Raw genomic sequence first — 121742 nt, 5'->3', positions numbered from 1 at the left:
ACTAACTTACGCTAAGGACGACACACACACACCCATGCCCGAGGGAGGATTCTAACCTCCGACGGGGAAAGCCACGCGGACTGTGACAACAACGGAGATAAAAACATTGATTTCCCCACCTGGCATACTAATTAGCACCGACACTTTGACACTCTTAGGAACACTACTTAGAGTCTGATATAATCCAAGCCATTGGCACATGGTCTAATGGAGATAGCCTTTAGTTGAACCTGCCCACAATATGAGTCCAAGTTCTCAAAGAACTTAGTGAAAAATTGGACGTGAAACTAACGAAGCTTTGCCGACATGTGCTGACGACATATTTTTTATTTATGACAATTATTTTTGAGAAACTGAGGAAGTGGTTTTTGGGAGCCCATTATCCTCCATAGTCACAAACTTATTTCTGGAAGATTTTGAAGACACAGCACTGAGGACTGCGGTTTTAAAACTTAACTTTCTGTGAACGTAATTTGACAGTACATTGATGATATGGCCACATGGATTAGACGCTATGAACTGTCTGCTGGATCATTTTAATTACCTTTATCCCTGCATCTAGTTCACGATAGTGGTTAAAAGGAATAGAGAGCTTCCATTTCCAGACATACTGGTTTACAGAAAGGACGATAACACTGTGGGATACAGTCTTTGTAGAAAACGTTGCACGTGGACCCGTATCTATATGCAACCATTTCCTATCCCAAACTTCCATATGTTGTCAACCATGTGTCTACAACATGTGCTCGTACATCCATTATCTGCATTCGTGTACAGGGGAGACATATTAGTTGAAAGTCGCTTGCCCGGTGTCGGCGGATAATTACAATATTGAAGTCCCTGTCTTATTCTTAATTACGATGCAAAATTCCTTCAGACGTGCATGTCTTCTCTGTACGGGAATCTACATGATGGGTGTATGATTACAGGTTGTAGACACACGGTTCACGACATATGGAAGTTTTGCGGTGGTCATGAGTCGTGCTCAGGTAGCCAAATGGGAAGGGGACAGCTTGCAATAAGCGTGGAATCCGGGTTCGAGTCCCAGACTGGCATAAATTTGATTATCGTCATTCCATTGTACACCTAATGATTCTCCATATTCGCAACCACGAACACGTATTTTATAACGGCTGTAGTTCGAGCAGTGCCTGTTCCTTCGGACATGCACGCATGTGTTCAGGAATTTCGCATCGTCCTCCCGAATAACACAGGCACTGCAGTATCGTACACACAAGTACATTTTCGACATTAACAACGTACAGCAAAATGCACAGATGTTACGTGTAAATATCGAATGAAGACGTTACTTTTTATTTTTCGTGTGGGAGATTGGAAACCCCAATAAAATCGTCATATGATTGATAATATCTCGTCACGACCACACAGTCTTCGGAAACTTCGCTGCTGCTATCCTCATCGTCTGATTAACAAATTACAGTCGTTTGCAGGGACTCTTCTCTTACAGCTTCTTCTATGTTCCACCTTGTAATCTCCATCCACACATGTTTTACAACGTTCTTTCCAATTTCTGACGTTATTCGTTTGACAGCCTCATTTACCAGCCCCTCTGCATTTCGCAACGTAAAGGTTTTATTTCACTCAGCGACATCTGTTCTTATGTGACCACAGACAAGTTGGATGGCGTTGCAATGGCAGTGGTACGGCGAAAAACGTGTAACTTTGTGGCTATGGTTCTCTTCTAACGTATCAATTAAATACTACGTCTTCTCTGGATTGTATCATTTCACTAGTTCCAGAAGTTGCATTTTTCGCATGTTCTCTTCAAAGTCTGTTTTACTGCCTTTCGACCAGCTGACTATTTTGTTTCTCATTGCTACAGCCTTGCTGCCTTATTTCATTGTGCAGAATGGGCGCACAGCGCGTTGTCCATCACGCAAAAACTACCAGAACTGACATTTTGTAGCAAACGACTAACGAACCAGTCTCTAAATGAATCTGCATTCATTTTCTCGTGGCAATCGATAGTTTTTTTTTCTTTTTACTGGAACATTATCACAGCACCGGGCACAAAACCGTTCATAGAGCCATCATGAACAATGATTAGCCTCCTTTCCTCGCAAAGTTGGCACACTATTGTTCCGTGGCGCGTGTAGTCTGCCCACGCGACGGATTGTGCATAACGCACGTTGAAATACGTTTCATCAATCCATATTACATTCCGCGGATTCATTGCTAGCAACTCACGTAGGAAACTAAACATTCGTAACGCAATGTCTCCGTGTTCCATTTGTACCTTTCTTCGTGAGAACTTTTTCCACCGAAAGCCAGTTTTTTTTAAAAAAAGCGAAGAGACTTCTCGATGTGCCTGTGAACACATCACTGTCCAACAATGATGCCATCTACTTTTTAAGTGTCATGTACTGCTTCCTGCTGTAGTACGCGTATATATGTTGCCTGATAGCACTTTTGTCAAAGTTGTCTCTTTCAGTCACACAATACGATCTCTTCCTTGACATTCCAGGCGCCACAATAACAGGACTCCCAGTTGAATTGGCAGCCTCTTTATCAGTTGTGACACTCTTCACTGTCACTGTAGAGCTGTTCAATGCTTCTACCGTCCTGTCAGTCACTTTGCTCACTGTTATCAAAAGTCCACAACTGTCCCTTTCCTTTTTAACGTAAACAAGAAATCTATATAAATTCGCATGCTTGAGATTTCAGCGTAGCTCCTTTTCCACAAGTCCCCTTCTGTGCTCTACAGGAAGTCATTTCCCACACACACGGCAAGAAACTCACAGTATTTGTGGAGTGCACACAAACCTGAAGAAAGCACGTGGCACCATTGTCTGACAGCAGGGATCGTCTAGCGCAGTGGCAGCACTGTGGTGTTGCCGCAGTAACATAAACAAAATCTCATGATCTGATCGGTCGTTGTGGACGTGCGAAGCAAGTGCGGCAAGGCTACTTCAACTGTCAGAGATGTTCTCTCTCCGTACGGGAGTACAGGGTTGTGGAGGCCCGGTGTTTACAAAATTCTTTGCCAATGTTGGAACTCGTATATTCTCCTGACAATTCGCACCAGTCAACACATGTTCTGAGCACCATCGCCGCACTCGTTTGATGTAGATTTAAAAATTTGCGATAGCGGAGCATTGTCTTATCGAGGGTCACAGAATGTTGTATAATAATGAGACGCAAGTGGCCATTTCGTCACGCTATAGGAACTGTATTTTAAAGGAATCTTTCGAAATTAGGTTGCCAGGCAACAATATAAATAGAGACGAGAGGTAGCCTTTTAAGTAATGTTAATAGGATTTGCAACACTGTTTCGTCTTAAATTAAAAAAACATTGGTCATTGACTCGGCCGGCAGAATATATTGACAGTAGTACTTCATAGCGATTCATCGCTTCTCGCTAGCTTCCACCACTGGTATGCTGTACATTCACTTGCGCTAGGGGACAGCGGCGACAATTTCTGGCGCTCGGGCTCTTGGCCTTCCGCCTTGTATAGAGTGGCCCTCATGGTATGAATCAGTTCCGGCGAGATTAGCGTACAACGTTGTCACTGCAAGATGGCGGCCAGGTGGACCAGGAAATATTGCGATTGGATGACTGCATTACCTGGTTGCAGCCCCGAGGAAAATATAATCAGAGAACATGTCGACAAAGGCCATAGAGTCACAATATGAGTCAACATCTCAGAGTGTAAGGCTGCTCCCACGCTTCAGTTACAAACCGACCTCTCTCGAACACCTCCACGGAAGATCTGCCAGCACTTACGCAGTCACTGCCCTCAGAGGGCGTAGCTTTAATGGCCGTTATTGAAGCACAGTAGAGGGGAAGGTGTAGATCCCAAGCCAAATAACACTGTCCCCAGTTGCAGTCCAGAAGCGAAGATGGAGCGATGTGTACAGCAGGGTATGAGTTCAGAGAGCAGCAAGAGTAGCGTTCGTAGCATGCAACGTGTCTCCGAGAGAGCAACGTGGGTCAGACTTTACCAACTTGTAGACAGCACAAGCTCGCTAGCGTCACCGGACGGCGTGGCATGCTCCGGACGCGGTGCGTCACCCACTGCGTCATTCGAGCCCGATATCTTATTGGTGATCAGGAATTTCACTCCATCTGGTCTCCTGCTGCCGGCCAGATACTTCCACTCAAAATTACTTCCACCATCATACATAATTAACATTGTTTAATTTTATTGTTCTGTTACTACAATTCATAACGAGCAGTAAAAAGAAAGTTTAGGAAACGGCATCCTGTTGGCCATGATGTTAGATACGGACCACAAAAACCGATTGGGAAAGGATAGGGAAAAAATCGGCTGTGCCGTTTTAAAGGAACCATCCCGGGTTTCATATTAATAGATTTACGGAATTCCGCGAAAAACCTGGATCTGGATGACAGGTTGAAGATTTAGCACCTCACCACCCTGTTCTGTTGATAAGAAGAGGCCGAACGTAAGATCTCGTTTTTTCTCTTCTTTCCGAACGATCTTTGAGATAAGAGTCATTACTCACTTTCAAAAGTATCGTCTTCCGAATTCTTATCCAGAATTCAGTAATTCGGTCATATGTACTCCAATAAACTGCTTCACTCATACACTGGGATGGTTCCGTCAGAACGGACAGCCGATTTCCTACGCTCTCCTTCCAACTACACCAAAGCTCTACTTGCAGCGATCGCAATTGTGATTGTAACACAACGCTGCTGACTCGTGTTTGCGTTCACGAGAAGTCGCAAAACCGTCGGTACTGTAATCAAATGCAACGCGTTGATTCACAAAGGAAATCATCATTCTGCGCTTAGGTTCATCGAGAGAGAGATTGTTGTTAATAATATTGAAAAGATGCACTTTAGAAATTGAGAAGCAATGCCGTAAGAATAACTGGAATCTTGGTGAAGAAATCAGTCTATTAATGAAATAAAAAAAAAACATTATGTTAGTAAGTCTTTTAATCTTATACTGGGTGATTCAGGTGCCCCTAGCCCTGGGTTTTATGCAACCTGAAAAGCCTTCAAATACCAAGGGCAATATTTTCATATTCTCTCGCTCGCTACGCGATAGCTATTAGTCCTACAGGAAAAAGAACAAATCAATTTTGAAGGTAATTTAATGTAGTTATATTTTGTACTGGGATGCGCTTCCGCTAGGGACCGTATTTTTCGAATTATTAAAAAAAAATACGTGGCAATCCTGCTGTTCAAATACATTATATGCTTGGAAAAACGGCGGTAACACGATTTCCTCAATGCAGGTGCTCCATCTACGAAAAGCATGCAGATGGTATCTCGATTCCGACCTTGATGAGAAATCCAATACTTGTCCAGGTCGGCCGTCACGAAGCGGCTGTACAAATGACACTATCACCCCGAGGCGTGATTTATCTCTGCATTCGGTATTTTCGCTGACTTTCTTCGTCGCTAAACACAGCTGCCTCTATCTCTGTCGACCTCTCGTCAGCACATTCACTTCGTTCTTGAAAGCTGCGTAAACCTGCACAGCGTCGGCCTCGTGCTAGTGTAAGGTCTATTTAGCCACCCTGCACTACAAGCAGACAGAATGACAGAATAACTTTTGTTTACAAAAATACAGTTTATTGAGTGAGTGGCACGAATCAAACAAACAATGCAACAATATATCCAAATATTCTAGCTTCTAGGTAGTGTAGTTTAATAGTTCAGCATAAAAGAATACTACGACAATTTGTCTGTAAGACATGTGAATCTGATTTTTTTTTTTAAATCTACAATAGCGTTAATTCTCTTTGACGTATGATTCATAAAGCACTTTTTTCGTACACCTAACACTTTTTGTTCAGCTTGACATTGTTCTGTTCGACGAAAGTTCACAAACTGTCCATCTACAAGACGCATATTTCTTAGGCGTTCTTTTATGGATCGAAGAGAAATGATCCTCCACACAGGCGGCCTGGGTCGAATCCAAATATGTTCACAGTTTTTACCATGTAGGAGGAATGGGACGAGCCTCTGGAAGACAACTGAGATGTGAAGCGTATCTAGTGGCCACGATTTCGACAACTGTCATCAACGGCCGAGAGAGCATAGTTCCAATTACAGTACATTGTTTTCCAGTGTGCTTAAGCTCCGGGTATGTCGTAAAAACTCTGAACTTTAAGACTGAAAGTAATCCAGTAAACAGGGAGTCTGGGGTATAAGTGCAGATGTTGTGATCATTGGCATCTTAATATGTACCCCCTTCACGTCTTAGTTGTTTTTTCTCTGTGCGTAACAAACTCCCCCTAAACACATCACCTAATTTACTATCTGATGTTTTCTGCGCGTTTGTAACTGCCCCACGAAATGGACTATACCTGTCAGTATGGACTAGCTGTTTTGCGTCCATACCTCCACATTTAAATACCCGACCTGCTTCCCAAGTTGGCTTGTTTGTGCTATGCGGACTAGGGGAGTTACCAACCAACCTAAAAACCTACCACTCTTAGTACCTATGATTATTAGTCTGCAAATTAAGTAAGTACTGATATTATGTTGTTTAGTACACTGTCAACAATCGTCAATAGAAATTCCTGCACTTATACCTCAAACACTCTGCATATTGTTTAGATTCTGCTCTGACTTGTGGTAAGAGTTATCAGAATGCAATGAGATTATCATTTGAAAAATTCTGAAGTATAACACGAATTTAACCAAATCTATGAACGTTTTCCTCTGAAAATCCCGAACTGTAACAGATAAAGTAACCTACGAAAGTGTAAACACCCTAACCTGTATCAAAACTTCTCGGGTTGGTTGGTTGGTTGTTCGGGGGAAGGAACCCAACAGCGAGGTCATCGGTCCTATCAGACTGAGGAAGAAAGTCGACAGTGCCCTTTCAAAGGAACCATCCCAGCATTTTCTGAAGAGATTTAGTGAAATCACGGAATCCTTAATCAGGGTGGCTGGACGCGGGTTTCAATCGTCGTCCTCCCGAATGCGAGTCCATTGCGCTAACCACTGCGCCACCCCATTCGGTGAGTTCTCGGGAAGTAGCTTGAATTAATCGCTAATGGTTGCTGTTTCGTACAGCAAGAAAACACAACATTTGCACTCTCCTGTTAAAACAAGAAATAGCATGAAGGCCTTTCGAACTCAGGTCCCACAGACATCCCAGCTCCACAGATAACGATTTTTTGAGAAGTAGAGTTCTGTCGTTTCTGCTCTGCACATCGATAAGGTGACTTGAACTGTAAAGAGTGGTGCTAAGTTGCAAACACAGTGCTGCGTTACACAATGACGTGAAGTTTTCAGCAGTTAACTCTCTTCAAGAAGTTGAGAAGTAAGGCAACTTCTGAAAGATACGGAGCGGAGACGATCATTGTAGGTGTAATATCAGGGACATAAGGGTGCTTGATCAAAAGTTATGAGTGGAAGTTACGATTGGCAGCATATGACTCACAGTTTCCGTGACACTTCAGCTCCACACTGTCAAGGACAAAGGAATTCAACTAAGTGGGAAGCGAACATGACTAACTGCTGCAGTTCGCTACTTTATACGTTGGTTCATTTGTGAAATTCTCTCTGCTGATGAGGTACGTCACTCTGAATGACTGCACCAGTGTAGCGTTCTGAAACAACTACCCAATAAATTAATCCAGGTTCAGACTCACAAATACCTTGATAAGAACTCTGAACACAAGTACACAATACTTCCAGTACAACTGGGAAATGGTAGTCAAGAAGTTAACTTCGCTAGTCATTAACCCATTAAAAAAAGTTAACTTCGTTATACGTCAAAGAGTTCCTTTATAGGAGATTTATTGGGTGTTAAAGTTACTCGTAAACTCGTTGTAATAAAGTTTATGTTGTGGGTGTAGTTAAATGAGCAAGTGAATCAAACGTTTTCCGTTGCTTAAATAAGAATGTTTTGATTTGGGAAGTTTAGGCAGCACATCGATAAATAAAAAAAAACAGTTTAATCATTTAGTTTTATAATGTTTACTTATCAATTTTAAGTCACGGGAGAATCAAAGTACAGGTGAATGAGATAGTGTCTGATATAAGGTGCATATTTCCCTTCATGCACATCAACATGTTAAAGTTTTTATCCGAGGGCGAAGCTCATTTAAGAGACAAAATGACTTTGCCCACAGAAAAAAGTTGTTTTACTGCAGCACTCGAGGATGTAGGGGTATTATATTTGGTAAATAAATTTATAAAACCTGTCCTCCAGGAAATACCACATCGTTGGATGAGTGTTTTGACTTTGTGTCCAGATATATATTGACTAGACTCTGGGCTTTACTGTTTACAGTTGTCGTACTACTAGACTTTTCTGTAAATTGTTGTCCGATTCCATGATTTAGTTTCCACAGTCAGTCAACTAACGGAAAGTTGTACTTAATGTGAACTTAGCAAAAAACAGCAATAAACAGCCAATACCCAGTTATCCTCGCTCGCATTCGATTGTTTACACGAATCGCGCGTACCACGGCGTAGCTGCATACCTACGTAACCCGAACTTGTCAGAACGTGATTTCCGCGGGCGGCGCAGCGTCATTTCTGTCATAAGTAGTGGGTACCTAATTAGCGACTAACGGACTCAAAGAAAGTTAACGGAAGTTAAAGAGTCCGTTAACATTATCTAAAATTAACTAAAAAGTTAATACGTTACTCGAAAAGTTAACTTCGTTAGTCAACAAATCAACGATCTTGTGCCGAGTTACGACTTCCAGTAATACAGTGTGTGCCTGAGGCTAAGTCCAAATAGTGACACATTATTTGACTGTGCTGATTGCAATAACAAGTCCGCTGTTACTACGATGTATTCCATGGTGGTGTCCCCATAAATCCACTGTGACTGAACAACTGCCGGTCACGACTCCGTGAGACGACATTCTGATATGAGCGGATCTGCAGCCTCGGTCGCGAGTTACAGCACAGGGCGGACGATTACTGTGGAGTAGCGTGATTGGTTCCAACTATCGTAGATAGAAAGCTGGTCACTAATTACCCCCCCCCCCCTCCCATCCCCCTCCCTGGCTGAATGATATCACCGTAGTCTCGGATTTGCGCTTGCTGCAGATGCGGCAAAGTAGTTCCTGCGCTGGAAGTCAGCTCTGTTGAGGAGCCGTCGGATTTGCACGTTGCCTGCACGGCCTACAACCCGGAACACAGAGATGTTAGAAGGGATGTATTGGGCAGGGGTAGCCCAAGTATCCAGTAGAGTCGTTAGAAAAGCGCAGGTGCCGAGAAGCATTGCTATAAATCAGACGTCAGCATCCAAAGCACCCTATCGGAGAAACAAGCCGCTGAGTCTGCCTCCACTGGGCCTGCAGCTAAGGTGTTGGTCTTGGCTTTGATTCCCCAAAAACGACTATTCACGTTGGTGTGTGGAATCAGTGAGCCTGGCCATATGCTACCTGACTTTTAGATAAATATCATCGACACAGTTCCAAATACGGCAAGAGCTGACAAGGAGAGAATTTTCGCACAATCAGCTTAAAATCTCAAGCATCCAAGTTCGTAACAGGAATAATAAACAGAAGAATGGAAAAGAAACCTGAGGATATGTTAAACGACGACCATTTTGGCTTTAGCAAAGGTAAAGACAGCAAGTACATAATTTTAATGTTGCATTTGATAATGGAATCATGGCTAAATAAAAATCAAGACACATTCATAGGATTTGTAGACCTGGAAAACAGTTCTCCAGTGTCAGATGGTGCAAGGTGTTCGAAATTCTGGGAAAAATAGGGTTAAGCTACAGTGAAAGATGGGTAATATACAATATGTACAAGGACCAGGAGGGAACAATAGGACTGGAAGACCAAGAAGGAAGTGCTCTGATTAAAAAGGGTGTAAGATAGGGATTTTGTCTTTCACCGCTCCTATTCAATCTGTACATTGGAGAAGCACTAGTGGAAATGAAATAAAAGTTCAGGAGTGAAATTAATATTCAAGGTGAAAGGATATGGATGATAAGATTCGCTGATGACGTTGCTATCCTCAGTGAAAGTGGCGAAGAATTACATGATCTGATCAATGGAATGAACAGTCTAATGAGTAGAGAATATAGACTGAGAATAAATTAAGGAAAGACTAAGTAATCAGAAGTAGCAGAAACGTGAACAGCGAGAAACTTGACATCAGGAGTGGTGATCACGTAGTATATGAAGTTAAGGAATTCTGCTGCCTAGGCATCAGAACAGCAAATAACGGACGGAGCAAAGAGGTCATTAAAAGTGGACTACCACTGGCATTCCTGGGCAAGAGAAGTCCACTAGTATCAAATATAGGCTTTAATTTGATGAAGAAATTTCTGAGAATATACGTATGGAGCGTAGCATTGTATGGTAGTGAAACATGGAGTGGAGGAAACTGAAGAGAATAGAAGCATTTGAGATGTGGTGCTACAGACGAATGTTGAACATTAGGTGGATTGTTAGGGTCAGCCCGCATCTCGTGGTCGTGCGGTAGCGTTCTCGCTTCCCACGCCCGGGTTCCCGGGTTCGATTCCCGGCGGGGTCAGGGATTTTCTCTACCTCGTGATGGCTGGGTGTTGTGTGCTGTCCTTAGGTTAGTTAGGTTTAAGTAGTTCTAAGTTCTAGGGGACTTATGACCACAGCAGTTGAGTCCCATAGTGCTCAGAGCCATTTGAACCATTTTGTTAGGGTAAGGAATGAGGAATTATGAGCAAAATCTGAGAGGAAAAGAATATGTGGAAACACTGACAAGAAGAAGGGACAGGATGATAGAAAATCTCTTAAGACAGCAGGGAATAGCTCCTGTAGTACTAGAGGGAGCTTAGAGGATATGAACAGTAGAGGATGACAGAGTTTGGCATACATCGAGCAAATAATTGAGGACATAGGTTGAAAGTGCTACTGAGGTTGGCACTTGGCACAAGAGATAATTTCATGACGGGCATCAAACCAGTCAGAAGGCTGAAAAAAAAAAAGTGAAGACTGTTCAGCAACTGCATATTTTTCTGGCTGGCCTAGTTTAGTGCAACGTCCATGTTCATCGCATTTGCTTTCAACAGTGCGAAACGTCTGATCAACGTCTGATTTTCCACACTGACACAAGATCCTATTTACTCAGGGTCTCCTTAAACCTATATCACGGGTCAAAAATTTTCGATTCACATGAAAAAATTACATTTTTTCAATGTACAAACTCATCATACAAACTAAATGGACCAATAAAATAAATATTTTCTCTATCATTAAGTACAACATGGTTTATATTTTAGGCCTTCAAAGCATCCTCCCTTTGCCCTCAGAACATCTCCGCAAACTCTAGGCATTGTGGAGATAAGATTTTGTAGTGTTTTTGCAGATATTGCAGTCCAACTTGTCTGTAAATTATTCCAAAATTTTTAACATTAGTTGAGCTCAGTTTTGTAACCTCGTTGTCAAATTCATCCCAAAATTTTTAAATAAGATTTGAGTCGGGTAACTGACTTGGCCTAATCATATTCTTCATTTCCCGACGTTTCTCTCTCCTATTGACATTCCCTCTGCACAATTTAGAAGCTTGTCTGGGATCATTGCCATGCTGCAGAACAAACCCACGACCAAATAAGTCTCTCGCCAGATGGAACTGCATTGTTGATCCGTATCCTGTGATATCCTTCCTTCATCACTGTTTCATTAATTCTCACTTATCACCCAAAAAACTCCCCCACGCCATGACCGACCGTCCACTATGATTCACCGTTGGCGTCACGCACTGATTCTTAATACGTCCTCCACGAGATCGATAAACAAACAGTCGATATTTCAAACGTAGATTCGTCCGTGACTAGCACAATGCACCATTACTGCACGCTTCATTTTTTATGTTGCTGTGCGAATTCCAGTCTTTTCATCTAGTTTGGTTTGCATAATAAAGGTTTTCTGGACTATGTACAACCCTTTAATCCTTATTCAAGAAGAAGTCATTGCACTGCTGAGACAGAGATTAGAGCTTCTCGAGTACTATTTACTTTCTCGTGAATTTCAGATGTAGTACGAGTCCTCTGACGTTTACTCTGTACACATATGAACTGATCTTCCCTGTATGGTGTTACTCGGGGTCTTCCACATCGCAATACACTTACATTGTCAGCAATTCTGGGAATTGTACCTGTGCTTTAACACTTCGACTAAGTAATTGACTCAGGTGTTCTAATTGTTACAATGTTTGTTTCCATGTACTTAAACTAAGCATTTCAATTTGCAACATGGAGAGAAGCTTCTGTTGCGCTTTTATATTTCTTTGCTTCTTTAAAATGTCGGAAGCAGCTGCTGTTTATTGATCCAAGGAAACCAAGAAGTGTAATCAGTCTTAAATGCGAAGTCACATGAAATAAGACTGATTTCCGGACTAAAACAAAAAGACACTTGAAGCTGTGTCTTTGTCTTCCGTATCAACGTATCAGCACGTTAGTTATTTGACTCCACATATAAGTTCTAAAAGCAAAAGTAATTCGTGGTACTTGCTACATGGCTCATCTCAAGAAGCATATCATCATTAAAACAACGTTTTCTTGGTGCTTTAGGTAATGCATAATTTACAACAGTTACTTAGCATCTTCTCTATTCAACTATAAACCAGAGAATATTATTGTTATGTAAATATGGGAAGAACAAACTAATATTCAGTAACAATACTAGAAAATTACTACGAAAGCAGAGAGAGCCGTAAGTCAGATAAAAAAACCGAATGCTGCCTCACAAAAAATAACTAAATGAAGTCAAAACTCGCGCAATGACAGCTACAGAATAGGCGTTACAGGAAATCGAAACAAAGACCTATCTGCCGGATTTTCAAAAACTCCTAAAAAGGATTTTTTTGTACGTAAACTCAGCCGAATAGTGATCTGGCCAGATGACCATTGGTCTTGGTGGGAGAAAATCGTGAGATTATAAACTGAGAGTTGAAATAGGATATTCTTTCTTTCGATACTATTTTATGGTAGAAAGAAAGTAACGCAGATGAGAAATGGCATATATACAAATAAGTGAGCACGAAACTTGAAAACAGCTGTAATCATACATTAAAATAAAGATAGCTGGTCTTGACAAGGTGACCGTTACGTTGTATTTTGAATCTGCGGGGGCTCTGGGACCTCTTTCGGCAACAAGTTATATCAAGGCACGGAAACAACGTAGAGAGACACGAGACTTGAAAAAAGCGTAGCAAATACCAACTCATAAGAGTGGTTGCTATGCGGATGCTCTCAACTCTAGCTGTGTCTCACTGGGTCAACATCGCATCTCAAGATTTCTTCTTTTTTTGAGGTTCAAATGTTTGCATCGCTATGGATGATATCCTTGAGATGCCAGTGAACAGTTTCAACTATCGAGCACGTGCACGGTGGGGGCAGACTTAGGGAATGTCTTTTGTGGTACGAAATAATTCTGACCCCGAGCATTGATCTATTATAAGATAAAAGCCATCGGCAGGAAAAAAGTGAATAAGAATCAGAAACAGAAACAACTGGACCATTATTTCTCGAAAGTCATATTGAAGCAATTGTTACGAAACACATTGTGTTCTCAGCGTAATTTTGTACACAGATTGTCACTTTCTTGATAGTAAGTTAGGGAAGGCCGGGTAATACGGGGAGCGGCTTTTATCGCACAAAAGCTGTTCCTAAACTCTGGTCTTAGAGGCTGTTCCCGTTGCACAACCGATGTCTGAAGTATGCAGGAACAAAACTGTCACGTGATGTTAAATGAAAATAATGGTGCGTTTCGTAGTGGCAGCAACTTATCTGTTGTTAATGGTTTTTCAGTCCATGCACTTCGGTTTGAAGTATTGTATTTTCTTTGACATTACTTCATATTATATCTTCATTGTATAAAAAGTACTCCGTCTTCAGGCCACGAATGCCGTCTCATTCTCAGCTGAGGATGCGGATAGGAGGGGCGTGTAGTCAGCACACCGCTCTCCCGGTCGTTATGATGGTTTTCTTTGACCGGAGCCGCTACTATTCGGTCGAGTAGCTCCTCAGTTGGCATCACGAGGCTGAGTGCACCCCGAAAAATGGCAACAGCGCATGGCGACCCTGATGATCACCCATCCAAGTGCCGGCCACGCCCGATAATCTGCTATTGCCATGCCATATCCGCCATATTTGCCAAACTTCTCGTCTTGCGATTTTCTCTTGTTTCCGAGAATGAAAAGGCAACTGAAATCAAAACTTCATCAAGGTACTGCAGACATCCAACGGCCTGTGACAAACGAGCTTACAAGCATTGCAGTTGAAAATTTCCCTCCTTGCTTCCAAGACTTCCAGAAACATTGGCAACCGTGTGTAGATGGCTAAGGGGATTACTTCGATAGGGGCTAGAATCATTTTTGGTGCCATGTTCAGTTTAAAAAAAAAAAAGCTGTAACCAAAATCAATCACGTATTACCAACGACAGTCATTTTTGGATAGCTGTCACCGGATTTTTAACCAGCCATATACTTAGATTTCCTTAGCTAACCGTATTTTGGTCCTAAATAACCAGTGTTTTTGGGTATTTGTTTGGTCTCGGTTATAACAAAAAATGGTTCAAATGGCTCTGAGCACTATGGGACTCAACAACTGAGGTCATCAGTCCCCTAGAACTTAGAACTACTTAAACCTAGCTAACCTAAGGACATCACACACATCCATGCCCGAGGCAGGATTCGAACCTGCGACCGTAGCGGTCGCGCGGTTCCAGAATGAAGCGGCTAGAACCGCTCGGCCACACCGGCCGGCTCAGATGGTGTTTACCGGTGTTTGTCCTTCTTCAGCCAAGAATTAAAAACAGCTCGTTGGTGCTGTTCGGACGCATTTGGAAATAACGTCGCTACAGTTCACGTTTCCGCTTTTATCGCACGGAGTTCGGAAAGACACGAATGCCACACTAGTCCCTTGCCGACATGTCGGTGCTTAGATACTCGCATCACAGTCGCACTACGTCGCGTGTACGCTGCAGCAACGCCATTAAATGGAGACTTTCTGATCGCCCCTTATGACTGACGTACAATGATTAGAGATAGTTTGTTATTATTAAATACCTTAACCTGCTGATTATATTGCTCAAAGAGGAACAACGAGAAATCATATCGTGCGACAGAACAGATATGGTATCTCAGCGTGACTGATTAATGGTGCTTCCGGGTGTTCTAGCGCCATTAATAGAACAAATGATAGACTGTTCTCATGGAAGACTGCTAAAATCGATGTTTAGTTCTTTATTGGATAGTTATTTAATGAATATATCTGTCAATGTCAGAATAGGAGGAAGCGATCTAAGTAAATACTCAATTGCAATATTGGTGGTCGACACACATTTCTCATTCTTATTTGTTTACCAGCACGTAATATACTCCCATATGTTCGTTTTAGGCCGTACATAGCACATTTTACCTGGAGGTTTAGAATAAAAACGTTGTGGACGATGCAATGGTCTTGTACACGTCGAGTGCATTTATAATAATACATGTAAGATGTTAATTCCTGTAACATTTTTTAAAAGTAGGCCAGTAGCAATTTTTACATAACTTCGTTACTTAAGGCATTGTTTCTGTTGGCTTGTCTGCTCTCAGATCTGAAGATGGTAGTTAAGCTGTCGAAACTGGAAATCATTTTGCAAATAATTTTTGTAATGTTAATTGCGGTTGAGACAATACATAAAAAAATTCTGTAAGTTTTAAAAGGTTTTATAGAAAGTTTTTTAAATTTTTATTATTTTACAAATGGAGTGACTGTGTGCCAAAGCGAGCAGGAGTGAGTTAATACACGCATTTTTTTGTAGTAATGAGTTCACAATTTATTATTTACAAATGGTCACAACACTAAAATTCGGCTCGAAACACACACAGATGAATTCCACAATGTGCCGTAATTTAAACGGTGCATTACGGAACAACGAAAAAAGTCTCGGTCTCGAGGTCGCTATGCTATCGAAGAAACTTTGACAACTGTCGATAGAGAAACTCTGATCGAGCGTGATGCATAAAATAATAGGCAAGTGGTCCCAGGGCGCAACCAATTGTTTATCAGTGGCGGCAGGTTGGAGCGCTGGTAGCGGCGCTGAGCACAGAGCATGCGCACTGAAGTGGAAGCCGCGCGTCCTCACAGTAGAAGGAGCCGCGGCCAGTGGCAGCGATAGCAACAGCGATGGCGCAGGCGGCGCTGCAGCGGGTGGCCAGGGACTACCTGGAGCAGACGTCGCTACACGGGCCGCGCTACCTCACACAGCCCTGTCCAGAGAGGTGAGTCTGGTGGATAGGCGCAGCACCACAGTCACACACGGTAACGTTTCCCTATACCCTTTTGCTCGTCCTTGTGGCTTTCTCCAACTGTTGCGACGGTACGACTCTTTTCAGTATACTCGTATATGTCAAGGAATTGGCTGTCAGCTGCAGCATACATACAGACCACCTAAGCACAGACAAATCAGTTCTAAAATTATAACGTGAAATAACTCTACAGGAAGCCCATGAGGAATCGTGGTCGTGACTTGCACTCGCTTGATCAGAGCGCTCAACATTGTGTTTATCAGCACCCGCACAGTTAGTGCATGAGATGAACAGGTCGAGTCATATAAAATGCACACGTGCTAAAAACCTACCTAAGATCACATTTGGGATAATATCTCCTGTTCTCGGATAGCTAAGGAAATCTAAGTATATGGCTGGTTAAAAATCCGGTGACAGCTCTCCAAAAATGACTGTCGTTGGTACTACGTAATTGATTTTGGTTACATTATCTTTGTCAGAAAAGTCCCTTGACAGCTTTTTTTTAAACTGAAAATGGCACCAAAAATGATTCTAGCCCCTATCGAAGTAGTCCCCTTAGCCATCTATACACGGTTGCCAATGTTTCTGGAAGTCTTGGAAGCAAGGAGGGAAATTTTCAACTGCAATGCTTGTAAGCTCGTTTGTCACAGACCGTTGAATGTCTGCAATACCTTGATGAAGTTTTGATTTCAGTTGCCTTTTCATTCTCGGAAACAAGAGAAAATCGCAAGACGAGAAGTTTGGCAAATATGGCGGATATGGCATGGCAATAACAGATTGTCCGGCCAGATACTCGGTAACAGGTAAAGCAGTATGGGGTGTTGCACTGTCATGCAGTAAGAACCAGTCCTGAGAATGCCACATGTTAGGGCGGCGACGTCGAATTGTTTGTCCCGAACGTTTCAAGACTTCGGTGTAAAGAGTTTCGTTCACTGTTTGATCTGGAGGAACTTACTCATAGTAAACTAATCATTTTCTATCAAAGAATGTGATCGATATTGCCTTTGTTTTCGGGGGTTGTCATTTGACTTTTTTCGAGGCTTGTGATCCAGGACTCCGCCATTCAGACTTCGTCGCTTGGTGTGAGTGTGACACTGGTAGCACCAACCTTTATCCCCTGCAACAATCTTTGACACAAATGTGGGATCACACCTGGCTCTATCCAGCACTTTAGCGGAAATTCTTCGTCTTTCCTCTTTCTGCTCGTCTATTAGTGCGTGAGCGACGAGTTTTGCATTAAGTTCCCGTTTCGTTAAACGTTCGCATGAAATCTTCTGACACACATCACGATTCAGCTTAGGTTGTTCTGACATCGGATGCACAGTGACATGACGGTCTTCTTGCAATAACTGCCTTACATGCCCTACGATTGCATCGACGTGTGCTGTAGACAGGCGAATAGCTCTGGTATCGTCCTGCACTGAATCTCTGCCTTCATGAAACCTTTCTGCCACTCGAAAACATGACTTTTTAAAAGTGCCTAGTTTGCAATTGCTTGCTTAATCGTGGTCCACGTTTCAATAGGGGTTTTCCCGAGCTTAACGCACAACTTAATATTCATTCTTTTCTCACAATCAGCATCCGTTGTGTCACCGTAACTAATGAGCCAAGAACCCAAACGGTGTGTCGCTACGCCCAGCCCTGCCACCTAGTGAGTTTGCGCGGAAACGTGGCCAAGGTAATTTCAAGGAAGCACACGTACGAGGTAAAAAAATCTCGTTTCTTTTTAGTATGACAAACTCAGAAACGAAGAACATGTCCTAGAATTTTTCTGACAAAGAGAGTATATAACATTCTACAGACTAAGTCAACAAATTATATTTCATAATTTATCTCAAAGAAACTTGGGCATTTTGGAGTGTGTCCTAAAAGGATGTGCACTTTCGGAAAGTGGCGTTTCTAATTTGGGATTAAGTTACTCCATAAGGAAAATTCAAGACTGCATAGCTATTGGAATACTGTACTGTTACAAGAGATAATGTTAAGATAGTCCCAATTTGAAAATAGTAATAACAATCTTGAAACTATGTTGGGACCATAATTTGCAGTTTTCAGATTTGTACGTCTTCCAGCCATATTTCTCAGTCTGAATACTGCCTTCTTCGTATTTTTATTTGCCCAACACTTCCTTTTATTCCTATACATCTCCTGAAAAGATATAAAAAGCGAAATATTTAAGGGGACCCAATTTTTGTGTGGTCGAAATTAGGCACCTGTACCACTTAGCAGACATGACTGAACTTCCGAATCATGCAATGAATTGTTGCGCTTCAAAGATACGAGTTTCACTAAATATGACATATCACTAATAAACAACACTAAAATACCAAACTACTTACCATGCAGCTGTCATACTTACGTTGTGTCTACGAAATATGACTTCCAAATGCAAGATATTAAGAAAAAATCAAATGCGCGCACGGAATGATACTATTGGTGGTTAGTAGGACACTAAAGTGGCGGAAGCACAAGTAGTTCAGCTACTTCCTGAATCGGCAGCAATGTCCAGGGAGCAAATATCCACCTAAATGTGTTCAAATGTGTGTGAATTCCTAGGAGACCACACTGCTGAGGTCATTGGTCCCTAGAGTTATACACTACTTAAACTAACTTATGCCCATGCCAGAGGGAGGACTAGAGCCTCCGGCGGGAGGGGCCACGCAGTCCGTGAGGTGGCGCCTCAAACCGCGCGGCCACTCCGCGCGGCAAAATATCCATCCGAGATTAGGGCACCATCTGAAAACAGAGCACCTTAACCTAACGATACTAAAGTGAAAACCGATTCAAGACGTACGCTTAAAATATTGTTACCAGACCAGAAAAGACACGAAACAAGAAGTCTATAAAAGATTTTTGGCTAATTACTTATACAATAACTGGATGCTCCAACCGTCACCTGTCACCTACACATACGATCTTCTGCCTAACAACTTAGTTAGAAGGTCAGATAAAATAAAACAAACATCGTAGAATATTTTCCACATTCATCTCATCACCACTAAAATTGAGGGAATGTCTGCCGGTTAAAACATCTTCTCCCCTCTCGTCATTATATAAACGATGCTCAGTTAAAATATTGTGAACTGTAATCAGCACGTCACATGCTCCACAAACGCGCGGTTCTTCACGTCTGAGAAGGAAGCCACCATCAAAGTGCTGTGTCATATTCGAGGAAGCGTTAAGCAGACTTCAGCTTTTCTAACTGGCAGGAACCAGGTGAGCCCCGGCGTTATAGTGCCTTATATTAAGTTCTCAACTATCATTTTCTGACTCTCTTCCTCTCAGAGACATGACGACCTTTACAACACTGACATCACGGCACACAGAGGGATAGGACATTGGTCTACTTTTGGAAGGGTCCATGCTTCCTTGGCAGCAGTATCGGCAAACTCACTGCCACGTCAGTTCGTATCGCAAAATCAAGTAAAGAAGACCGCGAACTCCACCGACAAAATTCCGGAGGTTGTTCACGAATATTTTCTGTGTGTTTTGGTAGAAGCAACCCAGGGTCTTAGTCATTTCGTGACAGATTAATAGTACAGTTATTATGTATTCGTTACCTCAACGTGATTACCTTTGTTTATGTGAGAATGCCTTCACAACTGCCGGCCGAAGTGGCCGTGCGGTTAAAGGCGCTGCAGTCTGGAACCGCAAGACCGCTACGGTCGCAGGTTCGAATCCTGCCTCGGGCATGGATGTTTGTGATATCCTTAGGTTAGTTAGGTTTAACTAGTTCTAAGTTCTAGGGGACTAATGACCTCAGCAGTTGAGTCCTATAGTGCTCAGAGCCAGCCTTCACAACAGCGATAACGGCTGTAATGTCCAATCATCAAAACGTACAACCTAAAACAGAATGTAATACAACAAACAACCTTCGTCTGCAATAGTACTGGTATGCCGTTGCCAGTGCTGTGACAACAGCTCAGCATAACGTCCTTGTTTCGATCTTCCGCAGCTTTCAGCGAACCCATACAAGAGGTATACATCGTTATCATTTCATCAGTAAACATACCCACGGTACTTCTGTGTATCACAGTTAACCACAATGACTGTCGGAAATCAGACACAATACAAAACGAGTAGTACTGAATGCAAGGTGGAGTGCGAAGATTAATATCGGCATTACTATGGCTAACAAGGAGTACCGTGACTGAATGGAACAAGTTTGTTTCTAAAGAACACACAAAGTGCACTTCTGCGCTCTTGAGCAGATTTTTCAGTACGATACAGAACAAAGAGAAACGGAGGTAAGAAATCACACTAAGTGTAATTACTCCGTAACGACCTAACTTATACCATTTGTCCCTTTCACAAATGTACTCAGAAAATACCATGATAAATTTCCGAAATTTTGTCGGTGGGCTCGGGTTCTTCTGCAGAACAGTAACACATTTTAACATCGACCTTACAGCTCAAAAACCATACAGTTTTTAATGACTAGCTATCGAGCTGGTGGTGGACACAGTTAACCAAATAAGTCGCAGGCAAAGTTGTTACGTAACGCAATAAGCAATCATTTAAATTTAGACCGCTCGCCCCTCCCTCCCCTCCCCCCCCCCCCCCCATACACACACACAAATGATAGCGCAATTACAAATTCCATGGATAGCACATTTACTTAAATGTCAACGAAGACACATCCAAGTAACCCTGTTCAAATCATTTAGGTTTGAGCACCAATTCAAGGAAGTTAATGAAACAAGAATCATCGACTCGCATAGTCGTTTGATCACAATTACCCGTACTTCTTAATAACATACGTATAGCAGTCAAAATATGTAATAATTTTAATATAATCATGCACTTAAGAAACAATGATTAGCAACAGCAGTGCAACACCGCAGCTGCTTTTTTTTTATTTAAGATGTTGCCTAATGCAATGCGGCACGAAATGTATTTAGCAATTTCATAAATTTTACTAACAATTTAGCAATCAAATGTGCTTTTCTAGCAGTTCTTAAATTTAACATGTTTCATCAGAGCAGAAGAACTATGTGTTGAATGGATAAATAATTCCCCTTGAACATGAGTTTTGTTTTATTACTTGACTTGAAGAAATCATTTTCATTGGCCTGACACTGCTGCAACTTGCATCCTCCTGCCTCGAGTTGGCGTACTTTTTGAACGGGTTCGAGCAGTTGCGGAACTCAGTAAGCAGCGGCCATTGTTGCCCTAAAAAAATCGGCAAAGATGTTGAAAACTGCTCGATGACTGATTTCCACTTTTACGCTATCCCCTATGTTGTGCTACGCCCTTCTTCGAGGACCAGGGCCTTCCTTTCCTTTGACAGTGTCATATTATTGTGCGTTGTTGCCGCACACGCCATCATCAACTAAGCGTAGATCGTTTCAGCGTTGTGTCCCTTCAAACTCAGAAAACCAACTACCACGCGGCACTGCTTCAAATAGTTCAAATGGCTCTGAGCACTATGGGACTTAAAATAAGAGGTCATTAGTCTCCTAGACTTAGAACTACTTAAACCTAACTAACCTAAGGACAGCACAAACATCCATGCCGAGGCAGGATTCGAACCTGTGACACCACGCGGTACTCCATTTTAGCAATGGGCTGCAGCATTTTACAGCGATGTACTACTATAGTTTGGCGTGGAGGTTTGGTGTGTACCAGAACTACAGACATGTACCTGAAACAAAGAAAAAAATTAATTACATGAATACACTGACGGAAAAAAGTTGCACCACTAAGAAGGAGTTGCGTGCCACGCACGAAAGTTGGTAGGCGTGTTTCTACATCTGAAAGATAACGTCTATTCAAATATCGCGGTAGTCGCATAAGGGTGGCGCTGGTAGCGTTCTATGAGGATGCAAATCAGGTTTGCTTTAAACACCCGCTGTAACGATCGTGAGCATCAGTTCCCTTTGGGGTTGGACGTGGTGAGTTGATGTTAGTCAAGAATGAGTTTAAGGTGACAAAGACGCCATTATCAGCATCTCACCAAGTTTGATCGAAGTCGTGTAATAGGGCTGCGAGAAGCTGGATGTTCCTTCTGGCAGGAATGTATCCACTGTGCATGGCTGCTGGCAGCGGTGTCACGAGAATGTATGGTTGCAAGAAGACCGGAGGGCCGAGTGGAAGACGATCAAGTTCGGCGTATGGTTGTCACGCATCGTACTGCATTTGCAGCAGCAATTTTAGCAGCATTTGGCACCACGGAGACACAACGAATTGTGCCGAGCCAGACGTCCGTTATAGTGTATTCCTCTGCCCCCGAACCACCGATTTTTGCGACTTCAGTGGTGTCAAGAGAGATATCATTGTAGGGCAGATTGGAGTTCTACTCTGTTTTCTGATGGAAGCTGGATCTTCCTCGGTGCCAGTGACAGCCGTGTGTTGATTAGGAAGAGGTTGCCTACAGTCTACCTATCTGCATGGTAGACGCACTGGACGTATAGAGTTATGGCCTGGGGTGCGATTTCGTATGACAACATACTGACTGCAAATTTGTATGTGAGTCAGCTGATTCTACCTGTTGTTCTGCCATTCATGAACAGCATTCAAGATGGCGTTTTCCAACAAATAACGCTCGCTACTCGCCGTTGTTGCAACCCAGCCTACTCTACCAAGTGTCGACATGTTGACTTGGCCTGTTCGATCACCACATCTGTCCCCAGCCGAGCACGGGCATCAACGGACAACAACTCCAGCATCGTCCACAACCAGCATTAACCGTCCCTGTATTGACCGACCATGGAACTCTGTACCAGAAACTGACATCCGGAACTTGTAAAACACAATACTTGAACGTTCACCTGCTTGCATTCAACATTCTAGTAGGTACACGGGTTATTAATGTATCAGCATTTCACATTTGCAATGTCTTATCTCGCGCTTGCTTTAACCTGTGATCTTGTGATGTTAATTACTTAAATAGGTACCTACACAGATATAGTGCCGAGTTTCATTACTGTACATCAATAATTTTATTATTATGATTTTTTTCTTCAGCGTATTTTTAGAGGTGCTAAGTAAAACTAAACAGAAGCGCCACAGAAGCTGGTATAGACATGCGTATACAAATACAGAGATATGTAAACAGGCAGAATACGGCTCTGCAATTGGCAACGCCTATATAAGACATGAAGTCTCTGGCGCAGTTGTTAGACCGGTTACTGCTGTTACAATGACAGGTTATCAATATTTAAGTGATTTGAACGTGGTGTTGTCGGAGCACGAGCGATGGGACGCAGCATCTCCGAGGTAGCGAAGAAGTGGGGATTTTCCCGTACGACCATTTCACGAGCGTACCGTGAATATCAGGAATCCTGTAAAACATCAAATCTTCGACATAGCTGCTGCCGGAAAAAGATCCTGCAAGAACGGGACCAACGACGACTGAAGAGAATCGTTCAGCGTGGCAGAAACGCAACGCTTCCTCATCAACAAGTGTCAGCGTGTGATCCATTCAACGAAACATCATCGATATGGGCTTTCGGAGCCGAAGGCCCACTCGTGTACCCTAGATGACTGCATGACACAAAGCTTTATGCTTCGCCTGGGCCTGTCGACACCAACAGTGGAGTTTTGGTGACTGGAAACATGTTGCCTGCTCGGACGAATCTCGTTTCATATTGTAGTGAGTGGATGGTCGTGAACGGGTTTGGAGACAACCTCTTGAATCCATGGATCCTGCATGTCAGCAGGAGACACTTCAAGTTGGTGGAGGCTCTGTAATGGTGTTGAGTGTGTGCAGTTGGAGTGATGTGGAATCCCCTGATACTCCTAGATACGACTGACAGGTAACAAGTACGTAAGCATCCTGTCTGATCACCTGCATCCATTCATGTCCATTGTGAATTCCGACTTGCGCAATTCCAGTAGGACAATGCGAGACAACACAGGCCCGGAATTGCTACAGAGTGGCTCTAGGAACACTCTTCTTGAGTTTAGACACTTCCGCTGGCCACCAAACTCCACAGACGTGAACATTATTGAGCATATCTGGGTTGCCTTGCAACGTGCTGTTCAGAAGAGATCTCCACCTTGTCGAACTCTCGCGGATTTATGCACAGCCCTGCAGCACTACTTCAGATATTAGTCGAGTCCATGCCACGTCGTGTTGCAGAACTAATGCGTGCTAGCGGGGGCCCTACACGATTGACAGGTGTACCAGTTTCTTTTGCTCTTCAGTCTATATGGATGTACTTCGTATTACTAAATGCCTGACGCGCATATTCCGAAAATTTCGTCCGGTCTTCCGGGAATGCTTTTCCGTATGTTTATTTATTCTCGTTCTCTAGCATTATATCGCATTTCCCCCATCCACTATATTGAAGATTCGTTTGTACAGCATAGTCACATTACGAACATACTCTGTCTGATGAAAAGTCTCTGGACATCGCTACGTAGCGCACAACTGACCACCACATGTGATGAGCGACAGGCTCGCATTATAAATTGAGCCGGGAAGTATTGTGTTGTCAGTATAAATGCAGTAGTAACAGAATGGGCTGGTCTTCCGAGCAACAAATCCATCAGGCACATTTGAGCCCTTCTAAAGCCGCCGAAATCGTTAGTTGATGTGACTGCGAAGTGGAAACGCTACGTAACGAGTACAGCTAAACTAAAACAGTGCAGACCTCATGTACTGACGGACACGGACCGTCGAGGATTGGGGAGGGTGGCTGTAAAACACAACATGATATCAGCGGAGGGAATCGCTTGTGATTCGGCCAGCAGTGCAGCTTGCACAATGACAGTGCGTAGGGAGCTAAAAAGAATAGGGTACAATGATCGAGCAGCTCCTCATAAATTTCACATTTCTGTAGTCTATGCTAAGAGACGTTTGATATGTTGTAAAGAGCGACACCACTGCACTCTGGGTGACTATAAACAAGTGGTTTGGCGTGTCAAATTACGATGTGTCCTGTGGCAACCCAATGGAAGGGTTTGGGTTTGCCGAATGACTGAAGAATGGTACCTGCTAGCTTGTGTAATGCCAACAGTAAAGTGCAGAGGAAGTAGTGTTACAGTAAAGGTGTATTTTCCGTGGTAAGAGTGTGATCCTCCTATTGCCATTAAAAACGTTAAGTGCAGAAGTACATAAACAAATTTTGCAGCAATGTGTACCACATGCAGTAAAGGAACAGTTTGGAGACGATGATTTTTTTGTGAGCATAAAAGTGCACCTTTTCGTAAAGCAACGCCTGTGTACCAACGGTTTGCGAACAATAACACTTACAAAAGGACTGGCCTGCACCCCAACTTGATCCCAATGGAACTCCTTTGGGATGAGTTAGAAAATCTACACTGGACCAGACTCAAGCATCCAACATCACTTCCTCAACTGGTTTTGGTTCTTAAGGGAATGGGCTGCCATTGCTCCTCAATGACTCAGACGCCTCGTCAAGAATGTCCCCATCAGAGTTCAAGGCGCCATAATGGCGAAGATTGGACACACCTCATAATAATGTCCACTAATAGGTGTCCAGATACTTTTGATCAGATCATGTTTCTCACCGAGTCAAGAGGGCAGTCGTCACGAAGCTGCAGTACTGTACTCTAGATGGTCCAGTTGGAGGTAATGTGTCCTTGCTCTCCTCCGAGATGTGGGCCTGAGTAGCGCACACTTCCTAAACCACTAAACCTACGAAAGTTCACCCGTTTCGGCAGATCGTACTGTTGCAGTGTCAGTGTCGAGTTCCCAGACCGAATCTCTCTCTCCGCATTGGATGTATTATGTTTTGACCCTTCCTGTCAGATTAAAAATGTTTCTGGACCGAATTCGAACTGGGAACTTTTCCTTTAGCCGGCAATGCACTTAACGACCAGGCTCTACATGCATTACGATCCGCGGTCACAGTTTCTATGTTGGAAGTACTTCTTCTCATACTTTCCAAACTCCACAGAAACTCAGCTGGACTAGCACTCTTCAGAGAAATAAAGTGAAGCTCTATAGGCTGTTCGTAAATTGTGTTAAGCTACCTGTACGACATATGACAAGTGCATGCATTTGCAACAGGCGCAGACCACACGTGCTTTAGCTTTTAATAGGAGAGCAGCAGCAGAGCAAGTTTGCTGACGGTGACGGCTTTGGTGTGGCCGTATGCCCTGCAGGCTGGTGTGGCTGGTGGTGCTGGCAGCGACCGTGTGGGGCGTGGTGGTGGTGATCGTGGACGTGTGGCTGGAGTTCATGCGGCGGCCCACAGTCACGACCATCGACTCGACCACGTTCCCCATCTGGCGGGTGCCTTTCCCGGCCGTTGCCGTCTGCAGCGTCAACAAGATGAGCCTCGACGCCTCCACCAGGCTCGCCGAATCCCTGTGAGTACTCCACGCCGCTGACATCTCTCTGCGTATGAGGTGTCTCACTCGCTGAACAGATAACCGCGCCGGAAAATCTTAACAAATACGAGACGTCGCCCGAGTTTCCCTGGTGCTCTAACATAGCCATGCCTGAATGAAACTAGGGCGCCGCCTCGAAAGGTTTAAAATCGTGACAAAACTAATCATTCATAAGAACAGAATAACCTTCATCGTTATTGTCAGAATCTCTTGAAAACACTGCCACATTACGCTTCTTTACCGGTGTAATGCTGTCACAGCCACCGAATTCGTCCCCAGGACAATAAAAACATTGATTCTTACAACCATCCGGATTCTCACTGGGAAGATGTGATCAGCCATCCCGAAAACCCTCGAAAGTATTTCAGATTCATCTATTTGCCTGCGTTTTCTGAACAGTGTCATCTATAAAAGTAGGAGTAACTTCGATACGAAAATAATAACTGTTTGAAATGTATAAAACATTCTCGGACTTCTTTGTCACGTCAGTTCAGGATAAAACCCTCAAGGTTTCGACTATTACCTACGCCGTCTCCTTCAGGGGCAACTGACCGCCAAAACTGCTTCTGTGGTGGCTTTGCATAGCCAAAAGACAGCTTGTGATTGGTCGGTAATTACGTCATGCTGTCGCAGATAGCGCCAACGTCTGTGCTGGTGGTGCCACCGCTCCCACCATAGCGTAAACATGGCGTCGAATATCTCTGGTTCTTCTCTGCATCGAGAACTCGGTTCCATGCACCGCTAAGCTTACGCATGCTGTCACGGTGGAAGATTTCCTCACACTTTCTTATTACCACAGAGTCTCAGTATACAGGAGCCTAGGATAAACTTTTGCATCACCAAACAGTATTTTATGTCTGTGAAGCTGTGCTCACCAACTGCAGATTTATCCAGTTCTCCATTTTTAATATGGCGCCAATGTTCTGCACAGCGTCGGAAATGGTGCTGATGGACTGACCGACGTGATAGCTTCCGCACTCACAAGGAATGCTGTAAATTCCAGGATTCCCGAGGCCGAGACTGTCCTTAACAGGGAGTAGCATCTCCTTTATCTCCATAGGAGGTCGGAAAACAGATCTGATACCTCTTCGTCGTAGGACTCTGCCTATTTTGCTGCATGTATCGCTGCAGAAGGGAAGGAATGCGATCGGCGGCTGATCACGCGAATATTCAACGTTTTCAAGTTTCTTTTTTTGGAGAACGATGACTTCATATAAGGTGACCCATAGTCGATCTTTCGGAACACATACTTCACATGATTCATATAGGAATCCAAATGATCTTCGTCAGAAACAGTTTTTACGCCGCGTACCAGCGTATTTAATACCACTCTCTTCTGTACCCGATGGCGAAAACTCTTGGTGCTCAGATATAAATCAGTGTGCGCCGGCCTGCGGTAGACTGAGTGGCCGAGACGTCAGTCCAACTTTCGTTGTACCAGAACATCTAAAAAGGTAGCCTTCCCTCTTTCTCTATCTCGACGGCGAACAGGATGTTTGGGTGCTCGAGATCTTCTACGCCGTGTGACCATACCATAAACGTGTCGTCAACGTAATGATGAAATGAAGATGGACGAAAGGGAGCCAAATCTAATGCAGGTTCCTCAAAATGTTCCATACAAACGTTGGCCTTTACTGGAGACAGTGTACCGCAAGCCGACGCGCATTGATTTATATCTTATCGCCCGGAATTTTCACCAACTAGTCCAGAAGGAAACACCTTTAAATACAGTAATATACGGAGCAGAAACTGTTTGTCACGAAGATCACTTAGATTCCAAAATTAATCATCGGACGTATGTTTTCCGAAAGGACGGCAATGGGTCACGTGATACACTCCTGGAAATGGAAAAAAGAACACATTGACACCGGTGTGTCAGACCCACCATACTTGCTCCGGACACTGCGAGAGGGCTGTACAAGCAATGATCACACGCACGGCACAGCGGACACACCAGGAACCGCGGTGTTGGCCGTCGAATGGCGCTAGCTGCGCAGCATTTGTGCACCGCCGCCGTCAGTGTCAGCCAGTTTGCCGTGGCATACGGAGCTCCATCGCAGTCTTTAACACTGGTAGCATGCCGCGACAGCGTGGACGTGAACCGTATGTGCAGTTGACGGACTTTGAGCGAGGGCGTATAGTGGGCATGCGGGAGGCCGGGTGGACGTACCGCCAAATTGCTCAACACGTGGGGCGTGAGGCCTCCACAGTACATCGATGTTGTCGCCAGTGGTCGGCGGAAGGTGCACGTGCCCGTCGACCTGGGACCGGACCGCAGCGACGGACGGATGCACGCCAAGACCGTAGGATCCTACGCAGTGCCGTAGGGGACCGCACCGCCACTTCCCAGCAAATTAGGGACACTGTTGCTCCTGGGGTATCGGCGAGGACCATTCGCAACCGTCTCCATGAAGCTGGGCTACGGTCCCGCGCACCGTTAGGCCGTCTTCCGCTCACGCCCCAACATCGTGCAGCCCGCCTCCAGTGGTGTCGCGACAGGCGTGAATGGAGGGACGAATGGAGACGTGTCGTCTTCAGCGATGAGAGTCGCTTCTGCCTTGGTGCCAATGATGGTCGTATGCGTGTTTGGCGCCGTGCAGGTGAGCGCCACAATCAGGACTGCATACGACTGAGGCACACAGGGCCAACACCCGGCATCATGGTGTGGGGAGCGATCTCCTACACTGGCCGTACACCACTGGTGATCGTCGAGGGGACACTGAATAGTGCACGGTACATCCAAACCGTCATCGAACCCATCGTTCTACCATTCCTAGACCGGCAAGGGAACATGCTGTTCCAACAGGACAATGCACGTCCGGTGGCATCGAGAGCTACCCAACGTGCTCTAGAAGGTGTAAGTCAACTACCCTGGCCAGCAAGATCTCCGGATCTGTCCCCCATTGAGCATGTTTGGGACTGGATGAAGCGTCGTCTCACGCGGTCTGCACGTCCAGCACGAACGCTGGTCCAACTGAGGCGCCAGGTGGAAATGGCATGGCAAGCCGTTCCACAGGACTACATCCAGCATCTCTACGATCGTCTCCATGGGAGAATAGCAGCTTGCATTGCTGCGAAAGGCGGATATACACTGTACTAGTGCCGACATTGTGCATGCTCTGTTGCCTGTGTCTATGTGCCTGTGGTTCTGTCAGTGTGATCATGTGATGTATCTGACCCCAGGAATGTGTCAATAAAGTTTCCCCTTCCTGGGACAATGAATTCACGGTGTTCTTATTTCAATTTCCAGGAGTGTATGAAGTCAGCGTTCTCCAAGAAAGGAAACGTGAAAATGTTGAACATTCATGTGATCAGCCACCCTTCGCATTTCTTCCCTTCAACGGCGCTACATGAAGCAAAACAGGCAGAGTCCTTGGAAGACGATGTATCAGATCTATTTTCTGAGCTCCTAAGAAGGTAAAGGAAACGCTACGCCCTGTTATGGACAGTCTCGACCTCGGGATTCCTGGGATTTACAGCATCCCACGCGAGTGCGGAAGCAATTACATCGGTCAGTCCAATAGCCCGGTTTCTGACCGCTGTGCAGAACATCAGCGCCATATTAGAAATCGGGAACTGGTGAAATTTGCAGTCTCTGAGCACAGGTTCACCAACAAACATGAAATACTGTTTGGTAAAACAAAATTTTTCTCCCTGGCTCCCATATATTGGGACTCTATAATTAAAAAGGCTTTAGAAATATGAATGTGTGAGATAATCTTCAACCGGACGGCCGGATATAATCTTAGCGGTGAATGGAAGCGAGTTCTCGATGTTGAGAAGAGCCAGAGAAATTCGTCGCAGTGTTTACGTTACGGTCGGGCATGTGGCGCCCCCAACGCAAACGTTTTGACACTATCTGCGACTGCATGACGTAATTACTGATCAATCGAAACCGTGTTTCGGGTGTATAAGGCCATCGCAGTAGTAATTTTGACAGTCAGTTGTTCCTGACGAAGACGATGGAGGAAATCGTCGAAAGCTCGAGGTTTTACCCTGATCTGACACGGTTAGAAGTCCGAGAATGTTTTATAAAACAGTGCCGTCGCTAAAGAATTCGTTCTCAAATGTTTAAAATATCAAAATAAGGTAAAAGTACATTAAGTTAATTAAGTTTGATACACTGTCTACTGGTAAAAACATCTAAATAGACGACGTAGCTAAAATATATCACAGCAGGTGGCTTCTAGAGACAGCGTGTAGAAAATACGAGTTATATCGAGATCCCTCCGCAACGGATGGCGCGCGAGACACGAGTAAACTCAGAATCCGCAATATGTTATTACAATCACATATTGCGAAACGTCGAATATACTGTAAAAGTTGTTGCCTCAGTGATCTCTTAGATCTTCACAAAGCCAACCACTTCGTATTTTCTACTCTGTGCATGTCATCCGGTGGCATCGAGAGACAGAGAAAAAGCAAACTAAATTCCCCCTTCAAAAACGAAACAAAAAAATATACATGTCATCCAGTGACATCGAGAGACAGAGGAAAAACAAACTTAATTCCCCCTTGAAGTTTTTGAGCAGGATTGCCACTAACTATTATTCTCTGTCGGGCCGTAGACTCTAAGACAATGTAGAAATAGAGGACAGCACACATGTTCTGCTTTGTAGCTGAGCGGTTAGCATATCTGACTGCCTCGTGGCGTACCTGTGTCCACTACCCTGGTACCTCCACCGACTTTTCCTTGGTGGGAGGACTGGAAGGGGATTCACCAAGACCCGTGATACCAACTGACCAGCTACGTAAGGTAGAAGTAGCGGTTACCGGGCCCGGGAAGCTGACAATTGCTGGGAGACCGGTTTGTTGACCACATATCCGTCTTTAACGCATCCGAATGACGCCAGTTGCGGGGGATGGCACAACGACCGGTCGGTACTGAATGATCTGACAAGCCCGAATAGCGAATTGCGGGTGACAGTAAGGTTAGCATCCCACCGCTATCCGAGACATCTCCAGACACGTCTTCGCTGACCATCGAAGCTCACATCGAAGCGGAACTCATCACAGAAGACAATCCTACTCCAGTCGATGAGATTCCAGGCCAAAGACGTGTCTGGAGACGCCCCAGAGAATGGTGGAATACCAACTTAACTGTCGCCCGCCGTATGGCCCGACAGCCAGGGGTGACGGTCTGACGTGTTATTTCATCTCAAAGCAGAGCCATTTTCGTTGTTATTCGCAGCACCCCAACACCACAGCTGTACGTCAACGATATTCTACCCCCAGTTTAATCGCCGTTCTTGGCAAGCCATCCTCGGCTAACACTTCAGCAAGATAATGCCCGCCCACACACGGTGAGAACTTCTACTGCTTGTTTTCGTGCTTGCCATACCGCACCTTGCTCAGATATCTCCCCAACTAAGGACGTTCGGAGCGTTATTGGCTGGGCCCTTCCAACCAGCTAGGAATTTTCATCATCCAACACGCTAATTGGAAGTAGTTTGGCAGGATATCCCTCAGAGGACATCCAATAACTCTGTCAGTAGGTGGCAAGCCGAATAACTGCCTACATAAGGGTCGGTTCGGGCTTCGCACTCCGCCACCATTTAAATTTTGAATGAAAATCACTAGCAATGGCGGCCGAAGGCTTCCGGCGTAAGAAGTCGCCCCCATTCACCTAACGGCCTTATCAAAGAGGACAGAGAAGCGGAGAGAGGTACAAGGCATTCTCTTTCCCTTGGGGTGAGAAACTAGCTTAGGCATAAGAATCAGCAATGATCAACAGTATGAGGATGTAGAAGGCAATGGACACAAAGTATATCCAAAGGCAAGGATCATGGTGATCTCGCCTTTAGCAAAAGATTCCGGACTAGTCCCCCATTCGTATCTCTGGGAGGAGACAGCCAAAGGGGAGGGGACGATGAGAAAAGAATTGAATAACCAATGAAAAGATAACCTCCTCGAGCCGGGCAGTGGAATGTCAGAAGGTTGAACGTGGTAGGGAAGCTAGAAAATCTGAAAAGGGAAATGCTAAGGCTCAGTCTAGATATAGTGGGAACCACTGAACTGAAATGGAAAGAAGACAAGGATTTCTAGTCGGACGACTATAGGGTAATATCAGCTGCAGCAGAAAATGATATAACGGGAGTAGGATTAGTTATAAATAGGAAGGTGGGGCTGAGAGTGAATTACTGTGAATAGTTCGGTGATAGGGTTGTTCTCATCAGAATCGACAGTATACCAACACCGACAACGATAGTTCAGGTGTACATAGCGACGTCGCAAACAGCAGATGAACAGACAGAGAAAGTATATGAGGATATTGAACGGGCAGTTCAATACATAAAGGGAGATGAAAATCTAATAGTCATGGGGGACTGGACTGCGGTTGTAGGGAAAGGAGTAGAAGAAAGCCTGACAGGAGAATGTGGGGTTGGTGCAAGGAATGAGAGGGGAAAAAGACTAATAGAGTTCTGCAATAAACATCAGCTAGTAATAGCGAATACTCTGTTCAAGAGGTGGTATGCTTGGAAAAAGGCTGGAGATACAGGATGACTTCATCATGGTCAGGCAGAGTTACAGAAATCAGGTACTGGATTGTAAGGCGTACCCAGGGGCAGATATAGACTCAGATCTCAATTTAATAGTGATGAAGAGTAGAGCGAAGTTTAAGAGACTATTATACCCAGATCATAATAACAAAATGATTGTCATCTAACTGTTAATAGGGCTGTTACCATAGCAACAGCCAATCAGAGAACACGCTTGGCCACGCGTGCTGTTCCGTTCACCGTTGTCAAATCTCTCTGCTACTGCAGATAGCGACTACTGTAGCCATTGCCTGACGGCGCTTACGCCTGGAAACGTACACATTTGTGGTCCGTTTCGTTGTGCGCTTTCTTTCTCTGTGCGGCGAGGCGGCGAGTCTATTTTGCGCTACAGACTGTCTAAGGCCCGAAATGGGGAAAAAATGCTGCTTAACGTCTTTTTGCATGATCAGACACGTGAGTTCTCTTCTACACAAGTATGACATGCAGACTACAGTAACTGGTAAGTACACAAGTTGTACATAATATTTCAATGTTGTTAATACGACAAATGAACGTGATTATTGTGATTATTGCAAAAGGCAGTTCAATCCGTGTTGCTTTTGTTGAAATATACAAATAATGGAAACGTGATATCATTTGATACATGAGAGTGCTTTGCTAAGCCTCAAGGATATTACGATCCTGCAAAGCGAACGAACTCAATACCACGCGTTAAAAGATGGCGTGAGAAGATACTCAAGTACAGAACCGCACGGCTGTTGCCGCTGCAGCCATACTGCGCGCGCACGCACCGGCGAACCGCCAACATCGCCCACTTTCTCGCTCAGCTGTGCTTAGCTGTCAATCATTTCGATATTGTGAGCCGGGTATATGGTTCAAAATAGTTCAAATGGCTCTGAGGACTATGGGACTTAACATCTGAGGTCATCAGTCCCCTAGAACTTAGAACTACTTAAACGTAACTAACCTAAGGACATCACATACATCCATGCCCGAGGCAGGACTCGAATCTGCGTCCGTAGCGGTCGCGCGGTTCTAGATTGAAGCGCCTAGAACCGCTCGGCCACACGAACCGGGTAAAGTCAGATAGAATCACTGCACAAAGAAGCGGGATATGAAAGTACTACGAAATGAAAAGATACGCTTGAAGTTCTCCAAGGCAATTGATATTGCAATAAGAAATTGATCAGTAGGCAGTTCCGTTGAAGGGAATGGACATCTCTAAAAAGGACAATCACAGAAGTTGAAAAGAAAAACATAGGTACAAAGAAAGTTATTGCGAAGAAGCCATGGATAATAGAGGGAATACTTCAGCTGATCAACGAAAGAAAGAAGTTCAAAATTTTCATGGAAATCAGGAATACAGAAATACAGAAATACAAGTCACTTAGGAATGAAATAAATCGGAAGTGCAGGGAAGCTAAGGAGACATGGCTGGGGGAAGAAAATGTGAAGAAATCGAAGAAGAAATGATTGTCGGAAAGACTAACTCAACATATAGAAAAGTCAAAACAAGCTTCGGTGAAATGAAAAACTAGGCTGATAACATTAAGAGTCCAATCGGAATTCCAGCTTGAAATGCCGAGCAGAGAGAGCGGATAGATGGAATGAGTACACTGAAGGCCTCTATCGGGGGGGAGGAGGGGGGGGGGGGGGGAAGAGTTGTCTGATGAGGTGCTAGAAGAAGAAACAGGAGTTGACTTAGAAGAGATAGGGGATCCAGTATTAGAATCAGAATTTAAAAGAGCCTTAGGAAGACTTAAGATCAAATAAGGCACTGACGGCAGGCAACATTCAACCAGAATTTTTAAAATCATGCGGGAAAGTGTCAACATAGCGATTATTCAATCTGGTGTGTAGAATGGCGATAAACCATCTGACTTTCGGACAAACATTATATACCCAGTTCCGAAGACTGCAAGAGGTGACAAATGAGAAAGTTATCGCACAATAAGCTTAACAGTTCATGCATCGAAGTTACCAACAAGAATAATATACAGAAGAATGGAAAAGAAACTGAGTATCTGTAACATGAAGATCAATTTGGCTTTAGAAAAGGCAAAGCCTCTAGAGAGGTGTTGATAACGGAAGCAAGACTGAAAAGAAATGAAGACACATTGCCGGCCGGTGTAGCTGAGCGGTTCTAGGCGCTTCAGTTCTAGGGGACTGATGACCTCATATGTTAAGTCCCATAGTGCTCAGAGCCATTTGAACCATTTTTGAACACACATTCATAGGATTTGTCGACCTGGAAAAACATTCAAAAATGTCGAACGACGCAAGATGTTCGAAATTCTGAGAAAAATAGGAGTAAGCTGTATGGAAAGACGGGTAATATTCAAAATGTACAACAACCAAGAGGGAATAGTAAGAGTGGAAGACCAAGAACGTAGCGTTGGGATTGCAATGATGGAAATATAAAAAGGTTCACGAGATAGAAATTAAGATGCAGATGAAAGATTGTCAGTGGCGGAATTCGCTGATGACACTGTTATCCTCAGTAAAAGTGAAGCAGAATTACAGCATCTGTTGAACGGAATGAAATGTCTAATGTGTACAGAATGTAGATCAAGAGTAGATTGAAGAAAGACGAAAGTAATGAGAAGTAGCAGAAATGAGAACAGCGAGAAACCTAACCTCAAGATTCATGTTCCAAAGTAGATGAAGTTAAGGAATTCTGCTAACTCGGCAGCAAAATAACCCATGGCCGACGTAGCAAGGAGGACATAAAGAACATTGGCAAAGGGGCATTCCTGGCCAAGAGAAGTGTGCTAGTAACAAACAAAGGATTTAGTTTGAGGAAGAAATTTCTGAGTATGTACGTTTGGAGCACAGCATTGTATGGTAGTGAAAAAAGGACTATGGGAAAACCGGAACTGAAGGGAATCGAAGCATTTGAGACGTGTCGCTACAGAAGAATGTCGAAAATTGGGTGGACTTGTAAGGTACACAATGAGGAGGTTCTCTGCAGACCGGCGAGGAAGGGAAAACATGGAAAACACTGACAAGAACAAGAGACAGGATGATAGTACATCTGTTAAGACATCAGGGAATAGTTTGCATGATAGTAGAGGGAGCTGTAGGGCGTTAAACTGTAGACGAAGACAGAGATTGGAATACGTCCAGCAAATAATTTAGGAATTAGTTTACAACTACTAATGTGAGAAGAGAAAGTTGACACAGGAGAGGAATTCGGGCCGAATCAAATCAGTCGAAGACTGTACGTCGCATCTACCGATTTCCGTCCCTGTCGGGTAATTCCTCCCTAGTGTGTCGGTTTGTTTTGTCTTAGCGCGTATGCAGAAAGAAATTTATAAGTGATTTAGGAGTACATGGAGTGCGAAATTTAGTAGATAGAGCTGCTATTCTCGTAGCAGCAACAGCTCCAACCCGGATGGTTATCCAGCCGAATTGAGGTTGGATGATCGGTATGGGTAAATGACTAAGCTGCTGCAACACTATGCCGGATTCATTAACTGCAAGAGATGGCGTGTGATGGCATGCCGGTCTCTCGACAATCTATGACTAAATGTTCTCTGTGCGTGATAGATTGGTGAATGTGTCATCCAGGAGAACATCTGCTTTTTAAATCACCGGTACCTAAGGTAGAGATGATCGTGCTGTGTACCCAGTAGCCTCCCGTATGGTAAAACATGTCTAGCAACGTTTTGTGCTCCTTGGAGCCCCGCTCCCTCACACGGATATATGCAGCGCGATGCTGGAACCAGAGAGTAAATCGTCTGAAAACGCAACATGGAGCCACTCCTCCATCCAGATTTCGGCTGGCGGCATCTCTGTCGGCGCGTTTCTCTCTGCTGCTGTGTCTAGGGAATCTACGACAACCGCCGAAGCTGATGGTCGTCATCGCAATGAACTGTCTTGCTGCTAACTCAAGATACATGGCTTGTACGAATCTGCACAGTCGAGTTAGCTACGCGTCTGTCCTCTAGGGAGGCTGTTTGGTGAGGGAGCTTTGAAATCCTGCATGGCGTAGAGCATCGCCATCCAGAACACATCGATTCCATATGCGCATTATAGTTATGAGATCCCAAACAACGAGAGCAGCAATGTCACGGCATTTGATCGCAAAAATGCTGTGTTTATCGACTTAGTCCGCCAGACGAACGAATTAAATATTTAAAAAATCAGTTATCAGGATACCGAGCGAAAAGAAATATCCGAAAGTAAAGGCATTTTGTTGTTTCGAGAAGTAACGGGCAGTGACGTTAAAATCTGTGTTTCATGAGAAATACGGTTTTGCTATTGGAATTTCAGTGATAGTCCTACAGTGCAACAGGCTGCAGTCCTCCGATAGTATACAGAAAATACACTCCTAAGGAAACAAAAGAGAGAAAGACGCACCATTCACGAATCATGCGAAGGCGACGGAAGTCGGTATATGTGATGCACATATACAAACAAACAAATCACTAAAATTTCAGAAAATTTATTCAAGAGAAGTAGCTTCAAACACTTAGCAAGTCATAACGCGTTGCTCGACCTCTGGCCCTTACGCAGACAGTTATTCGGTTTGGCATTAACTGACAGAATTGTTGGATGTCCGCCTGAGGAATATCGTGCCAAATTCTGTCCAATTGGTGCGTTAGGTCGTCAAAATCCCGACATAGTTGGAGGGCTCTCCCGAAAGGCTCCATACTTTCTCAGTTGGGGAGCGATCCGTTGGCCTTTCTGGGCGAGGTAAGGTTAGGCAAGTACGAATACAATCAGTAGAAACTCTCGCTGTGTGCGGGGAAGGCATTACCTTGCTGAAATGTAAGGGGCGTAGAATGTGGTCGACGTCCCGCTTGCTGTAAGGGTGCTGCAGATGACAGTCAAAGGGAGCCTGCTGTGAAGAGAAATGGCATACCAGACCATCACTCCTGGCTGACGGCCCGTGTGAAGAGCGACAGTCAGGTATCCCACCACTGTCCAGTGCGCCTCCAGACTTCTCTTCGCTAGCCATCGGGGCTCAGTTCGAAGCGGAAGTGATCCCTGAAGACATTTCTAGTCCAGTCAAAATGGTTCAAATGGCTCTGAGCACTATGGGACTTAACATATGACGTCATCAGTCCCCTAGACTTAGAACTACTTAAACCTAACTAACCGAAGGACATCACACACATCCATACCCGAGGCAGGATTCGAACCTGCGACCGTAGCAGCAGCGCGGTTCCGAACTGAAGCGCCTAGAACCGCTCTGTCACAGCGGCCGGCTCTAGTCCAGTTAATGAGATAACAGGCCGAAGACGTGTCTGGGACGCCTACGATATTAATGTTTCCCCTCTGTCACAGCAACAGCAAACTCCCGATGTATTACCCGCTGAAAGACTGTAATTGAAATTTTAAAAGAAGAGTAGCAGGCTATAATCTGAATAACTAGAAATAATCGAAGACTTTCAGATCACTTACACTACATTTTAATAACCTGTCAATGACATACGTTTGTTACTTACAAAATCTTTCTCTCTTTACAACTTCAAACAAACTTTCTTGCATTGTAACTATATTTAATATCTAATTTCTATGTGCATAGGCGTACGGCTCTCTATTAACAATCCAGAAAACAATAGAAAAGATTTCCTTCTACATAAAACAAGAGGAAACTCAATTACACTGTTACGTAGCAAAACAAGAGAACATATTTTATTAATTATAATTACAGGGATGGTGCTCATAAAAAAAAGCCTTGCCAGTTATGCTTACGTTTTTTTCATCTTCGTCGTCGTTCCGTGGTTTCTCTGTCAAATTATCATGATTGCCACAGATCACAATACCCTCCTCCGTTGATAATCGTCTCCTTTTTCCTTAAATTACTGACGCTGGGTACAGAATGAAAAACGGAATGAAAGCACAATAACGGTTCCTCTCTCTTTTCATGCACAGTTCAAATTACATTTTACTTAAATCACGTTTCAGTTTGGTTCTGAAAAAAAAGTTGTCAGCGATTTATTTGAAGGAAAGTGAAAAGACACGACTCTCTAACGGAATTACCGTGAAAAATGCACGCAGAAACGTGCTACCTTACACCGGGTGATAACCCGTCATCAGCATAGGCCACGATCCGTCCACAGTACTACGGTTCGGTAGTTCTGGTACAGTATGTGAATGACGCAGTAAATGGTAAGACTAACTAACGGTAGCATTGGTGGCATTGATAGGGAAAGAAACATAAATGAATGTGTGAGAGAAGACCTTGAAGCCCATGGCTTCTCTTTGTATTACGTTTGTGTTGCACATAATCAGAACCGCTTATCGTTCAGTGTTACAGCAGTTTGTATTTTATATGCTTACAAAATATAAATTGCATTTTATAAGTAAAAAAAATTAGCCGCTCGCGTAGCTTCTGGGCTTTCATGCAACCAAAACAATTACTTTTGATAAAAGTACAGTTTACATACACCAACACCAAAAAATCTATGAAAGTATTATTATTTTGTACTCGATGGAACGCTCTTCATTTTCATCAAAGACAAGCGTTACCTGTTATTATTGACAAGTTTATGAATAGCAGAGTCATGTTTTATTTCAGCTCGCCAAAGTATTGGAGCGATGTTTGATATTCTTTTGCTTTTGATGTTTTTAGATTCATCTTTTTTGAGGAAACTGATTTTTCTGTTCAGCTTTTTTTTATTTCTGCGTCAACGTCCCTCTGTTTCACGTTACAAACCAACAATTTTCGAATAAAGCTCTAATTAAACAATGACAGTTTCAATTTTGCTATTAATACTGTTTATTTATAAGTAACAGGCAGGAGAATAACTATGTAGAACAACAATGTTCTGTGGGTTACGCAGTACAATATATTCACACTCATCTTATAGATTGTTTACCGTTTCTAGTTTACCAGGCGAATCTAGTAAGAGACAGATTGCATACGTAAACGAAGCCCCCGAAATGAGGTAATTCCCGATAGGTACACAGTACAATTAATGTACAGCTTACGACCTTAACTGACCAAAGCTGCTAAGAAAACCGCCGTAGTCTACATTTACTTACGATGATCTACGGTAGACTATGGTAGTTTTAAAACTCTGCTCCCACCTGCTTTGCGAAGTTGCAGTGAACCGCTAATCACTTGCAAATCCAACCTGACTCATACGATAATAGTTGGTGGTGACTTTAATTTACTTTCGATATGTTGGCGAAAATACATGTTTAATTCCGGAGGTACGCATAAAATATCATCCGAAATTGTGCTAAACGCATTCTCTGAAAATTATTTCGAACAGTTAGTTCATGAGCCTACGTGAATAGTAAACGGTTGTGAAAACACACTTGACCTCTTAGCAACCAAAAATCCTGAGTTAATAACCAGCATCAAAACCGATATAGGGATTAGTGAACACAGGGTTGTTGGAGCGAGATTGAATACTGTAATCCTCAAATCCTCGAAAAATAAGTGAAAAATATTCCTGTTCAAAAAAGCAGATAAAAATTCACTTGACGCCTTCCTGAGAGACAATCTCCACTCATTTCAAATTAATAATACAAGTGTCGACCAGATGTGGCTGAAATTCAAAGAAATAGTATCGGCAGCAATTGAGAGGTTTATACCAAATAAAATAACAAGCGACGGAGCTGATCGTCCTTGGTATACAAAACGGGTTAGAACACTGTTGCAGAAACAACGAAACAAACATGCCAAATTTAAACAGACGCAAAAGCCCCAAGATTGGCGATCCTTTACAGAAGATCGAAATTTAGCGCGGAGTTCAATGCGAGATGCCTATAACAGTTTCCACAACGAAACTTTGTCTCGAAACCAGGCAGAAAATCCAAAGAGATTGTGGTCGTATGTGAAGTATGTTAGCGACAAGAAACAATCAATGCCTTCTCTGCTCGATAACGATGGAGATACTATCGAAGACAGTGCTGCCAAAGCGGATTTACTAAACACAGCCTTCCAAGATGCCTTCACAAAAGAAGATGAAATAAATATTCCAGAATTCGAATCGAGAACAGCTGCCAAGATGAGTAACGTAGAAGTAAATATCCTCGGAGTAGTGAAGCAACTTAAATCACTCAATAAAAGCAAGTCTTCTGGTCCAGACTGTATACCAATTAGGTTCCTTTCGGAGTATGGTGATGCATTAGCTCCATACTTAACGGTCATATACAACCGTTCGCTCGACGAGGGAGTAATCCACTAAATTACAGGCCCATATCGTTAACGTCGATATGCAGCAGGATTTTAGAACATATACTGTGTTCGAACATTATGAATTACCTCGAAGGAAACGGTCTATTGACACACAATCAACATGGGTTTAGAAAACATCGTTCCTGTGAAACACAACTAGCTCTTTATTCACATGAAGTGCTGAGTGCTATTGACAAGGGATTTCAGATCGATTCCGCATTCCTGGATTTCCGGAAGGCTTTTGACACTGTACCACACAAGTGGCTGGTAGTGAAATTGCGTGCTTATGGAATATCGTTTCAGTTTTGTGACTGGATTTGCGATTTTCTGTCAGAGAGGTCACAGTTCGTAGTAACTGATGGGATTTGGGCTGGAAATCATTAGAAGAAAGGCGTTTTTCGTTGCGACGGAATCTCCTCACGAAATTCCGATCACCAACTCTCTCCTCCCAATGTGGAAATACTTTGTTGACACTGACCTACATAGGGCGGAACGACCACCACGATAAAATAAGGGAAATCAGAGCTCGTACGGAAAGATATACGTGTTCGTTCTTTCCGCGCGCTATACGAGATTGGAATAATAGAATTGTAAAGGTGATTCGATGAACCCTCTGCCAGGCACTTATATGTGATTTGCAGAGTATCCATGTAGATGTAGCTGTAGATGTAGAAGCACGTAATTAATTATATGCAAATTTGACGTTCGTTGCATACCGCCTTCGTGTTGCTGTAAATGTAGCTGCCAGCAGTACAGTATGCTGTTAGCGCTGGGCAGAGCGCTCGCTTCCCCGGACGATGCAGTCTGTCAGTCTGTCAGCAGACGGGTGGTGTGCTCGTAGGTCCGAGGCGTCGGGCGTGTCCGAGGCGGAGGCGCTCTCCCTGCTGCGGTACGCGGGCCGCCTCTACGACTACGAGAGCAGCGACCTGCACAACATCGACGCGCTGCACCAGCTGCTCGGCCGCTCCTACAACGTCACCAGCGTCATGCTACAGGTCACTCAACTCGACTCTCTCTCTCTGCTGCGACACGCAGCACAGTGGTCCAAATCGTTTCATAACCTGGACACAGCGGAAAAACTGATATAAAATCGTACAAAACTGTGTTCGTTTTAGATTCTTTGGATCGCTGATTAGGAATCCGATTTCGGAATTACAAAATTCAAGATAACAGATTCAGTTTGGCATATCAGAAATGATAAATTTAGCGGATTCGAGCTAAACTCCGGATATAAAGTACTGCGAGGTCACTGATAACGAAGTAGAACTCGTTTTTTTTTGTTTTTTTTTTCTTTTGGAAATTTGTGGTAAGTTTCTGTGGAATCAAACTGCTGAGGTCATCGGTCCCAAGGCTTACATACTACATAATTTAACTTAAACTGATTTACCCTAAGGACAATACACACACCCATGCCCGAGGGAGGACTCGAACCTCCGATGGGGAGAGTCAAGTGACCCGTGGCAAGACGACTTAGATCGCGCGGCTACCACGCACGGAAGGCGAAATTTCCATACTGGTCTGTTTTATTAGATATTTTACATTTTTCAACCGAAATCATAGTCACATTTGGCGCTTGTACCTTTATTGCTTTCATAAGGGTCGCTCTTGTGTTATCCACTGCCACATGGCTCGAAAAGCAGATCTGTTATCTGAGACTGACATCTCTTTATTGTCTTCAGTTATCATTTTCTGGATTCCCGAAATGAATGAATCCGAGGGTGCCAGAAGCCGATGGAATACGGCATGCATCGTTTTCTCGCGGGAATATTTGCTTGTAAAATCGTCTCGGTAACGCCAGGCATCTTTATTCTGAGGTTCCAGTGCATCTTCAGACAGCCGACAAATTGTCAACGGAGCAGCTTCGATCGTGGCATATCCGAAATTATGTAGCATCTTGTCGGCATTGGGAATTATTGCAAATTGAAGTTGGTGCCCGACTTTCGAGAAATATATTTTTTTTCAGAGTCGTTGATAGATGTGTTTTGGTTCTAGAGTTCTCTGTATAAGATTTGAATACTTCTCCAGCATTTCGCGAAAAAAACAATGTTACTTGGGTAAATTAAAATCTTGTAAAGATTATTTGCCAATTTCCGAAAAAAAAAAAATTAAGATCACAGTTCCCAAAAGCTCCTCATGAATTCTTCAAGACACTCTAATACCAATCTTTTTGTGCAGATAATAATTTATGCAATAATGAGGGACCCATTTTTAACCTATGGAACTGCCGCAAACATATGCGTTCAAATACATTTGAACTAGTTAACTGTATTATTAATGTGGTAGGAGAGCTGTTTACAAAATTGGAGCCACGCAGAGGCAATTTTGTAGCCAAAGACTTCGAATAATATCGGTGGTAGTTTAGTTTTAATTCGATGTACATCAATACACCGATTAAAAATGTCAAACATTTCTCCTGGAGTGCTACCCATCTTGTTTTATCCTGGAAAATAGGTAGGAACACCGTCATATATTAAACAGGACAAACAATATATGAAAAATGTTTCGTTGTCCGGTTCACTGTTCACCGTCAAATGTCACAAAGGAATGGAAGGAAGACTGGGTTTAACGTCCCATAGACAGCGAGATCATTACAGACGGAGCACAAGCTCGGGCTGCGTGAACGATGGGAAAGGAAATCGGCCGTGCTCTTTCAAAGGAACCATCCTGGTATTTGCCTGAAGCGATTTACTGAAATCACAAAAAATCTAAATCTTGATGGCCGGTCGAGGATTTGATCTTCCTGAATGCGAGTCCAGTGTTCTAACCACTACGCCGCCTCCCTCGGCTCAAATCGCACGGCATGTATCAGATCGACTTGAGACTGAAATGACACCGCAGATTGGGCAAGTATGCTCCATCGCACTCTACACAACATATCGAGAGACTGAAGTCGGAACGTCTAACCTTTATTTTCCTATCATGTCCAGGTTTTCAAATTGGTTGGACCACTGTGCATCAGGACGCCGTGTATGTGAGTATTTGTAAAACCATGCTCGCTCTTTCCGTCCACGAAGTAGCTTCGAGCACCAAGATTGATCCTCACTATCAACTAAAGAACAAATTAGGAGCGGATTTATGATCAGCTTAGAGAATTTCTAGCCAACAGAACGCAGCATGTTGGCCTTACGGCAGAAAAGTCTTCAGGCGCAACAGTAGTTTCAGATGTAAGCCAAGGGAGTATCACAGAATATTTATGAAGTGCCTGCACCAATTAAATGTGAGAAATATAAGGATTTCATAAAGGTAGCCAAGAAAAATGTGCCAATTTCAGTTGCTGCATACATTTCATCAGAAGGAGATGCGCCATGAGCTCCTTATTAACCTGTTACACTTAGGACTTTTATTACCCTCTTCGCTTTGCTCGTGTCGTACACGACACACGGAACTGGTGACTTACCTGCATACAGAATCCATGTAACGCTAAAGACATACGCGCCAATACTTTGCTTACCTATAGCTCTCTGTATCCTCAGAAATATCACCGTAACTGAAGCTTTCTGAATTACGAAACTGTGATAGTTGTGGCAACAATGCGCCACAGCAAACTACATGCTTGCATTCAGTGGAGTATTCAGAGAACCTGTACTACGAAGCAGTAAGCTTATCAGCACTCTTAATTTTAGGCCGAAACAGGTTTTCTAAGTGTAACTCCAGTCACAGTAAACTTATTGGATGTATTGTACATGCCAGAATCTCACTACTGTTTGATGCAACGACAAAGCAAGTCCTGGACGGGTCAGATTCTTGCCTCAGACAGCCGACGTCGACATGTCCATTGAGCTAGTTCGAAGAACAGAACCCATTCTTACACCATACGAACTAGCAATTTTCGAGTTAAGCATTGATAGTAAAAACTTATTTTCGGTCAAAATAAGACATATCTGGTAATTGCACCAACACTTTCAATATTAGATATAAAGGAAAGGAGTCAGTACAGGACAACGAAACGATAAATCTTAACAAACCACTGTTTTCTCTGATACGACATATGTACAACTGCAGACATACCAATGTTACAACACTATTAATGTCGAAGGATACGTTTGTTCCAAAACACCACAAGTCAGACGTATATTACAAAGTGATTAATTGTCGTTGTTTGATGTTATCATTACTGATTTGAGCTAACGCAGAGGCAGTTCTGGAGGCGAGTAAAATATTTTCTGCAGAAGACCAATCAGTTACAAAAAATGCCGTGAAACGTAGAAAGGAGTTTACGTGCAAAAAGATCCACGCAGTAACAAACCTTCTCGTTCCATGGTGTAAAGGAGAGCATCCACTACAAATGAAGAGTGTCAAGCAATATACTATGAAGAAACACTAAGTAATTTGCTTCAATTTGCTTCCGGAATTATTGTGGCAAATCTAGCGGAATTTCAAATTGTTATTGATCCTTTTCGAAAGATTCTCTCTGGCAGTTGCTATTCATGTTTCTCCATAGTGCTGATGGCGATGATCGTGCACTAAGCAATCTTCGTGCAGTTTGGCATTTACAATTTTAAACGTATCGCCAACATCAGCTGCTGCATAATGCAAATAATCCACTTATGGTCGGATTGACAAAAGTCCGAAACTGATGTCAATGCAGTGGAACCTCAGATACAATTCTGATCGAACAGATATACAAGATTGTCCGAAAACATATTACTTTCAGGGGCTGAGGATTCAATGAAATGACCGTCTGTTTATTCTAATTACTTTGTGAATTTATTGACTAACAAAACATATCTCATTTCAAGCTCTGACGGAATTCTGCAGTTACGTCTCCTAGCGCAAGTGTGAAACTAGTATCTGGAATAAAGGGAAAACAATTAATAAACGAGATACAGAGGAATTAAGACATTAGCTACCAATGAGCATTGATTTAAGTCAATGGGGAAAAATGAAAATTTGTGCCAAACCAGGATGCGAACCCGAGTCTCCTGCTTATTAGACAAACTAATTGAGCACTGCGCCATCCAGACCCTAACACGTTCCGCCGGACCCAAATTCTCAACTTATCCACACACTACTTAAAAGAACCCTTGTCCATTCTCCTCATTACTCGCGATATTTCGCCGATTCACCGTAAGAGCTCGAGCGAAGTGTGCATCCGTACTGGCCGTCCTTGCCTTCATGTGCGAAACAACAGATACTACATACAGACTAACTGAAAAAGTTACAACACCAAGAAGCAGTTGTGCGACATAAACGAAATTTGTTACGCGTGTTTCTACATCTGAATGGTGATGTCTATTTAAATTTCGCGCCAGTCGCGTACTAATGGTGCTAGTACCATACAATGAAAATGAAAATTATGTTCGATTTAAGTACACGCTTCAACGGTCTTGGGCGTTGGTTGCCTTTGAGATTAGACGTGGTGAGTTGATGTTAGTCAAGAATGCCTTAAAGGCGACAAAGACGCCATTGTCAACACCCCGCTGAGTTTGAACTAGGTCGTGTAATAGGGCTACGAGAAGACGGACGTGCCTTCAGCGGTACTGCAGAAATATTTGGCAGGAATGTAGCCACTGTACTTGATTACTGGCGGCAGTGATCATTGGAAAGTACGGCTGCAAGAAGAACGGGATGCTGACAGGGAAGACAATCGTGTGCAGATTCCGGCTGTGGCGCATCCTACTGCATCTACAGCAGCAATATGAGCAGCAGCTGGCACCGCAGTGACACATCAAACTCTTACAAATCGGTAACTTCAAGGACAGCTCCGAGCCACACACCCTGTTGCGGGCTTTCTAATAAGAATGAAATGATGTCTGGTGGCCCTCAACTACATACCCTCCGATTCAGAGTTGAAACAGTGAAAGTTTTGGCTGGTTTCGTTGTCTACCGGCAGGGATACGTAGTTACCGCATTACAAGCCATATACTCCTGAGTCTACAGTATACAATATGAATATACACAAGAATCGAATGGTCGAAGATTCCTATCACTCGACAATTGCGAATTTTGAACGTAACAAACATTTATACATGAAAGATTGCAATTAAATAAATTCTGCAGGTAATATTTTAACGACTTTAAATGATGAGTACGACAGCAGAAGCACCTTTAGGAATGCCCTTTATTACTGTAAAACACTTATTGGTGTCGATGGCCCAGCAATTAAAATATAAGTTGAACAACAGGAAAGCAATAGATGGCTCTGAGCACTATGGGACTTAACTTCTGAGGTCATCAGTCCCCTAGAACTTAGAACTACTTAAACCTAATTAGTCTAAGGACATCACACACATCCATGCCCGCGGCAGGATTCAAACCTGCGACCGTAGCGGTCGCGCGGTTCCTGACTGAAGCGCCTAGAACCGCTCCGCTCCCCCCCCCCCCCCCCCCCCCCCCTGCCGGCCGGAAAGCAATAGATTCCTGCTTCACGTAATTAGTTATGAGCAACAACATAGCTCGCAAGATATTCACTTCTGAACGCATACTACGTCTTCACTGCAGAAACCACGGAAATCTCACAAGTGCACAAGTCAGCACCACGAAATATTTCTCTCTCTCGCAACAACGCGCAAACTGCTCCACTCTCAAAGTCTTTCCTGCGACTGTCCCTCGCGCCGCACTGTTCAGAACTCCCCCGAGTCCTCTCCGGAAACGATGCTCCTCCCTGACCTCCATACGTCACTCCACGTGTCCCTCTTGGAAACGAGCGCTGTGATTGGCTAGAGCGCTCCCGCCCTGTCTCCAAGCCAACACACACTCATAAACATAATGAAACACATTCGAAAGACTGGATTTACTACCTTTAAATAACTTCAAATTAAATAAATATTCCAACGGCTAAACCATAAACACGCTCTAACACACATTATTAAATACATAAATTAAATAAACATATATCAAAGTAATAGAACAGAGGTAAGCCAGTAGTCTAATGTCTGTGTGCTTACTAAAACTCTGTAAATAGTTGACCAATTTCTTCATGAATAGTATATATCGGATATAAACAAAGACATAGATGAATAAATATATTTATAAGTATACTGCTACCGTTTTTTCGTGTAACTGTGGAGTACTTATGGCCTGACGCGATCGATAGTAGTCGGCCACTTTGACCTCCAATAACTCATGTACTGTTCAAGTTACGTGCCTGTAATTTATACCAATTTAGGTTTACACTAATAGCTTCCTAAAGACACATCGCTCGACAAAATCGGATGACAGATTTAGATTTTGGAAATTCGTTGCTGGGTGTTACTTGTATAATTTATCGTCAGATACTAAACTTTAAACTAATAAAGATATTGGAAATCTGATTATACCATCAGAACCGTCGTGCAAATAATGGTAATGTACATGTTTCTTTTTGAGGTATGACGATTCATCTGGCTGCTATTAATTTCTATATGAACTGTGAAATATCTGCCATTAAGGTTTCACAAATTCCGCCATCTTTGGCACTCTCGGCATGCAAGTCTCTTTCATCGACACAGCGTCACCAAGGAATTCCCAGCCACGTTTTCGGCCTGGACCCCGGCTAACGTTCGACATCACGCGGTCGCTGGCGAACCCTGGCTTGCCGAGCAGCCTGCGTGACCACGCCAACTCCGAACTTAGAATATTTTCAGGGCGCTACAACTCGCCCATTACCGCACACTGTTATGTGCATTCTGCTGATCCCAAATCAGCGCTATTTGCCACTTCAGTGACGTCAAGCGAGAATTTGTTGGAGGACAGGGTGGAGGTGTGTTGCGTTTTCTGATGAAAGCTGATTCTGCCTCGGTGCCAGTGATGGCCTTGTATTGGTTAAGTTGAGAGCTTGCAACCTATCTCTCTGCGTGCTAGCGACACTGGACCTACACCTGGTGTTATGGTCTCGAGTGTGATTTCGTACGGCAATAAGAGGACTTACGTGGTTAAAATTAAAGCAACAACAGCCCACGATCGCAAAAATGAAGTCTTTCTGACCTAGATTTCGGCCACTACTAAGAGTGCCTTCATCAGCAATAAAACATTTCAACTGGTCTATAGCATAAGTACAAAGTTCTAGGAAAAAAATTTTTAAGGGTAAGTACTGACGAGCAGTATAAAAAGAAAAGGCTTAGTACTGACATGTCACGTATAAAATAAATATCAAGCGATAAAGCTTTAGTCACAAAATCTTATAATAGAAAAACATAGAAGGCAAGCCACTGTGGGCTGCTCACACATGTTGAGCTGCGGTAGCATCAGATCGCGGCACCCGCGTAAGCAATTGCGGACCGATGAACATTACACCAAAAGTGCCTTCTAGTAGCTGCAAATACAAACAGGCTACTTAACACTCAAGATATAGACAGACGAATATTGTGATGATCATTATTTAATACATGAAGTAAGAGGCAATATTTTATCTGACAGCAGCAGACATGGTGACAATTTGTCTACATAAGAGCTTAAAAGTACAGTTTAAACGCTGACAACGCCATTGCAGAATTACAAAAGGAGCTGAATAACTCAGCGAGTAGAAAAACGATGTAACATGAAGTGTAGTTAATATAAACCATTTGGCGAACAAAAATTATAAATCGACTAAGATAGAAAAAAAAATTCGGTAACTGCACGAGGGAACACGAAACCAAATATCAAGTAACGGCTTTATACGACTGAAGAAGCTTTCATTACGTAATTGTAGCTGCTCATTAAGAATGAGACCCATAATTTCGAGAAAGGTGTTTAAAAATTTCTAATTCTTTGAGAACATCTAATCTACGCCCTTTCTTCTCAGTTTGCAAAATGTTTGCAGGCGTGTGGCCTGTAATCAGAAGGTGGTCGGCAAAAGACGAATTTTTTCTTAAAAGATGTTCTTTGTATCTGACTCTCAATGCACGTCCTGTTCGTCCAATGTAGTAAGAAGAGCAGGTGTCGCAAAGAATCTTATAGACACCAGAGTTTTTCAAAGGGGAACGGGCCCATTTTAAATTACTAATAAAAATTTTTTCCGAACTATTATTGGTTGAAATGGCGACATTGCAGTTGTATTTATTACGAAGAAGGCGTTGAATCTGATAGATGGGCCCCAAGCAAGGAATAGAACAAATCTTCTTCTTTAGGCTGGACTCGATAATAGAGCTGCCGTGTGTAGTAACTCTTAACAGTTTTCTTTTTAAGGATGTTATCCACTATGGCAGGTTCGTATACGTTGTTAACTGCAATCGTTTTGATTAAATTAATTTCTTCCTCGAATTTTTCTTTCGAGCATGGAATAGAAGTAGCTCTGTGAATAGCAGAGCGAAAGAAAGCGTTCTTATGAGTTTGTGGGTGCATAGAAGACGCAGGTACGATCTGATCGGTATATGTTTCTTTACGAAAAACATTAAATGAGATTTTAGTTTCTTCAACTGTAAGCGTCAAGTCAAGAAAATTCAATTGACAGGGGTCGTTTTCGAGTTCGCTGGTGAAGGATATTTTCTCGTGAAGTTCACTGAAGAGATCGAAAATACGGTCAATGCCATCAACAGGTCCTTTGTAGATGACTAAACTAATCAGCGACATATTCGAAATAGGAGAGAGTGCCTAGCGCTGTAGGTGAGAAACAGTTGAAGAACTTTTCTTCTGGAGAGTTAATGAAATTGTCAGCAAGTATACCAGCTAACCTGTGATTATCTTATCAGCTTACGCGATTATCTCAAAATTTGTACGTCCATTTGGTGATTCGACCTTATATGCTGCCATTCTTGAACTGCATGAAAGGGTTTTTTTCCAATAGGGTAACTCTCACCCACATATCACTGATGTAACCCAGCATGCTCTACACAGTGTCGACATGTTGGCTTGGTCTGTTTGATCATCAGATTTGTCTCCAATCGAGCACATATCAGACAACATCGGACGACAACTCCAACGTCATCCAGAACCAACACTGACCGACCACGTGCAATAGGCATGGAACGCCATCCCACAAACTGACGTCCGCACCTGGACAACACAAGCCATGCACGTTTGCACACTTTCATTCAATATTCTGGCAATTACACTGGTTATTAAGGTACCAGAATTTTATACAGGGTGATTCAAAAAGAATACCACAACTTTAGGAATTTAAAACTCTGCAACGACAAAAGGCAGAGCTAAGCACTATCTGTCTGCGAATTAAGGGAGCTATAAAGTTTCATTTAGTTGTACATTTGTTCGCTTGAGGCGCTGTTGACTAGGCGTCAGCGTCAGTTGATGCTAAGATGGCGACCGCTCAACAGAAAGCTTTTTGTGTTATTGAGTACGGCAGAAGTGAATCGACGACAGTTGTTTAGCGTGCATTTCGAACTAAGTATGGTGTTAAACCTCCTGATAGGTGGTGTATTAAACGTTGGTATAAACAGTTTACAGAGAATGGGTGTTTGTGCAAAGGGAAAAGTTCTGGACGGCCGAGAACGAGTGATGAAAATGTAGCACGCATCCAGCAAGCATTTGTTCGCAGCCCAGGAAAATCGACTCGCAGAGCTAGCAGAGAGCTGCAAATTCCACAATCAACTGTATGGAGAGTCCTACGAAAAAGGTTAGTTATGAAACCTTATCGTCTGAAATTGGTTCAAGCACTGTCTGCAGCTGATAAGATTAAAAGAATCGATTTCTGTGATTTTATCCTTGCTCAAATGGAAACACACGAATCTTTCGTTTCAAAGATTGTGTTTAGTGATGAAGCAACTTTCCACACTAACGGGAAAGTCAACCGTCACAATGTCTGTATATGGGGCACTGAGAATCCGCGGGAAACAACTCAGTATGAACGTGACTCGCCTAAGGTGAACGTTTTCTGTGCCATTTCAGCCAATAAGGTTTTTGGTCCCTTTTTCTTCGAAGGTGCTACTGTAACTGGACTACAGTATCTGGAGATGTTAGAGAATTGGCTGTTCCCTCAGCTCGAACAAGAAGCACAACAATTCATATTTCAGCAGGATGGAGCGCCACCACATTGGCACTTATCTGTCCGTAACTACCTGAACGTCAACTACCCGAGGCGATGGATCGGCCGCCAGGCAGCCCGTGACAGAGCACTTCATCACTGGCCTCCAAGAAGCCCTGATCTTACCCCCTGCGATTTTTTCTTATGGGGGTATGGTAAGGATATGGTGTTTCAGCCACCTCTCCCAGCCACCATTGATGATTTGAAACGAGAAATAACAGCAGCTATCCAAACTGTTACGCCTGATATGCTACAGAGAGTGTGGAACGAGTTGGAGTATCGGGTTGATATTGCTCGAGTGTCTGGAGGGGGCCATATTGAACATCTCTGAACTTGTTTTTGGTGAAAAAAACCTTTTTAAATACTCTTTGTAATGATGTATAACAGAAGGTTATATTATGTTTCTTTCATTAAATACACATTTTTAAAGTTGTGGTATTCTTTTTGAATCACCCTGTATTTGCAATGCCTTATCTCGCGCTTGCGTGAATCTCTGACATTACAACGTTAACCACTTAAATATGTCACCCAGACAAATGCATTCCCGAATTTTCATTACCCTGTATTAATTATTTTTAGGTGTTGCGACTTTTTTCCCCCAGTTTATAATAAAGGCGAGGAGGGTCAATGATCACTTCAGTGGGGATGCGCAGCACGCTCGAACTCTTATGGGAATTGCCGAAATACCGCGAGTAATGAGGATAATGGGTAAGGAGCACTATATCAGTAGCGCGGATGACGCCGGTACGGTAGCTCAGCTTGTTCGGTAAGAGGATTAGTAGCTGCCCTCCGTAATTAAAAAAAAATACCTGAGTTAAAGGCTCAACGATTAACTTGAACAAGCCTCATGGGACGTCCGCCATAAGCAAATGGAACGCACAATAACGAAAAAATGAGATAAAAAGAAGATGTAGCAGTGGTCACGGCATCTGCCTACGAAGCGGAAGACACGGGTTCAAATCCCAATCCTGCCCCTATTTTTAACAGTCCCCATTGATTTAAATCAACCGAAAGAACAGACGCCACATAAATATTTAATAAACACTTTGAGATTGAAAATAATTACTTTACACAATAAATTTAAGTTCTGCGACTGACATACAAAATATAAATTCAAGAAATAATTTTTTTATAATGGTATTACACTTTACCTAGTCCATCCAATCGTATCATTTAAACACATTATTAAACGATTGTAAAAAAATTTTTATTCAAAATCTCTCTCAATGAACCGCTTCAAATCATCGGCGCACCTTTAGTGGTGGTACGCTCATTGAACATACCACTCAGCAGGAAACTGGACATAGCTGCGTCGCTATGTACGTTATGCTGCATGCCTGTGAACCAGAGTGTGACTTTCTCTCTTCAGACACTGACCACCAGGTGTATTTCGTGTGGACCGCACATGACATCTTTGGCATGGTCGCAGTCATCGTCACACGTCACCCAGCACCAGACCTAACAGCAATTTCAGCTCAAAAAGAATCAGCATGAATAAGAGTGAGACATCATGACTGGATCGAACTGATCCGTCGTCAGCTGGTTCGAGGTCGATACTCCCTTGTTGTCTCTGTGCAGAATGTTACTGCGTTATGCTTTATAATACGGGTCGCAAGAAGTGAGGTAACTTCGTCCCCAGGAACTCGTCGCTCCAGGTGTCACGATGAACCACTCCTGTCACATGTCCTTCTGGAAGCCACGACTCTTCCCCACCACAAAGTGCTGGTGGAGATGACTACCATTCGTAGAGCGACCATTTTTCCTATTATGGAAACACTTTCTCCCTGAATCTGCCAGCCGCGGTAGCCGAGCGGTTCTAGGCGCTTCAGTCCGGAACTGCGCGACTGCTACGGTCAGCAGGTTCGAATCCTGCCTTGGGCATGAATGTGTGTGATGTCCTTAGGTTAGTTATATTTAACTAGTTGTAAGTTCTAGGGGACTGATGACCTCAGATGTTACGTCCCATAGTGCTCAGAGCTATTGGAGCCATTTGCAACCCTGAATCGGTTGTCTCCGTATCCGACATACAGTTACAACGCGGAAGCGCTGTAACAAGAATGTCCGAAAAGGCCGCTCGCAGAATAGGGGGGGGGGGGGGGGGGGAGGGGGAGTGTGGAGGGGAATCGTGGTGCTAGGTTCCTGCTGGAGCTGGGGAGAACATGGGGTAAAACGTTTCTGGTATAGCCCGAACCAGCGGCCATTTGTATAACCATTCGAACATATATTGAACAAGGTTTGAACGACGAACCAGAGCTGACGCCCAAGTAAATTGTACGAATCGATTGTCTCCTTTTTCAAAAAAAAATTATTTGGGCTGAAATTAATGCCCAGCTAATGGCACTATTTGTATGTGCAACGTTGAGAGATTACGTGCAGAAACAGTCACCTTCGCTCGGATTTTACGTACAAAATCAGTTGCCCGTAAGTCCGGACTGGAGCGAGACTGATTGTTTGGTTTTGTTCCAACGGCGTATCGAACCCTGGTCTAAGATAAGTGTCAACCGTTTGAAAAATCTTACTTCGTCTGGATTTTACGTGCAAAAAACATGTTGTTCTGGAAAGTTTTCCAAGTGCATCAATTCTGTACCTTAAACTTTTACGAATCGGTTCATACTTTGAAAGAAAGTTGATAAACGGGTAAAGAGACAAAGATTTTTTTCTTCGAGTAATTATCCATTGTCGAGATACGATGGTCTAAGATTTTCTTGGGAAGTTTTTGAAGCGCGCCACTTCTGTATTATGTGTTGTGACAAAATCTGAGTATCGAGGAGAAAAGGCCTGCGTCTGTGGATGTTTAGACCTGTTCGTATACGCCATACAGCCCAGAGCTCAAGCTGCTTCTACCACGTTTCCACCGACGGGCGATCAGTAACAACCAAAATATTTCACAGTGGAAGGAAGAACCCGGTTCCCGTCAGATTACCGAAGTTAAGAGCTGTCGGACTGGGCTGGCTCTTGGATGGGTGATCACCGGTCTGCCGACCGCTGTTGGCAAGCAGGGTGCACTCAGCCCTTGTGAGGCAAACTGAGGAGCTACTTCATTGAGAAGTGGCGGCTCCGGTCTCGTAAACTGACATACGGCAGAGAGAGAGGTGTGCTGACCACATGCCTCTCCATATCCTCATCCAGTGACACCTATGGGCTGAGGATGACACGGCAGCCGGTCGGTACCGTTGGGCCTTCCAAGGCCTGTTCGGACGGAGAGAGAGAGAGAGAGAGAGAGAGAGAGAGAGAGAGAGAGAGAGAGAACAATGACGACAGTCTCGCGGCGGAGTTTTATCCTTGGGCGCTCTCAGTGAATCTGTCATTCCATGAAACGTCTCAGTTGCTTACAGATCAATGCGCACGTACTTCGGCCGTATTAGGACGGATCACAGAATTTCAGAAGAGTGAGTTTGCCTCTTGAGAACGCTCCCCACTCAGCTGTCATCAGTAATCTTTGACGCCACTGTGCTCTAAATAAAAAGCGAAAGGTAAGAGGGGCGCGTGCCACATCATGTGATGAAAGAGTCGTTGAGACTTTCTGCTCAAATAGCTCTCATATTGTTCAGGACACAACTGAAATAGCGGTTTGTTTGTCGGGGAAACTGTACTCCTTCACAGAGGAACAGAAGGCGCATACTATCTCGAGGCGCACATAAATGAAAACACAGTCGGAAGGAGAGCAACTCATTGTCTGAAAAGCACTATTGTGGCCGACGATGTGCGCCTTTTTTCACTGGAACGTTCAGATCAAATACCAAAGAAGATTAATCGCGTCTATGATCTTCACCGTAGATTTCAATTTCTGTTGCTATACTCTCGAACATCAGTTCTGTGGACCGGAAAAAGCTCATATCAAAACCGGCAGCCCCTCGGTGCGGACTGCGATATTTTGTTCTTTCACTACAAGACATCTGGAAAATACTTCCACCGAATATTTTGGTACAGCAGCATTCGAAGTTCTTGAGCACCTACCCTTAAGAAGTGATAGTTCACACTGCTTTGTTTCCTCAAATGAAAACTCGACTGAAAATTAGAGGTTTCGCCGAAGTCGTAAAGGCCCGCAGATGCAATGTTATAAATGTTATCAGATTCCCGAAAACATTCGATAAATTTGCTTTAGTGGGTGCCGTTGTAGTATCGAGAGGTGCACAGAGAGCAGCGTAAAAGAAACTAAAATAATTCACCTCTTATTACAAAAATGTCTTTCAGTATTTCTACAAGGCAACAGAGCTTGTGCCAGGACATATAAAAACAGCATTTCCTTTAGTATTCAGTCAGCGACTGTGCTGTGAGTGGAGGAGGGTGGATCAGTCCCTTAAGTATTGTTCGCGCAGGGAGCGTGGAGACGAAACTATGCTAAAGACAGCACAAGCAGATGCATTTAGTCATTCTTCCCGAGCTCCATAAGCGATAGCAATGAGAAAAACTCTAAAATGTGATACCATACCAAGAACGTCTGACATTCTTTTCATTGATTTTTAGAGTATGTATGTGGATGTAGGTAGTCTTATCACACCTACTCTGCACAGTATCTCCTTTGTCAGTGGTGGAATGGTTTATTATTTTGCCTTTACGTCCAGGTATATCTACATCTACATACATACATACACACAAGCCACTGTACGGTGCACGGTGGAGAGTACCACGTACTAATCATTCCCTGTTCTGGCCCACTCGCAAACAGAGCGAGAAAAATGACTGCCTACACGCCTCCATATGAGCTCTAATTTTTCTTATCTTGCCCTCAAGGTCCTTGCGCAAAATGTACGTCGGCATCAGTAGACCCGTTGTCGTCAACCGCAAGTGCTGGTTCTCTAAACTTTCTCAATAGTGATTCGTGAAAAGAACGTTGTCCTCCTCCAGGCATTCCCATTTCTGTTCAAGCATCTTCGTAATACTCTCCTGTTCGTCGAACCTACCGGTAACAAATCTAGCAGTGCACTAGATACACTAGAGTTCTACAAGCGATTTCCTTTATAGATGAGCTATACTTTTCTAGAACTTTCCCAACAAACAGACCACTCGCTTCCTTACTAGCGACCTAGTTTCATCTCATATCGCTTTGCAAGGTTACGCCTAAATATTTAAACGACGTGACTGTGTCATGCAGCACAGCACTAGTACCGTATTCGAACATTACAAGGTACATTTTCCTACTCATCTGCCTTAACGTACATTTTTCTACATTTAGAGCAAGCCTCCATTCATCACACCACATAGAAATCCATCCTGTATCCTCCAACTTTCTTAGCGACGGGACTTTCCAATACAATACGGCGTCAGCAAACAGTTGGAGATTGCTGCTCGTTCTGGTTCAAATGGCTCTGAGCACTATGGGACTTAACATCTAAGGTCATCAGTCCCCTAAAACTTAGAACTACTTAAACCTAACTAACCTAAGGACATCACACACATCAATTCCCGAGGCAGGACTCGAACCTGCGACCGTAGCGGTCACGCGGTTCCAGACTGAAGCGCCTAGAACCGCACGGCCACATCGGCCGGCGGCTCGTTCTGTCCGTCATATTACTTATGTTACGCGATGTGTATGTGGTTGTTGTTGTTGTTGTTGTTGTTGTTGTTGTTGTGGTCTTCAGTCCTGAGACTGATTTGATGCAGCTCTCCATGCTACTCTATCCTGTGCAAGCTTCTTCATCTCCCAGTACCTACTGCAACCTACATCCTTCTGAATCTGCTTAGTGTATTGATCTCTTGGTCTCCCTCTACGATTTTTACCCTCCACGCTGCCCTCCAATGCTAAATTTTTGATCCCTTGATGCCTCAAAACATGTCCTACCAACCGATCCCTTCTTCTAGTCAAGTTGTGCCACAAACTTCTCTTCTCCCCAATCCTATTCAATACCTCCTCATTAGTTACGTGATCTACCCACCTTATCTTCAGCATTCTTCTGTAGCACCACATTTCGAAAGCTTCTATTCTCTTCTTGTCCAAACTGGTTATCGTCCATGTTTCACTTCCATACATGGCTACACTCCATACAAATAATTTCAGAAACGACTTCCTGACACTTAAATCTATACTCGATGTTAACAAATTTCTCTTCTTCAGAAACGCTTTCCTTGCCATTGCCAGTCTACATTTTATATCCTCTCTACTTCGACCATCATCAGTTATTTTGCTCCCTAAATAGCAAAACTCCTTTACTACTTTAAATGTCTCATTTCCTAATCTAATCCCCTCAGCATCACCCGATTTCATTTGACTACATTCCATTATCCTCGTTTTGCTTTTGTTGATGTTCATCTTATATCCTCCTTTCAAGACACTGTCCATTCCGTTCAACTGCTCTTCCAAGTCCTTTGCTGTCTCTGACAGAATTACAATGTCATCGGTGAACCTCAAAGTTTTTACTTCTTCTCCATGAATTTTAATACCTACTCCGAATTTTTCTTTTGTTTCCTTTACTGCTTGCTCAATATACTGATTGCATAACATTGGGGAGAGGCTACAACCCTGTCTCACTCCTTTCCCAACCACTGCTTCCCTTTCATGCCCCTCGACTCTTATAACTGCCATCTGGTTTCTGTACAAATTGTAAATAGCCTTTCGCTCCCTGTATTTTATCCCTGCCACCTTCAGAATTTGAAAGAGAGTATTCCAGTTAACGTCGTCAAAAGCTTTCTCTAAGTCTACAAATGCTAGAAACGTAGGTTTGCCTTTTCTTAATCTTTCTTCTAAGATAAGTCGTAAGGTTAGTATTGCCTCAAGTGTTCCATCATTTCTACGGAATCCAAACTGATCTTCCCCGAGGTCCTCTTCTACCAGTTTTTCCATCCGTCTGTAAAGAATTCGCGTTAATATTTTGCAGCTGTGACTTATTAAACTAATAGTTCGGTAATTTTCACATCTGTCAACACCTGCTTTCTTTGAGATTGGAATTATTATATTCTTCTTGAAGTCTGTGGGTATTTCGCCTGTCTCATACATCTTGCTCACCAGATGGTAGAGTTTTGTCATGACTGGCTCTCCCAAGGAATGGAATGTTGTCTACTCCCGGGGCCTTGTTTCGACTCAGGTCTTTCAGTGCTCTGTCAAACTCTTCACGCAGTATCTTATCTCCCATTTCATCTTCATCTACATCCTCTTCCATTTCCATAATATTGTCCTCAAGTACATCACCCTTCTATAAACCCTCTATATACTCCTTCCACCTTTCTGCCTTCCCTTCTTTGCTTAGAACTGGGTTTCCATCTGAGCTCTTGATATTCATACAAGTGGTTCTCTTCTCTCCAAAGGTCTCTTTAATTTTCCTGTAGGCAGTATCCATCTTACCCCTAGTGAGACAAGCCTCTACATCCTTACATTTGTCCTCTAGCCATCCCTGCTTAGCCATTTTGCACTTCTGTCGATCTCATTTTTGAGACGTTTGTATTCCTTTTTTCCTGCTTCATTTACTGCATTTTTATATATTCTGCTTACATAAATTAAATTCAATATTTCTTCTGTTACCCAAGGATTTCTACTAGCCCTCGTCTTTTTACCTGCTTGATCCTGTGCTGCCTTCACTACTTCATCCCTCAAAGCTACCCATTCTTCTTCCACTGTATTTCTTTCTCCCATTCCTGTCAATTGTTCCCTTATGCTCTCCCTGAAACTCTGTACAACCTCTGGTTCTTTCAGTTTATCCAGGTCCCATCTCCTTAAATTCCCACCTTTTTGCACTTTCTTCAGTTTCAATCTGCAGTTCATAACCAATAGATTGTGGTGAGAATCCACAATTACCCCTGGAAATGTCTTACAATTTAAAACCTGGTTCCTAAATCTCTGTCTTACCATTATATAATCTATCTGATATCTTTTAGTATCTCCAGGATTCTTCCAGGTATACAACCTTCTTTTATGATTCTTGAACCAAGTGTTAGCTATGATTAAGTTATGCTCTGTGCAAAATTCTATAAGGCGGCTTCCTCTTTCATTTCTTCCCCCAAATCCATATTCACCTACTATGTTTCCTTCTCTCCATTTTCCTACTGACGAATTCCAGTCACCCATGACTATTAAATTTTCGTTTCCCTTCACTACCTGAATAATTTCTTTTACCTCGTCATACATTTCATCAATTTCTTCATCATCTGCAGAGCTAGTTGCCATATAAACTTGAACTACTGTAGTAGGCATGGGCTTTGTGTCTATCTTGGCCACAATAATGCGTTCACTATGCTGTTTGTAGTAGCTAACTCGCACTCCTATTTTTTTATTCATTATTAAACCTACTCCTGCATTACCCCTATTTGATTTTGTATTTATAACCCTGTAATCACCTGACCAAAAGTCTTGTTCCTCCTGCCACCGAACTTCACTAATTCCCACTATATCTAACTTCAACCTATCCATTTCCCTTTTTAAATTTTCTAACCTACCTGCCCGATTAAGGGATCCGACATTCCACGCTCCGATCTGTAGAATGCCAGTTTTCTTTCCCCTGATAACGACGTCCTCTTGAGTAGTCCCCGCCCGGAGATCCGAATGGGGGACTATTTTACCCAAGAGGACGCCATCATCATTTAACCATACAGTGAAGCTGCATGCCCTCGGGAAAAATTACGGCTGTAGTTTCCCCTTGCTTTCAGCCGTTCGCAGTACCAGCACAGCAAGGCCGTTTTGGTTAATGTTACAAGGCCAGATCAGTCAATCATCCAGACTGTCGCCCCTGCAACTACTGAAAAGGCTGCTGCCCCTCTTCAGGAACCACATGTTTGTCTGGCCTCTCAACAGATACCCCTCCGTTGTGGTTGCACCTACGGTACGGCCATCTGTATCGCTGAGGCACGCAAGCCTCCCCACCAACGGCAAGGTCCATGGTTCATGGGGGGGGGGGGGGGGGGGGGAAGCAAATTATTTCTTGCAGCGTCTCTCAGTGTAGATCGTCGAGCATTCATGTGCTGACTGGAGGAATCCGTAGCTACTCATGCAATTCCCATTTAAATTTTTAACCCTTCCTCTACTACAATTCGGCAGAGTTAAGAATCTGACGAAGAAAATGCAAGAATCAGATAGCCTGTTCTTCCCTGACTTACCATCTTTGAAGGTGAAGTAAATCTGTGGCAATTTCATTTTAAAACGCTATGGCAGGGTACCCCTAAAAGCGCTGCGGTCATAATTGATTTCAGTGAATGAGTGCCGTTTCCGTATATCACCGTATCTTCCTGCCATTTTCATTTTGTTGATGGTTAATTTGTTACATAACATTTAAATAACTTGCATAGACGAAGTCCAATGGAACATAAGTATTGTCATAATATTTAGCAGATACTGTATTTACTTAGTGATTCTTGCTAGTAAGTGTAGGAAACAAAGAGACGAGATGCAATAATGTCGATATCGATTCATAGCCGTAGGCATGAGAACTATGACCGGCGAGGAAAGTCTGCTTGTGACTGTGGCAGGTGGCGCCTACGTGCGAAGACCTGCTGGTTCGCTGCTCGTGGCAGGGCCGCCTCCACAACTGCTCGCAGCTGTTCAAGACCAGGAAGACCATGGAGGGCTTCTGCTGCGCGTTCAACTACGTGCGCGGCAGCGACGACTTCATCAGGTGACCCTACTTCTCACGCAGTAAAACTCGCCAATCAGGCATAGTAGTAATACTAGCCGAATAAAGAGAAGGATGAGTCAGCTGAACACGGTCCCATCTACTGTAACATCAAACAGTATTTAATTTGAGTACTCAAATCACTGAAGGCATTTTAAATCTGTCTGTGCACCTACAAGAAAATGCTTATTTTTGTCACAAAAATCTTTCGGTTTATGCGTGTAAAATATCATCAGTGAAAATGACCTCAGTTTAAATTGCTTTGCCGGCCGGAGTGGCCGAGCGGTTCTAGGCGCTTCAGTCTGGAACCGCGCGACTGCTACGGTCGCAGGTTCGAATTCTGCCTCGGGCATGGATGGGTGTGATGTCCTTAGGATAGGTAGGTATAAGTAGTTCTAAGTTCTAGGGGACTGATGACCTCAGAAGTTAAGTCCCATAGTGCTCAGAGCCATTTGAACCATTTAACTTGCTTCCTAGATCTAAAACAGTTCGTTTTGAAATTTGTTGATTTTGCTTACGGTATGTTGTGTCCGATTTTCACTCGCCTCAGGAAATGTCGTCTGCTTGCACAAAAATACCAGTATACTGTTTCTTATAGTTGCACAAACGGATGTACATTACGGCCAATAATTTTAAAACAGCTGCCTACAATGTAGCCACACAAATGAATATTCTGATTTTTGAAGTCTAGCAATGACAAAATGCACGTCTAAACACCAGTCATTATGAGTTAGAAATTTTTCGTGTACCTGCTCAGCTGTAAGTAACAAAAGCTGTCAGAACACAAGTTGTTTCCTGTATGTCCGCTTATAGCTCGTTAGTTTACGTAGTTAATACAGTTAGAACAAGAAGTTTGCCGTTCTTAATAAGAGTGGTTTTGGCGTAATGATTAAAGCCAGTTGAGCAACATAAAAACTCGCCAGTTTAAACTACATTCAAGAGTTCATTTTGCTTTATCAACTTTTACACATACCTCATTTCTGTGAAACTACCGTTATGAATTCTGAGCGGCAGACGTATATGTGTCGACAAAACTCTAACATCAACAGTCGGCATAAGTGTGCGACAATCCATTCTTTTTGTTTGATTACTGTGTGGCATTTCTGTCCGAAGTGAATGTAGTTCTCCATTTATTTTTTAGCATGTTAATTAGCTCTGAAGTTTGACCAGCGGGAATTGAGATTATTCAAACGTAAATGCCAGTCAAAGTTTTAACCAGCTCAACTTCTGTATCTGTGTTGTTAGCAGTTATAGAAAACGTGGAGCGCGCAGCATACACCAAACAAAAAACTCACATATTTTTATGTCATCAGCAGTTCTTACTATGCATTGTCACACGCTCAAGTTACGTAAATTAATTTAGGGGGTTAATGATGTTTTACCATCTTAGTTTACCAGTATGTTTAAGTTCGTTAATACGTCCCACACTTTTCGGAGAAACACAAGCATCCAACAAGACTGTTTTAATATTCAGTAGTTCGCCTGTTTCAGTATTTCTCTTTAATTTCCCCTTTTACAGTACACACATACGAGCAATCACGACAAGTGGCAAGCGTTTAAGTGAATTGTACGCGTGAGATTTGTGTTTGTAGAATCAGTACACTATTTTCCGTTGTGCGGTAAAGCTGCAAAGTTAATTTGTCCTTCCACTATATCTTACCCAGAAGAAGCGATATTGTTATCGAACATGCTGCCTATTAGCGCAAGGAAAAGCTTTCTGTTACCCACTTTCGTTCTTGACATAAACGTTTTCTGGTTATGGTACCGCGTCGCTGTGTAAAAAACTGCACCGGAGACACCAACGTTTCGGCCACGGTTACAGTCGGCAGTAGACGCTGAAGAAGGCCACTGTAACCCTGGTCGAAGCGTTCGTTTCTCCAGTGCAGCTTTTTGCATTATCACGCGGTACCATACTCAAAAAACTTTAATATCAATTGACACTACCCGTGGACGTCTCAGCAGTTATAGTTTCACTAGTGATAAAAACTCACAACCGGCGAAAGGCACCCAACTTATCGATATGTAGGATGCGCCGACTACTTTCAGTTTTAGAAAATGGAAGACTCGCCTCAATAGGCGACACACCCATCAGTTCCGAAATAGATATGAGTGCGAGGAGCGTTCAATAAGTAACGCAACACATTTTTTCGATTGAAAAAATGCAGAATTTGTTGTGGGATATCGTGGGGTATTCCCGTTTCACCTGCTGTAGTTGCATGAAGTTCCGATTCGTGGCGGCGCTATACGTAGCCTTCAAAATGGCGTCCGTAACGAAGCAGAGCAGAGAACTGTCATTGAGCTTCTTATGGGGGAAAACCAGAGCATCGCAGATAGTCATAGGTGCTTGCAGAATGTCTACGGAGACCCAGCAGTGAACAAAAGCACGATGAATCGTCGGGCGAGGCGTCTGCCAACATTGCAACGCGGTCGCTCAAACATGTCCCATCTCCTGCGTACCGGCCGGCCACAAACAGCTGTGACTCCCGCAATGTTGGAACGTGCGGACACACTCTTTCTAGATGATCGACGGATCGCAATCAAACACGTCGCTGCTCAACTGGACGTCTCTGTTGGTAGTGCTGACACACTCATCCACCAACTGTGGTACTCAAAGGTGTGTGGCCGCTGGGTTCCTCGCCTCCAAACCGAGGACTAGAGAGCAAACAGTCAAGCCCAACGAAGGTTGCATTCCACGTGGATGCTGGGGACGTTACTGATACAGCAAGACGTTGCCCCCGACATCGACTAGTGCAGTGGTGCCACGAGGGCATGCAGGCCCTAACAGTAAGGTGCCGTAAGGCCGTTGTGTTGAACGGAGATTATGTTGAGAAATACGGTTTTGTAGCCAAGAGAGTGGGGAATAAAAAAATGTCTTGCATTACTTATCGAACGCCCCTCGTATAAAGATGGGAGTTTAAAACAATATACCAGTAGCGGATGTGTACTGGGTCATCACGCCACTGTGTAGGCCCGACGAACGTCGTGAAAACTAAGGTGCAGTAAAATAATTTTATTGCCACTCAATTGTTGCTTGTTCCTAAATAGATTTCGAGATATTGCACGAAGTATGGTAATAAAAATGGTCTTATACAAGATTTAACCTAAATCGTAATATCAAGTTTTCCGATTTAAGTAGCACAAATAACACAGAAGTTCCCTGAGAACACATTCTGTCTGTTATTGCCTTCCGCCGCTTCCTCCTCCTCTCCCGCTCGATCCCACTATGTACATAATGGTTAAAATGGCTCTGAGCACTATGGGACTTAACATCTGTGGTCATCAGTCCCCTAGAACTTAGAACTACTTAAACCTAACTAACCTAAGGACATCACACACATCCATGCCCGAGGCAGGATTCGAACCTGCGACCGTAGCAGTCGCGCGGTTCCGGACTGAGCGCCTTAACCGCGAGACCACCGCGGCCGGCCCACTACATCTTCTTTTCTGTTGCAGCCCAGAGGATATACAAAGACACCAAAGAGACAGAGAGGACGAGCCGGGGATTAAAGTGGACTCACCGGGCTACGAAATGGGACTAACAGTTCTCGTGAACGACAACTTCTCCGACTATTTCTACCCACTGATTTCGTCATCAGGCACCAAGGTAATGCTTACTTCCTGCCAACACACCTCTTGTATGGCTATAATGAAATTTTGTGACAAGTTAAAACTGTATTTTGGACCAAGATTTGAGAATGGACGGGTGCCTTACGATGAAATTTTTCTTACCGCCTCAGAAACTCTCCTTCGATCGTTACTGCCCTAGCACACCTGGGAAAGAGGATACTGCGCAGAATGGCTTATTTACAGCCTAAGGATGCTTCTGACTAGTGCTCGGTTTTTATGGGCGTCATGAACAGCCCTGACTTTTGGCCACTCCAATCAATTCCAAATGTATGCATGTTTACTTCAGAAATGGCCGAGTACACCGAACTTCCGAATTAAGTTTCTGAAGTTGCCTATGACAGCAACCATAAAAGTGCGACACGAGGGCGCGATCAGCCGATAAAGTAATGGAACGCATTCGGCAAACGTTCGAATTGTACGTTTCCTAAACACTCAGCCGCGTGGTTTCCGTTACTGTGTTATTGCCAACCCGTCGCTGCTTCATAAATATTGTTTCAACTTCTCCCCTCTTTCGGCCGTTGACTTGTATTGGCGGGCCAATTAGTAGTGGAGAATGTTATACCTTGAAACCAGTTTCAAACTTACGCCTCCAATCACCCCAATATTAGAAGTTTAATATATTTTATTATTCCATTTTTAAATGTAGCATTCACTTGTTGTGTGCTGCAGTATTTTTATGGAATTAAAAAATTATTCCGCAGAAGTAAGGTATTTCCAAAAGTGTAAAAGAGCTCCAAGGTACAACATGATCGTGTACCGGGTGGTTGTAATTAAACAGGCGGTGTTCGGAGTGCTACAGTGGGGGCTGTATACATAGCAGGATGCTGTAACTTCGTAGGGATACTCATTAATCGACGCGCTCGCGGAATAGGCTAAAAGAAATAATAGTTCCACTTCCTATCACCAGGTGAAAGAATGGCGCTGTAAGCAATCAATGTGATGTTGGTGCAGGAAAAGGGGAGGAGCGATCAAACACATAGCGGTGGTTCTGGCGCGTTTATTAGGATATGGTCATAAGTTACAACATGTGTTCAATATCGTCTCTAGACCCAGCAACATACTGCATCCGCAACAGCATGGTCGACTGTTGCTATCAGAATACCCAGGGTAATCAGAGCAATGTGTCGTATGCTTTCATGCATATCAGGAAAAATTCCGTAAAAATCCCTGATAAATACGATCTTTAAGATATTGCCACAACCAGAAGTCACACGGTTTTAGGTTGGGGGAAGGCTACACGTCGTGAACTTGCCGAGAGATGATGCGGTCATAACGGAAGGTTTCTCACACCATCTTTCACCTGGCGAGGGACATGTCGTGTTGCCCCATCTTGTACGAAACTAGTGGTGTGCACACAGATGCGTTCTTGTAAAGCTGGCACCATGTGTTGCATAATGCATCCTTATAAATTGCAGATGTCATTATAAACCTAACACGCCTGCGGTAAAACAACTTTACCAGCGGTGCACGGTCTTTCTCCTCAACACCAATTGCATTTCGTACAGAAAACTTCAACAGTCTCAGTCCTTTACACAAAAAGTCACTTTAGAGAATGAATCAATATGTGTTGTGAAGCGACAGACAGCATACTGACTTCAATGCACGAAACGTTGAACATTCTGATTGCTTACAGCGCCATAATTTCAAATGGTGGCAGAAAGTGGAAGTGTTATTTTTTCAGCATACTCCACAAGCGCACCGATTAATGATGTTCCAGCATCCTGGGATGTGTACGGCCCTCACTGTAGCACTCTAAACATCTTCAGATTAGTTACAAGCACATGTTACGTAAAAAAGAATATTCTATCTAAATTTAAAGAGTTGCAATCAAGAAAATCTTGTCAGTACTGTATTTCATAGTATTATCTGAACGTTATTGCTGTGCTTTATAACAAACAGGAAGGAAAATAAGACTGAGTAATATTTTATCAAAAACTAGCTACAAGCTAAAAACATTTTGGAATAGAAGTTACTGAAAACTAACAAAAATTGTGAAGATATTAAAAAAAACTAAGTTGATTTGCAAATATCACATATTTCATCGTAGAAAACCTTTTTCTGTTTCAAGCTACAAAACAGTGCAAAATTGACAAAGTTTGGCTTGGCTGCCCACATGTTATACCATTAGCTATAAAATATACTTTTAGTGTGTTCTTTCAGCCATGTCCAAAAGACCAGACACCATTTTAGATCCTGCAGCCACTATGAATCAAGACAGAGGACTTAAAGACATTACAGGGATGAGCAAAATGCTGCGAGCAATGAGGATAAAGGGCAAGGGGCACTACGTAATTAGTGTGTAGGATAAGCTGAGAATATGGGTCTGGTGAGAGGCGTGGTGGGGTAGTCTGCACTTACGATGGCGTAATGGTCAGCGCATCTGCCTGGTAAGCAGGAAACCCAGGATCGAGTCCTGGTCTCGCACAGATTTTCAACTTTCCCAATTGATGTAAATCATGCCCACTGGCAGCTAATGTCTTTAAATACTTTGTGTCTTGGTTCATCGTGGTTGTAGGATGAAACATGGTGTCTGTTCTTTCAAATATGAGACCACATGAGTAAAGTGTTGTTATAGTGTTTTCTGTTATTAAGATTGGGAGTTCTGTTCAGGTGGTACTTTGCACAAAAACGCGAGATGTGCGAACTTTTGATAACAAATATTTGTAATGGAACTTGGCACACTGTAGACAAATTTTCAAGTTTTGTTAAACGCTACCTGGGATTCTTTTGTGGGAGTATTCTCAGACGACGGATCCTTCAACAGCTCGTCACGGCCGCTTGTGTGGCCATGTGAAAACCGGCCTCAGAGGGCACAGTGGGGTCGTAAATGCTTCTGACCACAAGGCTCCGGAACCCCGCAGAGTCAGAAGCAAAGGCTGTTGACGGAGGCTGCTCTCCCTTGGCGCCAAAAGTTTGCTGGTAACCGTCTAAATGCAAGTGGACAAATCACTGGCTGGCACTGGTAATTGTGGATGTTCTCCTTACTTTAAAAGGGGCCTTTAACTTTATTGCAAATAGGTGACAACTGGTTTTGTTCTAGCATGTCATCTGCGGAGATTTATTTCTCTCGTTCAACCGCCAGTTAATATAAAAATTAGTAACACAGACTTGGGTAAGGTGGGGGACTACCGACTGGCTAACGCTACCACTGGCTGCGTGGGCCTGTCCTGTCCTCAGACGAAGGTTAGAAAAGACGCTGGTTACTGTGACCCTGAGAGGTGCAGGCAGCTGTGCAGCGACCACATCAGGTTTGAGTAATGCTCACTGGTAGGGTACAGCACCTCAAACACTTTTCTCACTCGATGCTGTGTCTTCCCCTCAACTATCCTTTGTGGCGTAATTAATTCTTCAGGGGAGGAATTAGTGAAGGACAGAACTCAAATATTGACACCCTTGCAATGGTGTCGCCGTTTTAAATGAATAACATATAGCTGACATATTATGCATCTTGAGTGATAAGGATTTTTGCGTGTAATCACCAAAAGCAATTTTAGATTGGATATGTTTATAGCAATAAACATCTAGTTAAGATGACTTCCACGCATTCATTTCCATGAAATGATAATTAAATCAAGGCCCTAAGCTGTCGACAGGCGTTGATGTACATCACCGGGGACAGCTGAAAATGTGTGCCCCGACCGGGAATCGAAACCGGGATCTCCTGCTTACCTGGCAGAAGCTCTATCCATCTGCGCCACCGAGGGCAGAGAGGATAGTGCGACGGCAGGGATTTTTCCCTTGCACGCTCCCCGTGAGACCCACATTCCCAACTTAATGTCCACACACTACATTCGTAGTGCCCCTGCCCATAACGCTCATTACTCGCAGCAGACAATCTTACCGAGTCCCGTAAGAGTTCGGGCAATGCGTGTGTATCCAGCACAGAAGAAGAAGGTCAATGGCCGGTTAGCCTTAACTATATGAAGATGGTATCTGTTCTCCTGGACATGTCCGAAAGAACAGATACCATCTTCATACATTCATTTCCAGGTTGTTATCCGGTAGTGACGGCGTTTTAGCACTCCCTGTTGATGTAGCGCACCTTCTATATGCAGACAGCTGTCTGTGTTCGTTGTGCGACAGAACGCACAGGTGACAGTCAGCATTATTTGGATTCAGAATAGCGGTGCTAGGTCTCCAGAGATGACGTAATGGCACTATCGCTTTCCGAGCTAGAGGTAGTGTCATAAAAGGCCCCAACACATCCGTTTTTTTCATCGTGAATCGTGGCCACAAATGGCAGAAAGAAGAGAGGGCGGAAGGCGGCACCTTAGTTAACCTTCATGATAACCGAAACTAATTAGGAAACCGAGGAGTAGACAGAGGTTACATAAAACGCTATCATTAAAACATTCGTATATGAAACAAAGAACATTTATATTGCTGAAAAATGATTTCACTGAAGGAAATCCGAAAAAAAGGTCTATTATCGATACCAGCAACATGTATAAAATGAAACAGGACCTTTTATCAAATTGTACCACTTTATAGACAATCCTATAAAAATGGAAACTATTAATTACAAATTACGACAAAGTATTATCATGTAACCCACAAACTGTGTAAATTTTAAAAAAGGGCACAGCTTAGGAGGCAGTAACGGGCGCAAATAAGTGAAATACAATTTTCCATGACGTTTGGTAAGAACGTTACAGGGTTGCACAACTGGGTTGACTTGACATTTAAACAACCATAAAACTAAGGCGCAACGGCCTGAATTTTATAATTTAAAAAAGGCATAAATATGAAATGTCAGGAGGAGGCACTGCCTGTATACCTCCATTGAGAAACAAATTCTGGCACTGTAGCTGAACTTGAAATTGAATGAGTGGAAAAAAAAAATTAATATTCAGCACTGCGGCCTTTTTTTCCCCCCACGTCCCTCAAATATTCAGTAAGTAGGTCTACATGCTGCCCAGGAAAACAAATTTTCCACTGACTGTCGGTATTCTTCCTTCTCCTAAACAGAATGCCCTTAAGTATTTGGTAGTATTCCGCTACTTTAGGGTGTGCAGGATCACCCAAATAACTCTTTACCAACTTTATATTGTCATCTTGATTCTGCTCCCTTCGTAAATTTTTACAAATCTTTTTCAACTGTCCTTCCTCATCTATTTTCATCATAACTGCAAAATTACATACCCCTGTCTTATTCAACATTGGACTTTCACTTTCTTCCTCATTCTCCACACTTCTAGATAATGCATCTGCTACCACATTTTCATATCCTTCTATATATCTAATTTCTATGTCAAATTGCTGTACATACATTGCCCACAGGGTTAGTCTCTGGCGATTAAGTTTACAAGTCTGTAAGTAAGTCAAAGCCCTGTGATCGCTATGTACAGTCACTTTGTGTCACAACAAATACTGTTGAAACTTATGCAAACCGAAAACAATAGCTAAGGCTTCTTGTTCTGAAATGCAATAATTTTTCTCAGACTTCTGTAAGGACCTACTTGCAAACGCTATAGTCTTGTGAATTTCTTCTTCTCCCTCTGTATCCACTTCAAATAACTCAACAGCAATTCCATACCCACATGCATCCGCTACTAAACAAAACGGTTTTGTAAAGTCTGGGTGGTGTAGTACTTGACTATTACATAACGCTGCTTTCAGTTCTTCGAATGCTGACTGGCGCTCAGCTGCCCATTTGTACGGTACATTTTTCTTTAAAAGGTTCCTTAAACATGGAGTATTAAACTGTTGACCTGGCACAAAACGACGATAAAATCCAAATAATCCCTACATACCCTTCAAATCTCTTCTATTAGTAGGGGCCTTATATTCCCTAATTGCTTCCATTTTTCCAGGATCTGGAAGTATTCCTTCCCCACTAATAATATGTCCTAAAAACTTTAACTCTTTCTTCACAAATTCTGTCTTGTCCAACTTCAATTTCATTCCCCCTTTTTCAATAGCTTCTAAAACCTTGTCTACCAGCATGCAATGTTCATCCCAAGTAGATGTGGAAATCACATCATCAACATATAATATAATTTTTCTAAGCAGCTCATCACCTAAAACCTGTGACATTGCTCTAACAAAAGCACAAACACTTATATTTAATCCGAAAGGAACGACTTTGTACTGATAACACAGGCCTTCAAACAAGAATGCCGTGTACTTCCATGATTCTTTAGCCAGAGGCAAGTTGCAGTAACCACAAGTTACGTCCATTGATGTAAAGAATTTAGCTCCCTTAAATTTTTGCAGCAGTTCGTCAATGTTTTCGAGTCGGTCACTTTCCGGTAAAACCACCTTATTTAAAGTTCTCGCATCTAGTACCAACCTTACTGACTTATCCTTCTTGATCACTACAACTAATGGATTGTTATATACACTTACTGCTTTCTCTATTATTCCCCATTTAAGCATGCTCTGTATTAAATCCTTCACAGCTTCTTTATGTTTTTCAGCAATTGGTATTGGTTTCTTAAAAAATTGTGCACCTTCATTAACATTCAAGTTAACACTCAGTCTCTTACCAAGCCTGGCTGATCGGAGAAAACTTTTTTATGTTTGAGTAAAACATCTTTCAGCTCCCCTTTTTGAGTTTCGTCTAAACCTTGAATATCTTTAACTTTTTCCTCTATTTTATTCTCTACTAAGAGCATTTCATCAGGATCTACCTCCACTTCCTCCCCATATTCGTTATACCCTTCCAGATCTGTTCTCTTCCTACAATATCTAATCGGAATCTGCTCACCTTCCCTCTTTGAAAGCTTTCTTTTCTTAGAGAAAGGCACTATAATGTTTTCCCACTCACTTCCAGGTTTATACTGTCATTTTTAAAGTCCAGCCTCCCACTGTACTTCATTAAGAAATCAATTCCCACTAACATATCTATACTTAAGCCCTCAATAACTAGAAAGTTATGATACAACTGGTTACGATTTATACTGATAGGCAACATCACTTCATACTTTACATGATTCTTCAATTTTCCTGTGGCTACAATAATCTGGATTCCCATGAGAGGCATAATTACTAGCTCTCTTATTAGGCAAAGCATCTAACCATTGCTGACTAACAGCACACAAATCACTGCCACTATCAGCTAGGCACTGTACTTCTTCCCTTTGCAATAACAGATTGATTACTGGTCGAACTTTCTTTTCTTCCTTAACAGTGACTGCATCCTCCTCAAGCAAGTCGTGTACAATTTTACGCCTTTCGAAACCTTCCTTGTACCCAGAAATTATACAAATATCTACAGGATTGCTTTCACTACTCTCCCTTCCTACATTCTTTAGCCTATCCACTATGGATAGATTAAAACACTTCTGCAAATCTGCAGCTCCCTTTTCTACAGTAATTAGTTCCTCCACTAATTCTTCTACCTCATCTTCTCCTTCTACATTATTTTTACTCGGCTTACCCCCATTCTGATCATCACCGACATGAAATGCTTTCATAGCTTCCTCTAAGTCCCTATTTACTGACATCAATAATTCTTCTACCCACTTCTCATCTAGCTCCTGCAATCCCTGTATATTCGTATCTCCTCCTTCTCCCTGGCAAGATTCCTCATTCGCTCTACTGTACACTTCTCCCTCACTGCTAGATTTTACATCACTATCAACATCTTTTCCCACCAAACAACCTACAGCACAGTGCTCCTTTTGCCTGCTCCCATCTACATAGCCACCTTGTAGCATGCCTATTCTATCATCCTTCGCTTTACTACTTTCAATTGTATCATTGTCGATAATGTGGACTTCAGTTACTTTATTCTTATTGTATACAAAAGATGTGGCCAGCGGATTCAAATTACTGCTACCCGTTCTGCAAATGCCAGCCCCTTCACAAACGGGATCTAGTTTCCCGTGCCCTGTGATTCTGCTTCATTTCTGCCTTGCACCCCCAGCTGATCTCTCTCCTGAAAATCACTGTCATCATGAATTGGCGATCGCGATCTGTAAGCATGCCCCTGATCATTATCAATTGTCCTTGGAACTGGAGCATAGCGCCAACCCTTTCCTCTCCCTCCTCGGCTATTATGTGACACAACCATTCTGTTTACATTAACATTCTGACCTCTCTCAACTGTATTCTGAGGCCTAAAACTACGATTTGTCTGCTCCTCTTCCTGCATAAGCTTCTCCACCCTTTCCAAATAGCTAATAAACTTATCAACATTGTTCCTAGGAGCAGCACCTATTTTATTTCTCCAGCTTACAGGCAGCTTTCCATCTAACCCCATAATTATTTGCTCAGGCTCTAATTTGTTCGTCAAATATGACAAATTAGTCACCCATCTTAAAGCAAATCTTTTTATATTCTCTTTCTTGGGATTGAACTTTTCCCCAGCCCAGAAGCTGTTTTGCAATTCTATTTGCTTTTGCTTGCACCAATATTCTTTGAAAAACGCTTCTTTAAACTGCTCTAACGTCTCATATTGTTCCGTTGCAGTCGTTCCCCATATCCTAGCCTCACCCAAAAACTTCAACGTTACGAAACCAATCTTCTGTCGGTCACTCCACATACTAGGCAAAACATTTTCAAAGTCGTTCTAAAACTCTTTCGGATGAACATTTCCAGCTGGAGCAAAACGAAGAAACTGTCTGTTTGTAATATAAGACACTTCAGCAGTTTCCGTCACCATACCACTGTTCACACCGTTAGCACCCAATCTAATATTACGTTCCACTTTGTTTAGTCTACTGTCATGCTCATTTGATTTAAGGGTTATTTGTTCAGTTTTGTTAGTAATTTCTTCTACACCACTCACAACCGCATTCACTCGTTCTCCAAACAATTTTCATTCACAGATTCAATTTTTCTATTTAAATTTCCATGTGCAGATTGACACATAGATTCTACTGATGTCAGATTTGACTTGACTTGACCTACTTCTTTTCTTATCTGATCTATTTTCTGTTTGCTTCCAATAGCAACCTTCCTAACCAGCTCTGTTAATTCACTTTTTACATTTTCTGAAGACTTTTCACACCTACTTTCTGCATCTGAAATTCTCTTATTTACGTGAGTATCAAACACCTGCAAATCTGTCCTCCACATCTTCTTAAGCTCAACAGCCTGTTCTATTTTGTCATTAATTTCAGTCTTAAACTGTTTCAGGTCATTAGCTAGCTTGATAATACTACCAGACTGTTTTTCAACTTTCTGATCTAACTTCCTAAATTTTTGTTTTACCTCAGTGAAATTCTGATTAATATTACTGAAATTTTGATTCATATTCGTCATTAAAGCTGCAAACATATCTTGTAAATTTACTGGTTTGTTTTCCTCTTGCACAATTTTTTGTTCAGCTAATTGTACAGGCATAATGCCAAATTTGGTATCTGTTCTGTCAGCCTCCTCACTCACATTAACACTACTGACATCAAACTAACTATTAATACTGAAATCATTCAACTGACTATCGTCAAGATTTAAACTGTCACCCATACCAGAATCGGTCGGAACATTATGTTCCACTTCCATCTTTACAACTGGAGATACCTGAGGCACATCGTTACTTGATACCTCCATATTAACGGTATCCCCTACTTGCTTTTGTTCAGGAGTACTTGCCTGACTAGCACTCACATCAAACTGACTTACATTGCCCTCTCTCACAATCACAGAATTACCATTCCCATCCATACTAGCAAGTCTGTTTACACATGCAAATAATACACTATATAAACTTAGCTTATATTTCTTCGTCCGACGTCGTCGCAGCGTGTTGAAAACAGCAATCTGCCTTTCTCCCCGCGGTGTACCAGATTCAGGGCCCCCACGCGCTGCCACTGCGATGGAAGCTGCTGCGCCTTGCTGTCCGCTTACTGTGCCATCTGTTGCTCAGTGGACCAATTCTACGCTGCGCCTTCAGTCCCGTAGCATCCAGTTCGCTATAAAATCTCCATTCCACAGGTTCTCTCCTCGTTGCATCTCAAAACGTATGTTCGTCTTCACAGATATATCTCACTCGCACCTACAGTCACTGTTGCAAAGTTGCTTATTGACCGTTCCTCTTGATCACGAATTCGGTTCCTACAGCTTTATAGTTCCCGGCCGATGCACCATGTGCGGCGCGGCACTTTACTTTTTGCCGCCCTGCCAGTGTCCAGCAATGTTCATTTGTCTAGCTAAAAGCTGTAGTAGAAAATACTAGACCACTACTGTCTATTGCAGGTCGCAACATACATAGAGTTATCCGGTAAATGGGATGTGGCTAGCTACTGAAATAAAAGTTTTAACTTGGCAATATAAATTTTCAGGTGTATTTTTACGATAAAGATCACAGTTAATACAGCCAAGTCCGTACTAAGTGGCAACACAATGTTATGTTCACACGCACACCATAATCACAAACGTAGCCAGTTTATGATATATACACACCCGTTACCGAAGTTAATGGAGTTCACCTGATCGTTTAGTTATGAAAATGCTGGCACAAATGTTGTGCACTCTACTCTACACGTAATACCTGTTCCAGCCTTAGATCGCACAACACGTCATGTGGTTTTAACAAACAGTCAAAAGCAATAATTTTGATATTCCGTCCGAAATCCTACACGACTTCCACTATACCTTTCACTTAAATAAACTTTGTACTACTTCGGGAACTCGTAATTAGCATTTCTCCGCGATTTTACGGTACTTCCGTCGGAGCTGCTTTCAATGAGATCGAACCCTCAGCCCCGACCCCGACCCCGACCCCGACCCCCCCCCCCCCCCCCCCCCCCCCCCACAGGCCGTGGATGTTAACAGCGTATGTGAGCACCACGGTTGATTGTGCATGCTCTGCAACGTACTCCGATGCTGGCCACAAGCTTGGTATGGAGTTCTTGTGGTAGGACGTTCCATTCCTCCACCAACACGATTGATAAGTGCTAGATGATCGCTGGAGCATGTGGGCATGCTCTAGTACGTCTCCCCTACGCAAACCGCACGTGTTCTATGGCATTTAGTATGAGGAACGGGCAGGCCAATCGATTCACCGAATATTCTCTCGTTCTGAGCCCTCCTCCACCCGCGCAGTTCGACGCGGTCGTGCATTGTCACCCACAAAAATGAAGTCAGGGCTGAATGCACCCCTGAAAAGACGAACGTGGGGAAGCAGTACAGTTTCAGAATAACGATGACCGGTGAGTATACAGCGTTCAAAGAATTGGCGGTCAGCCACACCCACGCAACGTTACGCCTCCTCACAGCGTAACACCTGGACCTCCAAAACGAAAATGCTGGATGTAACGTCAGATGACGAGAGAGGGGAACATTTAATGCATCCTTACGCATGAGCTTTTTTTGGTGGATGCATTCGGTCGTGGTCGTCATATTTATGGATGACAACAACCGACCACATCGAACTGTGCAAGCTCTTCGCACGAGCGAATATGGTCTGTCAGTTCCCCCAAGTTAAGTCCACTGATATATACTTATATGGATATGTCTGAAAGAAAAGACACCATTGATGACTTGCAGCCGTCTAGAACGAAATTAAAATTATACATGAATAGCTTCAGCTGCTGACGGGCGTTGATATATATCAACAGGGACAGCTGAGAATGTGTGCCTCGACCGGGACTCGAACCTCGGATCTCCTGCTTACATGGCAGACGCTCTATCCATCTGAGCCAGCGAGGGCAAGGAGGATAGTGCGACTTCAGGGACTATGTCGCACACGCCTCCCGTGAGACCCACATTCTCACCTTATATGTCCGCACACTACATTCATAGTTTTCCTACCCAACAGACTCATTCAAATGGTTCAAATGGCTCTGAGCACTATGGGACTCAACTGCTGAGGTCATTAGTCCCCTAGAACTTCGAACTAGTTAAACCTAACTAACCTAAGGACATCACAAACATCCATGCCCGAGGCAGGATTCGAAGCTGCGACCGTAGCGGTCTTGCGGTTCCAGACTGCAGCGCCTTTAACCGCACGGCCACTTCGGCCGGCAAAAGACTCATTACTCGTGGAAGACATTCTTACCAAGTCCCGTAAGAGTTCGGGTAATATGTGTGCATCCGCACAAGAGGACAAGGTCATGGCCGGCATTGCCAGAACTATATACTTATATGGATATGGTGTCTGTTCTATTACCCGAACTCTTACGAGACTTGGTAACAATGTTTTCCACGAGTAATGAGTGTGTTGGGTAGGGACACTATGAATGTAGTGTGTGGACATATAAGGTGAGAATGTGGGTCTCGCGGGAGGCATGCGCGAGATAGTCCCTGCAGTCGCACTGTCCTCTGTGCTCTCGGTGGCTCAGATGGATAGAGCGTCTGCCATATAAGCAGGAGATCCCGGGTTCGAGTCTCGGTTGGGGCACACATTTTCACCTGTCCCCTTTGATGTGTATCAACGCCCATCAGCAACTGAAGGTATTAATATATAATTGTAATTAAATCCACCGAGCACGTGTGGAATGCGATGGGAGGACGTAGTCCAGCACGTCCACATTCTCCAACGACCGTCCAGCACTTACCGACTGCACTGGTCGAGGAGGGGAACGCCCTGCCAGAAGAAGAACATAGCAGCCTTGTCGCCAACATGGGAACACGTTGCAGAGCATGCGTTACCGTCTGTGGTGATCACACATACTAAGAAAATCCACGTCTCGCCGTTTGTAATGTCTAATTGTATAGGGGAGCATCATAAATCGCGATGACTTCATTGTAATTATTGTCTTTGAATAAAAGTGTTACTTCTGTTCGCCTCACTGCGTATTTGTTTCAGTTACCTTCTGTACAAACTTTAGTAGCTTTTTCTATGCCTGATCCAAGCTTCATGAAGCTATGTTACTTGTCTGTGACACGTCTCGTCCGTAAGATTTGAACACCACTGTATTGATTTATTTCAGCTTCGTAAGCATAATATTCCTCTCACTGAACTAAGGGCACACATGGAGCTGGAGCACCACTTTTCCGGACATTTTACGTGTATCGTGTGAAGTGGGTTTTGGACAGAGTGGTGCAGGCGAGGCGGCCGCATCGTGCGCAGGTGCTGGTGTTCAACCCGCGCGACTACCCGGACACGCCGAGCGGCAGCCTGACGGAGAAGCTGGTGCCGCCGGGCAGCGAGGTGTTCCTGCGGCTGGGCGCCACCAGCACGTGGAGCACGGAGAGCGTGCGCGGCTACAGCCAGCAGCGGCGCGGCTGCCTCTTCCAGAGCGAGCTGGCCGACCTCTTCGCCGGCTACTACTCCTACAGCGACTGCCTCATGAACTGCCGCATCAGCAGCATCGCCGCGCTCTGCGACTGCGTGCCCTTCTACTTCCCTAGCAGGGGTCAGTGCCAGGCACCTCTACTGATCTTCCCACCACTGTTGTCCGGACACTGAATTGATGGGGCTCTCCGCGCTACTCTGCCCTGTGCGAGCCTCTTCATCTCTGCATAGGCACTGCAACCTGCACACATTTGAACCTGTGTTGCTTGAGGCTTTCCCAACTGACACGTTGTATATATGGTTCTCGGGCGAGACGTCGGATGTCGTAGTGAAAACTCCACAAAATTTCGTCAGCGCAACTGGCCGACATCTTCAGGTGCGACAAACACACTGCTAAGGCAAGAACAGAGCTACCTATTTATGCCAGTCTTGGGTAGGAAGTGCGCATCAGTGGAGGCGCCAAATTCGATGGCCAATAGCGACGATATGAACCGATAGCTGGAAGGGCAGCAACGCCACCTACAGGATGAAGAACCAAAGACTTCGGCGCACGCGCGGAGGTTGCTGCCGCTGCTCTGCGCTGTCATCGGCCGCCCCATCGACCTCTGTCGGAATCCGCAAGCAAAAGTGCGCGTCCACGTAGGCGCCTTGATTATCCTCCCGTTGTCAACAGAACGTGCCACTTTCCAACAAAATGGATACTCCGAACAGGAGATTCGCCGTGCCTTACAACCGAAGCGGATTACCCAACATCAGGAAGTGGAAGAAGGCGAAGAACAAAGGGGAATGGTCATCTTGCCATACATCGGCGGTGTCTCTTCAAAAACAGGAAGATTATTGAAGAGGCATATAGTTAAATGTGTCTTTCGTCCGCCGGCAAAACTCAGAGCTCTCTTGGGCTCATCTAAGGACAGCCTTGGCCTAAGAAGACCCGGTGTTTACGAGATTCCTTGTAGCTGCGGCATGTCGTACATCGGACAAACTTGTCGCACTGAACACCGACGCTACACTCGTCTGGAGCAACCAGAAAAGTCTGCAGTGGCCGAGCATTGTCTCAGGACAGGCCATTCTATGAATTATCATCTTACAAAAATTCTCGCATCGACGAGTTCGCACTGGGACAGTGTTATTAAGGAAGCAGTGGAAATACGTAGCTCGACGAATCTTGTAAACAGAGACACGGGCTTTCAGCTTAGTACAGCTTGGGATCCAGCACTGGCCATATTGAAGTCGCTTCGAGCAGAGAGGAGTACTATTGGTCATAAAACGGATGACGATTCGCCACCAACATAAATATTCTGTTGACAACGGGAGGATAATCAAGGCGCCTACGAGGACGCGCACTTTTGCTTGCGGATTCCGACAGAGGTGGACGATGACAGCGCAGAGTAACAGCGGCAGCCTCCGCGCTTGGGGCTTCCGACAGAGGTCGCTGGGGCGGCCGATGGCAGCGCAGAGCAGCGGCGGCAACCTCCGCGCGTGCGCCGAAGTCTTTGGTTCTTCATCCTGTAGGTGGCGTTGCTGCCCTTCCAGCTATCGGTTCATATCGTCGCTATTGGCCATCGAATTTGGCGCCTCCACGCATGCACAGTCCTGCCCAAGACTGGCATAAATAGGGAGCTCTGGTCTTGCCTTAGCAGTGTGTTTGCCGCACCTGAAGATGTCGGCCAGTTGCGCTGACGAACTATTGTGGAGTTTTCACTACGGCATCCGACGTCTCGCCCGAGAACCATATATACACATTTGAACTTGCTTACCGCGTTCATGTTTACGTCTACACTTACCATTTCTATCCCCCACACTTTCCTCCATTACCAAACTGACTATTCGTTGATGCCTCGGCATATGTCATGTCAACTGATCCCTTTTGTCGAATCGCGCCATAAATTTCTCTTTTCCCCATTTCGATTCAGTAACTCACCATTAGTTATTCGATCTACCAATCCTGGGCAGAGGAAACATTCGAAGGGGTAAGTGGCTGGGAATTGACAGGTCGTAATTACTTACCAAGTTTGAAAACGTTTATTAATACCGCAATCCAGCGAACTAGAGCGTGTGAGCATAATACAAACAGAAGAAAAGATCATTTGCACTCAGGTCGAACAAATACACATGGATATCTTAAACAAAGTGTCAACCTGGTAAAATTCCTGGCCCTTAACTCAACACAAACAGTACAGCACAAGGTAAATCAACAAGCCTACAACTAAATAATTACACAAGCTAGATGGTACAGTAATTGGATACGCAGCTCGGTACTTCAGGATACAATTTACTAATAAAATACGAATGAGAACTGACACAAAAACATCTACAGCGAACGTTAATTCTGCCAATCAGCTAAAGGTAGCATGAATTAGACAATTTAAACAACATTGAAGGTCTAGATTGTGCTTGACTATAGGAAAGATAGACAGATCCAGCAAAATCAAGCACTAAACCGACCGATCAGACGTAAAGAATCATCCATTGAAACACCGCTTAGCAATAGTGTAAGAGCACCCCTTCCCTGTCCGGCCCCGGTAGCTGCGTGGTCAGCGTGACAGACTCAATCCTAAGGTCCCGGGTTCGATTCCCGGCTTGGTCGGAGATTTTCTCCGTTCAGGGACTGGGTGTTGTGTTGTCCTAATCATTATCATTTCATCCCCATCGACGCGCAGGTCGCCAAGTGGCGTCAACTCGAAAGACCTGCACCAGGCGAACGGTCTACCCGACGGGAGGCCATAGCCACACGACATTTCATTTCATTTACTCCTTCCCTGATCCCAGGGTCTAATCCACACAGATCAGCAAATCACATATATTTCAGCCAAACATACTCAGGCCTTTCGACAGCCCCGCCATTGGGACAATAGTAAACAGAAAAGCATGGGACCCTCCAACAGTTAGCACAACATGAAAGTGAATAGCAACCAGTCCGCAAGCGAATGCTCAACCGATGTTTTGTCGAGCCCGACCAGTAAGACACTTTTCTTGCGCAGTACCATTGAAGATTACACACCACAGCTAGAATCCACCTTCGTACCGTCAGCACGGCCTCTCCTGGAGCCAAGACGCCAGTCGCCATCCGCCCGCCCAAGACACGAACCCACTCCCGCATGTTCAGAACAATATAATATTATCCATTTTCAGAATGTGAGGTAGGGATTGATACATTTTGACAGTAATAACTGGTAGCATTTAGCTGTTTTATGTACTACACCCAAATCAACAGAGCCTTCCAAGAGAGTATGCGCTCATCATCAGGTTGTCAAATTCAGTTGATGGGGATGAAACAGTAAAAAGTAACCCAACACATTTTCGGCGTTAGCAAAATAAAATGAAATAAAAACGCATTGGTCTTTGAGTCCTCGTCTTATATTAAAGCCGTCGACCTCAGCTGACAGTCGTGAAAGGCATCAGTTTATCCACCTTTCATGCTGTTATGATCATTGTAATTTCACTGGGCTCGACAGAGTGCTTTTTCTTAGGGTATTTTTCCGTGTAATCATGCCAGGGAGAGAGATACCGTCGAGAATCAAATTAATTGATATTCTTATTTCAATTCTGATTATGTTTGATATCAGCGTACCATGCACCACACTATCCATATTACTAAAGCCTTATGATACATGAATGTGTGAATGATTGAAATCACGTGTACATTAGTAAAATGTGTACAGGTTGCGATTTTTGCTGTGTTTGGCAGTCGCGATCTAGGTCTGGTGAGTATGATATACAGCCACTGTACTCACGTGAATCGAATATTTTGGATCGGAGTTCGTTTTGTTTTTCGCCTTAGTCCCTGAATTCACCAACCGAATCACATGCCTTCACGTGTGCAAATTTTGACAACGTAATTTCTGCTAGGGCTGACTCTGTCTTCACGATTCACTTCATACCTCGTGATCTAAGTAAATTTCGCGTATATATTGATGGGTCATAAGTCATGTTTGACGACGCTTTTATGAGAATTATAGAGTTTTTTCGAATTTAACTAGCCCTGGTGAACTTGCCTTCTAATATCTGCTTTTCCATCTGTACCGAATATCTTGATCTTTTTGGTTGAGCACATGAGCATGTGTGGTCGTTTTCTCTGATGACATGATCCTTGCTGAATAAATGGTGATTAAAGATGTTGTAAGGAACGCATCCCTACTAAGGAACTGGATAATTTTATGTTAAATGTTTGCTGAAGTCGAGGAATGCATTCCTCTTAACATAAGTCAATTATCATTCTAGTTAGTTCAGTAGATTTTCCCCTTATGTGCATTCCAGCACTCCATTCTGTCTCCTGTGCTCATTAACCATAGTTGCCGTGTATGATAAATGCACTAGAAAATAAAAAGCAAAATTTGTTCCCTGATCGTTCGTTCTGAAGTTTGGTGGTCAGAGTTCCATTGCGCATTTCATAATAAAATATTGGGCTTGTTCCAACTAAAACTCTTCCGTGGTTTCAGTCGGCTTGGCATTCTGTGGGAGAGAGGCACTTCTTTCCCAAGGTAGGAAGTTCATAGGCTCCACAAGGTCCATGTTGTATGGCGAAGGGTCGTCCTCCATTAAGAGAACTGAAATCAGTTAAAAAAGATTTTAAAAACGACAGGCGTCTTTTAGACGTTTCATGAACGCTGTAAATTTTTTGTATACTTTTTAATGTTTTAACCTGATGAGGTGAGCTTAACAACCTGATAATGTAAGCACTGTCTCTCGAAATCGGCTTTTGAGCTGTGTGTAGGACACGAAACGGTTGACTGCTACCAGCTACCACTGCGGTGATAACAAGTTCCAGTAGCTGCTGGCCAGGTCTGGACCACCACGCCACCCCACTCCTAGCCACACGAACTTGGAGCTCTGTACGTCCAGCCTGTACTCGCCTCCATTTGAAACACCCCCGTTTAAATTCCTTTATTGGGTTTTGTGTGTGATTACCGAAGCCGCCAAACAACTAATTATAATAAAAATATGACCCTGTGCTTAATGGATGAAAGGCCATCAAGTTTTCTGCTGTGGTTTCGGGGGTATTTCAATCGAGTGCGGTTGTTCTGAAACTGAATACTGGAATCATTGAATGTTTGTCTATTATTAAGGACCACAAAGGTTGCGATGTACAAACATACGTATTGTCTACTAACACACGTATTATGAGTCAGTTGCTACCTTCACCTTACACGTTTAATTATGGTTATATCTTTTATTGATTGTGGCTTTTAAGTACTTCGTCACACGCAATGATGATGGTTAACATTCACAACAATCCTAAGTGCAATCCATGGTTGTTGCTGGACGACGCGGTTGACGCGAAACACGTAATTCGGCACTTGTCACTTCGGTTTCATATCACTCGCGAATCGGTATCGGTGAAGATCCACCCCACGAAGATCAGGGGGACGCGCTCATTTGTCATACTTCGGTGAATTTGCCGTTTATTACTCACTCGACTACCATTCTTGCTCGTCTCTCCAGTACTACCTCTCATTCGACACTCTCCAGTACTACTCTGCCACCTGCAGCGTTCGACAATCGACTCCTGTCTACTATCGACCTGAGTGTCGGATACTAGCATCTATGCTTGTGGGATCACGGATCCATTACACGTTGCTCCCTTGTTACGCTACCTGGGTATCTCTCCACAGACTCCCTAATTTGTCGAATCCCGTTTTCATTGCTAACAGTAAGGTAGTAATATGGCCGTATAACTGAATAACCCCCCCCCTCCCCCCCCCCCCCCCCCATGAACCATGGACCTTGCCGTCGGTGGGGAGGCTTGCGTGCCTCAGCAACACAGATAGCTGTACAGTAGGTGCAACCACAACAGAGGGGTATCTGTTGAGAGGCCAGACAAACGTGTGGTTCCTGAAGAGGGGCAGCAGCCTTTTCAATAGTTGCAGGGGCAACAGTCTGGATGATTGACTGATCTCACCTTGTAACACTAACCAAAACGGTCTTGCTGTGCTGGTACTACGAACTGCCGTATTTTTCCCAAGGGCATGCAGCTTCGCTGTATGGTTAAATAATGATGGCGTCCTCTTGGGTAAAATATTCCGGAGGTAAAATAGTCCCCCATTCGGATATCCGGTCGAGGACTACTCAAGAGGACGTCGTTATCAGGAGAAAGAAAACTGACGTTCTGCGGATCGGAGCGTAGAATGTCATCTTATCCCTTAATTGGGCAGGTAGGTTAGAAAATTTAAAAAGGGAAATAAATAGGTTAAAGTTAGATATAGTGGGAATTTGTGAAGTTCGGTGGCAGGAGGAACATGACATTTGGTCAGTTGAATACAGGGTTATAAATACAAAATCAAATAGGGGTAATGCATGAGTAGGTTTAATAATGAATAGAAAAATAGGAATGCGGGAAATCTACTACAAACAGCGTAGTGAACGCATTATTGTGGCCAAGATAGACACGAAGCCCACGCCTACCACTGTAGTACAAGTTTATATGCCAACTAGCTTCGCAGATGACGAAGAGATTGATGAAATGTATGATGAGATAAAAGAAATTATTCAGATAGCTAAGGGAGACGAAAATTTAATAGTCATGAGTGACTGGAATTCGGTAGTAGGAAAAGGAAGAGAAGGAAACGTAGTAAGTGAATATGGAATGGGGGTAAGAAATGAAAGAGAAAGCCGCCTGGGTAGAATTTTGCACAGAGCATAACTTAATCATAGATAACACTTGGTTCAAGAATCATGAAAGAAGGTTGTATACATGGGAAGAGGCCTGGGGATACTGGAAGGTTTCAGATAGATTATATAATGGTAACACAGAGATTTAGGAACCAGGTTTTAATTGTAAGACATTTCCAGGGGCAGATGTGGACTCTGACCACAATCTATAGGTTATGAACTGAAGATTAAAACTGAAAAAACTGCAAAAAAGTGGGATTTTACGGAGATGGGACCTGGATAAACTTAAAGATCCAGAGGTCGTAGAGATTTTCAGGGAGAGCATTAGGGAACGACTGACAGGAAAGGGGGAAAGGAATACAGTAAAAGAAGAATGGGTAGCTTTATGGGATGAAATAGTGAAAGCAGCAGAGGATCAAGCAGGTAAAAAGACGAGGGCCAGCAGAAATCCTTGGGTAACAGAAGATATATTGAATTTAATTGATGAAAGGAGGAAAGATAAAAATGCACTAAATGAAGCAGGAAAAAAGGAATACAAACGTCTCAAAAATGAGATCTACAGGAAGTACAAAATGGCTAAGCAGGGATGGCTAGAGGACAAATGTAAGGATGTAGAGGCGTATATCACTAGGGGTAAGACATATGCTGCCTACAGAAAAATTAAAGAGACTTTTGGAGAAATGAGAACCACTTGTATGAATATCAAGAGCTCAGATTGAAACTCAGTTCTAAGCAAAGAAGGGAAACCAGAAAGGTGGAAGGAGTATATAAAGGGCGATGTACTTGAGGACAATATTATAGAAATGGAAGAGGATGTAGATGAAGATGAAATCGGAGATATGATACTGCGTGAAGAATTTGACAGAGCACTGAAAGACCCGAGTCGAAAGAAGGACCCGGGAGTAGACAACATTCCATTAGAACTACTGACAGCCTTGGGAGAGCCAGGCCTAACAAAACTCTACCATCTGGTGAGCAAGATGCATGAGACAGGCGAAATACCCTCAGACTTCAAGAAGAATATAATAATTACAGCCCCAAAGGAAGCAGGTGTTGACAGACGTGAAAATTACCGAACTATCAGTTTAATAAGCCACGGCTGCAAAATACACGACTTTTGTACAGACGAATGGAAATATTGGTAGAAGTCGACCTCGGGGAAGATAAATTTGGATTCCGTAGAAATGTTGGAACACGGGAGGCAATACTGACCCTACCACATACCTTAGGAAATAAATTAAGGAAAGGCAAACCTACGTTTCTAGCATTTGTAGACTTAGAGAAAGCTTTTGACAATGTTGACTGGAATACTCTCTTTCAAATTCTGAAGGTGACGGGGGTCAAATACAGGGAGCAAAAGGCTATTTACAATTTGTACAGAAACCGATGACATTGTAATTCTGTCAGAGACAGCAAAGGACTTGGAAGAGCAGTTGAACGGAATGGACAGTGTCTTGAAAGGAGGATATAAGATGAACATCAACAATAGCAAAATGAGGATAATGGAATGTAATCGAATTAAGTCGGGTGATGCTGAGGGAATTAGATTTGGTAATGAGACACTTAAAGTATTAAATGAGTTTTGCTATTTGTGGAGCAAAATAACTGATGATGGTTGAAGTAGAGAGTATATAAAATGTAGACTGGCAATGGCAAGAAGAGCGTTTCTGAAGAGAAATTTGTTAACATCGAGTATAGATTTAAGTGTAAGGAAGTCCTTCCTGAAAGTATTTGTATGGAGTGTAGCCATGTATGGAAGTGAAACATGGACGATAAGTAGTTTGGACAAGAAGAGAGTAGAAGCTTTCGAAATGTGGTGCTACAGAAGAATGCTGAAGATTAGATGGGTAGATCACATAACTAATGAGGAGGTACTGATTAGAATTGGGGAGAAGAGAAATTTGTGGCGCAACTTAATTAGAAGAAGGGATCGGTTGATAGGACATGTTCTGAGGCGTCAAGGGATCAACAATTTAGTACTGGAGGGCATCGTGGAGGGTAAAAATTGTAGAGTGAGACAAAGAGATGGATACACTAAGCAGATTCAGAAGGATGTAGGCTGCAGTAGGTACTGGGAGATGAAGAAACTAGCAGAGGATAGAGTAGCATGCAGAGCTGCTTCAGTCTCTGGACTGAAGACCACAACCACAACACAACTGAATAATGTAATAAGAGCTCATTGGTTTCCGTTAGCCTAGTCAAAAGCTTATTATATTCCATCCAGCTCTGCAATTTCATTTCAGGTTGATCTCTGGCTCTAGTTTCCTCAGTATTAAAGTAGTAATAAGATATGAACTAACACACCCAATGCTGTTCCAGATCGTTTAACGCTGTTGGGAATGTACATTCAGAAAAAAATCGGAATATTACATAATAGTCCGACAGCGATCAGTGTCAAAATTAGTAACACAGTAACATTTGGTATAAAGTTTCTTTTCTTCTACAGATGATAGTTGGACCTGCAAAAGTTCTTATTGTGGCGGGGGCCGCTTTGGCGTATTGTAAATGTGCATAGTCAGAGACAAATAGCGTGAACTGCATCAGCAGTGATGAAAGTGATGTTGAAGATGATGTTGACACTTCGATATGCGACACAGCTGAGGAAACTTTTTACTGATACCGTTACAAAAATGTAACATTAAACAAAACACAGTGAAGGCAGTATTTTAACATATTACTTTATCTTAGTCGACAAAGTTTTTCCGTGTGAGTCATAACATTACTGTAATCTTCTGGTGTACAAATACTGAATTAAGCTGTAAATGTAAACTTGTAAACGCATCAAATCTTCAAACCTTATAATTTTTTACTAAGGAATAATTAATTATTTTCTGTATTCTTTGGAAGATTTCAAAATCTTGAATAAAATTACGCCATAAAAAAGTTGCTTAAGGATGTCAAAGTGACACCCAGCAAAATTAGCATTCCTGAGTATCACTTTATCATACACTCCTGGAAATTGAAATAAGAACACCGTGAATTCATTGTCCCAGGAAGGGGAAACTTTATTGACACATTCCTGGGGTCAGATACATCACATGATCACACTGACAGAACCACAGGCACATAGACACAGGCAACAGAGCATGCACAATGTCGGCACTAGTACAGTGTATATCCACCTTTCGCAGCAATGCAGGCTGCTATTCTCCCATGGAGACGATCGTAGAGATGCTGGATGTAGTCCTGTGGAACGGCTTGCCATGCCATTTCCACCTGGCGCCTCAGTTGGACCAGCGTTCGTGCTGGACGTGCAGACCGCGTGAGACGACGCTTCATCCAGTCCCAAACATGCTCAATGGGGGACAGATCCGGAGATCTTGCTGGCCAGGGTAGTTGACTTACACCTTCTAGAGCACGTTGGGTGGCACGGGATACATGCGGACGTGCATTGTCCTGTTGGAACAGCAAGTTCCCTTGCCGGTCTAGGAATGGTAGAACGATGGGTTCGATGACAGTTTGAATGTACCGTGCACTATTCAGTGTCCCCTCGACGATCACCAGTGGTGTACGGCCAGTGTAGGAGATCGCTCCCCACACCATGATGCCGGGTGTTGGCCCTGTGTGCCTCGGTCGTATGCAGTCCTGATTGTGGCGCTCACCTGCACGGCGCTGAACACGCATACGACCATCATTGGCACCAAGGCAGAAGCGACTCTCATCGCTGAAGACGACACGTCTCCATTCGTCCCTCCATTCACGCCTGTCGCGACACCACTGGAGGCGGGCTGCACGATGTTGGGGCGTGAGCGGAAGACGGCCTAACGGTGTGCGGGACCGTAGCCCAGCTTCATGGAGACGGTTGAGAATGGTCCTCGCCGATACCCCAGGAGCAACAGTGTCCCTAATTTGCTGGGAAGTGGCGGTGCAGTCCCCTACGGCACTGCGTAGGATCCTACGGTTTTGGCGTGCATCCGTGCGTCGCTGCGGTCCGGTCCCAGGTCGACGGGCACGTGCACCTTCCGCCGACCACTGGCGACAACATCGATGTACTGTGGAGACCTCACGCCCCACGTGTTGAGCAATTCGGCGGTACGTCCTCCCGCATGCCCACTATACGCCCTCGCTCAAAGTCCGTCAACTGCACATACGGTTCACGTCCACGCTGTCGCGGCATGCTACCAGTATTAAAGACTGCGATGGAGCTCCGTATGCCACGGCAAACTGGCTGACACTGACGGCGGCGGTGCACAAATGCTGCGCAGCTAGCGCCATTCGACGGCCAACACCGCGGTTCCTGGTGTGTCCGCTGTGCCGTGCGTGTGATCATTGCTTGTACAGCCCTCTCGCAGTGTCCGGAGCAAGTATGGTGGGTCTGACACACCGGTGTCAATGTGTTCTTTTTTCCATTTCCAGGAGTGTATAAAAGGAGAAAAAATTTTTATAGCAAATGTTACGGTTCGGGTCTGAAGCTGCGCGCCTACAAGGTTTTCACGGACATGTATCATTTAGCGGACACCAAAAATTTGAGAGGTACAGAGTATTCAGAAAATAAGTGTGATGCTATAAAAAATTAAGAATTTGTGCAGCAAAAGTTTCTTAACATTTGATAACTTGAGCTTTTCTGTATTTCAGGCAACACAAGAGAGTGTAATGTACTGGACATACAATGCCTCTCAAAGTACAGAGGTAAGTGATCTTCCTGAAGCGTACGAACGAAATAAGATTTTATTCCCTCTACTTAATTGTGTTAAAGATATTTCCTTACCATATATATATATAATAGTTCCCAGTGCTGTACCTCTTACAACCCCATATGGTCCGCACAAGCAGGACAGTGGTGCTGTTTGTGGTTAGTTCGTGGGAAATACAGAAGTAACTCACACCTTTGGAGGGATAACTGCGACGTGTAGCCGAAAATAAAACCTACTTTTCCATCCTCATAGACTCACTAAGCCACAGACATAGATTGTGACCTATTTCATCTGCGTGCCTTCAGTAACAACCACCAAGGAAACAGTGACACTGAAACAGATTGCTTCACATATCTTTCACAAATTAAAGAGTTTAATGCGTTCCTAGTTGTCGCTGACTGTTTTTGCTCGTAAACATTTGGAAAACCCATTCAGTTGTCGGAGCTATTGTTTGCGCTACACCATATAGTTTGTGCAGAGACCTACAGAGCCGTACACCGTCCGAATGTAATCAAGTAGCGCTCTACGTGCACCCGTTAATGTATCAGATAACGGGGGAAAGTCACAGTTGGGCTGAATATACGAAATAGTTACAGTTATTTTCGTGTAACTTATACTCATGGTCTAACGTGTTCGTACTCTTGTATATTTCGAGGATAACAGAACTCATACAAAATTACGTCCATCTTATCATAATTATGACTGATGTCTGCACTTTGGCAGGTCCTTCTAGAATCATAAAAATTTTAATACAGGTCATCGATTTAATATAACTACGCTGGGTGACGTATAAGCAAAATAACGATATTTTTTCATAACATTCTTTTGCAGTTGATCCGTCGTCACATTAAAGATCGTGTTTTATATTTAGGATGTTATTTTCTTCAAGGCTTGTTTCAAGTGTAAAGGAGAAAAGCCCTCTTTAGAGAAATATTGTGTCGATAACAAATACCAATATTTAACTTTTTTGGTAGCACGAGTCACAGTTAAATAAATATCCGAAACCTAGTTTCCCCGGAGACTGTGCGTTACGAAACTCATTTCTTGAAACTAGCGTTGCGAAAACTAGTTTCGTAAATGGCTGTGTATATTGCGGCATCAATGTACGAGGGTAATCCCAAAAGTAAGGTCTCCTATTTTTTATAAGTACATAGACCTGTTTATTTCTAAAATGGTTTACATCAGTTTACAGCTTGAACATTTAGCAATTTTTTCGATATAATCACCATTTCTGTCGATGCATTTTTGTAGAGGCTGTGGCAGTTTTTGTATGCCCATGTCATACCAGCTCGCCACCATGCTGTTCAGAAAGTTATGAACCTCTTCTTTCACCTCGTCATCGGAGCTGAATCGCTGGGACCACAATTAACGCTGACAGGTACTGTGGGACTCCGAAAAAACTCAAACGCGCAATTCAGTACCGGAGAAGAGGAATGTTGAGCAAGAGCGTACATATTCTCCATGACAACGCTCGCCCACACATAGCTCAGCAAACCGTTGCTCTCCTGCAACAGTTTCAGTGGAACATAGTCACTCACGCACCCTATAGTCCTGACTTGGCGCCCAGTGACTATCACCTGTTTCCTCGTTAAAAGAACCTTTTACCGGAAAGCGATTCAGCACCGACGACGAGGTGAAGGTCATCTGACCAGACCACGACTTTCCAGTCGTCTAGGGTGCAACCGATATGGCCAGGAGAGGCGCTGCAGGCGATGTCTTAGCAAACACACTCACGTCTGCAGCCTGCTACCACAGCCTCCTAACGCCGCTTTTCGCCGCATTGTCCTAACGGATACGTTCGTCTTACGCCCGACATTGATTTCTGCGGTTATTTCATGCAGTGTTGCTTGTCTGTTAGCACTGACAACTCTACGCAGATGCCGCTGCTCTCGGTCTTTAAGTGAAGGCCGTCGGCCACTGCTCTGTAATGCCCAAAATTTGGTAATACCTGAAATGTGGTATTCTCGGCACACTCTTGACTCTGTAAATCTCACAATATTGAAATCCCTAACGGCTTCCGAAATGGAATATCGCATGTGTCTACCTGCAAATACCATTCCGCGTTCAAAGTCGGTTGATTCCCATCGTGCGACCATAATCACGTCGGAAACCTCTTCACTTGAATTATAGGAGTACAAATGACAACTCCACCAATGCGCTGCCCTTTTATACCTTGTGTGAGCGATACCACCGCCATCTGTATGTGTCCATACCGCTGTCCCTTACTTTTGCCACACAAGTGTAGCCTATATATGCCTCTCATGTGCGATGTGAGGTGAGCGACTTGGCGATAGCGGCGAACCAGTCTGGCCCCATTATATAACTAGTAAGTGATGGACCATGACGTGGATGACTGCGCGGAGTGGCCGCGCGGTTTGGGGCGTCACGTCACGGATTGCGCGGCCCCTCCCGCCGGAGGTTCGATTGCTCCCTCGGGCATGGGTGTATGTGTTGTCCTTAGCACGAGTTAGTTTAAGTAGTGTATAAGTTTAGGGACCGATGAACTCAGCAGTTTGGTCCCTTACGAATTCACACACATTTCAACATGACATAGATTATATAGAAAATGAACAGATTTGACAGATAATTCGTACTATTAACTCTAAATACATTTCTATTAGGAGACGTGATGGAATCTTCTGCGGAGATTTGGTCAACAAATCTCTGAACAGGATATAACGTTTTGCAAACTTTGGGTCGCTACGGCACTTATCCGCCCGCCGTGTTGTGTTTTGCAGAGAAGTGGCTGACGCTTCGGCCCACCGACGACATCGCAGGCCTGGAGGCGGAGCGGGAGGACTCGATATCGTGCGTCGAGTGCCGGCCCGCGTGCACTGACACCGCCTACAGCCTGCAGTCCACCTTCTCGCCCATCATGGCCCACCACGACCACGGCTCCCAGTTCCTGTACGTTCACGGAATTATGTTGTTTGCAAAACTAGTGAAATTTCCCAGGGTAAGCAATTTGTGTGAAACATAGCTTGCTTTTGAAATGTCATGAGGTATTCGGCCTGGTGGCGTCGTCCAAATGGTGCTATATTTTGGCAAGTTTACTTGTCATCTTAAGGAGGTTCTGATTTTTTTTTTCTTTATTGTATTTTCCCTTTATACAAACGTGGGCCGGCAGCGACGTACAGATGCCGCTCTTCGGCCAGCAGAAGAAACATATAGCGAACATGGAGACATAGAAAACGAAATACATGAATGTTAGAAACAGAAGACACACGCAAGAATAGAAATGAAGGCGTTCGTCGGAAGGCACTGGTTTCAGAAACAAGGTCCACAGTGCACACAAACGAAGGTAATCCGTTTTACACTCGAACGAAGGAGCACACCGAAGACAACACTAACTCACAGAAACAAAGAAAACACCGTTGCACTAAACACTGGTGACGATCTTTGGCACAGAAAACACTGAACACACTTGATGAGATGGGGGGGGGGGGCTGCCACTTGGTGTAGGGAACACAAGGGGGGGAAGGGGGGGAGAAGACAGTGGGAAAGAAGAAGAGGGAGGGGAGGGGAGTGGGTAGGGTCAGGTGTGGAAGCCCATGAGGGGGGAGGAAGCGGGAAAAATGGGAGAGGGGAGGTGGGAGGAAGAAAGGATGGTGAGAAAGAGAAGCGAGGGAGCCCTGGAGGAAAGGGGGGAAAGGGGAGAGGGAGGGGAGGGTTAGAGCTGGTAGGAGGGGTATGTAGAAGGAACAAGGACATCATCAGGTAGGGGGAGTTGGCAGAAGCCACCTTGGGCAAGGGTATGGAGAGTGTGAAGATGGAGATCAGGTGGGATGCAATGGTACAGGCATGGCAGTGGGGTGGGGTGGGAGAGGATGGGAGAGACAAGCAGGCGGGGAGGATCAACTTGCGGGAGGTGTAAAGGACCCGTATCCATTCGAGGAAAATGAATTGCAGGAAGGGAATCAAGTTTTATAGCATCCGCATGGGGATGGGAGACAGATGCAATAGGTGAGGCGGAGTGCAAGGCATTCCAGAATTTGGAGGGACTTGTACTAGGTGGGAGGGGCGGATATCCATGCAGAGTGGGCATAGCAAAGGATGAGGCGGATGAGGGATTTATAGGTGTGGAGGATGGTGGAGGGGTCCAAACCCAATGTTCGGCCAGATAGGAATTTAAAGAGACAGAGTCAGGTATGTGCCTTGGCTTGCACTGTCCGGAGATGGGGGCTCCAGGAAAGGTGGCGGTTGAGGATGACACCACAGTACTTGAGGATGGTGGTGAGGTTAATGGGAGAGCCATATATGGTAAGGCAAAAATGCAGGAGACAGAAGGAAGGGGTGGTGTTGCCTATGACGATTGCCTGGGTTTTTGAAGGATTGACCTTGAGCAGCCACTGGTTGGACCAAGCGGTGAATAGGTCAAGGTGGCATTGGAGAAGGCGCTGGGAGCGTTGGAGGGTGGGAGCGAGGGCAAGGAAGGTGGTGTCATCAGCATACTGGAGAAGGTAGATGGGGGTTGGGGTGACGGCATGGCCACCGTATAGAGGAGGGAGAGAAGAGGGGAGAGGGGAGAGGATGGAGCCTTCGGCACACCGGCAGAGGATTAGAAGGTATAGGAGTCTGTATTGTGGAGGGTAACATAGGAAGGGCGATGAGAGAGGAAGGAGGCGATCAGTCATAGCCACATTCTAGGTTGAGGGAGACGAAGATGGTGGAACGACGGGAATTCGGTTGGTCCGAGAGGAGGTGAGTGAGATACAGGAGAAGGTCATCAGCTGAGAAGGAGGAGCGGAAGCCACATTGGGTAAGGGGGAGGAGGTGCAGGTGGAGGTGTTGGTGGATGTGGCTGGTGAGGATGAACTCCAAAACCTTGCTGAAGACCGAGGTGAGGCTGAGAGGATGGCAGGAGGAAACATCAGGAGGCAGTTTGTCAGGCTTGGGGAACATCAGGATCCGGGAGGTTTTCCACAGGTCGGGGTAGAAACCAGTAAAGAGGATCACATTATAAAGACTGGCTAGGATGGTAAGGAAGGAAATGGGAGCCTCACGGAGATGGTGGTAGGTGACAGTCATGACCGGGAGCGGTGTTGCATTTAGTGTGAAGTGTGGCTACCGTGTCTTGAGTGGTGATGGGGGTGTTGAGATCTGTGTGTGGGATCTTGTCCAAGTACTGGAAGCCAGGAGCGAGTGGAGGGGCAGAGGTGTCGGTCCGATCGCGAACGTCGGGAAGAGGAGAGGTTCTGATGAATGATGTGTCTCATATACCCACTCTCTCTCGCTGTCGATCTCGGGTCTTTGGTACCCGTGGTGGCACGGGCGGTGAGGTGGGTGGGGATGTACGCGGCCAGGACAGGAGTTGTGGCCCGCAGTCTGTGTGTCCCCACTGGAGGTGTCAGAACGCCGCTGATGCGGAGGCAGCCAGTCTAAAGCCGTCCCCAAACGGGACGAGGCATCTAATGTGGATGTGGACTCGGACGGGACATCCGACCTCACCAGAGAGAGCGCTGTGCACGCACGGGACGACCTGGTTAACGTGACTCTGCTCTCAGAGCACTTCAACGGTCTTTATTTGGCTCTCAGATCACACGGTTTCTTTACGAAAATGACACACGTAAAATAAATTCTGGATTCGTCGATGACTTGAATAGCGAACATTACATAATAGTGTACAACGATCTGTGATACATACTAGTAGGAGTTATTCGTTAAGTCAGATTAATTTTCACCCCATTTTCGGTTTTAAATGGAATATGGTTAAGCTATAGTGTCTCATGCATAATATCCATATTCTAGGTGTTGCATTGACTCCCAACACTGAAATGACGTATTCCTTCACATATATTTCGAGATTGAAATTCCTTTCATAATTTCATATGAATGGAAAAGGATATATTTTTCGAAGATTCTCACCATCATTGAAAGAGACGTTTACCGGCGAGATACAAACCTGAGGAAGTCCGTAAAATCATAGATAGGTTATATATTTCGCAGAATGTTTCATAATACCAAAAACTTCGTATGTAACTAGTGTTTTCCTGCTGACATAGACTGCCAGTCACGTTAAGATTTCTAGACACTGGGTAAACATTCCAGAATCGTAGAAAATTCATTATTCATAATAAATAACATCGATTTTTGAGACAATGCTTCTATTAAAAAAATTGAAAAGACCCAAAATCTTATAGAAAACAAAATCTTAAGAAAAATTGAAGGGAGTGCACACGAACCTGCTACCGTTGTCGTCACAGCTCATGATGCCACAACGCTTCCGATTCCTTTATTACATTTATTTTTCGTCTCTTCTTGAAATAAGGAGTAAAGTTTTCTTGTAGTAGCAAAACAAAACCTACAACGTGGGTAAAATGATACAGGTAAATTCATAAAGCAAATAAAAATTTATATTGTGTGAAAATTGGGCGATGTTCTTAATAAAATAAAATATTTCTGGAAAACGTAAGTAAGTGGACTGGTAGGAAGATATATTTGCTCAGCAAGGGTGACAACATACAAATTTCAGCAGTTAGTATAAACTATTCTGGAATGGAGTTGCGCTAGAATATTGTTCATACCCCAGGTATTTTGGGGTCACTTTCGACCTTACACTCACCTACAAGGAACATTGTCTTAAGGTGAAGCAGAAACTGCCTTCTTCGGAAACTGGCGGGATCGAATTAGGGTACACATTCACAAACATTAAGAACAACAGCTCTTGCCTTATGATATTCTGCAGGAGAGTTTGCTAGCCCAGTGTGGTACAATTCAGTGCATGCAAAGCAGGTTTATGTAGCCTTAAATGACAGCTGTAGGATTGTCACAGGCTGCCTAAGGCCAACCCCCACGGACAAAGTTCAATGTCTCGCTGGAATTGCTCCATGTGACATCAGAAGAGAGGTCGTCAATAACATCGAGAGGCATAAATCAGATACAGTGACCTCACATCCACTGTTTCGACTTCAACCTGCCAAGCCAAGACTGAAGTCCAGGAAGAGTTTCCTAACGACTTCACAGCCCTTAGAAGGATCAGCTGCGGCTACGCGACTCACCAAGTGGAAAGAAAGATGCCTACACCTGTCAAACTAGATGACACCTCAAGAATCCCTACCACCTGGACACATGGAGAAGTGGGGCAACTGAAAGTCCTTGAACAGACCACGGACCGAAGTCGCAAGATCGAGGGACAATCTCCTTAAATGGAACTTCCAACTGCCAACACAACACTGTGCGAATGCGGTGAATTACAGACAACCCGGCATCTCTTCAAATGTAACTCATGCCCAACCAGCTGTTGCATAAAGGACTTAACGTCTACAGCACCCGATGCTATCAAAGTTGCCCAATTCTGGGTGAATACTGTATAGTTTTCTTCGTATGTATTGTATATGTGTCCATTTTAGTGTACCTCTGACACGAATAAAGATAGAAAGCATCAAATATTCGGTGATGAGGACGAAAACAAGGAGAACAAACAGAAAAAAATCCAAGTCATCGTTCAATATGCCCTAGACAAGTATGTTCCGAATAAGGTTTTAAGGGACGGAAAAGATCCACCATGGTTTAATAGCCGTGTTAGAAAAGCGCTACTTGAACAAAGAGCACTTCATCTCATATTCAAGAGAAGTAAAAACCCAGCTGACAAACATAAGCTGAACGAAGCGGAAATGAGCGTAAAGAGAGCAATGAGAAGCGTTCAATGATTTTGAAAGTAAGACGTTGTCAACCGACCGGAGTAGGAACCCTAAGAGATTTTGGTCTTATGTAAAATCAGTAAGTGGGTCAAACTCATCTATTCATACTCTCAGCGACCACACCGTCATCGACACGGAAGGTAACAAAGAGAAGGCCGAAATACTGAATTTGGTCTTCCGAAGTTGTTTCACCGCGGAAGATCGTAACACTGTCCCTCCTTTCGATCGTCGTACGAAAACCGAAATGGCAGATATTGAGATAACCGATCGCGGAATTGGAAAGTAGCTACAATCGCTTAGCTGTTGTAGAATAATGGAACATGTTTAATGCTCAAGAATTATGACGGTTTTGGAAAATGAACATCTCTATAAAAATCAACATGAATTTCGCAAACAGAGATACTGCGAAACTTAGCTCGCTCTGTTCCTGTGTGAGTTTCATAGTGCAGTGGACAACGGAGCTCACGTTGATGCTGTGTTCCTTGATTTCAGGAAAGCATTTGACACCGTCCCGCATTGCCGTTTAACGAAAAAAATGCGAGCTTATACAGAGTATCGAAGCAGACCTGCGACTGGATTAAAGACTTTCTTGCAGGTAGAACTCAACACGTTGCTCTTGACGGAACAAAATCGCCAGATGTAAAGTTAATATCCGGAGTACCATATGGAAGTTTGATAGGACTGTTGTTGTTCACAATATATAAAAATGATCTAGTAGAAAGCATCGGAGGCTCTTTAAGGCTATTCGCAGACGATACAGTTGTCTATACCAAATTAGCAACGCCAGAAGATAACAAGAATTTGCAGGCTCTGGCAGTTGACCCTGGACGTAAATAAATGTAACATATTGCGCATGCATAGGAAAAGTGGTATTACTTTTTTCATTACTATGAAAAAGACAAAAATTTGCAAGTTATACCTACAATATTTATTAGCTTTTCATAGTAGTTCTGAGATCGATAAGAAATCTAGAAATCCTACAAAAACATAGTTCACAAATTTACTGCAAAAATGTTCATAATTATGAACCATCGAATAGTTGGAATCGGTAAGTAGAATTGACCCCAATAGGTCAATTCTAGTTATCGATTCATTAATTAGATAGTTTTTGTTCAGCGCCCTGCATCGCTAATGCTGGAATTCAATATGGTGTTAGCCCACCCTTAGCCTTGACAGCTTCCACTTTCGCAGTCATGCGTTCAATCAGGAGCTGGAAGGTTTCTTGGGGAATGGCAGCCCATTCTGCACGGTGTGCTGCACTAAGGAGAGGTATCGATGTCGGTCGGTGATTCTTGGCACGAAGTCGGCGTTCCTAAACATCCCAAAGGTGTTCTATAGGATTCAGGTCAGGACTCTGTGCAGGCCAGTCCATTACAGGGATGTTATTGTCGTGTAACCACTCCGCCAAAGGCCGTGAATTATGAACAGGTGCTCGATCGTGTTGAACGATGTAATCGCCATTCCCGAATTGCTGTTTAACAGTGGGAAGCAAGAAGGTGCTTAAAACATCAATGTAGGCCTGTGCTCAAGCAAAACAGCAAGGGGTGCAAGCCCCCTCCATGAAAAACACGACCACACCGTAACATCACCGCCTCCGAATTTTACTGTTGGCACTACACACGCTGGCAGTTGACATTCACCGGACATTCGCCATACCTACACCCTGCCATCGGATCGCCACATTATGTACCGTGATTCGTCACTCCACACAACGTTTTTCTACTGTTAAATCGTCCAATGTTTACGCCCCTTGCACCAGGCGAGGCGTCATTTGACATTTAGCGGCGTGATGTGTGGCTTATGAGCAGCCTCTCGACCATGAAATCAAAGTTTTCTCATCTTCAGCCTAACTTTCATAGTACTTGCAGTGGATCCTGATGCAGTTTGGAATTCCTGTGTGATGGTGTGGATAAATGTCTGCCTATTACACATTACGACTCTCTTCAACTGTAGGTGGTCTTTTGTCAGTCAACTGGCGAGGTCGACCTGTACGCTTTTGTGCTGTTCATGTCCCTTCACGTTTTCACTTCACTATCACATGGGAAACATTGGACCTAGGGATGTTTAGGAGTGTGGAGAAATCTCTCGTACAGACGTAAGACGCAAGTGACTCCTAATCACCTGACCACGTTCGATGTCCATGAGGTCCGCAGAGCGCCCCATTCTGCTCTCTCACGATGTCTAATGGCTACTGAGGTCGTTGATATAGAGTATGTGGCAGTAGACAGGAGCACAATGCACCTAATATGAAAAACGTATTTTTTGAGGGGGGGGGGGTAAGAATACTTTTGATCACATAGTGTTCGCACGGGTGGTGTGTACGTGTACGAGCGCACATTGATATCCGACAATGTCTTCTGGATGTTTCACTTTTTTGCCAGGCAATGTATACTTTGAACAAAAAGAATTACTAGTAACTTTGCCGGTGATTTGTCTAGGAGTACCCATTAATACTCCACATATTGTAAAGTCTGCTATTTTGTCTGAAGAAAGGTGCATAATCACACACAGCTGGCACGCCTGTGAAATTTGGAACATATCACTTGAGTAAGAAAGAACCTTAGACTGTTTCTTGGCAGCTCCATTAAAGCCGCACAGCAAAAGCAGCGGACTCAAGATCTACGTGCTGCCTCTGTTCTGGGAAAATGTCACCTTCAAATGGTAGGTTGATGGACATTTTAGAAAGTCTCTGTTTTGTCCTGACGTGGCAATGTACAACTAGTGGCGACTGCAGCAGCAGCGTGGTCGCACAATCTTATTCGGACAGAAATCCTCTAATTTTACCCACCAGTGTTTCGCTAGAACGATTTGAGATCCCCCAAGCAGTTCTGGCCCAGCCTGCAAGTCCGCTCTTGCTCAGGCAGCCAGATAGATCAGACGTGTTTCCCCCCTGAATTCCTTTGGCGACCTAGGCCAGAAATTGTAAACTTTCTTTTCTATGGTGTTCATCCACCGCCCCAATCAAGACTGGCTGACAGCCTTTCAATTCATCCTGGGACGCCAAAATGTAATCTGAAGACGGAATAAATTCCTGACGGTCTACAAAAGACTTAATCACCTCTCTGAACATTGCCTAAAGATGCCCAGACCTTATCTATCCTAACCTGGCACCTCGTGTAACTGCACTTTTCATGGCGTACTGCAGTGAGTGAAGTTCGCAATCGCTCTTTCATTATGTAATGGAGTGTATGGTGTTTAAAATCTTCCTCACAGACAGTACGTCAGATGTTTTGTGATCTAGTGGAGCGTGAAGTCGTCCCTTTAATAATCAGACATAACTCATTATCACAACTGATTACTGGGATATGTGTTACAATCTTATTCTAAACAACGACAGTTGAGACATTAATACTCATGTCTTTTACAGGGAAGGCATCGAGCTGAAAAACCACAGCGTCTTCCACCTGTTCTTCGGGAGTTCCGATTCTGTGCGGCTGAAACATGACACACTGTACTACTGGTACGATCTCATGAGTGAGTACAAACATAACGCCAAGTTTTCTGAGAAAATGTTGCAGTCCTAAAGTTCTTTGATATTTTGTTGCCGGAATTAATTCTTCTTATTTAAACAGTGCGCAGAATTTTGTTCCCATTGCCATCGTACGATTACTTTTAACAGAAATCAAAGTAGGCCCTTTTGTATTAAGGTACCAGCCCCATGTACTTACCTTACTGACGAAAGAAATCTCAGACATTTAGCTGCAATGGGGCAATGAGCAAGCTGATGGACGACAGACGGAAATTGGTGCTAGATAAGGAGTCGAACCTTGATTATGGAGTTTACGTGAGCAGTCGCCTCGACTGCGCGTTCCCCGTCTGACCCAAATCTCTACACGTCGAAAGCTGCAGACCAGCGCCCCCTGTCCATTAATCCATTTGCTAGCAGCCTAACCGTATTCGCACAAGTGTTCGTATACTGTTGTGCATTCGCAATGAAACATCGTAACGGCGTCTGGCGCATATAGACCGGGTGAAGAAAAAGTGCCATACTTGAAGGTGCGATTCCTCATTCCAATTCAAGACAAAAGTGTATCTAGCAAAACCTAGTCCCGTCAGTAGGTTTAATAGAAGTGCGATTTAGAAAACAAGGCTCTGGTAACGCTGTAACTGCGTGCAGCGTGGCCAAGAACGGGTACCATAAACTCTGGACTGCACATGTCAGATGAGGCGATATACAGACCCGCCGATGTTCGAGTCGCCCTTGCGCCAAATATTTTTTCTTTTTCAGTTACAGTATCAAACTGCATACAATTTACACCTTCACAATGCGGAATCTAGTGCATTTCTTTCTGTTGCAATTACCTTTATCTAAACTCTAGCTGGGTGAGATGGGTGTTACGATTAATCAAGGTTCAAAATGGTTCAAATGGCTCTGAGCACTATGGGACTTAACATCTATGGTCATCAGTCCCCTAGAACGTAGAACTACTTAAACCTAACTAACCTAAGGACAGCACACAACACCCAGTCATCACGAGGCAGAGAAAATCCCTGACCCCGCCGGGAATCGAACCCGGGACCCTGTGCTCGGGAAGCGAGAACGCCACCGCGAGAGATTAATCAAGGAAAACCCCCAGTTGGCAAACGGGGCCAAAATTAGTTGGTTAATGTCGAGTTGCAATTTACAATTTCTTTATTGATTACTTCAACCATTAAAAGTCATTTCTTTATCACTTGATCAGGAACAGATCCAAAAAAAGCTAGTAGGCATGAGTGCCTTTTCAAAACAATTTACTTTACAGTTAACGGCCAAGCCATTTTACTTAAAACCGAGTTTGATAAAACATTTGATAACAAATCAAAATTTTCCAAGTAATGAAATTAAAAAAACTTTACTTTACCGTTAATAGCCAACCCATTTTACTTAAAACAGACTTTGATAAAGTATTTAATAACAAAATTAAAACTTTCCACGTAATGAAACAAAAAAACACCAATTTGCATACAATGTCGCTACCGAACATGTAGGGAGCCAACTTCTTTTAAACTTTGGCACAACAAAATATTAAATTACATGGGCTCGCTAACAGGGAGGCAGAACTAGCATTTTCAAAGGATGCCAAGTAGATTAAAACAATCAAAGATACAGTCATTCACCTTTTACAATAACTAACAATCTTAAAGCCACGTAATTTTAAAAACCCACCAACGAAAGGCAAACTTAACCTTTTTAAACAATGGCCAAAAACAATCAGAGAAAAACACAGCCATTTAACATTTTACAATAACTAACAACTTTAATACCATGTCCTGCCACCAAAATGTCCTGGGATAGAAATAATTAATCTACCGGGTGTAAGGGCGGCCACAATTGTCTCCCGAAGGATGCTGAGGCTAGAAGCGGACTAACAGACCCACAACGCCTCACATTCAGCAGTCACATCCTCACGCGAGGCCAGGGGAGGAGGAGGAATCAAATCAGGAACCATAATCCCTGCCCAAAAATACACTTCCTCCCAGGCAGTATTAATAAGAAGATCACTGTCTATAATTGCACCGGCGACAGGGATAGGAAATCCGAACGCAGGAGGCCACAAGGCAGAAAAGACGCTGATTGCACAAACCAAAATTCTTCAATTAACATCTAAACCTTTAACCAACTTAACTTGCAGTTTATCGGAGAAACAGCAGGTGAACTCCGATGCAAAGGTTCCTCACACCCGACCGTGTACAACTGGGCACAGTCACGCAGCCACGCGCTCTGTCATCGGAGCCCTCGTCTTCTCTGCACCCACGGCGGCGAAATACCACTCCTCCGGTTAGACGAGTTACTAGTCCATCATTCCCGCCCCCAGACCGAAAATTTAAAGACACCCGTTGCCGCTCCCACCAAGTAGTGACTCGGAACCACAGCCGTGGCCCCCGGGTGCTCACAGCAAGAGCTTACAGCCTAGTCCCGTCAACGAGTCCCACTCGTCTCGCACCGCCAGGATAAACCACGAGGCTTCTCGGAACAACAGCCAACTCTCCACCGCCACGCCATCCCGCGGTGTCATCGTACGACATTCTCTAATTCCCGATTTTAAAAACCGACCGACCGACCGACTCGTCACCGCTAGGCAACAAACCGGCCATCCCCCCAAAGATCTTATTCCCTTACACAAGGCTAATAGGAAGCAACGACTCGAAGATCGATAAGACCAGACATGCCGCCAGAGGGGAATCGCAACAGAATCGTACGCAGCATAACGATAAATATGAAAGAATCAATTAACGATGGAATGGAAGGACTCGGAACAATCTTTACAGCGCGATATATGTTGAGAGCCGACACACGGCTCACTGGGCTACGCGGCTTCGCTCAGGGAATTGATACGAGATTGTGTTGTAGTTGGAATAAAAGGACAGAATTTAAAGCGTAGGAGGCAAAAGATTATATTGAAAATATATTCTAACTATTTACAATACTTGTTTACATTTTGTTATCTGGGGTATATCTGTACATTTTTTTCGAAGTTGCTATTCGAGAGCAACCTACGTATAGTTGACCGTAGACGAGCAGGAATCTTCGAGGTTGATGGCGAAATATTTTAGAGTTTGCGCTTGCACTTTGGTAATTGTGAAACTGTAGGCTAATTTGATTGGAAATTGCAGTCTTTCAAATTGGAATGCTAGTTCAGTAGAGATCAGTGGTATTCTGGGGATAAATAGTGTGTGTCCTTTGTACTTTCCAGTCATAATTTCGCCTTCAATGATGTTCTTCGATGGCTGTTTAATGATCATCCTTGTTCTAGTACATACTTTTGGAGAGTTGAGACTTCTGAGAAGTTTGTTCGGAGATCCAATTTTAAATCTAAGGCAGTGTAATGGAATTTATGGGACTTGCAAAGACTTTAGAAATTCTGTATGGACGTTCACACTTTCCTCAATGTTTACCACCGTGTCGAGCATTTGTGTATTCTCCATTCACCGGGAATTTTCTTTTCAATATTAAAGTTGATATCGTCGACGTCCTATTTTTATTTACTAAAATTGCCGTTTCAAATAGCTAGTCTGGATTGGTATAGTTGTGATAGTTTGGATAAATTTGGTCGATGAGTTCGTTTTCAGGATGGCCATGTTGCAGTAATTACTGCTGGTGTTGACTTGAGGATAACTGGAAGTGTTCGTCGAAAATTTCCTGAGAATATGAGTAGAGCTCCTGCGATCACTTCAGAGCTTTCTCACAAGTTTTGTAATGTTCTGTCCATGGCTTCGAGTGATTTTTTATGTGCATGTGCGTTCGTGACAGCCTTGCCGCAGTGGATACACCGGTTCCCATCAGAACACCGAAGTTAAGCACTGTCGGGCGTGGCTGGCACGTGGATGGGTGACCATCTGGGCCGCCATGCGCTGTTGCCATTTTTCGGGGTGCACTCAGCCTCGTGATGCCAATTGAGGAGCTACTCGACCGAATAGTAGCGGCTCCGGTCAAAGGAAACCATCATAACGACTGGGAGAGTGGTGTGCCGACCACACGCCCCTCCTATCCGCATCCCGTTGGGCCATTGTACCCTGAAGACGGAGTGCTTTTGTGCATTCGTCCCGAAATATACTTTTAGCTTGCTTTAGAACTTCATCCCGTCCAGACGCTCTTGAGATTTTACATACCGGGAATTGTTCTTCGGCTATGTTCAACGGTATTTGTAGAGCGGAATGACAGTTCCTTCTGTAAGTTTGGCTGCGATACCGGATGATGCCAGTACAAGTGCGATGTGATGTTTAGCACGTTATTTCCGCCAGCATTAGATTTGTTAGAAACTTTTTCCCAGTACCGTCTGGTGCGGCCAAGTAAATAATTCCTTCAGTGGTGTTGTCGATCTGGTCCATGATAACGCTGTAAATCTCTTTTTGTCATTGAGAGTGGTTTGTTGTGAGCAATGTATTGAAGCAGTTCGTTGACTTTGTAGTCTTTTTCCTTTGTAATTTCGAAGTTTAGCACACTGATAGCATCTTTTCGCGGTTCTTACATCCCAAGTTGAACTAAGATCTGGTCGTCTATTGCTAAATATTTATCTTCCAGGCGAATGAGTGTTTCATAAAGATGTCATCGTTGAATTCAATGGTCAGTTCAGGATCAACTTAACGGATCTGGTGCAGTATGTCATCACTCATACCCTCTCTGAAGGAGTCCCAAAGCTATTTTGTATTCGATGGTTTACATGTTGTTAGAATTATGGCGAACAAGTTTCTCAGTGGTCAGCTAAACCTGTGATGAGGCTTCTTGTAGTGTTAATCCCCAGCGGTTCTGGTTTTGCAGTAGTCGTAAGCATTGGAATGCTTCTCTGTACATCTGGCAGAGGTAACCGTCAACAGTCTTGAAATCTGTGAAACTTGTTGGTCTCCATATTTCGTGTAGCAACATCCGGCCATAGAAACATTCGGCGTTTTTCGGATGCACGGTGTATACTAGCCCTAGTGCATCAGTTCTCGTGATTCCTGGATGATCTTCCATTGTGATTCCTTGTTTTTGTCTTTGAAAGATTTTCTTGCTGTGTTCCATGTACAATAGGTAGCGGCTTCGAAATATAGTAATGTTTTCGCGAATAGATCCGTTCAGTACAGTTGGTAAAATGCTGTTACTTTTGTGTTCTGATGTGGTTCTCTCACAATTTTTCAGGCGGTGTCTTTTGTTAAGTAAACTCTCTGTGCATTCTCCAAATGTAATGCTAGATGTTACACGGTTGGTTCGCGTTCGTGTATGGAAAAACCGAAAATCCGCCATGTTGCTGTATCTTCCCATTTGGTTATGTTCACATACTTACTGACATATTTGGTGGATTTCACTGATTTGCAGTATTCTACGTTTATGTGTGCTCGGAACATTTTGGAAAGTAGTGTGTTATATGGTACTACCCATTCATTCTCTATTTCCAATTCGTCGCTGCCTCGTATTCATATTTTTGCTATGAAGTCACCGCTTTGGGATAGCCATCAACTCCGGTTTGTGTGTTGTCCAACTATGGTTTTGGATATTCTTTTGTACATTTTTCATCACTCATACATGGTGAATTAGATTTAATGGCCTGCATGGTCCGTGACTCACGTTTTTCACTACTACGTCGTACAGTTCCGCATCTTCTTGTGGGTTGAAAAACTCAGTTTAGGTGAGTTTGTCGATATCCGTGGGATGAATTCTGTAATACGGGCATATGAGATAGAGTGAGTGAGGCAGTCATCGGTTTTTTTTTTTTTTTTTTTTTTGCCATTCTATTGTGTACATGCAGCATCTAACAGTGCCAAATATGCGGTATTTTGACTTCAATAAACCTGATTTGCTTTTGTCGGAGAACTCGGGCTAATATGTCGTGTCGATGCTTGGGGACAACTAAGATACGGATCTTAGTTGTTCTTTGATTTCTGGCCACGACAAGTTGCATGTAAATATTATGAACAGGTCACGTCGCCATTTTTTCTTATGTAGATCATGGCATCTTGAGTGCATTCGTGCCTGTCTCTCCGTCTTCTTACGTATGAGGAGGGTAAGATTTTTTTAACGTTATCATTTGACAGGCACTGTTTCGTCTCTCAAAGCTGCACGACCGTTCGTTGTATTTATTTCGCCTGTTTCGGTCAGTCATTGCCTAACACTTTCATTGAAACTCTTAACTGTCTCAATAACGCAAGAAATGTTGTCTAATGTCCTGCACAAGGATATAAAATGTTCGTTCAAAGACCTCTTTTACAGCTACCATGAGCTGCATGTAAACATATTGAATTGTCAGACCGGCATTTTGACACACAACTCGTCATCAGAGGCATCTGACCCAGAGGATAACCAAATACATATATACATATCAATAAATCTATTTGCTTTTCTTATGTATCTAAATTTAACTAAACTCCACCCGAACAGGCCTTGCAAGGCCCAATGGATTCCGACCGGCCGCCGTGTCATCCTCAGACCACAGGCGTCACTGGATGCGGATATGGAGGGGCATGTGGTCAGCACACCGCTCTCCCGGCAGTAAGCCAGTAAGTCAGTTTACGAGACCGGAGCCCTTACTTCTCAATCAAGTAGCTCCTCAGTTTGCTTCACAAGGGCTGAGTGCACCCGCTTGCCAACAGCGCTCGGCAGACAGGATGGTCTCCCATCAAAGTGCAAGCCTAGCCCACAGCGCTTAACTTCGGTGATCTGACGGGAACCGGTGTTACCATTGCGGCAAGGCTGTTGGCTTTCTTGTGTATCAGATTATATATATACTACACTCCTGGAAATGGAAAAAAGAACACATTGACACCGGTGTGTCAGACCCACCATACTTGCTCCGGACACTGCGAGAGGGCTGTACAAGCAATGATCACACGCACGGCACAGCGGACACACCAGGAACCGCGGTGTTGGCCGTCGAATGGCGCTAGCTGCGCAGCATTTGTGCACCGCCGCCGTCAGTGTCAGCCAGTTTGCCGTGGCATACGGAGCCCCATCGCAGTCTTTAACACTGGTACCATGCCGCGACAGCGTGGACGTGAACCGTATGTGCAGTTGACGGACTTTGAGCGAGGGCGTGTAGTGGGCATGCGGGAGGCCGGGTGGACGTACCGCCGAATTGCTCAACACGTGGGGCGTGAGGTCTCCACAGTACATCGATGTTGTCGCCAGTGGTCGGCGGAAGGTGCACGTGCCCGTCGACCTGGGACCGGACCGCAGCGACGCACGGATGCAAGCCAAGACCGTAGGATCCTACGCAGTGCCGTAGGGGACCGCACCGCCACTTCCCAGCAAATTAGGGACACTGTTGCACCTGGGGTATAGGCGAGGACCATTCGCAACCGTCTCCATGAAGCTGGGCTACGGTCCCGCACACCGTTAGGCCGTCTTCTGCTCACGCCCCAACATCGTGCAGCCCGCCTCCAGTGGTGTCGCGACAGGCGTGAATGGAGGGACGAATGGAGACGTGTCGTCTTCAGCGATGAGAGTCGCTTCTGCCTTGGTGCCAATGATGGACGTATGCGTGTTTGGCGCCGTGCAGGTGAGCGCCACAATCAGGACTGCATACGACCGAGGCACACAGGGCCAACACCCGGCATCATGGTGTGGGGAGCGATCTCCTACACTGGCCGTACACCACTGGTGATCGTCGAGGGGACACTGAATAATGCACGGTACATCCAAACCGTCATCGAACCCATCGTTCTACCATTCCTAGACCGGCAAGGGAACTTGCTGTTCCAACAGGACAATGCACGTCCGCATGTATCCCGTGCCACCCAACGTGCTCTAGAAGGTGTAAGTCAACTACCCTGGCCAGCAAGATCTCCGGATCTGTCCCCCATTGAGCATGTTTGGGACTGGATGAAGCGTCGTCTCACGCGGTCTGCACGTCCAGCACGAACGCTGGTCCAACTGAGGCGCCAGGTGGAAATGGCATGGCAAGCCGTTCCACAGGACTACATCCAGCATCTCTACGATCGTCTCCATGGGAGAATAGCAGCCTGCATTGCTGCGAAAGGTGGATATACACTGTACTAGTGCCGACATTGTGCATGCTCTGTTGCCTGTGTCTATGTGCCTGTGGTTCTGTCAGTGTGATCATGTGATGTATCTGACCCCAGGAATGTGTCAATAAAGTTTCCCCTTCCTGGGACAATGAATTCACGGTGTTCTTATTTCAATTTCCAGGAGTGTATTTTACAGGTAATTCATGGTGTACGGCAAGATGTATTTTGATAAATATTACAAGCTGTGGAGCACGCAGCGTAAATGAAATAATAATAATATAAAGAGAGATCAAAAAGTTTCTGTTTGAGGGCGCTGATGGTGCGTATACGCAATGTAGCACGACTTCTATTTGGACGTATAAGCACCGACATGTAGGCAAGGGATTAGCGTGACGGTAGTGCCTTGCCGATGGGCATGCTGTAGATGCAAAACGTGAACTATGCCAACGTTATCACTAAACGCGTCGAAACAGGACCGACATGTTATTCTTCTCTTGGCTGCTGAAGGACCAACACCGGTAGGCATCCATTGGAGAATGAAGAATGTGTATGGGGCAGCACGTCTGTCGAGTGGTGCGAGAAGGGTTGCTGCTGTTTCATGATAAAGCACGTTCCCAAATCGCAAATGCCGTAACGCAGAAGTTACGCCAACTCAAGTGGGACTTGAGGACATGTCCTATAGTCCCGGTCTCTCACTGTGTGATTATCGCGCTTTCGGTCTCTTAACAAAGGCTTCGAAGGGTCGACGAATCCTATCGGACGAGGATGTACAACAGCAGGGCACGGTGTTTTAACAAAAGGGTATCTTCAATCTGGCGAGTTGGTAGGACGATTACCTCAGCGCTCATAGCTATTTTGCCTGATAGGCATACCGATTCTGGACTGTACAGCATTCGAACGGAAACTTTTTGATCGTCCCTTATGATGATATTTCTGTATGACATTTAAGGTACTTTTTCTTTCGTCCTTTTTTTTTTTTTTTTTTTTTTTTTTTTTTTTTTTTTTTTTTTGAGAGGCTGTTTAAATAGAGCTTTTAGAGGAAGAAGAACACAGCTGTCAGGTCTGTTCTGTTTTGTGTGACATTACTAAGCACAGCCAGAACAAAAGCTTACACCACTCCCGTATGCCGGTAGTCTACATTCCTGCTAGTGTTATTCTATTAAGTGCAGCAAATGGCTGGAGAAGGTCACTATCCAGTGACAAAGACGGCTACTCTATTAGGGAGTGTAAATAACAAAAAAAAAGATACGTCACCTCAAAAAGGGTTATCTATTGTTCATCATTCAGATGATATTCCACAATATGATGGTGTGCTGACAAAATTTAGCGTATGAACTAAGGTCAATTCTCTGTATGAAGCTGAGTGCTTACACACGTCGGTATTAAATTAAGTTTGCCTCTGTGTACGCCAATACTGAAATTTCTAATTCCATCACCTTTTATTGCAGGTAACTTTGGTGGACTTTGTGGGCTCTTCGTAGGCTTCAGCCTCATCAGCATAGTTGAATTTTTCTATTTCTTTACTATACGTCTTTTCTACATCATTCAAGAAGAGAACTGCAAACGTTCAGCTCAAAATGGAAACCAAACATATGACAGAAACATGCTGAGCCGGAATTACAGTTTAGCTGGTCAAGATGTAAGAAAACAGTTATACTGGAGAGAAATGGTACCTTCTAATGTACAGATATACTAAAGATAAAAGTATGGAGTACTTCTACGCAGCATAGCTTACTGAAATTTATAACATGTCAACGTCTAATTAAGAAACATGGATGTTCCATATGCCACCAGCACTCTTATAACATGGAGTCTTCATCTCCACCTCTTCCTCTTGTTTTCTTCGTAGTAGGCTCATATTGTTTGTAATTTATTGCATTCTCTCTTAGACTTTCAATAAGGGGCAATCAAGTCTACATCTACATCTACATCCATACTCCGCAAGCAACCTGACGGTGTGTGGCTGAGGGTACCCTGAGTACCTCTACCGGTTCTCCCTTCTATTCCAGTCTCGTATTGTTCGTGGAAAGAAGGATTGTCGGTATGCCTCTGTGTGGGCTCTAATCTCTCTGATTTTATCCTCATGGTCTCTTCGCGAGATATACGTAGGAGGGAGCGATATACTGCTTCACTCTTCGGTGAAGGTATGTTCTGGAAAATTTAACAAAAGCCCGTACCGAGCTACTGAGCTTCTCTCCTGCAGAGTCTTCCACTGGAGTTTATCTATCATCTCTGTAACGCTTTCGCGATTACTAAATGATCCTGTAACGATGCGCGCTGCTCTCCGTTGGATCTTCTCTATCTCTTCTGTCAACCCTATCTGGTACGGATCCCACACTGCTGAGCAGTATTCAAGCAGTGGGCGAACAAGCGTACTGTATCCTACTTCCTTTGTTTTCGGATTGCGTTTCCTTAGGATTCTTCCAATGAATCTCAGTCTGGCATCTGCTTTACCGACGATCAACATTATATGATCATTCCATTTTAAATCACTCCTAATGCGTACTCCCAGATGATGTATGGAATTAACTGCCTCCAGTTGCTGACCTGCTATTTTGTAGCTACATGATAAGGGATCTATCTTTCTATGTATTCGCAGCACATTACACTTGTCTACATTGAGATTCAATTGCCATTCCCTGCACCATGCGTCAGTTCGCTGTAGATCCTCCTGCATTTCAGTACAATTTTCCATTGTTACAACCTCTCGATACACCGCAGCATCATATGCAAAAAGCCTCAGTGAACTTCCGATGTCATCCACAAGGTCATTTATGTATATTGTGAATAGCAACGGTCCTATGACACTCCCCTGCGGCACACCTAATTTACTCTTACTTCGGAAGACTTCTCTCCATTGAGAATAACATGCTGCGTTCTGTTATCTAGAAACTCTTCAATCCAATCACACAATTGGTCTGATAGTCCATATGCTCTTACTTTGTCCATTAAACGACTGTGGGGAACTGTATCGAACGCCTTGCGGAAGTCAAGAAACACGGCATCTACCTGTGAACCCGTGTCTATGGTCCTCTGAGTCTCGTGGACGAATAGCGCGAGCCGGGTCTCACACGATCGTCTTTTTCGAAACCCATGCTGATTCCTACAGAGTAGATTTCTAGTCTCCAGAAAAGTCATTATACTCGAACATAATACGTGTTCCAAAATTCTATAACTGATCGACGTTAGAGATATAGGTCTATAGTTCTGCTCATCTGTTCGACGTCCCTTCTTGAAAACGTGGATGACCTGTGCCCTTTTCCAATCCTTTGGAACGCTACGCTCTTCTAGAGACCTACGGTACACCGCTTCAAGAAGGGGGGCAAGTTCCTTCGCGTACTCTGTGTAAAATCGAACTGGTATCGTATCAGGTCCAGCGGCCTTTCCTCTATTGAGCGATTTTAATTGTTTCTCTATCCCGCTGTCGTCTATTTCGATATCTACCATTTTGTCATCTGTACGACAATCTAGAGAAGGAACCACAGTGCAGTCTTCCTCTGTGAAACAGCTTTGGAAAAAGGCATTTAGTATTTCGGCCTTTAGTCTGTCATCCTCTGTTTCAGTACCATTTTGGTCACAGAGTGTCTGGACATTTTGTTTTGATCCACCTACTGCTTTGACATAAGACCAAAATTTCTTAGCATTTTCTGCCAAGTCAGCACATAGAACTTTACTTTCGAATTCTTTGAACGCCTCTCGCATAGCCCTCCTCACACTACATTTCGCTTCGCGTAATTTTTGTTTCTTTGCAAGGCTTTGGCTAATGTTTATGTTTGCTGTGAAGTTCCCTTTGCTTCCGCAGCAGTCCCATCTCTTACGATCTTGCTTGGCACATACTCATCTAACGCATATTGTACGATGGTTTTGAACTTTGTCCACTGATCCTCAACACTATCTGTACTTGAGACAAAACTTTTGTGTTGAGCCGTCAGGTATTCTGTAATCTGAGTTTTGGCACTTTTGCTAAACAGAAAAATCTTCCTACCTTTTTTAATATTTCTATTTACGGCTGAAATCATCGATGCAGTAACCGCTTTATGATCACTGATTCCCTGTTCTGCGTTAACTGTTTCAAATAGTTCGGGTCTGTTTGTCACCAAAAGGTCCAATACGTTATCGCCACGAGTCGGTTCTCTGTTTAACTGCTCAAGGTAGTTTTCAGATAAAGCACTTAAAAAAAATTCACTGGATTCTTTGTCCCTGCCACCCGTTATGAACGGTTGAGTCTCCCAGTCTATATCCGGCAAATTAAAATCTCCACTCAGAACTATAACACGGTGGGGAAATCTACTCGAAATATTTTCCAAATTATCCTTCAGGTGCTCAGCCACAACAGCTGCTGAGCCAGGGGCCTATAGAGACATCCAATTACCATGTCTGAGCCTGCTTTAACCGTGACCTTCACCCAAATTATTTCACATTTCGGATCTCCGTCAATTTCCTACGATACTATTGCACTTCTTATCGCTATAAACACGCCTCCCCCTTCACTGTCCAGCCTGTCTCTGCGGTATACATTCCAATCTGAGTTTAGGATTTCGTTACTGTTTACTTCTGGTTTCAGCCAACTTTCTGTCCCTAATACTATATGGGCGTTGTGACCGTTTATTAATGAGAGCAGTTCTGGGGCCTTTCTATAGACGCTCGTGCAGTTTACTATTAGCACATTAATATTGTTATTCCCTGTTGCATTTTGCCTACTCCTACCTTGCCGCGTCTCAGGAGGCGTCTTGTCGGGCTTAGGGAGGGAATTCTCTAACCTAAAAAAACTCCATGTGCACTCCACACGTACTTCGCTACCTTTGTAGCCGCTTCCGGCGTGTAGTGCACGCCTGACCTATTCAGGGGGACCCTATATTTCTCCACCCGATAGCGGAGGTCGAGAAATTTGTACCCCAGATCCCTGCAGAATCGTCTGAGGCTCTGGTTTAAGCCTTCCACTCGACTCCAAACCAGAGGACCGCGATCGGTTCTGGGAACGATACTACAAATAGTTAGCTCTGATTCCACCCCGCGAGCGAGGCTTTCCGCCTTCACCAATTCCGCCAACCGCCTGTACGAACTGAGGATGACCTCTGAACCCAGACGGCAGGAGTCATTGGTGCCGACATGAGCAACAATTTGCAGTCGGGTGCAAAAATAATCGCCTTAACTGTTAATACATTGGTCCCAGTATGAGACGAGACGGTCAATGCCTTCATGGAAAAATATCTGCGGCTGCCTACAGCACCGTGAGTATACCCAGGGGTGCACCTCTTCCTTCGAAGCGGATCGACGGCCACGGTTGTCTTTCTTCAAGACTCCAAAAATGCGAAAATCGAATGTGGAGATATCGGAACTATATGGAGAATGTGTAAGGGCTTCCCAGCGAAACTTCCACAGCGTACTCTGGCCGACATGTTCCCATGATTGTTAGCTGAGATACCGTTATACATCCTCGATATTGTCCCGAAATCTCTCCATGCGTTTTTGGCCCCCTGAGAAGAAAAAAGACGATCGTGGCTGTCACTTCGCTTCAGACGAATATTTCAATGCCTGGGTACAATCAAGGTTCCGCAGGCAACAACAAAAATTTTTCATGAAGGCGTTATCCTCTTGTCTCACAGTGGCGAAAGTGTATTAACAGTTACCACAATCACTTTTTAAATAAATAACTGTTGACTTACTTTTTTCCACCTGCCTTGTTTTAATTTGACTGCCACTTATACATGATTTAGCTTATGCAGTTGATTCCTTTAATTTCGAATTCATCTCTTTGTTTATTAATTTGCCAATGTCACAGTTCAACATTGACCACCATGTCTGATAATGCTGCCTTTTATCTTACTTACGCGGTTATCCGTACAAATCCATCTTCTTCAGTCCATGTATTCATACCCAGATAGTCCTATCGTATTCTTGTCCTCTCTGATCCCGCCAGTCCATCTCAACTGTTGTCTTTCGCCGGCCGCGGTGGTCTCGCGGTTCTAGGCGCTCAGTCCGGAACCGCGCGACTGCAACGGTTGCAGGTTCGAATCCTGCCTCAGGCATGGATGTGTGTGATGTCCTTAGGTTAGTTAGGTTTAAGTAGTTCTAAGTTCTAGGGGACTGATGACCACAGATGTTAAGTCCCATAGTGCTCAGAGCCATTTGAACCATTTTTGTTGTCTTTCCCTCGGTCTGTTGCCTCTGATGTCTTCTTCCGCCAAGTGCCTAGTGATCTGGCCTTAGCGACACATTACATGCCCTCACCAATTAAGTCTCCTTTCTGTAATCACAGCCACAATATCCAGAAATTTGTACAGCCCCTACAATCCGCAGATTTTCCATTTTCTCCCATCATCGCCATCCGTCTCTGATCCAAAATTCTGCCTCAGAACAGCAGTTGCAAATGTCATATGTTTTCCTTCTATTTTTTGTGTCTTAGTCAAGTCCCTACTCTATACAGTACGACAGGCTGAATTATTGCAATGTAGATCCTGATCTTCATGGATCTCAAAAACCAGGGCTTCAGCAGCTTTCTGTGTGCAAATCTTGGCCTGTTTCCCGCTTGGATTCTTGCCATTATTTCCTGATCTATCTCATTTCTATCACTGGGTACCGTACTGTCGCAACATAGTTGAACTCTCTTATCCTTTCAAACATTTTATCATCCACATCTAAAGGACTGTCATTCTTCTCTCTGGTCATTGCAAGGTATTTTGTCTTACCCATATTCATCTTCAAGCTTGCTCTCATTGCATCTTTCATTAACACTCTTGTCATCCAAACCAGATCTTGCTGATTCTGTGCTATTATTAATCACTCTCATTTAAGTTAATATCACATATAAAATGCCATAAAATGATTTTGTACATTCTTAAATCTCTATTGATTCTTTATTATTCTTAAGTGGAATGCACAATAACAGCAACATAATTGATCTCACTGTGTTTTTAGAATACTGATTTTATAAACTTATTTGACAGTATTGTGTGAGGATAACAATGACCTCCTCCAATGATTCTCATTTAAAATCACCAGATACATCTGTAGCACTTTCATAAATAACTGCTGTAGACCTAATAGCACAACTCTGAATTCCTTCAGGCTCTTCTTTGGGTAGGGAAGTGTGCATACAGGTTGGCAGAAAGATGAAGAAAGAGACAGAAGAGAAGGGTAAAGACATCTGCAAGTTTGAAACATAAGAAGGCTAACCAGATATAGAATTAATTTTTGTCTTTATGAAAGCATCTGAGTCACATGAGACATACTGCATTGTAAATCTTATAAATTAAATTGTTGACAGTTGATTTTGTACATTCTTAAATCTCTGTTGTATCTTTATGACTCTTAAGTGGAATGCCCAATAACAGCAACACAATTGATCCCACTGCATATTTAGAATACTGATTTTCTAAACTCGTTCAACAGTGTTATGTGAGGATAACAATGACCTCCTCCAATGATTCTCATTTAAAGTCACCAGATATGTCCATAGCACAATCACAAAAAGGAACTCTCAAAATCTATCAGAAGAAAAGTTAGAGCTGAATGTTTTGCCAATGTCGAGACAGAACACTGTGTCTTCATAGCCTCAGGGTTGTTATTGATGTTAAATTCCTCTACTCACGTGTTGTCTTGATTGTAAGTGACAATCTAAAACTGTGTGGATACTAGGACAGAAATCTCATAGTATGCATGTAAAAAGTTAATCTGTGAGTTGATTTGTGACATGAGCAGATATCACAATTGGTAGTTCACTGCTGGAAAAACACCGATATCAAGGTCTGTGTCAGTTCCATGCACAATTTTAACTTGCCACATAGATAACACTCAGTCTATACCCTGCTGAGAGTAAAAGAATTTGATATCTTTCTTGGTGCAATTTTGTTTCAGGAAGCACCATCACTATTTAAAAAAAATTGCAGCATTACCAGATGCATCCAGTCACTAAGGAGACTGCAGCAATCAAAATCATAACTGTGTATCCCTCTGGGCACATGAAGTCTAATTATTTAGTACTTCAATATGCTCAACATACTGCAACTGCTGGTGCAAGCTCATACTATATATGTCCCTAAAGTTGTATACAACAGGCACAAATAAATATTTAAGCCCTCAAAATGAAATATGAGAGAGCACAAACATCACATAGCACATAACCATTGGACTAGTAAGCCAGTTAAAAGTGGGAATTCAAGTCTGATCGGTGGTCAAGCTGAACTGATTACACTTGTTTCACCAACCATCCAGTCAGCATCAACACTGCAGGAGATGAGTCATAGTTCATGAATGAATGTAACTGAGTGATTTTTGTTGTTGTTGGTGGTGGTGGGGGGGGGGGGGGGGGGCGGAGGGAGTAGGGGCTGAATAGGTAGGTGCAGTCTGCTGGACCAGCTCAGATGTGCAGGTGTGTGCCACAGTTTTTTCAGGTATTTGTTGTTAGGTTGACCTATTACACTTGAATGCTTGCTTTTTTAACCCCAAGATAATGACTTTTGTGAGATGATGGATTTCCCATGCATCATGTGGTCTTGTGCTCATGTGTGTTTATTTGTGTGCAGAAGAACCTTTATTTAGCAAGTCTCAAGGCTAGTTAAAAGCATTTCAGCTGAATTCTAATGTGGTGGCCTATGTTCCCTTCAAGATGAGTGTACAACTAGTGTCAGTGTTTGTGATGAGTTCTTGATTGTGTAATGCTATGGATGAGTTCTTATGATGTGAAACAGGGAATGTGATATCAAGCACCAGTACAAACAAATTTCTCATGAAGTTCCAAGGTGGTAGCTAAGCTTAGTCTTCTCATGCAATAGTCAGACCTCCATCAAGAGCATCTAATTGTCTCCATGTATTAATCACTGTACATATGTTTCACATTAAACCCAGGGAGTCAGCATGCAACAAGGCAGTCGCCAGATGTATGTTACTACCTCCCATTTTCTTGCTAGCTATATACTGCTGACAATTATTTTTTTACACTCTAAAACTCAGACTGGATTGTCTAGGTTAAGAATCTCTGCAATAGCTTGGCTTATTGACTTCAGTAATGTATGTGGACATGTGTGTGTATATTGGTATCTTTTCAGTATAAAAAACAGAATAATCTTCTTTCTTGATTGAAAATTCTTGTTCACTTGTACTTAAAACGTATTTCCTCATTACACATGTGTAAAGGCTCCAAGCTGTTTTCTTTGTATGAGAGGCAGTTTTGGTTGCTACAAACCACTGAGTATTGCACAGTAGAGTATTTCCAGTTTCATTTGCAGCTTATTCCAAGACATTGCTGATATGTTCAAATTCTTAAAGTTAATAACTGAATAATACTAACAGGAGGACATTTAAACTAAAAACTTAGGACTGTTAATTAAAACAGAAACATTTAGTCAGAGTTCAACATCTGTTGAAGGGAGCCAGTTGATAGCACAGGGAGCAGCATTAATAAAATCACTGAATGATCCTGGGTACTTTCTCAGAGGGCAGTCTCTGACAATATGCTGGATGGTTTGTTCTTGGGCCCCACAATCACAGACTTGAGAGTCATGGAGACCCCACTTGTTCATCAGAGCATTACACCTGGCATGACTATTCTATTGTCTCTACTCACTTCTCTTCAGATCAAATTATGGTAGACTGGTAGATGGATCTGGAAGACCTGGATGTTTTATTTTGTAGCACTCCTGCACCAATCTTCATTAAGGTCAGACTTCTTGTTCTTCCATTATGGCACAGTAGATAGCATGATATCGAGCTGTCTGGAGGAAGGTAATTTAAGACTGTATGAACTGGAAGGTCTTGGGGGTAGTCAGGGTGATGCAGCATCCTCCATTATCAATTGGTTGCTTCTTGGCATTGCAATTTAGGTAGTGGAATGTTATTGATGGTGTGCAACTAAGGGATCAGTGTGGATTTTAGTGTATCTGTAATAATTCTCATTGATTCATTCCGGCTGATGTTTAGTTTCCTTGTATGAGCATTGTGTTAGCATACTGGGCAGAGTATTCAGCAACTGGGTATACTAGTGTCAGAGCTGCAGAGTGGAAGCTTCTGCACCCCAGGTTGTGACAGCCAGTTTTTTTACTATATTATTTCAAACCTTTAGCTCTCGGTTTCTGTTTTCCAGCTGTTTTTTATATGTTAATGACTGATCAGGTGTGACACCAAGGTATTTAAGCTGAAAATTGTGTCTGATACTCTGTTGACAGAAATTCACATTGAGCTTTGGGTTTGCAATTCTGTTGTTTAAGTGGACTGTGTAGAATTCTGCCTTGGCTGCGTTTGTTAACAGTCTCCATGCTTTGTAACATGTGCTGAGAATTTCTAAGTCTGTAGACAATATATTTTCTCCTTCCTCGAGTGTGCTGGTTTGCATGGCTATGGCAAAGTCATCGGCATACCAAAATTTTTTGTCAGTAGTGTTTGGCACGTCCCTGATGTACAGGTTGAAGAGCAAGGGTGCTAGAATGGATACTTGGGTAAGCCCATTTTTTTATGGTAAATGACTTACTTTGTTTTGTCCAGCACTAACCTTGAATTAATGGTTGGTTAACATATGTCTCACAAGTGTCATCAGTTTCTTGTTTGGGGCACACTTTTTAGCATGTCACACAGTATCATTTGTTGTTGCCAAAACAACAAAGGCCACCAAAGTCATTAGTGTTTTCTGGAATCCAGCCTCAATGTAGAATGTCAAGGATGGAAACTGTTCATAGCAGGTGAGCTGGCTTGTGAAAATGGCTTTATATGTTATTAGTCCTTGAATTATGTTAAGGATAAGTTGTTCCAGTAGTTCGCAGCACACACTGAGAAGCACAATTGGCTGGGGTCATCAACTGGCTTTCCGGATTTGAGGATTGCTAGTGTATGTGAAAACTTGAACTGTTGAGTTAATTTTCCAGTCTCAAGTATACCTTTGTAGAACCTCTTCAGCCAAGTTCTTCCATGTACCCCAATATGTTTTATAAATTCGAGGAATACGCCATCCGGTCCTGCTGCTTTCCTGATTTTCAGTGTTTAGATAGCCTAGTTTATATCTCTTTCATTAAAGGGGTCTGATAACATGATGTTAGCATGAAGGTAGCTAGAAGCTTCATTCAGTTCACCCTTCATCTTTTCTTTGATGGTTGAATCTACAGGGACATTCTCAGCTCTTGATTTGATTTGTGATGCTAGTTCTGATAGCAATGGCTTTGGTTGCTGAGTGCAAACATTGGTTGCAGTGACAAGTTTCCTTAACAACATCCATGCCTTCCTACTTGAATGAGTGAAATTTAAACTGGAAGTCAAGTCCACCAATTTCCACTTTCTTGTTTCATTTAGTTCTTCTAGTATTCTTTTGACAGTATCAGGGTTTTCAGTCTGTTGGTATTCTGCATACATGTTTTTTGTTGCATCATCGCAGCAAGGGATGTAGTGTTTCCTGAGTCCTTGTGGAATATTGCTTTTGGCTGCTCCAATGATGACTCCCATAAATTTCTTAGAGTTTTCTATTTTGGGGGCTATCCAACATAAGTTGTTGTCAATCTCCTGAATGTACTGATTCCAGATAGCTCTTCTTGTTAATGGACTTTGTGACAGATATCTCAAATCCTGTACTGATTGTTGTAGGGTGGATCTGGCTCCTTGGGAACCTTTTTAGGACTTTTCTTGTATGACTCAAAGGAAGTGTGTTTCCACCAGCAGAGAGACAGCACAGGTCAGGATTGGTATCAGAATGCCATCTAGCAGTGTTAAAGGTTTTCATTTCTTTGGCTACATAACTAAGATAGGGTTATTCTCCTTCTGCACATTCTATTAGATTCTCTCCATTATCATCACTGTTTTTATAATCCCAGCTTGTGTGATGGCTGTTGAAATCATCTAAGTATATCCATGGCTGAGGCACAGGTAGTAAGACTAGAGTGGACCGCTGGATGTTTGGTGGTTTGTACACTGCAACAACAGTTAAGCCACTCAGCTACACAGTGGTTACTTCAATACCATTAACCTCGTGGCAACCCACTCCCTTAATATCAAGGAGGCTATTTCTTACGTATATGATAGAGCCATGTGATGTAGTGGCAGAAATCCTATCATTTTGTATCCTGTAATCTTACCCTTTGTTATATTATCTTCATTTAGATGGAATTCTTGGTGACCCATGATATCAGTGTTATGATCAATGGCTACTTTTCTCAGGTGATCACATTTGTCTTTTGATAGACCTACATTTACCTATAAAATATGTATACTTTGTCCAAATTCTTAGTCATCTCCCCTAAATCACCTAAGGTAAAATCTGGGACTGCTTCTTTGAACACGTACTATGTGTCTAATGGCCTATATTTCCACACAACTGTAATGTTTCAGTTAAAAAATTGATTTATGTTATAAGCTAAGTAAATATGTTACTTTTATCATTAATATTGAAGTTTGATGCAGTCCACAATTTTTGAAAAAGAGCTAAAGTACCAGTAGTGAAAATGTTTTCACAAAATATTTAGAAGATTTGTCATTCACAGTTACTGGGTTTGAAAAGCATATGTCTTGAGTCAGTATGAATTTTATCTCATGCACTTTGCTTTGAATGTGTTGCACCTTGTAGATATAATTTTGTACTAAAACTTCCAATAGAATGTAAATAATTTGAGAGGGAAGGTAACAAGCACCAAATAGTAGAGGACACGTCTATGGCTACATGCACACACATTTGTGTGTGTGTGTGTGTGTGTGTGTGTGTGTGTGTGTGTGTGTGTGTGTGTGTGTGTGTGTGTGTGTGTGTGCTCTAGCTTTAAAAAGAATTTGCCGGAAAACTGTTACGTTTTGAGTCGTGTTTATGTGCCTGTTGATGCCTTAACACATCTACTACTCAGTGAGTTGTACCTCATAGTGTGTTACATAATGCTTTACTGTGAACATGTTAAGTTTTAAATCTATGCTACTGTTAAATTAAAAATGTATCAGCAGTAAATGTTCTGTGTGGCATAGCAATTTATAAGATAAACATCTGGTATTTTTTAGTCCTTAGACTAATTTATTGTGTTATCTTCAATAGTAAATTAGAAAATGAAAGAAACATGCTGTTAAATTATGCAGATCAGTTATTAAATTACTACAAAGTTTCTGAATAAAAAGATGTATATATTCTTTTCATTGTCATTCTGTAATGACATGCTTCATTGTTCTGATACACATGA

General features: G+C 43.6%; 1 protein-coding gene and 1 pseudogene across 1 annotated transcript; both read left to right on the top strand.

Moving 5' to 3' along the window:
• The first annotated feature begins 16073 nt into the window (after positions 1 to 16073).
• Positions 16074 to 120291, top strand: LOC124594668 (sodium channel protein Nach-like). The gene is given in 12 exon segments (XM_047133039.1): positions 16074 to 16168; positions 26270 to 26476; positions 41979 to 42132; positions 61410 to 61555; positions 62723 to 62750; positions 65049 to 65156; positions 78141 to 78426; positions 89490 to 89543; positions 92287 to 92455; positions 100556 to 100662; positions 110058 to 110248; positions 120175 to 120291. Coding segments are annotated over 12 exon segments (1662 nt in total).
• Positions 104412 to 104529, top strand: LOC124558034 (annotated as a pseudogene).
• Positions 120292 to 121742: the final 1451 nt, after the last annotated feature.

Source organism: Schistocerca americana, chromosome 1 (genome assembly GCF_021461395.2).
Source record: "Schistocerca americana isolate TAMUIC-IGC-003095 chromosome 1, iqSchAmer2.1, whole genome shotgun sequence".
Lineage (NCBI taxonomy): Eukaryota > Metazoa > Arthropoda > Insecta > Orthoptera > Acrididae > Schistocerca > Schistocerca americana.
The sequence above is the reverse complement of the archived record's forward strand: the minus strand, read 5'-3'. Positions and strand labels throughout refer to the sequence as shown.